This window comes from Columba livia, chromosome 1, assembly GCF_036013475.1.
Source record: "Columba livia isolate bColLiv1 breed racing homer chromosome 1, bColLiv1.pat.W.v2, whole genome shotgun sequence".
NCBI lineage: Eukaryota > Metazoa > Chordata > Aves > Columbiformes > Columbidae > Columba > Columba livia.
The window spans coordinates 47,075,163-47,219,341 of record NC_088602.1 but is presented as its reverse complement, the minus strand read 5'-3'; the positions used below and the strand labels follow the sequence as shown (position 1 = coordinate 47,219,341).

The 144,179-nt window shown below is 39.9% G+C and overlaps 1 protein-coding gene across 2 annotated transcripts; it reads right to left on the bottom strand.

Annotated features, from left to right (window-relative positions):
• Positions 1–86,324: 86,324 nt before the first annotated feature.
• On the bottom strand, positions 86,325–132,921 carry NDFIP2 (Nedd4 family interacting protein 2). 2 transcript variants are annotated; one of them, XM_065056570.1, is made up of 9 exons: positions 132,744–132,921; positions 114,335–114,491; positions 112,692–112,819; positions 108,854–108,913; positions 105,854–105,941; positions 96,866–96,990; positions 93,694–93,760; positions 89,961–90,066; positions 86,325–88,145 (listed from the first exon to the last, which is right to left on the bottom strand). In XM_065056570.1, the coding sequence occupies exons 1-8, from the start codon at positions 132,777–132,779 to the stop codon at positions 89,963–89,965; spliced, it is 765 nt and encodes a 254-aa protein (XP_064912642.1). In that variant the 5' UTR covers positions 132,780–132,921; the 3' UTR covers positions 86,325–88,145; positions 89,961–89,962. The 2 variants fall into 2 exon arrangements, with proteins under 2 accessions (XP_064912642.1, XP_064912647.1); XM_065056575.1 differs by lacking the exon at positions 108,854–108,913.
• Between the last annotated feature and the right edge of the window lie 11,258 nt (positions 132,922–144,179).

Below are 144,179 nucleotides of genomic sequence, written 5' to 3'. Positions count from 1 at the left end.
GGCAGGTTGCAGCCACCCCAGACCAGAAATGACTCAAGGAGCCCAACTCTCAGACGGGCCCCAGGCCTGGCTTTTGTGAACTCATGAGACAGACAGGCTTTTATTTGCATGAAAATAGACTTTAGGAAGCCATTAAAATGTAACAAAAAAGTATTTAATGCCCTAGAGTGTACCAAGCTTATATCAACCTCCTTATTAGACCTTCCTTTTCTCTTCTTTTCCTTCTCCTCCCCTCCCTTGGCATGGCACTGCTGCACAAACAGCCCATATGGAAAACAGCGCGGGCTGGAAACACCTAGCTCTCGCCGTCCTCTTTTGCTTTTGGCTTTTGCAGCTGCTGTTTTCTCAGTGTTGTCTTGGGGCAGTTTCCTGTTGCCATAGCTGATAGCCTGCCAGCGCCTGCCTGGGCCTTTCAAGTGTCAACACGGCGAAGTTTGCTGCGATGGCCAAACGCTTGTTAATGAGATATAGCAGCTGGGTAGGGGTGAACCACTGAGATGGATAAAGGCACGCCGCTGGTGCAGGAAGCGATGCCTTTTGAATCTTTTCAGCGCTCTGAAAGCATTCAAATCAAAGAGGGTATGTTGTATTCATTAATAAGCCCAAGTTCCCATGCAACTGTGTTAAAGCCAGTAGTTTAACTTTGCAATGGACAGGTGAATTTTTCAACAGTGTTTTACACCGGAAGACAAAGGGCAAGAAAACAAGAGTTTATGTACTGCCAAAAGCATTACTTCCCTATCTAGCAGCCAGACAGAATTGTTAAACTGAGCTAGGTATTTGCCATTTCCTGACAATAAAACTTCTTTTTTTCCTTTATTTTTTATGCTTCAAAGCTCACAGCAGCCTGCTTGATCTCTGTCTCTCACACTTCTTTTAGACTCATTTCTTATTTTTTTGTAAACCATGACTAAAAGCTAGAATTTTAAACAATATATATATATATAAATAAATAAAAGAAATATTGTTAAAAAAGGAAAAAGGCAAAGTACCTACAGACAGGATTAATGACCAAAGCTGCTTTCATTCAACTGGAGCAGTCCATGTGATCTGTATTCTGCATCTGTTTTGCTATAACAGGACATCGCAGTGCCCAACAGCTGGGCAAAACAGGCAGAAGGCAAAAACAAAAGAAAATAGCACACAGTGCAAAGTTTTAAAGGCAACATGAGCCAAAGAGCATCTTAAAGTGTTTTCCAGCATTTAATTGGGTTGGAACATTTTCTTTTCTTCTCTCTTTTTTCTTTCTTTTTTTTTTTTTTTTTAGGAGAGGGGCAGCTGGGGAAAAGATTGAATGCTAGGAAAACATGCTTAAAACTGAAACAACCACAGTAATAATAGTAACAAAATTGCTTTGGAAAAGTTAAACAAAAGAAGTGTTAGAAACAGGAAAGGGCCATATGGCTCAACACGCCTGCCATTTTCTGGTTTATCTTAATTGTTTCCCTCACTTCTCCGCAAATGAATACAAGTGTCTCAGACTCATTTATATGCTTTCATTTCCCTTTCACAGTAACTTGTTCCAAGGTAATTTAAGCCAAGCCACTTAAGTGATATTCAGCTATTTGACTGTTTAGAGAACAGCAGTTTAGCTATATTCATCAGCCCACTGCAGCTACTGTACTTGTTTTCAGAATTTAGTTACACCAATAAACTATCTCCTAAATGGCTCTCTTTGGGGTAAACTAAGTCACACGGGCCCTGATCCTGAAGCCACTAAGGTCAAGAGCAGTCATGCCATCCACTTTAACAGATTTTGGTTCAGACATATTCTTCCACTCTAAAATTTAATTTCAGTGAAATATAAAAGGTTTGGGCTGGTTTTTGTTTGTTTGTTTTTAATTCACAGAAACGTAGACCTTTAATTTATATTTTCTGTAAAATGCTTCGTTTTAAGATAGTCATATATCACATTAGTGTAATTGAAATGACAGATGAAACCTGAATTCTCTGTAATACTTCCCCAAAACATTTTCCACCAGACTTTGTCTGGGGGTGGTGGGGGGAGGAGGGAGGAGGGTGGAGAGAGAGGGATCTGAGGGTTAAAGGATATTTTTATATGTGAAAATTTCTTCCAAATAGAAGATTTCAAATCAGGCCAGCCCTACACTGAGCCAGGCTATGATCATTTTGGCCTTGATTTTAGATATTGTGGTCCCTGTGCTGCCTATGTGGTCACGCAGAAGTGGCTGCAGAACATGTGGAAGGAGCCTGAAGGAAAGTGTATTTAGATGTCTGAGGATGGCCACATTGCAAAAAGGACCCTAAGTCAGGGAGGAAAGAGAGTCAAAACAAAACACTTCCTATTAACAATAATATCAAATGAAACCATGGCAAGCTGTTAAGCCTTTAAATAAACACACTATGACAAGCTGAAGCATAAGCTTCAACCAGCTTGTTAGAACACAGTCCTCTACCATGACAGAAGTTGAGACGTTCTGCATGCACGATGCCCGTGCCAAAACACAAGCTGCATCTTGGCTACTCTGGCCACTCAGAGGAAGCAGCAGATGATGTGGGAAGCACTGTTAATGGAGGAAGACAGCACTTTTCTCATCTTCAGGCCCTTTTCAGCCTCAGAAAATGCTGACTTGTAGAATCCTCTCAGAAAACTCTTGTTCAGACACAAGCCAGTAAATTCGTTCATTCTTACAAAAGATAATGAATGATTAATAAATGAGTCAATTCAGTGAATGTCTGGCCTGTGCTCCTCCCCATATGTCTTCAAGAAGATAATTGCAGCAGTGGGGACACAGAAAGGAGGGACAGACATCTGTTGAGTGAGAGCAGAGATAATTTTTTTGAACAGTTTCTGGAGGTTTACTCATTTGATGGAGAAAAAGGGGGGGTAGGGGGGGTTTTCATATCAATTACTTTACCGAGTGTTTAAAACAAGGCGGGATTATAACTATATGTTTCCTTCTTCCACTATAGTAACACCACAGACTGGGGAGCAGTGGGCTTTCTAGGGTGCCCAGACCAGAACTCCTGCCTTCAGTGGGAGATTTGAGTGAAAAGAAGTCAAAGTAGAAAACAAACAGACCTGTTTGGTTTTCTCTTGCTTTTCTAGTAGTCTTTCAGAATACTATCAAACCTGTAAGTCATCGTATTCCTGAAAGGAAAAGATTAATAGAGATAATGGCTGATATTGTCACAGACAATTAGTTTGTCTATTGCAAAGGTAAAAAAAGTGTAAAATCCTCTCACAGATGATCTCATTAAAAAGGAAAAAACTTTTTTAAGGTCCTCCAAAAAAAAAATCTTGAAAGATGGCTAATGTCCTTTGGAATCACTTGCATTTGCTACACAATTTAATTGAATATATACATACAGAAAACACCATGGTGAGGGGCAGGGTGTGAGAACAAGCAGCTTTTCTAGATCCCAAAACCACCGTCTAATTTTACCATAGCACACCACTGTGCTTTCTGATTGAGCTTATGACATGGCTGTTCCTAAACCTAGGCTTAATTCTTAAGCTCAGTTTTCTCATCTCCAAATCATGTTTTTTTCCATACTAAATGCTATCTGCATGTGCACTTCTGAGTTTATACAGTTTATATTATTTTATCAGCATGTGGTTTATACCCCAAATACCTTGTCCTTTACTTTGGATGTGTTAGGTTTTCTAAATTGCAGACAGGCAGACTGTGACTGGTTCCTTCCTTCCTTATGTTATGCCTGACGCTTTTCTCATCTTAACCTTTCTAAACTTAACTTCACAGATTGTTCCTGGTGTCTCATCCTCAGCTCTTGGGTTTATTGGAGATTTCCTCTGACTTTGGATACACAACAAGACCACTGCTAAATGCCAGCTCCTGAGCAGAAGGAAGCACATCTCTTCCCCAGGTTTGTCCTTGGCACCTTAATGAAAAAAACACACATCCACGGTCTTTCTCCTTTTATTTCCAGAACAGTAGTTGTATGTGCATGTTTGTATGTCCCTTTTTCAGAGAAAGACAGACCGAGCCCATAAGGATCTCAGACTCTCCCGTCTACCTGAAAGTGACGCTTGTGTAACCCTGCAGTTTCCTTCATCTTGCTTTCCTGAAAGCCTACAGACCTCATCTTCCCTCAAGGAATTATAGACTCTTCATGCTTATTCCTGAAACAGGCGTTAGGGGCATTTCCTCAGGGGAACAGTGCAACTTGTTTGACACCCCCTTCTCAGAGAGAGCCTGCAATAAACTGTGTGGATTACAAAGAGGGATGCTGGGGGGGATTCCAACACTATATTAGGTCTGCCAACCTGACAGGTTCAGCAGAAACCTCTGAAGTTTCCTATCCCCATGCAGTGACCCGTAGCTAATCTGCATGACAATGTTCTGTGTAATTGCAGGAAGCCACTGCAATATCGTTCAGGAACAGGAAGCCTGGGAACTGTTTACAGCCACCGCTATGGTGACAAAACTTGTCATTGCCTTGTGCACTGTTTCTTCTGAAACATGGATGCAATTGCAAAGTCTTATCACTCAGCTTTATAGGGGAGATATGCTGAAGTAATAGAATAACATGGGAAGAACAAAAAAAGAGACTGGGTTTGGTTGATTGCTGTCATGATTACATTACATGGGTTGAAAGACAGTTTCGGCAATTGCTTATTGTGCATGAGAAGACAGAATTGTTTGCCATCAGTTAGGCTTCAGTTAAGTTTACTGTTCCTTATCTCTTGTTTAAGGTAGTACTTCAAAGGAGTACTTGCTTCTTGTCCTTTGACTCAAGTGGGCACAGCAACAGGATGCCATGTGGGAGATGCAGATTTGAGAGCATTCATGTGCTCCCAACTCTCAGGCTAACAAGAGGTGGGCAATTCTGCCAATTATTTCCCCTGCTAATTTAGATTAGCTCATTTATTCAGGCACAGAACTCTCAAAAAATAATAAGTATTGCTGTAACTGTTTGAGTCACAAATTTTTTGGTTCACTAACCAGCTCTTCCCTATCACCCCAAGCCCTCTGGAAATAGATTTGACAAATTTGATAGGAATTCACAAAGTGCTTCATTAGCTCAAATAGGTGGAGAGGTATAAGTTTAAATTTTTACGAATCTGTATTGCTCTTCTGAGGTTGGGGTTTGAATTCATTGTACTTTAAGCCACAGAGAGCTAGCATGTTTTTATTTGATGTAGTGTTGAAATTAATGTTATTTGTATTACGGTAGCATCCTAATACCCAGGTTGTGGAGCATTGTGTCTTCTTGTGGTCTACAGAGCCAGTCAGTAAAAGACAGTTTTTGCGTCAGTGAAGAATTCATAACCTAAACATTTAGAGTAGAATATAGGAAACAAACAGTCTGACCAACAGTTAATCAGAAACAGGTACCAACACTGTAGCTGGGATTCATTTGTCCAAATTTCAAAAGCTACAAAGTGCATGCTTATGTTTGATGGACTTTTTCTAGACTCATTTTTTAATCAATAGAGAGAATCAGACCCTTCCAGGGTAGAACTTATTTCATCTAAAATGACCTCATAGGATAGATCAGGTAAGCTACAAGCATCTGTTTTTCTCTTCTTGTTAGAAAGGCAATACAAATCTGCAGATCAGCCATGATGTCAGTACTGCTGAAGCCCACAGCTAGGTGTGATGAACCCCATGCTGTGGGCCAGGGAGCTGTGAGAACAGGCTGCACTGAGCGGGGAAGCAGCCTGGGAGCCACAGGTCACAGCAATGCAGGCAAGACAACAGCCTGCCTGACAAGAGACCCAGCCCCACAGCACCTGTGCAGGGCAGGGCAGGTCTGGAGATGGTGATCACCATCAACCAAGAGCTCGTTAATCACTCTGCAAATCCACCGTGGTGAACCAGGTGTAAGGCCAAGTAAAAATGTCAAGTCAGTGGGTCAGGGTCAAGGTTCAAATTAGGGAGATAGGAGACCAGGAGCAGGCACACCTCTGGTATAACTCAGGCAGAGACCAAGAGTGAGAGCCAGAGTTTACAAACAGCTCCCAAGTAAAGGAGACATAGCCCCACTGAGGAGTGCCATGGCTGGACATCTAAATCATCTCTATGGTGGCCCTGAGTCCAGGCAATCAAACCCCTCAGAGCATGGATTCCCCTTGGATACTGTCAGCCTGTTGCTGAAAGCTTGCTCTTTTTGTATCAGACCACAGAATCACTGCAAATCTGGAGATGCAAAACTGTCATTTTATTGATAACTAAGCAAAAGTAATGCTTTGGGATCCTGTGACCTTCACTCACAAGGTGTTTGGTGCAAGTTGCCTCAGGTGTAGCTAAGTCACACTGAGGCCAGCCCACACTGCAATTCTAGTTTGATGTTTGCATGGGGAAAATAGGTGTACGTGTCTAAACCATAGTAAAGCTTGGACAAATTTTCCTGCTTCTGGCATGTATGACAGTGAGCTCCCTTCGGTACAAAGTACCACTCTGGCCTACAGGCTTCTATTGTATGTAGTTTGATTATCCACACCTGTGGTCAGGGTCTTAGGAAAGCCTGGTCAGCTCATGCTGTGGTCTTTCTATTGCAGTGACACTGCTTTTGGTGTCCAAACTACCTTTCATAATTGTACACTTGCAATACATAATGCAAACACCGTGTTTATGTGACCTTATAGCAGGCATGAGTTTTAGTGGCCAAAATACTGCTATTTTGAAGGAACACTGTACGCTGCCTTTAGTACTCTTGCAATCTTAAGGACTCTTGTGGAGGAGGGTACTACTTATTCTAAGAAAAGGTATCTGATGTGGCCCTAAATGGGTAACTGTTCAAAAATCAAGAGAGCTCTTCTATTTAATCAAACACTTTTTTAGAGAAGAGGAACTGAAGGAGGAGAAGAGAAGAAGGGGAGTGAGAATATGCCTAAGAACATGTTCTAGTGGTTTCAGTCCTTGGTTTAAGTCAATGTCTCTCATGTCCTTGAAAATACCATTGGCATCCAGTCATCCATTTGAAGTACACATCTCTGATCTGCCTATGCAATTCACTTACCTTTTTTTCCATGTTACAAAAGGGATAAAGAAAGAGAAGGAGATAGAAACTATATTTCAAAAGACTAGCTACATGTTTTAATCACTTGCACTTTCCATTGTTTAAGATTACACTTTTATTAAATGAGTGTTTCACTTTCAAGTAGATGAGAGTATTTGAAATATTTCAAGAGTACTTCTTTTAGCTTCTAACAAGTAGGCGTTGCTGCCACCACTGGACTATTATTTAGGAGTATGAACCAAAGATATTCTGGCCTCAGAAGTCATGTTGCTTCACTGACAGGCATGTAGTCAGGGGTATCTTAAGTAACGGAATGCTTATTTTTCATTATTACTATAATCAGTTGAGGAAATTCATTATGGAAAACTTGAGAAACATTAGACCAAATTTTCCAGTCCTTCTCTTAGCCAAAGTAAAGCCAATAGAAGTACATGAGGCTTAAGACATTGAGAAATATTTATTTTTTCTTTTTTTGAGATTACTATTCTTAAAGGAATGTCATAATCTTTAACTTCTTGCTTGTAAACAAAGTAGAAGACAAATTTATTAACCCACACATTCTGTCATTTAAGAAGACATTAAAAATAAGTTAGCCACAGTGTGTGATGATGCACAGATTTGCTTAAACCAAAGCAGACAAGATCACATTTTGTTTCTAAATGAGACTCAACGCACTTATGAACTGCTGCTCAGGTGAATTTGTGAGTGATCAGGTACCAAAACGCCCTGCTACCTCAAACGTCACAGCTCCGATATACCACAGGAAAATGGCACATTTTGAAAGACGGTATAGCGCAGCAGGTCATCACTGTTTACCAAAAGTATTTCTAAATATTTTCTTACATATTTCATATAGAAATGTCCTATCTTTTTAATTACTATTACAACTACTAAAAAAAATGTTTCGCCCCCCCCCGCCCCTCCAAAAAAAAAAGGCTACCTCACTTCTAAGTCAAGTAATTCAAATCAAATCTGTGGCCAGGCTTTCATTTTGGGGTCAAATTCTGTTTGCAGGTGGTTCTCATTGAGTTCAATATGATCCCAAAGAATGCAGCAAAGGGTTGAATTTGGCCTCTACCAGCTAGCCTAAATATATGATGCGGTTCTGACTTTACACTGTATTGGAAAGAGATACTGTACCTCTTTAGTTTATGAGTCTGCTTATTATCAGTCTTTGGGAAAGAAAAGATGGTTAAATTTAGATTTCCACAGAATGTTTTGATTTAAGTAAAAGAATTCAGTGACCACCAGTTTGGAACATCCTTCTAGTGTCATAAGTAAGCAGCAGGAAGATTCAAAAAAGCTGTGCACGTACACTTAATTGATTGAAGCAGAGAACAAAGAAAATGTCAGCCTTCCAGGTTTAGATGAGGATCAGGTGGTTTCAAGCTGAAAAGAAACAGGAGCTCTTGTTTTGTTTTGTTTTAAGCAAAATTCTGAGAACCTCCACAGTTCCGGACGTTCTGCACTGCTCTCGAATGCAGGCGGAAAAAACCTCTACAAAGACACTTGTTTCACCATTTTTCTCATTCATTCTGTTGGTATGTGAAATTTCCCACATTTTCCATCTTTGAACAAATTCCCTCAAAAACAATGCTGTTATTTAGCACTAGGTAAGTGTCAACTATAGCAATGCAGTAACATCCACCCATGGCACTTGCACAGGGCTTGACATTGCGATGCTTCAACAGGAAATCTATAGCCTCAAAAGTAATTTCTAATTATTTAAATCCTACAGGAAATAAATAAACACCGAAATAAGTAAATAAATTAATTAATGCGTATGGGGAAGCAGTGCACTAAAAATGTAAGAATGATTGGCAGGACCATCAGTGAACTGTAGCTCGGTAAGGATTAGCACTGGTGATGTGAGATTCCTCTCTTATTCCTGTCCGAACACTTGGCAGTTTCTGCTGCTGCCTGGCGAACCTCCCCTTTCACACTTCTGCCCTGTAGGGTTAGAAATTCCAGCCTGCTCACACCTCTCACTTCAGGAGCTTATGCGGATGGAAAATTAATATTCTACTGTGTTGGGTCCTCTGATCACACTCTTTGGCTAATATGGAATTAATCTGCCAAGCCTGCTTCAGAAAATGCACTGAACAAGAAGCCCAGGCACTTAGGAGAAGCTGTTGCTGTCATATAACATAGCCAGGAATGCTGTATTATAGGGTGGCCAAGTGAATTATTTTCAATAATTAATTTATTTTCTGGGAAAAAAAGCAATTTCAACTGGAAGGGTTTCTTCAGTATGAATCGAATTTGGCAAATTTGGGTTGGCACAAAAAATGAGGAAAACAATCAAAAATCACATGTTGGCTTATCTAAATCTTTTCAAAAAGCAACCAAAAAAACTGATAAAGAGAGGGGCTACATTTATGAAGGAGGTTTGGAACAATTCACAAATCAGAGGAGGCATATATCTTCCTGGTTAGGATAATATCCAACATAGGAAGCCAAAGTTCAAATCTTCCCTTTGCCTCATTCAGGAGATTAAAATGTGTCCTTCGATGTTCCAAAGCATGTAACCAGCCTAGCAAACACATGGGCTTTTCCATGGAAAGGTGTTCTGCTTTGCACAGCAAATGGGAGCCACCGGGACTGGCATCAAAGGACGACCTTTCTCTCCCAACTTTCTGCACTATACACCTCTAATCTTTTTCTTCACCCAAGCCACATTTATTTGAAGTGCACCATTTTCAGTAGGACAGAAAAATAAAGCCTCTCTCAAGAATTCTGTTACTTAGTCACAGAATCACAGAATCACAGAATCAATGTTAGGGATTGGAAGGGACCTCGAAAGATCATCTAGTTCCCTACTGGAAAGTCCTAACCCAGATCCCGGATCTGATGAGCTAGGTGCAAAGCAATTTGAAAGCATGTGTCCTACTTCACCACCAGCCAATACATTTATCACTAGAATTTGGATCTAAAGGGAAATAAACTATTCTCCCTCTGATTTGTGGGATTTTTTTCCAAATCGACAGTAGTTGTAGCCCAGCTTCCACAAAAGCAATGGAGATGTCCTTCATTCAGACATTGTTCATGCAACTGCACTGAGTTCTAGGTTGTTGCACAGAAGGTTGTTGCGCCTCCACAGTCTGTGTTTCTGAATGGAAAGAGATGCAGCTGCTCTGCACTGTGCCTCTCTCAAAAGCAAAACATTGTAGACCAGCTCCCAAAAAGGTTCTCCAACTGCTTTGCTATTTTTTTCTTTCTTCTTTTCCTTTAATGAATGGAATCAAAATAGTTGTCTTGCTACCCTACCAAGCTAGAAACTGAGAATAGTGAAATGCATCCTAGTGAAAGTGATCAGCTTTGAAAGCTGCTTTTGGCTTTGAGCTACACTATTATACCTCATAAGGAGCTAAATAATTTAATCTCTGAAGAATAAAGTTTATAATAAAGCAGGCTATATATAGCGGAGTTCTATATTTGAATGAGAAACACTGTCTCTGTTCTGTGACAGAGATGATCTTTGGCTGATACTATCTGTTTTGTGTAAAAGAAGAGATCACAATGTACATATTTTAGGCTATCAAATTCCCTCTTTTGTTAGTATTAATGTCTTTATCAGGTTCTTCATGCATTTAACATAGGTGCATTTAAAAAAAAAAAAAGTTGCATTTAAGTGTTCCTGTGTGTGGAAAAAGTAGAGAAAGAATTATTTCTTCCTCTCATATATTTATTGTATCACGATTCCTCTTTCTGTCTTCTGTCTGCTTTAACTGCCAAACTGTCTGATATTTCATGAATTTTCCATTCTTCACTTTACAAAAAAAAAAAAAAAATCTCAGCTATTCAAACTTACGTTGTCCACTCTTTAGTCTTGATTGAATTAGCTGAAATGCTACATAGAAAAATTTTAGATCATGGTCAATTCAGCAGTTCCAGTTTTTGAGATGTTTCTATAAACGTAGTCTCTCTAAATCTACATTTGTTTACTGAGAGCAGTATTTTACATAGGCAAACCAAAACATTTAGGAATTTTGTTATATTCCACTCAATATTTGCATGAAATCAGGTATAAAATCTGGAAATGTAACCCTTTGCAAAAGAGTTTTCCTGATCTGAGATTGAAGCATGCAGGCAGAAAATGCAGGCTGTAATGCGCATTGGGAGCACCCGTTCCCTACAGCTAAGGGAGCTCCATTGTGATAGCACCTGAGCTCCCACAACACGGCAGAACTCTAAGACACTTCTTTACACAGGGAAAAATGAGGCACAGACTCTTATAAGTACAGAGTGTTTGATACCTGAATAGCTTTGAGCTTTTTAAGCAAAGAGAAGATTCAGGTAATGGTTCTGTGGAGATTTTAGAAACAGCTTCATAAGCAGCTCCCACCAAAATCAAAAGAATCTGAAGGCACAAAATCAGCTCTACTCCTCAGTATCCCCAGACCTAATCCTTCACCAAATATACTCTCTCCTCCTTCATGGTAAGTCACTGGTAAGATGGGGACCCATCTTACTGTCACCGTGGGTGGGATGTATCCAGCTCAGGGATGTATCTGGAGCTGCCCAGGGAAGTGTTGTGTCTCATGAGACTCCTGGGGCTGGTTGCAGCAGCTCTGGGACTGTGCAGAGCCACAGAGCTGCCAGTGGTACAGACATGGCTGCTGAAGAGCCCTTCTTCGACACAGAATGGGTGACTTAACCCATCAAAATGTTTCACTGCATTTTGCAGGTGCCTCACTTTCTTCAAAGGATATATAGAGAGCCTATAGGGAAATTATGTTCCCAGTCTAAGCCTTCTTCTCATTGTTGTCCCCACCACCTAGATATCTATCTTCTCATTGTTGTCCCCACCACCTATCTCTATCTATCTCTGTCTCTATCTCATCTCTATCTCTATCTCTATCTCTATCTATCTCTATCTCTATCTCTATCTCTATCTCTATCTCTATCTCTATCTCTATCTCTATCTCTATCTCTATCTCTATCTCTATCTATCTCTATCTCTATCTCTATCTCTATCTCTATCTCTATCTCTATCTCTATCTCTATCTCTATCTCTATCTCTACCTCTACCTCTACCTCTACCTCTACCTCTATCTCTATCTAATCTATAGATAGATAGAGATATTTAAAGCAAGATACTTGCAAGGATTTGGGTTGGAACACAGATAAATGAATGTTCAAACAAGAGCAGAGGACATGGTAATGTCCGGTAGAGTTGACACGGAAAAACTGGGCCTGTGCTAACCACCTAGCACATGTAAGCTGCTGAAATCTTTTAATCTGATTTTAGTCTGATTTTCAATGACAATGTTACGGAGCACTATAAATATCTATAGATGGAGAGAAAGGCCATGCACACTGCCATCAGGTGCTCAAAATTAGTCCACACCTTAGTTCACAAGGATTTTTTTCAGTCCGTGATTGCATGTCAGGAGGGAAAATACAGAAGAAAAAAATGAGGAGATTAATTTCCACTTATTACTAGGGATAATCAGTATTCTTACAAACCTTATACTAAAATTCAATGCACTAAGTATGGTTTTGGCAGTCTTCCAGTGAGTCTTTCTTGAATGGAAATAAAATTTCAACAAGAAATCAAAACTGTTAGTAAAAGGGCTAAAAATACACTACATGTGCTCTAGGCTACAGCATAACCTGATGTACTTTTTTAGTATTTTAATATCAGGGATTCTAAAATTTTGTTTGTAAAAGGCAATCCTTGTGCTTCTATTTTAAGTGGAAAAGTGATAAATATTTATGTATTATCAGCCGTTTCTGCTTATAGGTTGAAGAGGAACTTTATAGTGTATTTGATGGTCTTTCTCAGAGTAAACGTGCTGACAGAATCTCATCTCCATATCTGCACCAGAAAAAAAAAAACAACTGATCTATCTATTACAATGAAGACTTGGAGTCTAGTCTGGGAAGTCTAGTAAATTAACAAAACATTTAAGCCCCAGAAATAACTAGCTTATGATCTGAATTTTCTCTTTTCCCTTTTTCTCCTTCTTTGGTTAAATACAGGCTAAGAAAACCCCAATATCCTTAGTTGGCTGTTGCCAGCTTGATACCAGGAGAGATTGGCTCTCACTGCCCCCAGTAATACATATAAGTCCTATCCAGACTTTTAATCATGCTATATACTTACAGATATACAGATAAATTGTTCAGTGAGCAGTGGGATGGACTGGTTTTGTTTCCCCGTGCATTCCCACTCCACGTGTCCCTCCACAGTCCCCTGGGATGCCTCCCACGTTCCCTGGCTCTTTGGTTGGGAAAGCAGCCGTGTGTGCAAACTGGTCACCTGCAATCCCTTCAGACACTACAGAGCTAAATTATAATGGCTTTTCCTTCAGTAGCAGCCCTTATTTGGGTCTCTCTTGCCTCTGCAGCCATCAGTTTCCACAAAATCTGTAGGAAGTCCTGCTTGTTAGTTTTGGTTGTCACATAGCCACTGGTTCAAAAGTTATTATGGAGGAGGAATGAGCAAAACATATGAACATACTACTCTTCACCATGTGATGGCCTAAGCCTCATTCCTCTCAGAAACCAAGCTAAAATCATGCACATATGTGTATAAGTCAGGGAAATTACTAAGAGAGTTATCTCAATTTAAATATATAGATTATAAAAACTGCTGAAGAGCAGTTCAAACTGAAAAGCAGGTGATTTTATGTGACAGATTTTTAGCCATCTCACACTTTAAACAAAACAGTCACGTCATTTCTCATTTCAGTTACATCAAAATGTAGCACATGCAAAGCATTGATTTTGGCAATTCAAGATCCTAATTTAAGCTAACAGTAGCCTTATGCAGGGAAGCTATTGTTTCCCCCTAGTGCATACTTTCCAGTTTTACTGTCTGTTTTTAAAGAGTGGCTACACCAGACACAAAACAATCCATGAAGTCTGAAGTATGTTTTGGAACACTATACAGTGATATGAAATAATAAACCCATGAAACCAGTAATGTCATTTTGAAAAATCACTTTCATGAACCTTGTCATCTAAGGAGTTAAAGGTAGTAAAGAGCCCCAAGAAGGGTTTTGCATTTTGACAATGCTGGAAAAATAAACTTAGGTTTTTATAGAAACTATAAAACAGAGTGATTAACTTTTTTTTTTTTTTTTAATTTTGATGTTCTTGGACCAACTCTTGCATTGCTAATACAAAAAATCATTTAAAAGCAAACGGAAGTGTTTGTATTTGTACAGCAGAAAAGCTTCGGTCCATGTCCTTTCTTTCAGGGGAAGGCTGGTGCACTAGTAATAACTTCGTTCACAAATATGGTTGAACAGTATTTAGATTTCCATAAAACATACTCTAAAGTGTGGAAGAAAGCCCCGAAGCTGCAGAATACCTGCTAGTCAGCAAGCCTTGGTTCCCGTCTCTCCGGCTCAAGTGTCTCAGTGTTATGTAACAGGAGAAGGGAATGTTCCTCTTTTTTGGCAAAGGACACAGAACCCGGCAATTTGTCTTGATGGGACTGAGCAGAGCGCATGAAACCAAGTGAGTTATTACAGCCTGCGGTTTCAGGAACTGGTTTAAAGATAGCCTCCAAATTATCAAAATTTACATAAAGAAAGACATCTGACTATGGCCATGAAATACTTCTACCAAGTTTGGAAAGCAAAACTCAAGCAATGAATGGTCTATGTCATAAATCAATTTTTTGGCTGCATGAACAGGCCAGCGAAGAAAGAACATTGAATAAGCAAAGGTTTTAATATTCTGACAATTATAAACAGTCCTTTGTTTTTCTTTTTTTCTTACATGCACATGGGTGTGGGCTGGGGAAGCCATATATTCATAAAACATCTGGTGTTCAGCTTGTTGTTATAATCAGTCAGTCTTTTTATTTTATTTTTCCAACACTGTGGAAAAAAAAAGGACTCGGACCGCTTAATTAAAGAACTAAAGCCTCCTCCTTCTGGGTACAAAGGCAGCGGGATCTGGCTCACAATCTATTATTTGTGAGATTTGCCTTAAGGGAGAGAGGTCCTCACAGTTGGAAAGAGCAGTCTCTTGTTTTCTAATATCTTATGGTAAAAGTTGTTGAACTGAGGGTAGATAGTCTCCAGAGCATTCTCACAGGACAGAGAATGGCATTGCTGACTCACTCTTTTTACTCATTTACAGTCATTATTCCTGGTTTAGAGAGACAATACATAGCAGGAAATCTATACTTTAGATTTTAATCCCTACACTTATAAACGTAGTAATAACACAAGTAATATAAACATAAACATACATAGTAGCCTATTAAGCATAAATAACTATAACATTTCCACAGAGCTGCAATGCTTTCTAGCTCCCATCATCCACAATAAGGCATCACAGCTTCCCCAGATGATTTATAACCTGCCAGAAGTAAGTTTGAAACCTCATTCAGGAGCTAAAGTCACCCCAATTGCTAGGCCGGGATCTTTTTGTACTTCTGATTAAGAAGGGCCACATTTGCAACATCACTTTTCAGCCTACCAGCCCTGCAGAGGACAATGAAGTTGTTTGCCACAGGATCTTTGAAAATCCGTCTCCATTTCTGAAAATGTAGTTAGTGACACTGATTTTTACCTGCACTCTTACCTGTAGTTCTATCACCATTCATGCCAAGAGGGGACACACAACTGCTCAGCACCTACATCCTGGCTGTTCCTTCATCTTCAGGTCTTTGGAGTCTTAGAAATAAATAAATATTAGGAATAAAATTAGCTATCAGCCACAGCTCCTTCAATACAGTAGGTGTTTCATGTCTATATGTGTGTTTATGCTTCCACATTAATCTAACTACATGCTAACCATTAATATGTTCTCTCAATTGGTCTACTTGAGACACTGTTATTAAAGCCATAGTTTCTGTCTTCCCAGAGCTACATGCAACCGTTATGCAGTTGGTGGTGGGAAAGACAGCAAAGCCAGGGATCTGACCTCTGAAAAATCATTGAACAGCAGCACTGAGATATAATACAGAGAAGAGTACACAATAGCAGCAGCAAAGATCACATATGACGTGCTCACTGCAGCGCACAGATGCAAAACAATGGGGCTAGGATGCAGCTCCGGGTTCAAACATCATGCGGTTCTGCTTCGAGCATCTGATATCCTGATCACCCACATGGGACTGACTGATAGACAGGCAACAGGACCCATCTGCAGGTGACATGAACCTCTTCTCTGAGGCACCATAAGGAACCTGGTGGGAGACGTGGGCATCTGACATGACGCCAGATACGCAAATTTAGGTGATTGCATCCTGCTCTAGATCTCCACTGATGTTTGTTTGTTTGTTTGTTTATGTGTACATACTTTTATTTAGATATCCAAAATCGGGTGTCTGAATCTGAGGGTGAACCCCAGTTAGCCAGCGTGACTTCAGTGCTCTCTGGATTTCACTGTCCAATTTTAGTGACTTGGAGCTTGTGTCTGTCAGTGACTAAGTGAACTGCACAGCAGAGTTAGTCAGGATACAAATTATAGATGCACAAGGTGATTTACAAACATTTTTGCATTTGTGAAAATAAGATGTAGCCCACATTTTCACATGTTAAATAAAACTTTAAAATGCCAGAATGTCTCTGAGTTCTTTCATTTCTCTCTGAAAGTTTGCTTTTCCCCCACAAGGTTTGTCTCTCATAAACATATTAAAACACCACAAGCAAAGGAATAAGATAACCCACTGATGAAACGACTAGCCACAGAAGTGTCCTCACTCTGCAGGAAACCTCGTCATGACTTTGCCTTGCCTACACATTAATGAAAAAATCTTGTGTTTTGTAAATAAGCTCTGCAAAGTCTGGTGGAAAAGTGCTTTCTTCCTTGTTTCATCAATAAAGTTACTATGTGACTTTTAAAAAATTCCACTGCACTAGGAAAACTTCTGTTTCCTTTTATGTCCAGATTTAGCAAGTTTTTCAAAGCCCTTCTTATTAGGAAAAGTTGTGGCTGGAAACATGGATAAGTAGCTACAACGATTCCAGAAGCTATAAATATTCAGGTTATGATATTCAAGAAATTATCCTCTCTGAGGTGGGCTTTATTGTCTCCTAGGGCCCACCTGCAGCTAGGTAAGGGCCTCCCAAAGTGAAGTGGATGGCCCTAAATGATCATAGGTGGTTTTTTAAAAATAAACACAAAATTAGTTTCACACCTACTTAGACAGTTTAGAATTTTAATGTGCAAAGTCTGCCAGGGCTTTGCAGTGAAATAAGGCCATGCATTCAAGCTCCCTAAAGCCAATCAGAACTCAGCCACGCTGAGTACTACCCATTTCGCAATTAGGAATCACTGTTCAGTTCTAGAGCACGTTATTAATGAACAAAGTGTCACTTTGATCATGTTTTAACATTTATAAGCTCACAAAAACTAACAGTGTTTTAAAAGGAACTGTTCTAGCCTCAAAAACACGGAGAGGAGTTCAGATCTGTGTCATGTCACTGTCTGCAGGCACTCTAGCACGCAGCAGGCTTTTCCGAATTTTTCTGAACATGTCCCCCTCCCTTTCTACTGTGAGGCTCCCTCTAGGTGTATTTTGATGCATTTATAGGGTTTTTTTTTGTGATTTCTGGGTGTCTGGTAGCCTTGGCACAGGTCAAAGCTTTATATCTGGGGTCACCATCCATACAACAGCTGGGTCCCATCTCCTCCAAGGTGCCCTGTCTGGCCACCCACCTTCACCTGACACCTCCCGAGAGCAGCAGCAGGCAGGCAGCCCCAGCACTGCCCCTTGTGTTGCACGTGCAGCCCATTCAGCATGTCCTGCATTCGTCTTGGATTTATTCCACATCTGCCAGACAGCTGTTATGCACTTTACCACTTTAGAAAAAGCTCTAGGTATGACTGAGCTTTACTCAAACCACTCACTGGCTTCAGAGGAGGGATGGATGGAGGTATGTTTCACTGTTTTATATCAGCATTTTGGTATGTCGTTCAACACTGGGCAGTGCTTGTTCTTACTGGAGCTCCGGTATTCCAAGGGATTTAACTCTGCTGCTTCTGTTCCACCTTCTAAGGAGTGTGAAGGGGGCAGCCTCAGACTGCCTATACTGCCTGTGGATCCTAAATGGGGATCAGCCTCCACTGTGCCTAGCACTGCTTGGATTTGTATGAAAGAACATTTTTTCATCCTGAAAAAATCTTTCCAACTAACACTGTATTGTTTCAGTTTGTTTTTTCCTGTTGCTTACAGTGACTCATTAAGTCCCAAGATATATGAGTTTATGATAGCAGGATAATTCTGTCACTTTTTTTTTATGAGTGTATTTTGGATTAACAGGTTCTAGTACCACCAAGTTCCTGCCCAGCACCACATACAAACAATACCACATTATGAATGTTCTCATAATCAGATTCATTAAAGGACTATGGTGCCCGAAGTGCACCTACAGTCAAACCCAGACCCTCTTTTAGGTTTAACATAGTTAGTCAGTGTAGGACAGGTGTCTCAGGAGGACTCCACCACAGCCAGCACATTATTCATACAGGGAAATAATAATTTAGAAAATAGTAGTTATTTTTACACTGTCAAATACCTTGGCATCCCCCCCCATACTTTCCCCATTAGGTAATGTCCCTAATCTAATTCTAATTTTTTTTGAAATGAAGCAACGGATTCTCTGTGACACCAGACTTGTGAGTTGTCCCAGACAGATACAACTCGGGAATGGGTCCCACCATGGGCTGCTGCCCCAGCACCACCGCGTTTTGTTGAGTAGACACAGTCACCGAGGACAAGGGTGTCCCTGAAATGTTTCCTCTGTTTGTCCTTTATCTGATCTTCCTTTGCTATTATAAGTTGATGATGATGATGACAATAGCACCACTTTTATGGAACAGCTGATATCTGGGTCTTGGCTAGCTAGTTTAAGGACCTGGCTCTAGGGCATGTGTGACTATACTTGGCATGTATCACTGTAAGTGAGCAGTACAATCCTGAAAAATGATGCAAGATGTTTCCCTTTACTCTCAGTGAAGAGGCATGTGTGCCTATGAAGAGCTCCAGAAGAAAAACCAAACACCCTAAGCCTATATTTCTCTATACAGACTGAAAAAAAGAGCCAATGTAAATGCTGTGTCACTCTATCACAGATGAAACCCAGGTCACCTCACCTTCTTCTGAGAAGACGACCCACATTCAGACAGGTGGGTATTTTTGCACAGCAATGTAATTGTTAAAACGTGCAACATCGGCTCTACTCAAGACGTTTGTGAAACCATCACCTATTTCATCATAATGACCTGCCTACAAAGAGCAGGTTTAAACAGCACAGACTAAAGTGTTAGCTGTCCTTTTTAGCTTGCTTACACCAGCAATCACACCATTATAATTTCTGTAGGGGTTAAACAACATTAGTACTGGAAAGGAAATGTAAAATTACTTCAGAAGCTATGATTTTAATTACAGTCAGTGCAATGGGAAAGAGGACAGAATAGGAAATATAAATACAAAGGGAATATAAATAGCATTCCCTCTTAGGACAGTACTATTTGTCTTACTCTGGCCATAAAGTTGCTTTATTTTCTTAACTTCCTGCTTTGGAAAGCAGCCACTGAATTAAAAGAAAATGTGGTTTTGTAATGCAAGGATGATTTTTTTTTAATTTAGAAAACTGAAGAATCCAAAGCAATGAATAAGTTAAAAAGCAGATTGTAGAAAGGTTTATCTGAGGCTGAATTCTTAAAAAAAAAAATGAAATTTACAAATGAAAGGATTTCAAGTTGATGGGGAGTATAACAGGGAGTACTAGGAACAGTTCCCCTTTCTCATACATTCATCTTTGGCCTGGTTTTGTCATTCTCACATTCATCAGCAGAGTTGTTACTGAGGTAAATAGTACTGAAACTAACATCTACTGATAATGCAAAGTGCTATTCATTTTCAGTAAGGGTATCACAATTCCCTAAAATGCTTTACAGAAAAAGAAGAAAAGACAAAACGGATTTTGAAATAAATCCCTGAAACAAAATGTGTAAACCTGTGATTAATTAATGGTACGGCTGCCTAAACATACAGGGCTGTTGTGCGTGTCGGCACTGCAGGGAAGCCCAGTGGGTCCCTGGCTCCCATGCCAGATGCAAATCCCCTATAGACTCTGTCCTGTGTTTCCCAGCACAGACTGGACACATTTGGTACCTTAGGGCATCTCAAACGGCTCCAAATGCCTTTGTTTGTGAAACTGGACCTCTCCCATAGAGTCATCATTCCACATCCTTATTTTTAAAAACACTTCCTGACTTCCTCCTTGGAACCCAGCACTTTATTTGTACCTCGGGTCCCTTCAACACACAGTAATCTAATGTTGCACTGGCAATAACTGTGTCTCTGCTGCTAAATCAAAAATTATTTCCTATCGATTGACTTGGGCCCTCCTGAGAAGATTTGTCTAGGAGACAGCTGGTTGGAGTGGTCCAAAACAGAGCCAAAGAGCTATTTGTTGACCAGGGTAGATGGTCACAAGTCTGGCACCCAAGCACATGCCTTAACCTCTTCCCTTTAGTAAAGTATGTACACACACACATACACCCTTGTGCGTGCATGCACACACACACATTCACATAACCAAGACCCAAAGACTCCAAAACTACCATGAAACTTTATGAAGTCCTGCTGTGGTACTGGGCTGTGATATCTCCATAATGAGATGCTGGACTGCCATGGTAGTGAAATTCTCAATGCTGTTTGACCCACAGAGCACTAAAATCAGATGGCTGTGTAGGAAAGGTTGTTTCTTCTTTAAAAGTCAGAGAAACATGTTGGTTTGGAGTAGAGACCAGACAACCTCCAGGAAAGAGAAAGAAAGGAATAATATCTTGTCTCCTCTACCTCTGTAGCCAGTGGAGAGGGATAAGCCTGCCGAAGGGATATCTAGCCCAGCCATCCATTGCTAGTTTAGGACTGAATGAACACGCAGCTGAAGGTGCCTGTTGCTCTCCGTTGACCACAGAGAGATCTTGATCCATAACTGTAGACTAGAGACCTGACTTTGGATTAGTTAAATAGTCAGACAGTTCCCACACGTGACTGTAAATTTGCATATTGACAAAATTGCCAGCAGTGGGGGCTGCAGGGGACTCTGTGAGGAGAGGCCGGGGCTGCCCCATGCTGGACACAGATGGCTCCAGCTGGCTCAAACCCACCCACTGCAGGGCACAGCTGGGCCCCTCAGCCAAGGTGGTGGTGACTTGGGGAAAATGTGTTTAAGAAAGGGCAAAAAACCCACAGGACAGAGTGGAAAAGTGAACAGAGTGAGGAACAACAGAGGGAACACCAGGGTCAGAAGGGAGGAGGTGGTCCAGATGCCAGAGCAGAGATTCCCTTGCAACCAGCCCCTGGAAGAGACCATGGTGGAGCAGGTATCTCCCTGCACCACACCACAGGAAGGTCCTTGCAGGACCTGCAGCCCAGGGGAAAGACCCATGACGGAAGAAAAGTGTGAGGAGGAAGGGATGGCAGAGAGAAGCTGTTATGGACTGACACCAACCTCCATTCCTCATCCCCCTGCACCATTCCTGAAGGAGGAGATCGATGACTTGGGAATGAAGGAGTGAAGTTGAGCATGGGAAGAAGGGGAGGAGAGGGAAGATGTATTAGTTGTAGTCTTTGTTTATCACCATCCTACTCTATTTTAACTGGCAATAAATTAAATTAATTTTCACTGTGAACAGTCTGTTTTACCCGTAACAGTAACTGGTGAGTGATCTCTCTGTCCTTATCTCAGCCCAGGAGCTTTTCCATCCTAATTTTTCTTTCTTGTCCTGTTGAGGATGGGGAATGAGAGAGTGGCTGGGTGGGTCTCTGGCAGCCAGCCAAAGTCAGCCCATCACAGGAGATAAAGATGTTCGTTCCTGTCATAAAACATAACTAATTCAAAGTCCTTCACATTCCCACTGATCCATCTAGCAGCAGAAAACAAAGGTGAAAGCCAATGCAAGAATATAAACGGAATCAGCATGCACTGCACTGTTTATAAAGTGATGGGATGCAGTGCCAGGAGGTGGAGCAATAAAGGGTTGCACCAGTCTGGGCCAAAACACTGACCCAAATCATTAAGTACTTCTTGTTTAACACTGAAAATTTTATGTAGTTTTAGGAAGAGAACATCATAACCTACTTTCCTCAATATGCTGGAGCTCATCCTCATTTTCATTAGGCCCATTCATGGTTGCAAGTTAAATACAAGTGCCATAAATAGATCTGTATTGGCATAAACATAATTTCTGTACTTGGCACTTGATTTAGGTAAACAATCATGCACTTCCAGCAAGCCTTAAGTTTGGAGCCTCATCATTTCACACTGTTAATGCAGTCTTCTACATTTAGGCAATTTAAATCTGAGGTAGGCTGAACTGACCTTTGGGGTTGTCTGCTTTCCTCCATTGATTACAGAAAGAGCTTCGTACAGCACCGCTCCTCACTAGTGCATCCCTGGCACTCAAGGTGGGGAGACGAGTCAGGATTTTGGCTTCACTGTGCCTTTGCGGATGTACAGGCTTGGGATCTCACAGGCCAGGCCACAGCCAAGCCCCCAGCCCACAACTGCCCTGCCCTGCAGCAGAGCAGGCTGGCTCTCAAGTTGTTGATGAGCACAGTGGTGACCCATAACACACCAACTGACAGCAGAATTTCATCTCCTGGAGAGGCAGGGGCTCCCGCCCACTTTTCCTGGCTCCCACTAAATCCCTGGGCAGCAGGAGCCAAGGCTTGTGTCTTGCACAGAACTAGGAGAGCAATTGCAAGGCAGCAGTTCCTCAGTGCCAGGAAAAGAAGGAAACAGAAGTAATCTTCACAGCTTGTCAGTAGCCATGGCATTGAGTTCTCCAGGGTTTCAGGCTTGTTGTCTCAGTAGTGTTAGTTTGAAGCCGCAGATGTTAACACAGAAGTCATTTACAAGACAGTACCTCCAAAGTCGGCTTTCAAACATTACAGATTGCCGAAATTACAGAACGCACAAAGATTAACAAATGTAACCCCCCACAACCTTCTCATAGAGAAAGAAAACTACAAGCAGCCTTTAAAGAATAATGAAGATGTAATACAGCGTCTAAGAGTTTGGTTGTTTGCCGTAACTGGAACTCCTGTGCCTTGGCTAAGGATATGCTTGGGACTGCCATTAAATTCAGTGTGTGTGGGGGGAGCCTGTTGAAGGTACAAGGTTGTCCTGTCTGTACACAATCAGCTGCAGGACTGGAGACATGGACAATACCTGACATTTATTTGCAAAGGAAATAACTTTCTTGCCCTCAAAAATGCACACCCAAAGTTAAAAGCAGTGCATTTGTGATTTTTACGTTGTGTTACACCAATTTGTGAGTTAACCTCTTCCGCGGAGTTTGCAGACTCCTTCAACAGCAGCGCTGTTCCCAGTGAAGCATGCAGCGAGTAGTTAATCATTAATTCTTCATGGTTCATACTTGCTGTCTGCTTTACTGCATATAGTTTGATATAGTTCCTTCCAGTAGACTTAATGCTGTCATTAGGAGTCACATGCTGGATCTTTATCTGAACTATTATCACAGTCCAGACATACCATTACAGCCTTCTTTGTAAGCTAAAGTTATGGAGTTCAGAAAGGCTTAAAACTGAATAAATACTATGGTTTTTATGGTAATGGAACAGCTGCAGTGGTAGACTGACACATACACACACCCGGACTGAGCCTGTCTAGTTGCTGTAAACAGGTGCACCTAGAGGCTAAAGCTCTATTTTTTTTATCCACAACACTAATTTCATTGTCAAAGTCTAGCTTGACAATTGTGTGTGTGTGTTAGGATAATGTAAAGGAATCCAGACACATGTGGCAAACAAAATTCCTTGTTCTTGCAAATGGGGTGAATTTTTAAATCAAAAGTGCAGTTATCATAAAACAGCAGTCCACTTGCAAAAAAAAAAATCTTTTGTTATTACTGGGAATCATAAACTGTATGATATAGGGAGTCTGCCCTTAGAATAATAAAAATCACCACAAAATGGTGTGAATTATGGTACATAGTGTTCATTCTAGGTACATTCTACGAAGATATAAACCTTTATTTTAAAATCCCAGACATTGTCTGGGATCAGATTCATATGTGCTTTGGAAGAACTCGTTTCTCACTGTGTTAAAGTGCACAAGTGGGAAGGCAGAGGCATTTGAAAACTTCAGCTCAAGTGCTTCAGATCAGATCAGTAGGCCTGTGGCTAACCTGTTCAACCACACTAAAAACACTTTCCTCCTCCTCGCTGTGCATTAGTCTGCTTATTTCTTGGAAGATAATCTTGAAGATCAGGATCAACAGTAAATAATTGCATTCAGCGTTACCATTTGCTGACACCTTCCATAGGGGATGCAGTGAATTTAAATTAACGTTGGATGAGTCATCTCTCACGCAAATGTTTTCTTCCTTCCAGCCACTTTTGGAGGGTCTGCTTAACAAGATGTGATGCCCCAAAAAGGCCAAGTGAAATCTGAATAGGTTACTGTGGAACCACCAAAAAGCTCTTTGTGTCAGTACAACACCTTCTATAGTCTAATAAACCCAGATGAGAAGCAAACGATACGAGCCCAGGTAGAGTTCTGTGTTAATGGAGCTGTAATGCTTTCCATAACCCAGCAAGATTATCCAGGGCAGCTTCTAGTATCTCTGCATGACACTGAACTGTGCCATACCAGCACACTCTTACCTATTGGCTTTTAAATAGGCAGGTTTCCCTTGCTTCAGGTAATGAAGGGCTTTTCCTCACCCATGTGGAAAATTCTATGGACTAGAATAGAGATTAAGCCAATAAAGATGTATAGAAATATTCTGTAGAAATTAATTTAGAATTAGATCCTTTCTGAAAGTATACTAGCCATCCAATAAAATTGAACAGTATTATGTCTCCACTTTGCAAATTGATTAGTTGATTGAAAGGTGAGTATTGTCTTTAAATTCCATAAGGTTTTCCTCTGATGACTTAAAACAGTGCAGAAATAGTCATGTTTTTTTAGGTTTCATATTCTCCCAGTCAAACACTGAACCCAGAGTTTCCAGAGATAGTTTTTGTCACCCCTCTTTTATAGAGTATTTCTTGGCTTTAAAATTGACAGCTGTGATCTGAGCATTTATGGAGATGTCACAATCAGGCTTCCTCTGCTTGATATCTGGAAAAGTCATCTTTACTTGCCTTCAAGAAATTAAACTTTCCAGACAATTTCCACATAGCAGGACAAGTTATGGACTTGTAATGTCTCAAAATTGATTTAGAGATATCTCTAAGAGAATGCTCTTAATAAACTTCAACCAGAGGAGTTTTGCATAAAGTCTACTGGAGGGTGGCCAGCTGGGTTTGAACTTCCTTGTGTTTAAGCCTAAAAAGTTCCACACATTTTTCAGACACTAGTCTATCAAACAGTGGTCTGCTGTCAGATTTGATAAAAGTTAGTTACCACATGTGCTCAGTATATGATCCAAAACAGGAAGCATAGCATCCGATGAAGTAGATGACAAAATGCCAGCAATGGATATCTGGAATACGCATTCCTCAAAAATAAAAGATATTTTGCCATTGGGCAACAGTTCACAGAAATCAGCTGCAATTGTCTCCTTTCACTCAGTGCTCTGCAATTCAGATATTTGAATTGTTCTGAGAGCCTTCTCCACAACCCGTGAAATTACTGAAGAAAATGATAGTGATTAATCTCTTCTTCTGCCAGTTTGCCAATGAATGAAGAACATAATTTCCCTTTAACACTTCTTTAGTGTGCACTGCAGATTCACGAATTCAGTACAGACTGTAATTTGGGTTTATTTCAGACAAATTTTTAAAACGTATACGCTTATTTATCAGTCTTTAAATGTTTTAGCTTTCCCCATAGCTCCCATCTCACAAGCCAAGAATACAGTTTTTGTGGTTTCTTCTGAGATTGACAAGGCCCAGCAGTTTTCAATGTTTTTCTGATGTCTTAAGTGGATGGCTCAATCCCTTGCTCTCTCCCTTTTAGGAGCTAACATTCTGATTAATATCATACAAGTGTCCTCTGGAAACACTTGGCCCTCCTGTGACTTTATTTCATCAGTGTTGTAAAAGATTCATCTGGTACTTTCCATTCCTGGTCCTGACAACATGATCTACATTAATACATTGATGTGTATACATTATATGCAATTTTTGTTTATACATAGTTACTGCCTAGATGTAACAGGAACAAAGTCCCAGACTTTCAAGTGACAAGGAAAGTGAGGGGCTCAACTGTGGTTTTTGGAGATGCCAAGAGCCAGCTTGGGCTGTTTGCAAAGAGCAGGGTCCACACCAATCTGGAGTGCCTAAATGCATCTAATTTTAGTGCTTATTGTTCTCTGGTTGGTTGGGGTTTTTTTTGTTTTGTTGTTGTTGTTGGGGGTTTTTTGATTTTTTGTGGAGTTTCAGGGGCATTTTTTGGTGGGGTTTTGAGGGAGGGGTTTGTTTGTTTTTTAATACAGAGGAATGAGACCATGTTCAATTCCTTCTTCTATTTTACCAGAATTTTTCCCTTCAGTATTCTCTTGTCTCAATATTGCATTTTGGTAAGTATCAGTTGTTAGTTTTCTGTTATTTCTGGCACTTCACTTATTTTAATCCACTTTTCCCTACTTCTTTGACAACCCTTCTCCAGATCTTTTGTGTCCAAGCCTGTTAAGTGCACAGACAACTATGATAATATACCAATGGGAAAAGCAAGTTCAGTATAGGACGATGCACATGCCCCAGTTCCTTTAGAGATGAAGATGTGACTCACAGATTCTGGAGTCACCAAACTGGCAGCAACATAAGCCTGGTCAAGGGAAAAGCAAACTCCTCACCAAAGGAGAGACTACATCGTACATTAAGATTCAGTTTTGAAGCAGGCTTTTTCAAATTGTTTTATTATTTTTCCTCCATTCTCTCACTGCAAGACAAAGAAAATAATAAGAAAATTTAAAATAATTAAGCAGAACTACCAGAAGAGTTCCTGCCAATCTCCAGACTCTGGGTTTTCATCCCTATTTAAGAAGTCAAGCAGGCTCTGCTCAGAGGTTCAGCTACCAGCTTTAAATGATTACCCCAGAAACAGGGAACATTTGAAATAAATGGAACAGCTGTCTGTATCGCCTCAGCTATAAAAGAGACTGTATTTCAATAAAGAAACACAAATAATGAAGTATTTTCTCCAGCTCTGGTAGGAGGCCTTTGGGAGTTTTTCCCTTTCAGCCTGCTGGTTCCCCCTGGAGCTTAGAGAGCACCTGTTCCGAGGAGCTTCTGGGGCTAAATGGCTGGAAGGTGGATTTCCTTCTGAAACTGAACCAAAAGGCAGAGAGGATGCCAGTAAGGGAAGGCTCACTATTGTTGTTGTTTCAATTGTTTGAGGGTTTTTTTGCTTCGAATAGAAGGGTGATTTCAGACAAATATTATGCGCTTGCTTAAGACTTCTGATTTTTCTTTTATTTAATTGATTTGTCATCATGCTTGTATTTTTTATATCTGTTTTTAAAAAGGACAGTGGAATAGTTTTTCTTCTATCAGACAGGGAGTAAGGAACAAATCTGAAGAGGGTTTTTTCCCCTGACCTTCATTTACACTGAGTTGTTTTGTATCATCTGACTTGTGATAATGCCTAGACCAATGCAAACACCTGTTTTCTGGGGAGCTAAATATTACCATATAGCAGTTAGCTTTGCAGCCTGACACAGAGATGCATTTTGTCATTATTTTAAATTAAGTTAAGCCTTTGCATTTGTAAGAAGAAATGTTTGGGTTATTTCTAGGCTGGGAGGAAGGATTAGAGAAAAAAACCTTTCTATCCCCTTTTTTTGGTTTCAGCTTTCTGCTTACTGCTGAGACAGAGACAGCACGATACACCATAGCCTCTGCTGTAAATATAACAAGTGACAAACTGGGACATCCTCTGCTTCCATCCTCACTGAGTAAGGTGCAACCCAGGGTACAACTGACATCAGAGATGCACCTCTGACAGACAGAGTGACTCCAAGGAGGTTTGTGACTATGGAGTTTATGCAGTTCATTATGAATTTCCAAGATTGATTCCAAGATCGTTACGAAATTCCAGATCCTGGATGAGGAAGAAGATATGGCTATACTGTTTTAACAAAAATAACTTCTGGGTTTCCATTAAAAAAAAAAAAAAAAAACAAACTCTTTCAAAATTGTTTCATTAAAAAATAAAACTCATTTTTAAAACATATTAAAAGCGTTAACACAGTGCCTGCTGCCAGAAGAGCCCCACTGCAGTGCTGTTGAAGGAAGGAGGACAGCATCGTTATTTATGAGCGTCTGCACTCTCTCAGCCTTTCATGAAACCCTAATTTTATCTGGCAGCTCTTAAGAATCTCTGAGAAACTGGGTCCTTTGTTACCAATGCACCCATCTAACTTCTGCACCTAAAGAGACATGGACACTTTTTTCATAAATAAAGAAGTCCAAACTTTCTGACAGTAATATCACACTATTGTTTTAGACCCTAAACCTTCAAGTTTCTCTCTCTGGGCAAGCACCAACAAGTGCCCCTTTTTGCTCAACTTCCAACTGTAGCTTCTACAATAATGTTACTGAGAAAAGGATAAGGCCTCAGTCGTCTATTTTCACTGGAGGAAAAACAAGACAAAACAAAACAAACAAAACCCCTTTATTACTCTTTGACAGGAGTAGAGTTAAGCCTGAGGGGGTTATTTTTCTCCCATTAACTTTTTCTAACCTCATCCCTCCCTTGTTGTCTTTCTCTGATTTACTCCCAAACACTTCATGCATACATGTGTATGTGCCTGTGTGTCTGTGTGTGTAAGTGTACATGCACACTTACCCCTTGTATGGAAAATAATCTATCTGTTCAGATAATTTGCTGTTGTTTGCAACATGATACAGCTAGTCCTTTTGACTTCAGCGTGAATAAACAGCCTTACCCCATAAAATAGGCCTTTTTCTCTCCCGAGAGCTTGTTCCAAGATTGCGGAATCCAGGCTAGCAAAGAACATCTGCAACAGTTAGTGGAAACCCTAAGAATTCTTGTGAATAAATAGATTGGAAACTAAGTTGGAAATTTCTCAGTGAGATATAAATTTTAAAAAATGAAATGCAGTTCAAGTACCCAGTTTCCCTGGGAGAATACAAGTCTAGCCAACCCAAGTCTAAATACATGTGGTAGTGATCAATGTATGCTGTTTCCAGTTTATCATCAAAAACAATCATAGCAAAATTATTGCCATTCAAATTTAGCTTCTAATAAAGAAAAGTTACACTTTTTATCGTAAGTTTGATGGCAAACCTCCTTTATAATAAAGACATTAGAAAAAGATGGAACAATGCATTTTTTAAAACTTCCTCTGTATTTTTTTCCCTACTGCCGGATATAACCAGAATCCTAGATGAACACTAAATATATCAGTAAAAGCCACCAATTATGAGCAATAGAGATCAGGTAGATTTAAGGGCTGTAATTCAAGGTTTACATTAGCCTGCTTTTCAGAATATTCATGGTGGTAACTCTCTCCAGATCAGAATCAGTGAAAAACCTCTTTTCAAAGGCTGAGATCTCTTAACAATTAAGGCTTTCACTTTTATACTCCCTTTTTTCTTAGACGTGCCTTCTTCATTTCAGTTGCATGCTCACTCTCCCAGTTATTAACTTAACTCAGTCCCCTAGAGACCATCTTCCATTTTTTTTGATGCTTACCACTGGCAGAGCATTATAAAGCAAAACATTTGGGTTATATAGATTATAAACTAATAGACAGAAGTTACCGGCTTCGTGGGAAATACTTCACTCTTATTAAAAAAAAAAAAAAAAGAGGCAATATTTTTTGGCTTGATTTAGTATAGCTTTGGTACGTAGAATAAATTGTTTGCAGCTGGCTTAGCCATGCACATGCTCTGGGGGTGAGGAACACATGCGTGTTATCAATCCGTTATTTGTGCTGCAGTTCGTTACCACTTATGTGCTGGACAGCGACATCACTGTCTACCCAACATCTGATGGTATGACATTAATGGCAAGAGATATCAAGCTGTTGGGAAGAAAGCAAAAGCTAGACTGTGGTCGGATTAACATTTGATTGCCTAAACAGTACAGCTTTGAAAGCATGGGAAAATCTGCCTAGTGAGCAAGCTGGATTTTTTTAAAAAACGTAAAGCCTGCCAAGCTCCCAAACCTAAGGGGGGAAAAAAAAGGCTTGTGGAGAACTTTAATTAAAGTAAATGAAGAAATCTCCCCTCCTTCTCCTGAAAAGAACTTAAATATGTATTTTAACTTTATGCTCGTGCTGGCTCTTTTTCTCTACTCAAAAGAAAAGGTTAAGCAAGAACTTTTCACAAAAGTTTTCAAGTCCCTATTTCCCCTTTTCTTGCTTATTATGGTGAGGAGAAAACCTGTTTGAGTGAATACTGGCCCAAATTGTTCCCCAAGACCTAGTGTTTCTCATAAACATGCACATGTACCAAGTTCAATCTACTTTGGAGGCAATATGAAGTTTTCTCCCACTCGTTGCTGTATGGCTACAGACTACTGAAGTGACTGTACTAAGGATGCCCTCTACTGAGTAAAAAAGGATAGAAGTCTAAATACAAGAGCTACAGAGGATCTTCACTAGCTAGTACAAGTAGTAGAAGTCTGATTGTTTAGAGACATACAGAACACTGAGCTTTATTTCATTTTTCAGTTTGAGAACAGTTCTGATGAGACTGTACACAGACTTGACCAGAGAATTATAGGTTATAGCTATACCAGTAAATTAAACTGGACAGGGGAATGTTACCGAACAATTCGTCTTGATCATCTGCACTGTTCAAATGCTAGAACGGTCTCCACACTACTTTGCCCAACACCAGTTGGCAGCTCCCTAAACAATTTCTGAGCATGATTTGGCAGCTGGCACAAGCCAGTGTCTGCCCTGAGTAGAATGGAGTTGGCCACCTTGTTTTTGGTGGCCAAGGCAGTTTAATACTATGGAAACACTTTGCTCTGTTCTAGCTGGCATCTTGTCATCTATTAGTATAGGTGTAGCCTTATAAAACAGGGATACAGGGAGACTGATAAGATCATGTGCCTCTTGCAGTGGGGTAGATCACGCATGATAAATGCTTATTGCTCCTGATGAATGTTTGTCCATCCAGTTCTCAAAAACCTCCAGAGATAGATCCCATAATATCCGTTGGCTGCTCATTTAATTGATATTCACATTTGTTTTTCTTCAAATCTAACCTAAATATACTCTACAGCAATATTAGGCAGCTATAATTTTCCTAATACAGTGGATTAATGAAATAATATCTTTCCTTTCTCTTTTCAACTACCATTTGATTATTTTGGGGTGACAATAAATGGTTTCTATCTTTTCTTCTTAAGATTAAAAAATACTCAATTATTTGAATGTGTCTTGTGGGTCTTGGTTTGCAGATCATATATATATATATATATATATATATATATATAAAAGAGATGTTTAAGTCAACACATTGACAAGTATGAGAAAATTCAGTCAGTAAACTGACTCCCGCCTCTGTTGTCAATGTAAAGATATACACAGCTCCCAAGGTTGAGTCATCTGATCCAAAACCAGCTAACAGAGGTATGATGAGTATGTTCTGAAGATACCTGTTTCCTTCCACTGACAACAGAATTAGTCAACGTTTACCAACTCCTACTGAAATGTCTTACAGAGAAGTGCTAAAACAAGAGCTGGGGAAGGAAGAGTGATCTATCATGGTTGTTTGTGAACATTTGCCAAGAGGTCTGTCAGCAAATCCTGAATGCTTGAAAACTGCAGCACCTGCGACATGTTCCTTTAATAGCTACCACAGGCCCAAACAGAACCGAATGGCTTCCTGACAATATGAATAATTTTGTTCTTGCTCATTTGCTTTCATGATCAATAGTTGTAGTGCAGTCAGCTAGCACATGGGCTGCAGACATTTATGGGAAAGCAGTAAATGCTCTGCATGCTGGGCAAGTGGATCTGATGACCACAGTATTTGTGTTCAGAGGAGTTTCCTGAGGGTAAAACAAACATTCTGTCTGAATGTGGTCTATATGATCTTACTACTATGCACAGGACGACATATATAGTGTATGGCACTACCAACCATTTATGAATGAACCCTTAGAAGTGACAGGCTTCATTGAGCCCGTTCTTAGAGGAGTATCCAAAATACATCCTCTGACATTTAATCATCCTCTTAGCTATGAATAAGAGACAGATATAACTAGTTTTGGCCATTGTAAGAGATCTCTTCCTGGACCCTGAATATCTTCTACAGTAGTAACGAAAATATTTGTAATGGAAAGCAAAGCATTTGGTTTTTTTGCCAGAAGGAATGCAATATTGGGAAAATTATTTTTCAAATTATGTTACACATATGCATTATTTACCATGTTTTCTCCACCCTATCAAAAGGAAGGCCTGTTTTATTGCCAGTTTCTGTGTCAAAAGAAGTGGCCTACTCCCTCCTTTAATGTGGGAGGAGGGAGCCCACCAGCGTTCTTTCACTCACACAATCTGGGCACTCTTCTGAATCCCCTCCCTTTTCAAGGGTCTTTGAGGTTTTCCCATGTCTTTTGATCCCAGAAGAGATGGAGCCAGACAGGCAAATGCTTCCCATCACTTGATGGCCTAGCCATTGTTATCTGAAATTCTTTGAAGCCCCGAACCTGAAGCTCTTATCTCTGCCATTGTCTCACCTTTCCTGTTAAGTTCTGCAGCCTTTCCTTTTACAGTTTCCTTTGACTTCACTGAGCATTCAGAGAGGCACCAGTAGAAGAGAAAACAGAATCACACAGAGCCCCTGAAATATTGCACAGACAGTTTTCTAGCATTGCCACAGAGGCAATTTCAGGACATGGAGAAGCAGTGAGGTTTTTTTTACATGCTTCAAGGGAGTCTGCCCACAACATCAGGAGAAAGTGATTTCTTGGTGACTATGACAAATGATTCAGGGTGCATTCTGGATGGCACTCCCTCATTTCATCCTCTTTTGAATGGAATGTACATCTGGTAGCTGCAACACAGTGGTGTGAGACTGCAGGTCCCCAGAGTCTGAGGCCTCCTCCCAGTACTGTCTCTGGTGACAAGGAGCCCTTAGATAAAGTTCAATCATTTGGAATTTTTTCTATGGAAAAACATTCTGCAATCTAAAAGCTGTATGTATAAAAACTGAAATCAAATCAATGTTGTGTTCTGACTTTGACTGTGTGGATTTTCCTATATTGACATTCTGACCACGTGACATAGAAATCTTTAGAGTTGCTTGAATAAAGTTAGTTACCTGGTGAGACAGCAAGGAAGCATCAAGATTTCAGTAGACTTCTTGCACAGATTAGTCTCAAACTATTTTAAGTGGTGAGACCAGTGTCTCTTGCACTCTCCTAGAATTAATAGAGAAAGAGGCTCTTCAAAAACAGTCTAGAAAACTTCTCTCTCTAACGTAACATTTTGCTGTAATGATAATAAAGTAAATACAGGTAGGACAATATTTGCAGGCAGAGGTAGTATCTATTATTTATCAAATGATGGCTGGAAGAATTAAATGAGTCATTAGGAATAGAAACCTTTCTTCAGTTCAGAAAGAGAAGCAACAAAATCTTTGACATGTGGAATTGGAATTGAATAGTATATCCTTTGTTAAAAAATTTCCAAGGTCTATTAATACAAGTTTTTGGTATGCAAAGGAGGGAGTTATCAAAATGAATTTTAATGAAAGGGAAGGCATCCTTAAGAAAAAAAATCTAGTATCAGAAAAGAGATAAAGAGGTGGTCATAATTGCTGATTTTTTTTTATTTTGTCTCAATAACTTTCAATTGTTTCTCAACACCTTGACATAATAATTTAAAAAAAGAATGGGCTTCTTACTACTCTTTTGTTGTACCAGCATTTTCCTTGTGAAAGCTGCAATCTCAGCTTTTTCTGGTTAGGACTGGAACATACACAGAGAAATAACAGTCATCTCAGAAAATAACTGAATGAATATTCATATTTTTGTTCAGTAGAATAACAAAAAAGACCAGAGAATAGGAAAGTGAGAATAGTTCCAAAAGAACAAAATAATCAAACTAAGATGTTTTTGCAAAATAGCCAAGCAAGCTTTTTTTGAAAGAAGATTTTTGGATCAATATAAAATAATTCAATTCCCAATGAAAGGTATTTATTATCTTCCCATCTGCTTTTTAACTTTTTTGTTTTTTTCTTGTTGTTTTGGGTTTTGGGGTTTTTTTTGTTGTTTGTTTTGTTTTGTTTTGTTTTTTAATTTAGGTCACCATTCTAAATGAAAATATCACTTCAAAATAAAAAGACAAAAAGTTTAATTCTAAATATGTTAAAAAATCCCTTGGCTGTTCCCTGGTAGACTGATAGACTCATACCACAGTTCAACATGATGATATAGTCTGATTGTTTATCTTCTTTACATTTTATCTGTTTTAATCTCATATCAATGTCTTTTGCCATCTCTGTGAGATATAAATGAGCTTTTATCCTCTGTTTCTGGAAAACTTTGCCTTAAAAAAATCATGGTTTATGTGTAGATCTCTTTGAAATTATAGCCATGCATATAACTTGTTAGAAGTCTTTCAAGTGAACTCTTTTTGGATGAAGACAGGTGATTAATCAAAAATGAAACATTTATCAGAAATGGGATGAGGCTGACAACATTGTGAAGAAGCACAGGTGGGTTTCAGAATCTGCTGATTCTGAAAGTTTCCGCCCAAAAAATTGAGTTTGTTCCTGTCATTTTGTTTGTCTTCCTGATAGGCTACCAGGTGGACTGCTGGAGAGCTGAGCCTAAAGGCTACTGGCTATTCATCAGCTCATATGGTAGGCAAATAAATGACATTGTTAAATAAATTATTCCCACAGAGTGATACCTATGACTACCACCACATGGTACAAATAGTCTTCTGGAAAAGACCATGTCTACTTGTCTTATGTCCCTAAGTTACTTCTAAGCCCCTTGAGTCTGCCTATGTCCCTAAAACACATCATGCTAAACACATGCTGACCAATAAGCCAGGACAATTTCTGGCATTTAAGAGAAAATCTAGGATTACAATGCAGTGCATTATTTTGCGAAACTGACCAAATGCCAGTAGAATATTCAATGCTTAGACAAGGAAGAGGGCAACAGAAGCATTACCTTAAATGACCTTTCTTAGCGGGAGTATTTGTTTATGTCACAGCAAAACATGAGTAGATCATGAAAGCAAGTGGAATATCATTAATTTTAAGCTGGACAAGTGCATAGGCTAATACAAAGGGACAACAACACATGCATTGTAAGAAAAGTCAAAGATGAAGAAATAAAACAGATAAAACTCACACATTTTTCAAAGCTGGGTTTATATCCATAAGGGGAATATATATAGTATATGTGAATACTACATTTGGAAAGCAACACCATTCATTATGCTAAGAGAGGAAGCTCCCACCTGTTCAATGTTAAAAATAAAGGCAAACAGCATATGATCAAACCTGAGTTTGATCCTGAGTCCTGAGTTTCTAGACTAGCCACTGTGAAGTTCCCTTTGTGCAAAATCAGAAGATTAATTTCTCTACAAATCAGACAGTGAGTAAAGGAGACAAAAAAAAATCACTTTAGAGAGAAAAGAGAGAGAGATAGATGATAGATAGATAGATAGATAGATAGATAGATAGATAGATAGATAGACAGATAGATTCACTTATATAGACACAGAATTATCAATAGATGTAGAAAAAGAGAATATGGTCTCTGCAAAGTAATTTTTTTGAGAGATATCTTTGACATCAAATATTTTTCTACCCTTGGAGACATAACAGCATGTTTGCCTATTTTAAACGTAATCTTTTGGGAAAAGCCACCATCTGGCTGGTATTTGGTTACAAGTTTTGGAAGGAGACAGAGGTATTCTTTTAAATAAAATTAACATTTTGTAATTAACAAAATAGTCCATCAAATAAGAATAGCATTGGGGAAAGAAAATGGACTACGGTAAGATCAGGACCATCACGGCCTACTTGACTGATCGGAGAATGAATAGATACAAGAGTGTGGCCATTACAATGCAAAGTTGAGAATGAGACACTACAAAAAGATTACTGAAAAGGAACAAAATTTAGTGCAGGAATCTCAATCCTTACTTGTCCACAGGTGCCTCCGCAGGGTGTGATTAGTGCAGTTCCCAGTCAGTAGGACAGACAAAAGTGCAAGTCAGTAGTTTGTGCTTGTTGTACTAAATACTAAGCACTCAAACAGACAAATAGTTTTGTTTATGGTCTTATGTTATAAAAATGTATGTGACTTTACCTGATAAGGCCACAGGTAGCTGAAACTGCCATGGAAGTTAAAAGGGACACATAAAAATCCCCAAAATAAAGACAGCAATATAGTTTTTCAGTCATACATATGTGATATAGAATTTAGTACCTTGAAAACGTTAATGGCACAATAGACGTCACTGAACAAAACTGCACTAGACCAGATTTTGCAGTCAGAGCATGCACCTATCAATCAGACAATGATAAAAACAGAAGGAAGAAAATATTTTCTTAACCTCAAATAAAAACTGTTGGAGGCAGCCCTGCTGAAAGTAATTGGCTCTGCCTCTACCACTAGACAAAAAAAGCACAGGAATCGATCTCTGATTTTTAAGCCACATGTCAAGCACTTGTATCCATGACGCTCATCTTGTGTCTTGTCAAATGGCATGGCCATCATGTAGCTGCTGGCCTTGATCTTCTCTTCCCACTGTGTTACTCCTTTAGCCCTGAGTCATGATGACTATTCTGAGTGCTTATTGTAGATCGAAGTGTCTAACTGCTGAGGGCATTCTCACAATCACCAAAGTGGGGTGTTCACAGGATGAATTCAAGGGCATGTGGTGCATGTCCTGGGATGTGGTAGGAGGACACAGGAATGTTTCTTTGTGTACAAAACCAGGTGGAATACTATGGCACATCTGTGGAGAGTAGAGGGTGCCAGACATTGTACAGCCTTATCGGTAACATCTTTAGAACACCCTCTGGAGACAGCTATCACCCAAAACATGTAGGAGAATTGACTGGTAAAAAGAGCAGTTTACCTCAACTTCAGTAAGGCTTTTATACTGTCTCTCTGAACATTCACATGCTTGACCAGTTGTCAATACTGGGGCAAACACTGCTCAATCTCTTCATTAATGACCTCATACTGGGACAGAGTGCATCCTCAAATTGTTTACAGCCTACAAAAAAGAAAAGATGGTGTGAAAGACACACACCAGATGGGTATGCTGCCATTCAGAGGGACTTTGACAGGCTGAAGAACTGCTCAGAAAATAATCTTTGGAAGTTCAATAAAGGGAAATGGCCATGCCGCTTGACAAGACACAAGGTGAGCACCATGGATGCAAGCAAGTCATACATTGGGAGAGGATTAATCCCAGGCAACAATACACATTGAAAATCAACTGTCTGGAAAGAAGCTTTATTGATTACTTCAGGGTCTTCATGGAGATCAAATTGACCATAATTCAGCAACATGCTCTTGCACCAAAGGAGACAGAGTTTCCTGGGCTGCATCAGAAAGCATTGCCAGGTGGAGTGAGCTGATCCTTCCTCCCTTCTCAGCATTGGTAAGGTTGCATCTGCAGTACTGTGTCCAGTTCTGGGCTCACCAGTACAAGAAAGGTATGGACATGCTTGAGCTAGTCCAGCAAAGAGCCATGAAGAAGGTTAAGGATAGAACCCTCTTTCATGTGAATACTGTCTGAGAGAGCTGGGATTGTTCAGCCTGGAGAAGAGAAACCTTGGAGCTGAGGGGGGACTATCTTATCAATGTGTATAAAAATATACATTGATATACTGATAAAGAAGAGGCAGACAGAGTCTTGTCAATTGTGCCCAGTTATAGCACAAGTGGCAATGGGTACAGCTTAAAACACTTGACATTCCATCTGAAAGAAAAACAAAACAAAACAGAACAAAACTTTTTACTGTGAAGCTGGTCAAACACTGGAGCAGGTGGTCCAGAGAGGTTGTGGAGTTTCCTTGGAGGTATTCAGAACCTGACTGGACATGGTCCTGGACAACTTGCTCTAGGAAACCTACTTGAGCAGGGGGGGATGTTGTCTAGATGATCTCAAGAGCTCCCTTCCAACCTAAACCACTCCATGATTCTGTGACACTTTGAAATAGCCCAAAACCAGACAGAGTGAGCTAGCAGGTAAGCTGTGTGGACAATCAGGGGTTCAACAGAGGGTTCAGTGCTGCTGCTTCTTAGCAACATAGGTGAACTGATTTTACAAATAACCTTTCTCCTTACTGAAGAAAGGAGGGACATAATTGTCAGTGAGCTAATTGCTCAGCAAGGCACCTAAAGAAAGCAGCTCCAACAAGTTCAGACAACTGTTCCCTCAGACATGACATAACTTGAACTAACTCAATTACAACTGCATAGGAAAGATTAAGACTGATGGGAAAACCATGCTACAGCACACAGCACATCAAGCCACATCTAAATGGCAGATGGATGTTTGCTCTAATGTTTCTTGGTCCTGCTATGGGACCTGCTGGACCTCACAATAACTTTGCCACTGTTTGGGTAGGTTTCTCTTGCAATATCTGTCTGTGGGAGATGTAACCTACTTTGTGACTGTCACTGGCACTTTCCTTTCTAAGAGGGTAATGGGAGGATAAAGCCATGCTAGGCAATGAGACCTGTGCTGCAGAAATGTCTGCTAAACCTTCCACATTCAGAAATCAAGAGTCCACGAGCAAACTGATCTATAAGTCCTCTCTTTCACTCCATTTATCCACTCATCTTCCATCTGCACTTCCCAATAAAGGATAATGAAGGTCCTCTGTTAACCTGGCTATTTGGTTTTTGCTTCCCATCCAGCCAGCAAATGTGTGCAAAGTCAAAAATCAGACACCCCAGAGGTAGCCTTTTGTCCCAGAAGGGATCCAGAAAGGAAACCCAGGTTGTATATAAGTTCATTGAACTCTCGGTGACAATTTCTATTTCTGTGTTTCACTAGGTATAGCAACTGTGAGGGAATAGGCATTTATAACACAGTAGGTTCATCATTTCCACTGCTGGTGGAACAGCTTGCAAACTGTTTTCATTCAGGTGTGACCAATTCACTTTCAAAGAGCTTAAATGGTTCATTACTCTCCAGCTAGTGACTCTGAATTTTATTGATATGGCTGAACACTGTACTATTTAAACATGGACTGTCTCCGACTAAATATGCATTTAAAGCTTTCACACTGACTGAATATTTTTAATGGGAACTAAATTGGAAGTTCCCAGGTTTCTTCCTATGACCCAAGATTCTTTTTTTTCTGTTTTTTTCCAGATCACAAAGTTTCCAGTGGTCTTAGAAGAAAAATAGAAATATCTTAATGAAAATACTAGGTAATACCTGTTATTTTGCCAATTAAGGACTCACACTGTAGAGTTATTACACTGAGCAAGTTGGAAATGCGTTTGAGAAGTAATCTCTAATTATATTTGCCCATGCTGCTTGTAAGCAGACAATTAGTCTGATATTTCAAAGAGGTTAGAGAAATTTTAAAAAAAAAGGATCAAGGTAAACTTTCACACCTATTTTTGTTTGATTTTTCTTTTAAAAATGAAATAATGGAAATTACAGCTCTTATAATTCTGGAGGAAGTTTTCTGGAAATAGGCATGCAATTAGGTTGGATGAAATAGACCTTAGTTGCAAAGAAGAAAATTGATTTAAGCCTCTAAAATATAGAGAAGGATATTCATGAAGAGTTCACTGAATTCCGTGGTCTTAGCCCATCAGCATCAGAGTTAATCAGTGTTACTACTATTTATTTTTTCAGTTATCATAGCATAGGACAGCAAATGCTCTATATATCTTAGAGAGCAAGCACAACTAGCTAGTTATTAACCAGTGTTATTGTGTCTAAATCTGAGCCAAAGATAAACAAATGTGTTAGAAAATTCCATGTTGGAGCTGCTAGCATGTAGACTTTAGTATCAAGTGTAATAACCAATCTGTAACAGGAGAAACCATGAGTATGTATATTTTTAGAGCTATAGGAATGTTTTGAGTTCAGCCTGACTGGGCTATATGAAAAATACTCTCAGAAAGGATGTTATTCAAGTTATTTATGAACTCATGGTGTTAATGATTTATTTTAGTCAGGCAGGTGAGATGCTATATTTCAGGGCATAACAAATGAAATATTTGTTTATGACACATTTTGTTCTATTTCCAGCAAAGTTGTCTGGCTCTGAGAAATACTAAATTCTGCTTTTGAGAATTACATTTGTGAGTCTAATTTTTTTTTGGAAGGGAAAGAAAGAAAATGAAAGAAAATGAAAAAGGAAAGTTAGGTAAAAATCCTCATGAGCATCTCTATTTTGTTTTTAATGTAAAAATTTTATTCCTCACACCTCTGATTAGGAATATATGTTTTGCACCCTACTAACCAAAGTGAAAAAAAAAGGGAAAGGGAACAGTTGGAAATTACATTTCTTGGTATGAATAATAAAATCAGAATACAGTCTTGTGTGAACAGTAAATATGTTGAACAGGGAATTTTGGAGGCTCAGTTCTGTTTTTTTGTATTAAACAATAAAAACATATGAAATGTGGGTTTGTCGTTCTCAAAAACCTGATACAGTGCAAGAATACCTGGTGGACGCAGTAATCACAGTCAGCCTTTTCTCACTGAGTTTTAAAGAATTTTGCAAACTAAATGCACCTCCCAGGTAGCATTTTCTGTTTCTCTGCTCACGCTTGAGAGATGTGAGTCAAAGCACTTAGAGTTGGGGTAGGGATTCAAAGTACTGATTTAGTAAGCTAGAAAGCACTTTTTCAGTTTTTCCTGACATGTATTAAATAAGAAAAGCAGCCATACAGTATAGAAGGAATGAAAAGCATTATGATAAAGAACAGTGAAGTGTATGGCATGCCCTGTACTTTAACATTGTTGTTGACACAGGACAATATAGGGGCTTGCAAAACCATTGATGAGAATTAATGCTAAAATTAATGCATATAATGTAAACCATCCTTAGTACAGGCTCAGAAACCACCTTCAGCAGCAGCTCTCTTTCTTGTATAACAGGAGTACGAGGGAAGCAGCCACTTTGTACTTGGGTCGTAGCTGCAAATTCATGAACAGGTCAAACAAAATATAAAATCTATCTATAGGGAGTTATGGAACTTGACCAAGAACATTACAATTTAGTCCTATTTGTTTTAGAAGAGGAGGGCTATTTCCTGATTCAAGAAAGATGGAAGTTGAAGAGAACATGATCCAATTTTCTTCCCAGCATGTGGTCACTCAACATTCTCTGAGAAGTCTTTGTCAAGAAAATCTTGATACCTCTCCAAGAAATCCATTTACTACACATTTAACTTCTGAACAAGATGATGGGTGATGGTAACTGGAGGAGTGGATGGGCCACCATCTGTGTCTGCTTAAGTGACAGGGGCACGGCCACTCTCACTGTATCAGATGACAAGGTTAGCCCCGAAATCATTTTGTGACCTGCTGGTAAAATCAGTGGCAGGCAGTTAATCTATGCCACAGTGTTTCCTGGGAAAAGAGGGAAGCTGTAGGGTCACAAAGCCAGCAAGAACTGGATGACATGTGGCAGGGGGTGGCAGAGGAGATAATGGAGTCCTGAAGGACCTTCATCTTCCACATCCTCACCCCAGATACAGCAGCATCAGAAACAGTGGCTATTAATTTACGAGAGAGAGACCAATGGAGCAAATATTTCATATATTCATGGGAAAGAGAAAACTGGGAAAAGACCTTTGGTACCTTGCAATGCAGGTTTGTTTTGTTTTGTTTTGTTTTTTAATGTTCTGTTCTTTACTGGTATTTTCCCTTGGATGTTATTTCCATTTTGGGGTATTCACCCCTCTGTGTACCCCTCTTCTCTGCCCCAAACATTACATCAAGGTCCCTAATAGATGCAAAAGACAGATTCAGAGGTACCAAGGGATATGTTAAATAAGTGTAGCCAAACTGCCCTATGAGCCTTTGTAATTATGTGTTATATAATTGTTAGTTATACCCTCTTTGATACAAGGATTTGTAGCTCTTAATTAACATAGTATTTTAATTTTGTGTCCTATAATCTTAGATGCAGGACAAGAACTACAAAGACTATAGATTTTAAAAATATGTAATTGTTGATGTCTAAAGTCTTCAGTGAATGCATTATTTCCTTATCACATAAAGTCATTGCCAAGGAATATTGTGATCGAATTTGGCAGACCTGAAGCCTGCATTCATCTGTGACTATTTCCCTTTCATCCTCTCTCCCTGCTACCGAATTAGTGGTTTGGGTCAGTTCAGAAGGTGTCACTTATCATTTTGAGTATCTTTGTGGGATTCAGCCCTGCATGATGAGTGGCCCAGCCTATTCTCTCATTTGCTTTATGTGTTCATCCACTAACATCAAAGAAGCCTCAGTCACATTCACATCCCAGTGTTCATACAACACTCAGATATTTGGGTTTAGGCCTCAATGCTGTATTGTGACAGACATATGGTGTTTGATGTAGATTTCCGCCGTTTACCTTGGGAAATAAAAATGAAATGCACAATTTTCTAAGTTTTTGGTTTGTTTGTTTTGTTTTGTTTTGTTTTTTTCTCATAAGGAGATAAAATGCATTAATCCAGTTGTGTGGTGCAAATGGAAAGACCAATTCCTACAGTTCCTTCATCATTACTGAACTTTTGCAAATCTGTTGTCATTTAAGAGGTTTATTCTTTTAACACACAGGCAAATACATCACACATTTATTAATGATTTGTCTGTTTTATGATAAGAACACAGGCACAATTATTATCTTACTGTTGGTATCAGTTACAGTAAATTCAATGGAGTTGTGTTGCAGTTTAAGAGTATTTAAACTTTGAATGTTATTTGTCGCTTTTTAAAAATGTATTTATTCATCTTTCTTGTGAATGAACCCTAGAATAACAGGATTTTTTTCAAAATTTATATTGATGTTCTTTATATCTTGCAAATAAAGGCAAACATTTCTGTTCCATCAGGTAAGTCATAGACAGTAGGAAATCCTGTAACTGTTCTTCCTGTGGTGTTTTCTCTACTCAAGCACCTACTGTTATAAAACTTCAGGAAAACAGAAATTTTCCATAAAAATTCAACGAAATTGTGGAACAAAGCTGTGCTAGATCATACAAGAATTTCAGTGCAAGAATTCCAGTTTTCTCTGTCCTATTGAAAATAGATATAAAGCACATTTCCACTGAGTTTTTAAAAGGCAAATATGATTTGTTCTGTCATGCTCTATTTGTAGTCGAACATTGCTAACAAAGCTGCTGGACACTGCTGACAAGTCGGCATGAAAGGTGTTTGCACACATTTTACCCAGTTGTTTTGAAAAGCTTTCCCTTTCAGAATATGATTTAGAAAAGATTTTTAACACGTATAATTGAATAATAATTAGAAATTGATTGCTCCACAGAAGTATTTCTGTCAGTTGTCAAATTAATCACAAATAACTTTCCATATTGTTCTGCCACATTTCAGTAACTAAGTGGTTCGGAGCCGGAAAGTCATTCCAAAATATTTTTCTTTTTGTCTTTGTGCAAGGAACTGAATAAGGAATGGATTTCCATGGCCAGAGCAGATGCAACCCTGAGCTGATCTCCTTCATTCTGGGGCTTATCCTTGCAAAGGCAAGTTGTGCACATGCAGCCATGGAGTGTAAGAGAAGGGAAGGGAACAGCCTGCCACCCTCCTTTTCCTTCTTCCAAACGCAGTGCCACACTATTTATATGCATACCAAAACACAGCTAGACAGAGGAGTCTAGCATACGTGGACTAAGGCTTCTGCAGATCAGTGTATTAGTTATTTAAACTCAGTCTTTTGTAAAGAAAAGAGTGATGTTCTCCATCTTGCACCTAGTACAGATCTGACATGATAGATCAATGATGAAAAGAGTGAAGGGAAAAATAGGATGGGGGTGTTCGCTACAGTTGTTGCCATCTAGTGACACCTCACTGAAGGCACGAGGTAAGAAATAAGAGAGATTATTGTGAACTTTCTTTATCCCGTAGTGTTGGGAGGATGTTTACTTCCACTTACCTGGTGGCTACAGATCAGAAACGTCTCATAATATGCCTTGAAGCAAACACACCTTTTTATGATGTTTTTGTCACCTCACCGTGGATTTATGTGCAGTCTCCATGGAGCCTGAGAAGCAAACGGATGTGAACAGTCTTGACCAGCAGGTGAGCTAAACAAAGAAGATGCCAAAGCAGGAAGACAGCATTCCTCCCTATACAAATATACACACGCCGAGGAGCAGAGGAGAGTGTGGGGGCTGTGAAAGTCGTGATGGAGAGTAGCAACTGGTTGAAGTTAAAACAGAATAAACAAAGGGAATGAGCAAGACTGCAAATGAGAAAAAGGGAAAGAGGGAAGAGAAGGGAAGGAAAAAGGGTAACATTTCTGTTTTGGGAACTTTCTTCAGTACGTTTTCTGTGTAGCTTGATAAAAAGTTGCAAAATTGGAGGGGAAAGGATTGACACCTACTACTCTGACCCCTGCTCCAAAAGCAGTTTTTCTTGTTTATCAGCTGATAATCTAATGCAGAGGGGGTGCACACTGCAGTTAGCTGTGTCCAGGTAGGCTCCATTAAGAGCTCTAAGAGCTCCACACACTCTTTGGATGAAAGAAAGATGCTAAATGGCATTTCTGTTCTGTTGTCAGTTTTCTGTCAGTGTGCTAACCACCCAGCATCTCCCTTCTTCTGTCAACGTGCTAGACACTCAGCTAATCAGCAACACATGGGCAGTGTCATTATGTCAAATGAAAGTAATCATTGGTTTGATGAAATCACATTTTTCTATTCTTCTCTTTTTTTCCCAAGGGTCTTGGGCAGTATTTGAGTGTCTGTCCTCCTCAGATTGAATCCCAAACTGCTTCAGATGACAGACAGACACCCATTTCCTAGCAACAGCAATCTGAGCATTTGCAGGTGAATAAAACCAGGAACCAAAGGAGCTTTCAACTAGGTAGTGAAGCTTAGTGGTTTAGTGAATTTAGATTCCTACAGGATTAACCAAAACTGGAAATTGAGTAGCTTTTAGGAACCTAAATCCCAGCATAAGCAGAATTTTACAGACTGGATCTCTCTCAATATATTTATCATTTGATATTTTAAACGAAATGATTCGACCACCTACAGCAGCAGCCTGATTTTACTGTTCTTCCATCTTCTGTATCTCCTCAACAGTCTTCACCAGCTTTTGAGCTTAGAAACACCAATGAAAATGCCTAAATAAATATTCTACAGCTGCATATAGACACCAAAGTTAGAGAGTTTGGGCCTACAACACCCCGTTAAAATGTAGCAAGTAAAATTATATTTCTTTCCCCATAATCGTGAACCAGTGAGTATTCAAAGTCACATTTTGAATAGAGTTACTATGAAACATTACTTCAGAACTAGACAACAACATTCACCTTATTTGACACATTTTAGTGCTGTTGCAATAGCTGATAACAGGCAAGAGAGGGAGGGAGGGGACGAGGGGGAGAAAGACATGCCAGGGAATGAGCAGCAAGTGCTTGCACAAACCTTTCTTTCAGTTCAAGTATGTAAAGTGAGATAAATGGTCAAACTGCAGACATACTGTACACAGCAGGAGCCAAAAGCTGCTCCCCGGATTGGCAGTTTCAGAAGCCATCAGCACCGGATCCTCTCAGCAATTACCAGCTCGGAAATGTCCTTCCATTGATTGTGATGGACGTAAACCAGCTGCGTCTCAATAGCCAGAGAACAGAGGGAGGAAGAGCCAGAATGCAGGACACAAACAGCACCGAACAGTGGGACCAGCTGCAGCCTGTGGGTCACACTTCCATGTCAACAAAAAAATGTTATTTAATATTTGCCAAACACTGAAGTAATTCATCACAAGGTATAAGTGGATCTATAACGTCTGAGATAGCCCGTTGAAGATTTAACTGGGCATATCACATTTCCAGTGCAGCAAGTGAAATGGGAAACAAAATAGCCTGAACCTCATATGTAAGGAGCTTATTCATTCTCTGCAGTAGCAGGGTTCCCATGCTGGTCAGCCTCAGCCGTGTAGGTCAGGAAACCCTCATGACAGAGTATTTGTATGCATAAAGGACAGTGCTAAAACAGGACAGTGACAACCTGTCAGAATTCAGCTGACGTGAGAGCCTGATGAAATGCATGCAGATGCCTTCATCTAATCTAGAGCCTGTATACGACAAAATTACTGTGAATCACCAACTGAGAGAGGAAGAGCTTGATTATCATTTAAACACAGAGATAAACTGGCAACCAACATTTTGCTGCTGGAGGGTGCCTCTAAAAATATCTGCTTTCCCCTGCAGATGTTCTTCAAATGGACACCAGGCTTCTTGCCTGTACGAGGGGCAGAGTCAGAGCAAGTTGCCTACAATCACCTGCTCTACCTGCTTCACGTCACATCAAGTTTCTACAGTAGAACAAAGAAAGACTTTTAAAATATATAATTTAGAGGGAAGTCCCATGAGAACTTTATAGAAAGAAGAAATTACGCCACATATCCCAAAGCAGAGATAGAAACAAAAAAGCCTGGAAATTGTTCTAATTTTTGCTTTATTGCATTTTAGCACATCTAACTCAATCTGCAGCTGTTTCAGTTGTATCTAAAAAGCTACTAAATATAAATTCAATTCAAAGAGTCAATCACCAGTGGTTACAACTGACATTGCTGCTCCCTGACCTCTGCCTGCATCCCAGTTGGACTCCAGTACTGCTTGACATTGCCTCAGGTCGAGGGCAATGCTCAGGTAGTGACTGTGAACCAAGACAGTTCTGACAGGGACAGCACTACTGTCCCTTGTATTGTCCCTTTGGAAATGCCATTTCCTGCCACAGGCATGAAGAGGCAGTAAGCTAGAAAGTTATGTACGTTCCCATAGTTATTATGCTATAACTAACCCATAGAGATCTCCTACAATATAGTGTTTCACAGGATTTCCTCATTAATTGCTTTAGGACCTATCCAGGACTGTTATGCAAAAGCAGTAAGTATGCCTCTAAAGAACTGAGTAATTGTAAGAGGTTTTAAATGACACAATTAAGTGTTTAAAATAATAAAACATCGTAATGACACTGAGTGATGAGAAAGTTCAACAAGCAGTGTTCTCCTTCGTGCCACAACACTTTTCCTGGGACACCACAGCAGTTATTATATGAGCTTTCTGGAGAAGCTTTCATAAAGCACAGCATTCAATTCCTGTTTTTCTTATTTTTGGTGGGTACATTTGAAACACACATTTTCTGCTGCAGCAAACACAAGGCTCAGGCTTGTGCACAACCTCCTTCACTCACTGAGGGTGCAGGGTATTTCTGCAGACCCAGCTCTCATTCAAGTCTGTGCTCCAATTAGTTTTTTTTACCCAGCTACCTGCCTTCTAATTCCTCCCATTCCACTTCTCTGTGCCATCTTCCACTCCTACAATCTTTCTGCAAAATTTCCTTTCCACCTACCAACCCTCATCTTTTCTACCTCAGCTTACTAGTTCCCCATTCTGTTTACCATCACTGAAGCATAACATCCCTTTCTTTAATATTTTTTTTTCCCCTAAAAGTTAATTTTTCACTTGAACAGCCATGATGTAAATGAGACTTTAAAAGATTTTGAGATTCTCCAAGACACTGGAACTTTGACCTTGACAATTTTTTCAGATGTATACTTCACAAGGTAGTGAATTCCACAGGTCATCATTCAAAAGTCTTTAATTAACATGCAAAATTAACAAACAATATTATTTCACACAGTCAGTGTGGACTCTAAGGCTCCACTTTATACTCTCATTCCCCTCCCATCATTCCCCCATGCCAAAGTCAACAGTATTTTTGCTTGAAGCACTAAAGATGCATGACCCCACATTTCTCCGTGGCAACACTGATTAAATGCAGCACTTACATACCACAGCACCGGATATTCTGTCAGGCTGCAGGGTGGGGTTCGTGTGCCCTGTTACAGGTGTGTAAAACCTAAATGGACAAGTCTGAATTCAGTAGACAGGATGAGGCATAACAAAAGTCATCATATAAACAAAACCTTTCATCTGACTCCAAAATACATATATATATATTTTTTTTCCACAAAGCTCCTTCAATAAATTTTAAAATTATCCATTTCTACTGAGATTACAGTTCACTGTTGACAGTTTGAAAATCTGGTACAGCTTTTCCTCTGTACAGATCCAGTCAGCACTGCTGGAAAAGCATTGACAGAACCATTTGCTTAGAATGAAGATGGAGAAGGATGTGCCTGTTCTGAGTTTCTTTTTCATTCTTTTTTATTTTTAAGAGCTCTCTCGTTTTTCCAAGAGAAGTACCAAGGCTTATCAATACACATCCACCTGAAACTGAAACCCAAACACGCAAGAACCAATGGACACACAACCAGCAACATTTCAAGTTCCCTTCTGATAAAATTCCATATTTCAACAGATTTTTTTAACAGTTAATTTTGCACTGGAGTAAAGGAGAAGTGATGAGGAACATTCCCTGCTGTATTGTCAAACAAAAAAAAAACCTTAACTAGCAGTATAGCTAATTTTAATTCAATTTCACTTTTTTTTTTCACTTCTTAGAAACAGTGAGCCTTGTCCTGCACCTCTGTACTACCCGTTATACTCAGCAACACCCTCTCGGGGTAATGTAGCTGTCTAGCTGTATTCAAAAGAAGCAGAGAAAAATAGTGCCCCAGAAGTGAGATATATGAGTTAATAAGCAAAGGGATGAAGGAAAAAGCCTGACAAGAAACTTCCAAGTGATGTCAGTACAAAGACTCGTCTCAGCATGATCCCAGAAAGAGAAACCACTGGGAAGAGAGAAAACTCCCCATGTAATACGCAAGGTTTTGCTATAGCCAAAGTCTTCAGTGTGACAGACAGGAGCAGAGCAGGACTTTGCCCTGCCTGGAGGAGATGTGAACTTCTGATCATTGGAAAAAGACGATGACTGACAGCTGATGAAATAAATTTCCTTTATCACAGCTGGTGGTCTCACAATTAGCAAAACTTAGGGCAATTACAGGACTTAAATCTCTTCCTTTCTAGATTTTGTGGGTTTGTTTACATATTACTTTATATTAGTATATTACTCCAGCACTTTTCTGGCTGAAATGACTTTTCAGACTGTATGGTGAGGTCTCTGTCCTGCAAGGCAATCTGTGCAGTCAAACCAGAGAAGCTTGTGCACAGGTGAAGGGCTGTGCTGAGGATGGGGCTTCCCAGGATGAGGGTGTTTTCAGGCTGCTGTGGTCACAGGGGAAGGTGGAAGAAGCCAGCTGCTGCCCAGGAAAGTGCCAGCTGAAAGAAGGAATTAACCTCTGAATTCACAAAGGTGAGAGGAGATTTTTTTAATCAACAAGCAGAATGGAGAAGGGATTGATTTTTACACCCCTGACTTCTGAGAGTGCAGCACAGCACCGCACAAAATCAGCAGCAGCTCCAAAAGAGGTAAGAAAGTCTGTTCTGGGAAAGTCAGTCCCAAGATTCAGGAATGTCATCAGTATTCAAGGTTCCCTATGCAAAAAAAAAAATCTCTAAGCTGATTTTGATTTGTCTTTTTTTAGAAAGACGAAAGGATAAACAGTGATGTGTCATCCTGAGTAATGCACATATTTCAACACTTTGAAATAATATGTAATATTATTTGTACTGCTTGCATTGATGATGTGTACTTACGGCACCCAAATCACCTCAGAGGCATACTGTGCTGCGCACACATGCCATAGAAGCCAGTGCTCCTCCACTCCATCAACCCCTGAAGGAGTTCCTAGTCAAAATAAACATGATAGACAAAAGGTGTGAAGAGAAACCACAAATACAGAGTTGAAATGTCCTTGTTTCAGGCAAAAGCTCAGCAGCAAGGGACGTGCTGATGCAAACTCAACCCAGACATACCCTGGCGCAGCTCCATCAGGAGTTTTTCCCAGGTCTCAACCCACTACCAAAGCTGGGAAGCCAGGTCTTTTCTTCAAAACTGAGCAACCCTCTTTCTTTCCTTTGAAAGATGGACTGGAAGGACTGTCCACTTCTATCCAATAACACAGTATTTAAGGCTCAGTTCTGGTTTTTGGGAAGTGGAGGAGAGCAGGAGGAAAGGGAAAGCAACCCTTGCCTTGCCTTCAACATGTTCATTTCGTGGCACTGTCAAAAATCTGCACAACTGGAGACACAGGTGACCCTAACTCACTAGGCACGTAGTTTGGATGTGCTCATTATTAGGAGATGCAGTGTACAAACACCTGCGCTTTCTCATGAATTCACAGCACAGCCTGTCTGGTTTCTTGTCCCCACAAGAAAAAAAGGGGAATAAGAGACTTCCTTGTTCCACAGGGTGTTGTGAATACAAATCCATGAAAGAAAAAGAGTGCTTGCATCCTGTATTTAGAGAATCGTCCTTCTGTCCCACAAGCATTATTCTAACGAAAGCGCCTGACTGTTACTAGATTGAAGATGGGCTTTTTTTAAAGTGCCAAAATGTGTGTGCAAATACATTTTAGTAGAAAACTCAGCACACACTGCCCTTTAAAACGGACAGACCCTTCTCTGCCTTGAGTTTTTAAAACTTCCTCAAAAAAACAATAACCTGCCCTTCATCACCGCCGCCCCCGGACTCCTACCCAGAGCCTCCGCTGTGTGCCTAACTAATCAAAGTGTTGTGTTATGATTACCATAGCGACTGCAATCCAACAGCTGCCTTGACATTTCATCTTCTGCTGCTTTTAAAATGCTTTGTTTTTGCCAAAGAAAACTTTTCTCAATTATTTAATTTTTTTTACTACACACTGTTCACTCCACTTACAAAATAAACATTTAGAAAAAAAATATCAGCGGAAACTGCCTTCGTTCTAACCACATATTTTGCTAATTGCTTTTATTCTCCTCTCAAGTAATTTTAAAAGGTTGCTGAGACTGTAGACTAAAAAGCTTGTGCTTTTTTCTGCAGATAAACTGATGATTGGGCACTACTGTGTGGGGCCACCACAGGTGGCCAGGAGCCATCTCCAGTCCCCAGGTGCAAAGGCAGCTGCCCAGCCACCTTATGGGGAGACACCAACTGCATCCTCACCCTCCTTGCCACCCAAATCCTGCTTTATCATTTTGCTGCTCACTCTCCCACCGATGCTCTCAGCTCTCAATCAGTCACACGCACTTCCCATGGAGCTCCAAGACTGTCACCACTTCTTCCGGCTTTTGAGGAGGTGAGGAGATAAGACAGTAAAGAATATGACTAAATGTGCTTTTTTGCTCCTGCCTTTAAAGAGGGAAGGTTGTGTTTGGTGAAGTACCCAGCTGGTGTGGAAGCCCCCAGGCAGGGTGTTGTGGTGTCAAGGAAGATGCAGCAGTGGAGAGCCATGGTCCCTGCCTGGTGACACAGCCATAGGGCCTAGCACCTGAAGTTGCTACGTTTTACGTACAGAAAGCACCATACAGACTTTAGGTAGGTACAGATGAGCTCTGCTAACTCATAATTAATTTAGCTGGCACTCATTTAACAAACAGCAAGGAGTTTTTAATTAGTTAAGCTGGTCACCCCCTTTATTTTCCAACAGAAGGGAAGGGCACAGCTTTCCTTTGAGCAGCCTGAGAGGTGTGAGAAAGCACCTTCTCTGCAACCTTTCAAAGTGCTTGCCCCTGAGATGCTTTCCCATCCTGCCTGCACTCAAGCATGTCTCAGGGAGTCTGGTGCCAGGAAGCTGTGGGCTGGAGACATGCTGGGGCACAGAGATGTGTACATGACATATTGAAAAAAGATCGATTGAAAATCCCAGTAATGTGTGTGTGTGCATGTTGAAGAGATTTTAACAATGGTAAGAACAAGGTTAAAACCCAAAGACATTCAGGCTGAGAAGGATTAGGGTTTAAAATGAAAGCATCGAACTACTTTTTAACAATTTTTCTTTAATTATCAGATATGACGACAAATTAAAATTAACAACCCTTATCTGAAAAGTACATATATTTAACATGAGAAAGAAGGAAAACACCAGAAGCAGTCAGCTTCCTGTCTTATGCTTTTAAAATGTAGCTGATGGCTCACAGAACAGATCTCAAATATGTATATATATAATCCCCACAGCTAAAAGTCGTCTATTTTAAAAGACAAGTGTTTGCTCACATGAAGAACATTGTACTCAAGTGTTCAGTCTTTGTGATGCATATGGATTTCATCAACTTGTTTGCCAGGAATTTAGGAAAAACAAACTTTATTCGTGTTCCTTAGAGAAATGAATTTAGCTCATGGTCTGTGCAAAAAGTACAGCTTGGGAACAAAAATGCCCAGGGCGTTCTGGAACTGAGAGGTCAGAGAGCCAAAATAATTGATCCACTTAATAGGTGAAATGAGTGACTTGCAATGGCATCTTCATCAGCACTAGAAGTACATGTTTTCAGCTTAAGAAGCGATTTCACGTCACATCCCATAAAGGGCCCCCAAACATGAAGTGCTTTCACAAGCTCCCCTGGAATCAGGCACTCCCACTGCATTTGGAGCACTAACTCCAAATCCTGGGTTCCCTTTTCTGCTCTTCCTTTGACCTGATTATCACTGAAATCTTCTTTTCTGGATGGTCCCTCAGTGTGACAGAGGTTGGATTGCATGTCCTTACTACGCTGGGTGGGGGATGGAAAAGAGAAACCACTTTCCAAACATAGGCCCAAACCCCCATCTTCTAAACCCCCTGCTCGGTCTCCTGATCTACTGCACAAGAACCGTATCCCTTCTCTCCTGATCTCCCCCAGGTCCCAGGACTCCTGTTGTTATCATGTAGACATTGACAAGCTTCCAGAGAAGACTTGAGGGTCTCCCACCTCCCCAGCCTTGCTCTGGAGCATGGCATGAGAACATTTTCTGAAGTCATGGTAGAAATCACTGAGTTTCCTTGGCCACCTGGGTTTTCTGCTTCACAGGCTGGAATTATCTGGGGAAGGTTGCCCACCTTGTACACTTGACTAAACATAAAACCTAAGAGCTTACCACTGTAATGATATAAGAAGAGGAAGGCTAACAAACATTAGAAGAAAGAGTCCCTGAAAGAGCTGTAGGGAGCTGCCCAGATCAAGTGATGCATGAGTTCACTTCCTGTCTGTCCATCATTTTGTGACATAGATCTTCAGGAGGTGCAAATGACTTGCTCTTCCAAACATGGACACCTACTTCTACCTAAAAAGTACTTGAGATGCCCAATGTGCTTTTATGAAACTGTTCTTCTGTGTCTTTGAGGAGTTTATTCCCAGTAATGTTTTGGGTTGTTTTTTTTTTTTTTCGAGCTCATTAACTTTTCTGTTTCTCGCAATATTTTTAGGGAGAAAAAAATGAAGATCTGTCTCATTTGGTGTTATATGTTTAGATGGAGAGAAAAAACTTCAGATGAGAACCTTTTCAACTCCAACGTAAAGATGGGGTGTACAATCCACCAGAAGCACATATGCATGGAGGCCCATGTTTTGGGAGCTAAAGTCAGATGAAATGAGATCTATCCCAAATCAACTCATACCATGCCTTGGTGCATCAGTTTGTGTATATAGAATCTAGTTTTATAACCCTAGGTTTAGTTTTCAAGGATGATAAAAACCTATGGACCTCTACAAAATTTATCAGTGGTTTTTTTTTTCCTGTATCAGAAAGAACAGGAAGTTTCTGGAAGATGTGTTAACATACGTTGCTACTGCAAACAGAAGCATTTATCTCCAATTACACTTACTTTTAAAGTATAGATAAATGCAGGAAATACATACTCCGATTCATTCTTAAAGCAAATAATTATGCAGATTAATCTCTATACTGCCCAAATTTAAATAGCCAGCCTAAAACTAATACATTGCAAATCTTTATGGTTGTGGAAATATAATGTGGTGTCTCATCAACTTTTAAAGGAAGCCGTATTACTCCTCTGCAAGAAGTTTGTTACATTGAATTAACATTACATTAGAATCCTTCCAGTAAGTCAAATGGCATTACTCACTCATATAGCATTCTTGGCAAGACTCAGAAAACATCTGTAATACCTAGGAACTACGCGACCACCTTATTTCCAAATTGCAGTAGAGAAAGAGAAAGAGAAAAAAAAAAAAAAAAAAGGGAAAACAATGTCATTAGTGCTTAAGCCTGAAGGCACCTACTTTTGGTAGATATTTCTACATACCCCTGAATCCTGACCAGAGTACAGTAATTCAGCCTTTTCTTCCCTTATTACTGTGAGAAATAACTTGTGAAACCACAATTATTCTTCAAATGATGCTGAGAAAAACGTTTGTAGCCGATCTGTTCTTAGAAAATGGACCTGACATATTTTAATTGTGCGTGTGGGACCTGCACAGCCTGGTGCTGGCAAGAAGGGAGGGACTGTCCCCTTCTGTCCTACGCTGGAAAGGCCCCAGCAGTGTTTCATCCGCCCCTTTCTCTGTCTGAGCAGCGCAAAGGAACCGAATCACATGAGCAAATCCATGGTTACCCCTGTTCAGCATTCAGATGATGACACTTGGCTTGCCTTTCTCATGGCAACAACCACCCTTCAAACGCATTCAGCTCCTCGGCTGTCCATCTCTTGACGAGTCTTCAGGTGGCTCTTGGATACGTGCTAAGAAAGTGAAAAATACTGTGCGTCATGGGTTAATTTTTATGCTGATGATGGCTGTAGCTGTTTACTTTTTAAACAAATGCCTGATATGCACTGCAACTGGCTGACTGCACAGCCAAACACAGACCACAGGAAATCTCTTTGACAGCCAGGAAGGCAGAATTGTTAACATGGATCTGCATTACAGTAAAAAAAAAAAAAAATAAAAAAAACAACTGTGAGATCTTGGGGAGAAAAGTTGATGCTACAAAAAAACCCACAAATGGCTGGCTTCTAAGAAGAGACATCTATTAATAGCACAGGCATAAATAACTCTTTCCATTTTAACGGAAGGATTATTGTGGCTTTTCACCCTTGTTTTTTTCAACAGAAGTAAAGAAGACTCTAACACCAAGCAAACAAAACAGTCTAATATAAAATTCTCGCTGGAGATAAGAAAGCATACCAGGTTATTTGTTGCTATATTTGTATATGTTGTTTCAGTTCTCCTTTGATCTGTGTTAACACAGGCACTAAATCAACAGCTTAGGGTCACAATACGTACTATGATATTGAAAGCCAGTCATGTATAAGGGAGTATCAAACTGTTCATTTAGAGTGAGTAAGAAGTTTCAATTAATGCAGTTCTCTGGGCTCTAGATCCAGCCGTACAGATAGAATGTTTACTGGCTTTTTCAAAAACAATTAGATAGAGAAGCTGTGCGCACTCCTGTTTTTCAAGGTATAAACATCTGCGGCAGACACCGGGGTTGATTCTCCTTCCAGTTACAGTGGTGTAACAAGAGTTGCTTCACAGACGGCAGAGGAATTTCAGCAATAAATGAAAAAAGAATAAGGCTCATTGTGCTTTTAATTTTGTTTCATGTAGGCAAGAGGGGAGAAAATTGATTTTAGTCCCAGCCTTTTTTTTCTCATACATGTCACTGATGCATTTTCAACCCTTGGAGAATTGGTGAATGTGGGAATACAGGCTCTAATACAAAACACTTGGCCTGTTTTCAGTTCCTAACACATACTCCAGAGTTCATGTTATGGTTATCAGAAAGAATCTATGAAAAATGAAGCTGCACACAACTGCAGACCATCAGTGTGGCTTAACCCCGTCAGGCGGGGATGAAGCAGGAAGTGCTTTGTGACACTGACTGGCAGAAACACAAACTGATGAAGAAAACACGCGGCAGGAAAGAGGGTCTTAGACGGTGAGTTAGAACTGAAGACATTAACTACAACTATACTCTGCCAGGGCCAAGATCAGAGGAGCCCTGACATACTTGTTAAAGGTTTCATCAAAAGGATTAGTTCCAGCAGCTTTTTTTAACCTTTCCTACAACACAATTTACCCAAAGGTGGCCGAGGGCAACAGGGGCTGCCTTGTGAGATAACATTTTTAATTGTACAAATGCCATTCCTGATGTCATAATCCTGAGGTTAATGCAGTTGCAGGTCCTGAACAGATGTGCTGAAGGCTGCCCATTGCACAGAGAGGTGGCCATGCAGATAAAATAGCCACAGTTCAGCCACAGATTAAGCAACAGCCTGGGTGTTTTTCTACATTTCACCCACATACTTTTTCATTCTATTCAACATTCCTAGCCCCTACATAAAGCAAACAACAACAAAAATTATTCATACAATGTATTATCAAGGATCAACAGCCAAGTATAGTCCCTGTCTAATGGGACAGCTCAGGGACAGGACACGGTGATCTGTGAATGAACAAAAGGAAAAGCAAAAGAGGAAGAAAGAACCCAGAAAACATTTGATACCATTATGCTGTATCTTACACCTCATTGTACTTTGGCAGTACTGATTAATAAGGAAAAAGAGAACCTTGACATCTGTTATATTCAAATAGACCTGCTAGATTTTAGCAGAGATCATATTTTCCACATGCGGAGAATTTGTCTATGGGTTTGCAGATGACGTACTCTCTTCTTCCTTAAGAAAAAACATTTCTTAGAAGACATGTTCACACCACACAGTTCAAAGAGTAAAGATTTCTTCACTTTTAAAGAGAGCAAATGTTTTGCTCGATGTGCTGTCACCCATACCACCAGTTCCCAGGTGGGGAAGCATTCCTCATTGATGTGACTCAAGCATATGAGGGTTGCAGCTCTGTTAAGCAAATGAACTGAATCTAGACAAGTTTTACATGGAGACCAAAATGTGCAGTGTGGGACAGAGTAGTCCAGAGTCATTCACATGGGGGTGGGAATGAGTGGAAAGCCAAAGGCAGGACACTGGAAAGGGGAAGAGCAGTTTTAAGAAAAGGCGATTCCATTTGGGGGGTTACAATTTGGGTTGAGTGCCACTAGGAGGTGCACAAAGTTGGGTCACGCTCATATAGGTTTCAGAAACACTGAGGAAAGTAAAAAACTGGTCATTTTCCTGTTTTGTATGTCATCTGTGTTGCCTACAAAAGAGGTGCTGCTCCTCTCAGGTGCAGCAATTGTGATCCAGCATTTTCTGCTCTCAGGCCTTGGTTATCAAGGGTAACCCCATGCATCACAAGTCTGGAGGGCATCTCACCATGGATCCACTTTGCTCTTTTAACGGCCACAGTCTTGTATCACACATCTAGGGGAGGAGTTAAGAGATCAGGGGAGCGAATCTTTGATTGTCAAGGACATGGTTTGAATTTTGGACTTCTGTGTTATTAAGTCCTCTCTTGTACTATTTCAGTTCTACATACCAGTTGGACCTCACAATCTTAGGTCATGCCCAAACTTCAATAGTGTGGTACTATTGCAGTTTATCCCACACTAAGTACATTGTACAGAACACATCTCTTTATACAAGTATGAATACACAGTCATTAGGGCTGAAATTGCCACACAAATCCTATCCTGAGCTGCTCTTCATTGCTACACCTTGAAGCGGCTGGTATTTGCAGAAGATATATAAGACTGGTTACTCTTCCTAAATATTGGATAAGATGGGAATAAGGAGGGGAAGGATCATATATGAAAAGGAGTATTTAGCATGGTGGAGCCAAGTTATTCAACAAGAAAACTGCTGGAACTGAGAGGGGAAGGGGTTATTTAAAATAGGAATTGGGGAAAAGCTAACAGGTGCTGGGGAGCACTCAGGTCAGATAAAGACATCTGCTAGAGATGTCAAGAGCACAAAGGTAACTCTGTGTCTGGGAGCAGAGGGTAGGATAAAAATGACAACTGAACAGGAAATGGGAAAGACTGGGACTGAAGAGGTACATCTCAGCAAAGAAACAGGGTGTCAGATGGCGGAGTAAAATACAGACAGACACACAAAAACTGTGAATACACACACTTGTGAGAAGCCTAAGGAAAAAAAAAAAAAGGCAAAAAAGAAAAAAAGAAACAGGTGCACTAGAGTGGCTGGCACAGGGGGAGGATGACATAAAAGCATTTCTGAAACGCGATGAACTGGTAAATATTAAGGCAGAAATATCCTACCACTGGGCTTTATAAGTGAATGAGAAGCTTTTGAGAGACTCTCTAGCTCCTATAGACACTATAGGCTTGACTCAAAATTGTTAGTTGACCTACAGACCGCATTACATAGGAGATCTAACAGAATGTTCATAATCATCCTCTGACTAAAATATCAAAATGAACCAGTACAAAATACAACAGATGGACAGATCAGCTTGCACAGATGAAGCAATTTGTATCAGCAATTCTGTGAGATTTTAGATCACTGAAAGCTGATCTTTTTCCTTTAACAAATGTGTGACTACATTTAGTCAGATTATGGTGAAGCATATTGCAACATATGCATTCATTCAAAGAAGTGAGTGAAAAAAGAGTTAAACTGCCAGACCCTTTATGCAATATAATTTAATTTAATACAAAAAACACAGAACCCTTTCAGTTAATTATGTGTTTGATCATCAATATCCTGTCTTTTGCAAGTAAATACTCCCACACAAGAAATTCAAATAAGGTAATTCTGAGTATAGAAGCTTTCAACTACTTTCAGTTTATTTATCTAGGTTATTCCACATGTCAGTGTTCATCTTTCTCATAACAGGACTTAAAAACAATCTGCTTGATGAGCTTTAATAAAAGGCAATAAACAGAGCTAACAATGTAAATTGAAAGTAAACACATAGGACCAGTAGCAACGTTATAACATGGCATGATTTATGAAACAACTCTCAGCAAAACCACTTCATTAGACTTTTATTCCAAAAACATTTTTACCTAGGACATGTGTGAATTCAGACTCTGTCTCTAAACTAATAGTTTTTAAGAAAGGTGAGCACTGCTGCATTCTCTGCAAAGAAATGTTTGTAAGATAAGAGTGATTCATTTCCACCAAGTCTGTGGCAAAAGTCCTGTTTATTGTAGTGGCACAGGACAAGGTTTCCACACCAAGCACTACTGAGGAGTCCCAGACATCTCAACCCAAAGGCAGGAGTTCCTCCTTTGTACAGGTGATTCCCCTTCTTTTCATTGCCTACATGGGCAAACCAACTATGCTCTTAAACTTAGATACTTCTGGTGATTTCAGGTCCATATAGGCTCCAGGTTTTGAATCTCTCAGGTTTTGAGTTTTGGGGACTAAACAAAAGGTCTAGAAAAACTATGGGGTCAATCCCCTCTATGGTTAGAACTGGCGCTACAAGATATGTAGAAATGTTCATAACTGAAGTAGCAAAACATAATTGAGTCACTTGCCTAAGGCTGGCATAGGCCTACCTGGTGGGACATGTTCATAGAATCACAGAATCATAGAATAGTTCGGGTTGGAAGGGACCTTCAAAGGTTATCTAGTCCAACCCCTCTGCAATGAGCAGGGACATCTTCAACTAGATGAGGTTGTGTTATTTGCGAACTGGAAGACACCTAGCCCCCACAGCTCTGAGTTCACAGCAGGCAGCACAAGTGAACTCTGGTAAGGACTCAAAAGGTGACCCTGGGCTAAGTTCCATCTGGCCTTACAGAGCAGCTACCAGGACATGCCCCTTGCAGAATTGCCTCACCGCTGTTCTATGTCTCTAAAGTCAAATTTGGATTTTCAAATTCTCTGTTTAGGTGCCATGTCACCTTGGAGGTATGCAGCTCATGGTTTCTATAGTAAACTTTCTTTGATACCTAAACATATTTCTCCTCAGCACACCCACAACAACCTAAGTTTTGATGGTGTCAAGTGAGTTGGTACGTAATTCGCTTCTAAAGACAAACAATCCACAGATTACATACTCCTCTGCCTCCAAAGGCCAGTCTAGGAGCTGGTTTTGTGCTGTTGTGTTTTTCCACAACTCTACAAACAAAGTAGTCAGAGAAGTCTGAACAACAAGGACCTGCATCACTCTGTGGGGGACTCATGGCCAAGAACCCTCTCTTGGATGTCAGCTCTTAAACCAGCCATTTCCCACAAGTGGCAGCCAAAAGAAGAAAGAAAAGCCTCATATTTCTGACATTGTCAGGCAATACTTGAACCCTGGCTCACATCTTCTGCTGGCCTTTATGAGAACAGATGCACTGAGGTAACCAGCTCCAGGAGTTGTTTCGTAGCTGTGACCCCAATTAGCAGTAGGTGTTTCTTTGCAACCTCAAAGTAGGTGTCTCACTCTCAAAAGTAGTGCCTGACCCACACTATCTTCTTGTAAGTATTTCCTAATAGGCAGCTAAGTTTTTCCACTCTGTACCAACTCCTGTGGATCTGCTTTCTGGCTCCTTCTCTCCTCATGGTTTGATTTCACTAGTGACTAAGGCACAGATTCCTCTAATGTAATGTCTGCAGTTTGAAAGATGAATGTGTGATCTAAGCTAGCCCTCTGGGCTTCCTCTGCAATAAGTGGAGAGAAACTGGTGTTTACAGATAGTGCCATATCACTTACCACAACAGACCCATCTAAAATACCAGGTCGAATCCACTTTTTAAACAAACTTCTAAAAGAAACATGGAAAAATGAAATTGTGAAATACGGTATCAGTTAGAAAAGTTTCCCAGTTTCTATTCCACAACACTGGGAGGTTTTTGAAGGCTTTACCTAAATCCTCAACACCGAGAGGTTATAAATCAGTCAGTCAGTTCCTGTGACTGCAGAAGCTGAATATAGGATTATCTTCCAACTCAAGGCTATATAAGGCTTTCCAGTCCCAAACAATGAATATCAGAAATGGCAAGAGCCTGTGCAACTCAGAGCCAAGCACTGACAATGTTTGAAGTCAAGCTAAAAATACAGCCCCTGTCCAGTTCCCAAACAAGGCAGGCAGAGACTGCAGATGGTTATCAGGATACAGTGGCAGGGATGCACAAACACGTGCACAGTGAGACACTACATTGTGCTAGCACTGCTTTCTCACGCTGCCTGCTACCTCCATTCAGTGTGTTTCCTGGAATTTCTTACAAATATTTGGTTATTTTACATTCATTCTGAAAGATATTTTACCAAGTTGCTAAGTCCACGTCAGGCAGGGCTAGGATGCCTGGTTTCCAAGTTTGTGTCATGTAACTCATTAATGCAAATGGCTTTTCAGAAGCCCTTGTTGAATAAGGTACTGTCCGCTCAGACTTCTGTTATTATCCTTGTATTCACACATTCTTAGCATGATGCAAAATTTTCCTCCAAATCCAGAGTCATCAGTTCAGCCATTCTCCGACACCATGCAAGACAACCTCCTGCTTTCAACAACTGCTTGCCACAGGAACAGTGGGAAGGAGACTTCAGTGCCCAGAGGTCAGTGTTCAGAAGCCCATTCTGCAACTTTGGTACATGTCCATCTTTCTTCTACTGATACTTTTTCTTTATACAAACTAAACCAAAGTTTGTTTAACCTCTGATTGCCAGACCTCTAGTGGTAGATTTCCATGGCCTCCTAGTCTAGCTTATTATTTAGTCACCCTTTATGTCAGAAAGACTTTTTACCAAAATCTCACTCCATTTTTATGAAACTATTTGTTGTCCTTATGGACCTGAAAAGCAGATGATTCACCTCTTTACGGAGGTTAAATTTAAAAGCTATCATCACCCTTCCCTCTTCCACTGCATCTTCTTATGTTATGCTGGGAATCAGCAAACAGCTCTGGTAATTACAAACTGTCACATGTGTTAGAGGCAGAAGCACCATGCAGCTTTTAAAGAAGTCCCATGTGTGGCTTCATGTTGTGGGATGTTTGGAGGAACCTTTGCAAGCCTCTCTGTATTAACCTGATCATTCTCTGGGTACCTGGACTTCCAGCTGGGAACTACTTTTTTTTGTTCATGGTGGGATTCACCTTGTATAAAAGTGTTGAACATGTAGTCAGCTAGTGTAGGGACATCACTCAGGTTACTCCTGAACGACAGGAGAGAAGAATCCCTGGAGACTGATTCACTCCACCTATTTCAGACCTTTCCTCTTGAGTGGGATGACTCCACCTGTGACCATAGAGGAACCTTACAGGATGGGTTTAACCTTGACTCTAGCAACCAGCTCTGAGATCACAAACTGCATATTTATGTGTCTGATTCACCAAGAAAAATTGTGATTTCCAAGTACAGACTTTTCAGGAGACAGGATAAAAAGGGTTTTTATCACTTTTCAATCAATGTCCTGTGTGGTGTTCTAGGATAGAAGCAATACAGTCTGATCCTATCCAAAGTGTGTTGGGACCCCATCCTGTTAAGGAATGTTTTTGCACAGCTTTGCAAACAGTACCTGAATACTGAGTACTGTAGCACTGGTGGAAATTCATGTGACCTGCATCGAAACAAAGAATTTGTCACGTGGAGTTACATTAAAAACTTAGATAAAAAATAGGGCTTGAAAAGCCATAAGACAAACCTATTAATTGGGTGTGGCCTGTTGGAGGCCATAAGGTTAGAAAATGTTTGGCCATACTGGTGTATGGCTTGCTTTCCATAATTTAAAAAAAAGACCAACCAACCAAAAAGCAGCAGAGCTCCCTCAAAGTCCAGAAAGGTGGTCATAGGTAGGATATTTTCCCTGCTGATGTTCAGATACACTTCCTGGTACTCCACCCTCCAATTTAATTTACTGTGAAACTGTGCCTTAAATTGTCAGTATATCCCTGAATAAAGATTAGAGGATATGGTTTTGTAGAAGCACCAAGAGCTTCTTTCTTTCTTTTTTTTTTTTCTTTCTTTTTTCATCTTAGTATTGAATGCAGAGAGGAAAAGGCAGGCAGATGCATGTCATAAATAAACCCAAAGTGAACAAAGAACAGATCTCCCAAGGAACTTGCTGTCTCAGTACTTGGAGCACAAAGAAATGAAGTAAGCATGGCCCTTCATAGAGGAAGTCCTTCACTTCCTCAAGATGTTCGAACATGCCAAGAAAGCAAAACAATTTCACAAGGCCAAAGTATATGGGTTTCTAATCCCATGAAAGTAGTATATGCTCTATTGCAAATCCAGAGTAAACAGAGCTTTCCATTAATGCAGGCACAGCACAGTTAAACCATGGGTCTAATACCAATAAGGTTGTTATCACTTAGGAATTATTTTAGAAAGTGTCAGTTTTTCCTTTGTGGGATTAAAGCAGAGATTAGAAAAATATATCTCAGTCTCTCCTTTCTCCTCCCTTAGCTAATTCAATGGATTATAACACAGAGGGACATTAATGTGCTTCAGACCTGGGGGGCAGCAACAGCACAAGCACAAGGAAAACTCGTAAGCATTTTAAAGCACTGTCTCCTTTAAAAGCTCTCACCCGTAGCGATTCATGTACTGTAAAAAAGCCCGGAAAACAGCAGGAAAAAATATGCAGAATGCACCATACATTGCAATGAAAGGTTGGTAGGCTCTGCTCTATTTCCCCTGCATTAAGCACAATTGTTTTACTTCCTTTTCAGCAAATCCCCTACAAAGAGAGCTGCAGGTGGGTGCAGCGTTAGGGACATGGAGCAGAGCCAGACGTCCCCCTTGTCCCTGGGCTGCTGTCGCTTGGCACCAGGGCTGCACACCTACAGTGAGGGAATGACAGCTGGGGCAGGAGGGGGTTGGAGGGAGGAACCGCTCAGCTCTAGCCACAAATATTTACTGACAAGCACTGCCGGAGCATTGATGTCTGGGGACATAGGCAAGGAAGATTCTTGGAAGGAAACATCTTATTAGTTCTAACCAATATCACTAGGGGAAAAAAAAGAAGTCAAGATTTCATGACCTAAAGATGAGCCGCTGTATCTGGAAGTTGTCTATTTTTTCAGCAGTATCAGTGCATCTAACAAAAGACATTGACTCTCCCCACAGCTCTTGGTCCATATTGTCCTGGTTTTGTTAAAAGCAAGACCAGTTCTCTTTTAGTGAATTTTCCTTTCAGCTAAGTTATTCTAAGTGCCTCCTAAGTAACTACACTTCTCTGAATTTTTGCCTGCATGTTTTTCAGACACTGCACTCCAGACTGATAAAAGTGGCCAATGGAATGCTGAAGAAGCTCATGTTTAGATTTATTGCTATAACAACCAAGAATTCTGATCAAATTCCACATGTTCCATTGCAAGAGGGATGTATTGAAAAGGAGGGGCGAGCAGGACAGGTGGTTAAAATTGACCAACTGAGCATTCCATCACATCCGTGTCATACACCCTATAAAAGCGGGAGATCACGAGTCTCACTCTCTTCGACCATGGCCAGCATCCGAAAAGGACCCTGCCTGTCTGCCTGCCAACGCAGGCCTACTTCCAGGCCCTGCATCCCTGAATCCAATTCCGGTTTGCTGAGAAGTCCCACCCAGGACGTCTGGGTGCCTGCCCTGTAGCTGCTGGAGTGATGCCAACTCCAAGTGGGGGAAAGCTGCTCTACCCCAGGAAATTCAAGATTGGGTTTGTATATTTTGTATTATTTTCTCTATTTATTAGTAGCATTAGTAAAGCCTTTTAAAACTGTTCCAACTTGCAAAGTCTCTCTTCCTTCTTCCTTATCTTTCCTATGCAGGGAGGGTAAGGGGTTAACAGAGAGCATCTGCCATGGTTTATTGTCACCTTACAGTTAAACCTTGATACATATATTTTCCCAGATCAGCATTTTCAGCCATTACATTTCTAATCCAGTCTTTCTGAAAGCTCATGGGAAATTAAAAATTAAGAAGCCACTGATCACAAGCCACAGGGAGAAGTAACTGAATAAATAAACAGGAAAACCATTACAACCCTAAGAATGGTCCTTGCCAGTTGCAATTTTTGGACATAGGCACATACCTGTTTTGACAGCTCTTGGTATTGGCATGTGCTGAGGAAAAGGGAGGGAGGTCGTAGCTGGAGTTCCTGGCTTACTCGGTGTCACAGCAATTGCAACAGACTGGAATGCAGACAGAGCTGAATTCCACTTCCAGCTATGGTGGAAGATGGCCAGAAAGGAGACTAAGGATGTAGGATGGCTGGTCCACAGCAAAGCCATGACTCCTCGAAGTGTAAGGTTGGCCCCAGAACTGCAGACAGCGTCTGCCCTTGCTTATTTTCACTAGACTCACGCTCAGGCTTGTCACCACCTACCACTTTTGGTATTTTCCCTCTCTCATCTTCCCTCTGCACTCATTTCTGTGCTCCTCTGCACTTTTCTGCCTCACTGCAACACCAGCAATCCCTGCCCAGCTCTGTCTCCTCCTGGGCATGTTAGCTCCTGCTCCACACAGCTGAGACAAGCTGGGTCCATCCAGCACTCCTTCCCCACCAGCATGGCAGCAAACTGTACCCAAGGCACCACTGTTGTCACCAGGGGCCAGGAAAGGATGGCTTCTCATCTGCAGGGGATGGTTCCTTCCAGCCCCTGCCCCAGCTCCTGCTCTCCCCTTGACCTCCTTGTGCATCACCAGCAGCGGGAGGCTGCAACCAGCAAAAGCAGACCTGTTGGCTGAAAACAGGTTAGACCACAGACACCTGCTTCCAACAGCAAGCTTTTCCCTACCCAATCTGAATTTTCTCAAAGACAAAGGGTCTCTCACATCACAGGGAATGGGGAGCAGCTGCAGCGGGGAGCAGGAGAAGCGGGGGACTGCAGAAAGCAATTCATCCTTCTGAGCACAGGAGCAAAACAAGAGGCAGGAACATGCCCTGGTTATGTAATATGCCCAGGGAGAAACTCAGGAACCGTAGCTTTCTGAAAAATCACATCTCTAACTATAAATGTTACCCCTATTTTCTCTTATTTGAACTCCTGTATCATCTTTTTCCCCATACATGCACACATCACCTTATATATTGTCCCAGCTGAAATGACAGTATTTGCCCTACAATTGCCAAAGAGAAAAGCTACGAATACTGTTTTTTCTTAGAGCATGTTTTTATTTCTTCCAGTAGAATTTAAATGCTTTTTCTGCAATTAGCTTCCAAAGGGTTAATTTAAGATGCTTTAAAAAAAATAATAAAAGCTCACAGCTCCTGAGATAGTATCAGCCCATTAAAGATAGGTAAGAATATGAGAGGGAAAGAGAAGGGAACAGATATTATATATGTAAGGAAAATTAAAACTCAGGATGTTGGGCGTGGGGGGAATGTGCTTTGAAGTACAAAAGATCCATTGTTAATGTGGGACAAAACCTCCCCAGTATGGGACAGAGATAAAAAGGAGGGAGTTTCTTACAGATCAAGGTCAACCAAGATATATGAATAACATAAATGCTATTAATCTCGTACAGCATGAATCAGAGAATTGCAGCAGGGTATAGCTGTGTGGCGGAGTTCATGGCATGAGTGTTTTATGCACTTTGTATTAGATAATGAGTGTATTCATCACAGACTCCTACACATCATCCAAACTGGCAGAGAACGAGCTTTAAGGAGCTTGAGAGAACAAATCAAAGAGCTGGATCTAAAGCTCAGAAAGGTAATAGGGATGTTCAAATACTGCCCCAAGTTTAGATGTTTGCAGGCATCCATACAATCTGACTCTGCAGGAAATAGCGTGAGAAAGAAGCTCTTAGTTGGACAGCTTGCTGCTTATTATTTATGATGCTGCCTCTGTCATAACAGCCAATTTTACCAATTAAAAAAGCTGTGGAGCAATACAGGAAAAGACTACACCAGAAAAAATGTCTCTCTTTCTTGCCTTTTTTTTTTTTCTGATCGTTATGTCTGCAAATTCAAAGACACAAAGAGAATCAATTTTCGTCTTGGAGGGCTTAATCTAAACATTGTTGAAGCAATAGGCTGAGCCATACTGGAGTCAAAAAGTACATAACCAGATGTAATTCTGATTTCACATGTTGCATTTCCACACATTATAGTCTCCTGAAATTCCAGAGACACATGTGTTCCACAGGAGAAGCTTAAGGGATAATTTATCTTGTGGAGGAAGGAAATGAAAATGTATACATATGTGTATATAATTTTGACAATAATCTGCAACCAGATTGCTTGCAGTGGTATGCACTTCCATTTATTTATTCCAAACAAGCATTTTAACTCAATGACATGGATCTATGTAGCATGGTTTTCCTGATTGTTATGCTTTTCAGATTTTTGAAAGAAAATTGAAATACAATTGGGACCAAGTTAAAACTCCAAAACCAACTAATTCCTTCTCCCTGAGGTTAGCAGGGTTTTCTCAGCATGAACCTAGACTTGCATTCAATTCTACACTTTGGTGCCATGTAATCAGTGGAAAAGAGCAAGCCCCATAATGAGGCCAGCTCTCCACAAGGAGCACATCTGAACTTAAAAAAAAAGAGATTTTTGAAAGAAGGGTTGTAACACAGAAGCATCTAGAGCCTACACTGCATTTGAAGCTATTCTGCACCTACTGTATTTTGCATATATATATATATATATATATAAATACATACTCTGTGTGAGTACATATGCACTACATATGCATGTGTATGTGCATTGTACATATACACACATACATAAATTACACATACTATAAATTGCTTCTCTACCTGATCTTTAGGAAATATATTATTTGAGCTCAGTGAAGGGAAGATGTAACAGGGAAGTGGGGAATAAAAAGAGAAGGAAGGGCTGGAATGCTTCAAGGTAAAGAGCCCCTCAGCAAACATCTGAGGAGTGTTCAAAGGCAATGCCAGTACTATGAACATGAAAAATACCATCACTCCTCCAGCTGAATTACAAAATGAGCTTGAGAAGGACAGGAAGAGCCATGGGAGATCAAAAGAAAAGCAGCAGATTTGTTTAAAAACTATCAGCACTATCATCAATTTGAGTAGAGAAAATCAGGCAAAAGCACAGAGCAAGATTCAGATGACCAAATTCTCCTTGTGGTTACCTATGTCCAAGTAGTTAAAGATCCCAAAATCGTATACTGTTCAGCAGCACCGAAGCCTGAGGCTCCTACAGTCTCTCAGTGCCTCCCTGGAGAGCCTGAGAGATTCCAGAGCCCCTTGTATTGGGCACAGTTCTCTCCAGGAAGAGACACCCATCTTCCACATGGACTCTGCAAGCTCTCGTTTCATGTCCTGCAGACCTTACCCGCACTACTGAATACAACAGGCGTGGGATGTCTAAATGCTCTTCCTCTTAACATAGGTGCTTGCTGCATCAAGGATCCCTTCTGGGAACTGCTCCGGTGCCCTACATGGATGATGTCACTGGAGAAGGCGTTTCAGGCTCATCTCGCCCACAAGTCTACCTAGAAAGCCCACGTGGTTCAGAGAATCATTTCGCCACTGGACTGCCCTGCTGTCAGCGCCTGCTGATGGGGACAGGCCATCAAGAGCAGGAGTCAGAGGAGAACCAGGAGCTAGAGGCAGAGGGAGCCCAACCCTATGGGCTCATCACCAGGTCATTAAGCTGAGTGGGGGAAACAAAAAATACCAGACCCAGCTTCCACAACTTTCTATCCAATGCTTGTCTACGGTAAGACCCATTCGCAGTCTTGTCCTGCTCCATGAAAATTTCTGGCTACACCAAACAGGTACCCTCAAGCAGCCATTGCTCATACATGGCTATGCTGCCCTAGTGAGGGGAAACTGAGGCAGCCTATATTTCTGTAGAAGTGGAGGAACCATCGTGAGACAGGCACAAGAAATGGCACATTCCCGTGAAAAACTTAAGTGGGTCAGAGTATCTCTTCCCAGAAATGAAATACAATAGCATAGCATAGCATAGCACTATTTCCATTGGAAAGGACCTGCAAAGATCATCTAATTCAACTGCCTGACCACTTCAGGGCTGAATAAAAGTTTAAACATGTTGTTAAGGGCATTGTCCAAATGCCTCTTAAATACTGACAGGCTCAGGGAATCGGCCACCTCTCCAGGAAGCTTGTTCCAGTGTTTGACCACCCTCTTGACAAAGAAATGCTTCCCAATGTCCAGTCCGAACCACCCCTGATGCAGAGAATTAAAACAGAGGATTAAAATATGCACTCTTTACTTGGGACAGCAGCCATATGAAGCTGAGAAGGCAGCAGGAGATGCTTCAACTTTCACCAAACAGACACTCAGCCAGGGCATAAGAATGACCAAAACCATGGTAATATTCATAGGCACATAGTTATGGAGTTCTGAACATAAAATTTCATGTTTTTTCAATGTAATTGCTATATACAGTTTATTCAGATGTGTGAGAGAAAAAGCACCTCTCTCAGAGCCTTTTACCTCATAGTTAAATATAGTGGTGAAGTAGTTAACATAGTTATGTATCACTGTGTTGGCATGGGGTTTTTATCTTTTATTGGCACCGTTTTACCCCCGGAGACAATAGGAGATTGTTCTCACTGTGTGTAAAAGATCTTGTTCTGGCAAGTAGGGTTTTCCCAGTCAACAAGTTTAAAATCCACGGTAAGGGGGATGTGCACTGTCTTGGGACCGGCCTGCTGAGCATCTCCTTGCAGCAGCAATTGCTTCACCATTAACCACTCTTGGAGCTGCTGCAGCACCAAGCCTCTCCTGCTGTCAAATGAGGTGGAGGGGAGAGAGACAAACCTCCAACCCCCTACTACACTTTTGCTACAAAGAGAGGGTAAAAACCTGATTGATCTTCTCTAGACATAACCTATATGAAGAAGAGACTGGACAATGCCCTCAGACACATGGTGTGAACTGTGAGGCTGTCATATGCAGGGACGGGAGCTGGACTCCATGGTCCTTGTGGGTCCCTTCCAATTCAGGACATTCTATGATTCTATGACTCTATGATTCTCTACCATAACAATCAGAAACTACTCAGTAAGAGAAAAATACATGTGCTTAGGAGTCAATTTGTTTGCTAAAAAACATATAATCCATATGAAAACAAATGATCTGATTCCTTGCTTTGGGTGTTTTGTGTGCACTAATATAAAAGATGTACAGGATTTCCTTCTTAATTCATATTTTCCTGGTTGTATAAATAGTGCAGTACATGATTACAGCAGTCAGAGGCTTTAGGGATAAGAAGATGTTTACATCAAGGATGTACATACAAGATTATGTGTGCATGGCAAATTTTTATCTCTATCTTTAAATAAATATTATGCTTCATCCACACCCAAAGTCTTGAAAGAAAGCTGTTTTAGTGTAAACAACGAACTTCCTGGCCAATCGCTGAATTATTTGATGACTTGCTGCTGAGAAATTCAGATTCTGTACTGTTGAATACACCTTGCACATTTTGATTAGACAGATAATGCACCCTAGATTCATGCAGATATTGTAGTTTATTTGTAGTTGTACCACGGTGTTTGGCTGGCCTAGTGTTTCAGTTGTTCTCATTTGCAGAGGCTATAAAGTTATTTGGTTGCTAACAGACTTCTCAGCAATTAAAAATACAGGCAAGAACGATGGCAGACTCTGCAGTGTATTTCATGAGCGCCCACAGTTCAGCTCTTCTGCAAAACATGCTCTGGATCTCAGATTATACTGGAAAATAAAGTCTCTAGCAGTTGGAGCTGCAGTCACATTTCAGTATGTGTACTGAGCCTAAGGAGGTGCAGCAACAGTTACAAACCCAACCAAAGCCCCAGGCTCCCCGGCAACACAAACGGCCCAGAAGGTCATAGCTGAGCTGCGATCCTATAGCCATGACTGTTTTCCAGATGCAATGAAATTCATCATCTTGTGGCAGACAGAAAATGAAAAGCTATCTCCTTGCCCTGCAGGGATCAACCTGCAGCTGCATTTCCCTCACTGCCTTTTCTCCGTAAGGCCCAGCTTGCTATAGATGTGTCAATAAATTCTTTGGGTTTTTTTTTTCATTTTACTTAAACCTTGGAAGTAAACCACTGAAAAAAATAAAAAGCATTTTTTTCCAAAGTAAAATGGGACTTGAAGAGAGGTGTCCCCATTGACATTAAACCAAACCAATATTTTCCAGGTCAAACAAAATGTTTCCTTCCTAATTGTTGAAATGGCTGTGCTTAGGCATCATTTGCAAAACAAAGGCAGTAGCACTTTTATTCATAGAATCAAAGAATCATAGAATAGTCTGGGTTGGAAAGGACCTTCAAAGGGCATTTCGTCCAATGCCCCTGCAATGAGCAGGAACACCTTCAACTAGATCAGGTTGCTCAGAGTCCCGTCCAGCCTGGCCTGGAATGTCTCCAGCCCGTATGCAGGATTTTGGAGAAATGAGTTCAACCTCTGTTTTTCCCTACTAGGATGTGAAATCCTCAGCAGTCATTTCTTGGGAGAAGATCCTGCCCATCTTGACAAAGCAGCCCTACTCTGCCAAGCTCTCCTCCTGGAGCTGTTCCACCCCTTTGTATAAAGTAATTACTTAAATATACATTGAACAAAGAGAGAAGGAAATTACTTTAAGGTCTATCAGTTAGGGCACTTTACTGGGAGGTAAAGCAAACCAGTGAATAATGAATTAATTATGTTATTATTTCAGCGACCCAATACATTTTTATTGAGGGAAAAAAAGTCACCATCAGAAATTTGCAAAAAACAGCCTGCAGACTTGGGGGCACCGTTTTGGGAGGTCATGGTTCAAATCCCCTCTAGGTGAAATGAGAACTAAAGCCTCCCCAAGCAAAATTTGGGGGAAGTGAAGTTTGTTTGGGGTTTTTTTTTGTTTTGTTTTTGGTTTTTTTTCCAGAAGTTTAAAAAGGCTCACATCTCACAATAACTGCAACTAAAGCTACTTGAGCCAGCCCACATCTTTAATAAATTAATTAAACATAGGGCTGAACTGCAGAGTTCCTGAGCTAATTGTTTTAAAAGCATCCTCCTTGCTTCATTTGGAGGCTCTGGATGTTGGTGGCAGGATACCTCCGGGTCCTGCCAATGTCTAGTACAGCTCCTTCACTTGCTGGTGCCACAGCCCAGGAAGAGCCGGAGGTGCCGGCTGGGCAGACAGACTGCCTGAGAGCAACTTAGATACCACAAAAGTCAATAATAAACTCCCACATTTCCTGATATACACGAAAGGAAGAAGAACGAGATGCCTAACGGTACCACATTACAGGCCCTAAGTGTTGCCAAAGAAGGACAACTGGAAAATGCAGCTTATTGAGCCAAGTGTCATCAGGAGTAATGGCCATGTGTGTCAAGGCACTTTATACCCATGATATTTTCACCTTCCTGCAATAGTTAAGCAAAGGGAAGGTGGCTGGCTGCAAAAGCTGAGTTATTGTGACAAAATGCATGTTATTGAAGGATTTAGACATTCCTGCTGCAGAAAGAGGTGACACAGTGCACTGAGGAGAGCTCCTTGTCCCACCTCCTCCTGGCCATGGAGAAGTTTCTCTCTGCCTTCCAGAGCCTGAAAACTTTGCCATCTGTTCTCACTTGAGGAAAATTCGCATTTTATCTTTTCCATTTGTTTTAAGCTGTTTTTAAACAGGAGAGGCTCAAAATACAGGCTGTGCAATAGCATATGATACAGTTAATTTCTCTCGCCATCTAATGTTAACAACATATGGAGACTGGCCTGAGCTGCCAAGGACATAAATCTATCCCTGCCTCCTGGTTTGTTCACTGAATCTCCATTTTTTATTACTGAACATTCCTCGACAGGGCTTCACCAAAACACCTGGTGGGGACCTTCCAGAGGAATGAATCTCACTGTGCAGGAGAGACTCCTCTTCCCCCCACCTCAGGAAACAAAAAAAATCTCTCATCAGTCTCCTTTCCACTAAAGCCAGACTCCCATTTCCATGGATAAAGCACTTCCCATTAATAAAATTGATTCATGTTTGCAGTGCTGTACAAACACCTACAATGCACCGGGTGTTTCTTTAACGTTGTTTGACTTGTGGGTGACTTCAGAGCTCCAGACAGCAAGGGACATGAGCACCAGCTGGAGCCAAACCCACAGCGGGCAGGTATTGTGCAAGCTTCCTCGCCATGTCGCCAGCTGACCTCACTCCTGACCTGCCAGTTTGCTGCTATTCCCTTCCCCTGCCAAACTATGCAGCGGTTTGGAGATGCACACAAACTATGGGGCTCTTTCCAACACGCTGAATTAACCAATGTTTGAACCCAGGTTTCAGGATGAAGATGTTTACACAATCCTTGAACTGCATTGCAACAAAAGTTTGGCGTTTTAAGGCCACTTCTTCAAATGGATATCACTCTTGTACCTTTTATTAGTTACTGTGGAGAAATAGTGGGTGTAAAATTGGGAAGCAAACTGTAATGACAGTTTTTACAGAGTTGCAAATGGGCCTACACTGGAAAACGAGTGGAACAGCGAACGATGCTGCAGACTGGAAATGGGCATTTTTCTTTCACTTTTTGAGTACAACTACAAGACAAATGTGGATGTTTTCATCCTTCTCCCTGCATACAGCACTAAACTATGCATTTTTAGGTACTGTAGACATGAAAGATGTGCTCTGCTTGCACTCAAAATGTGCCTCTGGTGTCTCACAAAGCCTGTGTATGAATGCTAAAATGGAACAAAGTCAACAATGTGAAACCCACATCTGTCTCAGGTGGAACCAGATGCTAACTGATCTTTGTTTATCCTCCTCTCTACGTATCCTATCTCTTTATAGCATATATATTATACACATTTCATCTTCAGTGTAGCAGTACTAATACCTTCCCAGTTTGTCAGAGATGGAGGACTTCACTGTCATTGGTACAGCCTATGAACTCCTTTCTGTTAAAGTAAAAATCAAGTAACTAAAGTTTACTGGTGACATTTTCTTTAAAAAGTCTTAGCTAACTGTCCGTGAGACAAATTCTGACTGGAGCTGTTCACAGAAGTGAGCTTGTGAATCTTTTCATAAAAAACATCTGGCTGCATAACCTCGAGCAAGAATTCTGTTTTTCAGTATTTACTGGAATATCATATGATGAACTGGATTATTCATTAAAAACTTATTTTGCCATATTGTCTTGCATAGAATCAAGTCATCTGGGTTTCAAAGAACACGTAATGTTACATCTTAACAAAAGTGACTGAAAAAGGTAAAATTAATTATTTTGGATTGGGTTTGGGGCTTTCTCCCCCAGTTCTTATTTCCCTTTTCAGGAACACGTTAAACCTAAAGAATATCAACATGCAACAAATATTATTTCAAGAAGGTGTCTTTGCATGGAGAAATTAATCCAAAGTTTCCTAAGCTTGGAGAAAAAGCGCCAGCCCTTGGAGCGGCAGGTGGAGGAGAAGGAAGCAGCAGTGAGCACTGCTGTGCTGCATCCAGACAGACCCTGGGATGTCTCCTTGCAAAGCATGACATGCCAGGCCCAAACCCATCGCTTTTTTGGTGCTCAGGAGCGCTACACCTTTCAAAAGCAGTGAAAGAAAGGACGCTGTAAGCTGCAAATGCTATTTTATCACTATGTCAACAACCGTGCAGGCCCCAGCCATTTAGCAAGAGCTGTTTACTTTAGGTGTGAGAGGTCTCTCACCGGCTGGGGCAGACGGTGTGCGCCACCAGTTTCACCTTTTTTTGTGTGTGTTGATAGAGGAAGGCGCAAAAACGCGTATTCAGCTGCTGTATTTCACATCTGGAAAACTCAGGTCAGGCTCTCGCTGCCTTGTTTGGGTCCCATGCAGAAGACATGAGGAAGAGATGGTGGCCCTGGTGTGGTGAGCACCGGGAGCCCCTTCCCCGTTCATGGTATTTGCCAATGTGGAAAGGAGTCTCGCAAATAGTTCACTCATTAAAAGTTTATATGGCTGAATTCAGGAAGCCTCCACTCAGTAGAAAAATGGTAAAGACAAAAAAAAAAAAGAGAGAAAAGGTTTTTATTGAACATTCTGGGAGGGCACAACCATTGAGCCTGAACACAAAGCCCAGGTGAAGCATTACCTTCCAGATACACATCCAGCCTCTCAGAGAGAGACCAGTTATCATTTGCCCTTGTGTCAATAGCTCTACAGTCCTTTCTGTACCTCTTTGGAGAAAGCCCAAAGGAGGTAAAGTTAGCTACAATATTAAACGAGTCACATCTGCTGTACCTTCTTTTTAACCAAAAACACTAATGGAGATTTAAAAAAAATCAGACTAAACCCCAGTTCTACAGAAGGGGCCTCTCTTCCTCTTAACTCCTCCTCTCATCGAAAGCAAGGGGACCACTTACGAACGCAAAGCAAAGATTATGTGCTAACATTGGCAGGATTCGAGGCCTTAAAAGCTTGTGAAACTATCCAAAACGTGGTCTCTCTGGCTGGGCAGGGTGAGTGTATTCGGTAACACACCTTCCTTTCATAATTGTTCAGATCCAGGGATATTTTCAGAGCTCACTGCAACTCCCTTCCTTTGTACGGAAACCAGCCCGCCAGAAGATGGGCCGCGGAGCAGAGTCGGGAGTGGGGAGGCACTCCTGCGTCGCGCAGGATGGAAATTTAATATTAACATGCACCTTCTGTTACCTGCCTGGAAGTCACACAGTCACAGCATTTTAACTTGTACAGCAGTGGCGAGAGCAGATTTGAGCTCTCAGGTGGTGGTAGATCCTCCCGTTCCCCAGCAGCTGCAATTAAATGCTCCTCAAATCCTTCAGTTTATTGCACTATGTTTTGGATCACTTCTTATTTCATACAACAGACTGAAACATTCAGACTTAACCTTCAAGCTCAAGAGAAAATCCTGCTCAGTTTGGAGCAACTAAATCGGTTTCCCAGAGCTGAGAGGGAATATATGCAACTTCTTAACCAGTTTAGAGGCTTCTTCTGGTCGAGCTTGCAGGTAAGTAAATTTGCAGCATAATGAAAATAGGTTTTAAGGTTATGCTCACGTTGCTCAATGAAGGGGTCAGGAACTGAATGCAAGCACCAGAGCCCCGATCTTCTGCACTGCTAAGCTGTCATTCACTGGCACTGTTTTGGAGTGCTTCAGTGAAGCTCTCTCACCATGACTGAACTTGGATGCAGTTCTGGCAAGAAGTTATTCCAGAGGAGGCTTCCAACAGGCAGCATGGCCAAGACTGCGCCAGGTTTGACTGTCCTCTGCTACTGTTTCAGTCCTTCGAACACTAACTCAGCAGCCTCGAAACCCTTGAGAACTCCAAGATATCACAGGCCATCTGCTTCACGCTAGAAAAGTGCCAGTCTGAAAAGCTGCAACACAGGTCACGTTTCAGGTGCTTTGAACTAAAACATAAATACAAAATGATGCATCTGTCTTAGGATCCAGCAACAGCCAAGGCCACACGGTGTGGACACATGCGGTGTGGATTCAGCCAGCCTGCTGTAGGTGTGCTAGGTCATGGTAACATAGATGTAAGACAGTCTCCATCATTGGTCTGGAGGCCAAGGATCCCCTTCTGCAGCTGACACATTTAATGGTATCCTAAATGTCCCAGGTTCTGTCTGAAAATTGATTGAATCACGACAGTGGCAAGTCCCAAAACCCTGTCTAGAAAGTGTTGTCTAGCCAGCGAGCAACACTCCTGCAGCAAGGGTTGTTCTTCTTCATGTCAAGCCTTTAGGACCCAGAACTGGTAGAGCTCTAGCTTTTGTGGTGGGAGGATTCCAGAATCAAACAGGGCTGTAGGTGCCAGAGCACTTGGGTAGCCTTTCGAAATCTCAAAATTACTAAGAATTAATTAAAATCCCAAAATGACAGCTGCAAATGCTGTTCACAGACCAGGTAAATGAGCTGGGAACATGACAAATTTTGACTAGCAGCTCACTGCACAGCAGTCGACACACCTTGCCAGCTCTATCATGAAAACAGTCTCCACAAGCCATGACAAAACAATGTCTGGACATGGAAATTCATTTCTCTGGTCTTTGCGAAGAACTTAGCTGCTCTAATTACAGCAATATACCAAAGTACTGGGGAAAGGAGTCCCACAGCTCAATGGCGTGTTTTGTGAAAAAAATGTGACATCTGCATACTTGCTTCATTATGTCCCCTCAATTCTTGGATGAGAACGGAGCGAACAGCTGATCCTTATTTGCTTGTGAAAGAAAGTCTGTAAGAAAACAGGATTTCACAAAGCCCAAACCATTCCATTCAAAACACCACAGACTGAAGTCTATTGCCAAATACGAGGCAGGATCCTGGAGGGACCCAGGGGACCGGCAACTCTGGAAGTTGTGGTATCCTCTGCCACAGGACAGATGTGCCCAAAGGGCAGGAACACTGGAAGCTGGAGCACATTGCTCAACTGAATTTCAAAGAAAGAAAAGCAATTTTGCTATAAATGAGAAACTTTTCAGCAAGCTCCAGTGTGACCAAAAGCTATTGTTTTCTTAGGAACCTGCAGGGCACATTTTTTGAAAGGTACTGAAAGGTCCATTTTGCAGTCCAAATACTTTTCAATGCTGATTCAGTTGGCTCTATTTCAAACATACAGCTTTGTGTGGAAAAAAGCATAATTTGCTGATACATCTCTTGATCTGGCTGCAGAGTAATCCATGGTCACTAGCTTACATTCGGTGACTAATCTTGCAGGCAAATGAAGTCAGATTACATGAGCCCTGTTGCAAGTGATCCAGGTACTTAAATCTACATTTAGCCTGAAAGAGGAATCACAGGAGAACACCCAGGTGCCATGTATAGAGAGGAAGAGACCTCACAGAAATGGCAATTTTAGGAACGATTAAGAGAATTGACAGCATCCAGTGCTCTGAGCGCTAAGATAAACAAGCTGGCATGAAGTAGGGGAAGATCCAGCACCCCTTTTCAGTGTTGGAAATGTGGACAATTCATTAGATACTGGACACTCTTTCCAAATCCTTTCTCCCCTTCATCACCTGGCAGCTGAGCAGTTTTCAGGGCTTCTCAGTAACCCTGAGACCCAGGTTATATCCCTCCTCGTGCCAGAACATGCCTGCCAGGAGGGAGCTTGGAGCTCCAGGGTGCTATGGAAGGAGCCAGTGAGCACATCGCTCATCAAAACTCAGTGGTGGTGGTGAATGAGGATCATGAAGCACCGAGACAAGTTGGCCAGGGAATCGCTGAGCTCTGGGGTTTTCAAGACCCAGCTGACAAAGTCTTAAGCAATGTGGTCTGAATTCAGCACTTGCCAAGCTTTGAACAGAAGTTTGCACCTGATTACCTCCTGTGGTCCCTTCTAACCCAAATAACTGATTCTGCAGTGAGTGTGGAAACTACTGGTCCAAAGGAAAGCAAGTAAGAGGCTACCCAACCCTTTAACGCAGATACAACACTCAGATAGGAGCTGGGATACTTGAAGAAGGAGATTTTCCTTTATGCTAAACATAGAAATAATCCTGACAGCATGAACTCAGCTTCAACTTGTATACCCAAGCAATACACCTAAAACTAGGTTCATAAATGAACTTAAATGTTATATACGCATCAGCCTGATACTCATTTCTCACTACGATGAAAAAAGATCTATTTAATATGGATACTCAAGATGTGCTGAAGAACATGATGCTGATGCTCAGACTTGCTCAAAAGGCATAAGCTTGAGCCTGACCAAATTTGTTCTGAGTGGCAACCAGCCATGTCAGACCCAAGCTGACTCCACATTGAAATTTCTGCATGATATTTCCCAGCAGTCCCACATGCTAGAGACAAAGCCTAGGAAACCAAAGACAGCTCTGTATGCAGTGAGCTCAGCTGCAGAGGACTTGCTAGCTCAGGATCTTCTTGGAAGATCCTTCTTCATGGAACAGGCTGCCCCGGGAGGTGTTTAAAAGACATGTAGATGTGGTGCTTAGGGACAAGGTTTAAAGGTGGACTTGGCAGTGTTAGGTTAATGGTTGGACTCGATGATCTCAAAGGTCTCTTCCAACCAAAATGATTCTATGATTCTATGATACAGGACACAGGGTGGCCATGATAACCTCTCCAAACTCAAACCTAAATCATGGCTCATAGCAGTACAGATGAGCACAGATGAGCACAGAGCTGGCAGCCAAACACAACCAGCGCAGGTGTCAGCCCGTGGTGTCCACTGATTCACCAGGCAGAGGAGCTGCCTCTGGATTGCTGTGAGTTAACTGTATAGGGTAGTTCTCAATCGGAGGGCAAAACAATTTGGTACTAATTAGGAGCACAAATACTACTGGATTGCATTTTATGCATTTCACAACCCCCAAATCTGGGTTAAATCACACACGCTAGCTGTTTAATCGCTTTTGTAACACAGATGCTGTATAACTAGAAGCTCTAAAAGACGAGGAGCAGAACTGGTCTAAACGCTGCACAAGTGTTAACACAGGCCTCGAAAACACAGAACAGAAAAAACCTGAGGAAATAAAGATGCAAAATTCACCATTATCCCTGCAATTTAGAGTTTAAGGCTGAGACGCAAAAGCAATCAATAGTCTGGTGAAACTTCCAAAGCAAACTGAAAACAAACCTCACTAAGTTAAAAAGAAAAAAAAAAAACAACACAAAAAACCCAAAAAACCCACACACTGTCTTTTCCCTTGATATGATAACAGAAACATATACTGTACGCATATACAATACAGTATATCACTTTATAGGTATGGACCACAGAGATAAAATTATATATCTAGTACTTATATAGGCCAATTATCATGGTGGGAAAGACTACAGAAGCTGCGTGGAAATAACAACAAACAAGCAAAAAAAGGCTTTGTGATAACATTTACTGACAGCAAACTTAGGAATTACTTCTAAGTTATTTGATTTTGAAAGCAAAAGCAAATGAAGAAAAATATATCTTCCCATATTCTAAAATTATTCATTTTTATACTACACAGTCAACAAAGCTGAAGGACCCTCTCAGATTATGTGTCTTCAAGAAACCTGCGGAAGGCAAGGATTATGTATCTTGCATTGCACACACTTGTCAGAGTTATCATATATGCCCAGTTTTAAGACCTGTACTCACTTCACAACATCCTGTTGAACAGTCTGATGCAAGGAGGTGAAAAGAAAACCTCAACACTCTACCATTTTTCTGAAAATGGCAAGTGCACAAACTTTTAAGTTAGTAGTTATCCCAGGACAGATACCTTCCTTGACTTACAAAATAATGAATTTCCTTTGTAGGGAATTTTTAGGTAATGAATTGTATGTATGTTAAGTGTGGGAAGACTCCAAATACAAGTTTAACTGTAAGAGCATAATTAGAAGGACATGTTCTTCTGCTGAGTTTTGATTAATGCTGATGATTTGCAAGGCAAGACCTTGCAGAACTGCAATTAGTTTTGCACGACCGGCCATGATGAAAGTCAAAAAGCTGAAAGACTGATTTTTTTAAATTATTATTTTTTAGCTTTTGCTTTGTTTTGTTTTATTTCTTGGCTATGCCTTCTTGATCAATTTGATTTTTGATTCCTGATAATTCATTGCTCTTGAAAACTTCCTAAGTAATTTTCACACTCAGAGTTCAAAGAAGCATGATCCCCTAAGAACAACCAAACTGAGTGAACCACCCTTTGAGAAGTGCAATATTCATCATTTAGCTGTATACACCTGCCAGAGGAAAAAAGACTTAATACACATTAAAAATAAAAATCAAACAAAATTAGAAGCAAGTTTAAAAAAAACCCTCAACACTCCAACATGAAAAACTTAACACTTGAAATTTTTCATTCCCTGAAATAATGTATTACATTATACACTATGAGAAAGAACTGTTAGTGTTCTGGGCTATGTTCCTCCAACAGCTGTTGCTGTAACTGGATAAATAACATTTCTAGGAAGCAGCAGTTTCTCTGAAGAAAATGGAGATTTTGTGAGTAAAATGGTAATTCCAGTCACAGCGTTCAGCGCCCCCTTCATACCGGGTAGTTACAGAGAGGTCCACCCAAGCTCTGGAGCAAGTGTCATTGAATGTATCACACACAAGAGACTTCAAAAAACACACTGGGAGGGAACATACCTTTTTCCACCCTAAACTGAACCTCGTGGAGCTACCATAGGAAGTGAAACAGTACAAAAGCTGCCCAGTGCAACAAGTTTTGTGACAAAATACAAATCTGACAACACTGATTTCTTTGTTGATGTAAACCTCAGTGTCAAAGGAGCTGACGAGGCCGTGTATGCCATGCAGACCATATAACCACGGCCAGGGAAGGAGCCAGAGGCATCTCCCATGGGGTTGGCTGTGCTAACAACTGCTGGCCAAGCACCTTCACAGCCAGCTGGGACCTCCTTGTCCCTGTCCAGCTGGTGGAAACTTCGCTATTCCAGTTGTCTCCAGGAAGAAAACCCAAGGGCCATTTTCACAGGTGATGTACACGCGCAAAGCGGCTGGTCAACGAGGGAGGAAGGGGGTAAGGACTGCAGCCACATGTGGTCCCATTGTTTTGCCAGAAATACCAGCTGCTGCAAACCCAAGTTAAAGATTCAATCACGCCTCCTCCCCTCGTTTCTCTCCTTTCACAGTCAATCTTTGCTTAATACGCACCAACCTCAGCCTGAAGCTGTGACATACCCAGCGCAGGCTGCACAGCAGCACTCGCCATCCTCACAAGGGAGGATTTGGGTAGAGACCCAAGCCAAGCCATATGTAGCCTGCTGAGTCCAGCAATTCACGCCAGCTTTCAGTCAGCATTCGGAAATATTTAAGTCTCCTGAATGTGTACACTTGAAGTTTTTTAACCACGGGATTATGCTGTGAGTGTTTCTTGTGTTTAACATATGCCCATGTTATGATGAACAGCAGCAGAACTGGAGTAAGTGTTGCAATCCTATGGAAAACAAAACAAACAACAACCAAACAAACAAAACCAACAAATCACCAAAAAAAAAACCAAAGCAAACGAAACCAACAATAACAAAAACACCCTAAACTCCTCAGGGAAAAAAATAGCAGCACCTGAGAATCCAAAAAAGACTAACACTACAACTGGCTGCTGATAATTATTTACAATAGAAATTCCTGGTTTTGCTTAATTGTAGTGTCAGACTATCCTCAAAGCAGCAGCTTTTAAGTGCAATCTGATTCACATTTCAGGCAGAAATAATAGTATTTGTGTTACTAATTTAAACTGAAGAAATTATTTCTATTGTTCTGTGTATACGAAGAAGTGAACTAATAGGGCTTGTCTTCAGAAGTTCCTTCTTCTAAAAGGTACAGACGTAAATTTGATCCATCATAAACAACTCATCATCCTTTAAGATGAAAACCCATTGTAAAGACTTCTTATAAAAGGGGAGAGAGACATGGTCAAATAAATCACTAATTAGAAGTCAGAGACTCAAAGAAGCGCAGACCAGCTAAGCAATGGTCCCACAGGTGCTCATGCTACCAATTACATGATAATTAGCACTGGCTTTATTCCAATAACACTTCCACCAGAAAAACCTGCAGATGACTGATGAAAAAAATACACCTGAGACTTCAGACTCCAGGAGCAAGCTCTTGTCAGCTACAGCCAGCAGCAGCAGAAGTTGACTGACCAGCAATGCTGCTGCAATTATGTTAAACTACAAGCCTCAATTAATGAACACATGCAAGTGAAGTTTGCTTTGTAGTTATTTTACTAGGAAACAATTTACAGCAGCAGCAGTCTGTACATGCAGACTGAGGGATGAGATGCTGCAGAGCAGCTCTGCAGAGAGGGATCTGTGGGTTCTGGTCAACAGCAAGTTGAGCATGAGCCAACAGTGTGCCCTGGCAGCCAAGAGGGCCAGCTGCGTCCTGGGTGCATCCAGCACAGCGTTGCCAGCCGGGCGAGGGAGGTGATTGTCCTGCTCTGCTCTGCACTGGTGTGGCCTTACCTGGAGCACTGTGTGCAGCTCTGGGTGCCACAGGATAAAAAGGATATAAAGCTACTGGAGAGTGTCACTTGGTTTGTTCAGCCTGGAGAAGAGGAGACTAAGAGGAGACCACATGGTGGCTACATCTTCCTCACAAGGGGAGGAGGAGGGGCAGGTGCCAACCTCTTCTCTTTAGTGACCAATGACAGAACCCAAGGGAATGGCAGGAAGATGTGCCAGGTGAAGTTTAGGCTGGACATTAGGAAAAGGTTCTTCACCCAGAGGGTGGTGGAGCACTGGAACAGGCTCCCCAGGGAGGTGTCACACCCCAAGCCTGACAGTGTTCAAGAAGAGACTGGACAGACACCTCGGACATGGTGTGAACTGTGGGGTTGTCACATGTTGGGACAGGAGTTGGACTCGATGATCCTTGTGGGTCCCTTCCAACTCAGGACATTCTATTATTGTATGCGAAAGTCACAGGACTACACCAGCCTAGGAAATGAAGGTCAGGCATCTGTGCAGTCACATATAATGCAAAATCAATGAACAACTTCTCATATTACACCAAGGACACTCCCACAAACACAGTGTTTTTTTTTACCCCAAGAAAAATTAAGAGTGAAGACTGTGAAAAGAGATGGAAAAACGTGAGGATAACTGTAACTATTCCTCAGTATGAAAGAATCAAAACGTTTAAAATGTTTTTTGTTTGGTTGGTTTTTAATATACACTCAATATATATATACTTAACATACACTCAAAAAAAAGAACAATTGTTGCAGAGCTGACGTGGTTTGCAACACTTTTGAGCCTCGCTGCTTGCAAGTTTCCTCACTTAGAAAATATACCACGGGAAAGATGACTTTTCTTTCATTTGGGAAGCATGGGGGGGGGTTGGAGAGAGAAAGTAATTACACATTCAAAAAATGTTTAGAGTTGATCATGCAGACACTTCAGGAGATAAAGGAAAATACATCTAAACCAAATTCTGCTGCTGTTTTAGCTCCACTTGCGCAGGCAATGCTTGAAACAGGTGGATGGTCACATATTTTAAGCATTTTCAGTTGTCTGTCTGAAAGTCATTGATTTTAAAAAGCTGGCTTACCTGTAAAAAAAGAATAGGTGAAAATAGAAACCATCACTGCAGGGAAGAAAAAAAAAAACCAAAACACACCAACAAAACATCACCTTAAAACTTGGTAGGTGATTTATTCATTAACCACAGCAAACATGCAGTAGAGCAGCCTTCTGCCTGTCTTTACTGGGTTTGTAACAGGTGCATAGAGAATGAAAGAGGGACATGGAAGTGGAAAGGATATGCCAAGCAGAGAAGATACAGATGGCAAGAATATCCTCAGAATTATAAAAAAAAAACAAATACACAAGGATCTTGGATGGTGGAAAAGAACAACATAGGACAAACAGTACACTGGACTCCACTGTTTATGGGTAGCTGTGCACATATGCTGATCATGTTTTAGCATGATTAGAATTTTTTTGTTTTCCTTTCCAGAGTCACAGAATGTCAGGGATATGAACGGACCTCAAAAGATCATCTAGTCCAATCCCCCTGCTGGAGCAGGAACACCTAGATGAGGCTACACAGGAATGTGTCCAGGCAGGTTTTGAATGTCTACAGAGAAGGAGACTCCACAACCCCCCTGGGCAGCCTGTTCCTGCACTCTGTCACCCTCACTGAGAAGAAGTTTCTTCTCATATTTAAGTGGAACCTCCTGTGTTCCAGTTTGTACCCATTGCCCCTTCTCTTATCATCACTTGTCACCGAGAAGAGCCTGGCTCCATCCTCATGACACCCTTTACATATTTATAAACATTAATGAGGTCACCCCTCAGTCTCCTCCAAGCTAAAGAGACCCAGCTCCCTCAGCCTTTCCTCATAAGGGAGATGCTCCACTCCCTTAATCATCTTCGTGGCTCTGTGCTGGACTCTCTCCAGCAGTTCCCTGTCCTTCTGGAACTGAGGGGCCCAGAACTGAACACAATATTCCAGGTGCAGTCTCACCAGGGCAAAGTAGAGGGGAAGGAGAACCTCTCTTGACCTACTAACCACCCCCCTTCTAATACACCTCAGGATGCCACTGGCCTTCTTGGCCACAAGGACACAGTGCTGGCTCATGGTCATCCTGCTGTCCAACCAGGACTCCCAGGTCCCTTTCCCCTACACTGCTCTCTAATAGGTCATTCCTCAACTTATACTGGAACCTGGGGTTGTTCCTACCCAGATGCAAGACTCTACACTTTCCCTTGTTATATTTCATTAACTTTTTCCCCGCCCAACTCTCCAGCCTGTCCAGGTCTTGCTGGATGGTAGCACAGCCTTCTGGCGTGTCAGCCACTCCTCCCAGCTTCGTGTCATCAGCAAACTTGCTGACAGTGCACTCTATCTCCTCATCCAAATAACTGATTAATATATTGAATAATATTGGCCCCAGTTCTGACCCTTGAGGCACTCCACTAGATACAGGCCTCCAACTGGACTCTGCTCCATTGACCACAACTCTCTGGCTTCTTCCCTTCAGCCAGTTCACAGTCCATCTCACTACCCGATGATCCAGTCCATACTTACTGAGTTTAGCAGCGAGGATGCAGTGGGAGATGGTGTCAAATGCTTTGTTTCTCCTGAGAAATACCTATTTCCATACCAGAGGTTATTCACCTTCTCTTCAGAAGTCCAAGAAGCAACAGTAGTTTGATGAGATGAACTTTTTGTTCAAGAATGCAAGCAACCACATGGGAGGGACTAATGTGGAGTACTGTGGGAAAACACTCAAAAACGGAAGAGCTTAAAAGCTTTCTGATGATTTGATACTTGTGATTGCACGTTAATAAAAGCACTTTTCCTCAACTGTTGTCATCATTCAAGGGAAGGGAAGTAGACCCAGAAAGAGCAGGGTGTTGAAACCAGGTGAAAAGGTGTTGCAGGATGAGGACCATGTCCACACTCTTGGTGAAACAGCAAAGTGAAAGCTTGGAGACAACCTCCTCTAACAAGGAAGTCCAATTCCATCAGTCATCTGCACTCAAAGTGTGACTGATGGATCATTTCTGAAATGCACTAGTAGTCATAGGATCCTTGAGCCATATTCAAGATGTCCATCTCCCCACGGTGTCCACATCAATAAAGGTAGATGACAAAACTAAAGAAATCACATTCATGCCAGCTGCTTGAATAAAATGGAATTTTCTCTCCCCACCTCGCCTCTCCCAGCTGTTTCTGCCCCAAACTTCAAAGCCTTATTTGCATTTATACAAAATCTGTTTACAGTCAACTTCATTGCGATACTGGAGCTTCCCCCCTTCTCCCCCTGGACTAAGACACAAAGCGAAGCTGGCCAGGTGTCTCCAAACCACAGAGCCAGCTGCTCCTAACCGAGCTCACAGGAAATAGCAAGGAAAATATGCAGCATTTGACACATCTGGAATAGATTGCAGAGTCTTTGAAAACAGTGTCCCAATTCCCTTCCTCCTGCTGATGAGATTTCAGGCTACCAAAATGCTGCATCAACTATAGAGGATTAGATAACATGTGTATGTTTTTAACCCTACATATTCTTTCTGTCCAAATGAGAACTTTTCAAAGCTAGTCCAGGGAAAAAAAAGTATCCGTATGAAGATTTCTATAACATTGGAGCAAACAGAAATAAATCCATCGGAAGACCACTACTTAATTTGGGAAAACTGATGTAGTTGGCAAATAGTACTAGTTGACATTGGTAAACATGGAAAATGAATCAATACTGCATTGTTTGTACAGTTGTATTAACTCCTTAAAAGAAATACAGTTTGTCGTCATAAAACATGATGAAAAAGAGAAGAGTAGAAAGGATTGGTTAGTAATCATTTTGCAAAGTAATTTGTCTATAATTCCATGCTGACACAAATATTGCAGTGTGCATTTTTCAATGTGAACTACAAAAAATGAAAAAGTCTTAATTAGCAAAACAAAGCAATGTTTTATTATCCGCTTTTTTTCTTGTTTGCACAATGAATGCAAAAGAACACAGAAAGAAACAGATAAGTTAGAAGGAAATCCCAATCAGATATTGAATATAATACTTAATTTTATTCTTTCCATAAAAAGCTGGGAAGTGGAGGTGCCCCTAAAGTTTTAGTCACTTTCACTGTCTCTGAAAGATTAAGAAAATGAATAACATAACCAGCTTACATATGTATATTTTAAACATTCATTATAGATACAAAACGGAATACAACACTAGCTTAAAACAACATAAACCTCACTGGTTTTAATGTTAGTAATAAAAAGGCAGAATTCTAATATAAAAAGTAAAACTGGAGGAAAGTATTTGTTTTGTTTTGTTTTGTTTTCCCCTCAAAGGTGCAACCAACAACCAACGTATTTTTGCAACTGAGATTCCAGTTGTACAAAGGACTGAGAGATGTATTCTCCTACTTGAGGAGCAGCATAACTTTCAAAAACTTAAAAGGAAACCACACATGCATAAACAGTAGACAGTACCCCTTAAAGAGATGATATTTATAAGAAAGTAATAGTATACCTTAAATGAACACTAGGAGAGGTGCAACACACATTTTCTACTTTCAGAGCTTTAAAAGTAAGGTGGTTTGATTTCTTTTTTTCCTTCACAGATTATTTCCAAAATTACCTTACATTTAAATTAGTTTATTCTTAGGAAATGGCAAAGTATGTATTCTAAACAAGCATTGCAAGATAGCTATATGAATTTTTTTGAGAAACCCTCATTGTGGATGTTATATTTATACAGAACTCAAGACTTCTTAACCAGAGCCAATGTTATAACCCAGGGAATACACTTGCAATACTCTGTTTCAGGAACAGAGACGCACCTCCAAGGATCCAACCGCATAACCAAGGACTAACGATGTCAGGCTGTCCATCCCTGTGAATGTGAACAAACTTCATCTTTTAATGGGATCATGCTTATGAATAAAGGACTTTCAGTCTCAAGCCCAAACCTGTTGATAATAACGTGAGGAAAGTTAGGATGAATGCCTTTACCTCCAAAATTACATCTAATAGTAACTATACCCTTAATGGCCAATTAACAAAAAATACGTACGTAGCTCTAAGATTAAACAAAATTTAGAGAATATGCTGTTACAAAATATATTCTGGCATATTTCCTAAGAAGCAATTCGAACAGTCACTTATGCAGAGTTATTTACAGGGGACTCAGAGTATCAGTTTTAAGTAAACCATTATATTGGTTTGAATTTGATAAAATATTGGCGAATACAAGTTTGTGACAACAAGGAACTTTGGGTTTTAGTAAACTTAATGTTCTACACAATCATTAAATGAATCTAAATTATATAAAAAAACCAAACCTGTCTGAACTGGATAATCTGAATCTTTTAATGCATTCCATTGTATTCGAAGTTCAGATCAACAACTCAGTGGTACATACACGCTGTGAAACAAGTTACCACTTAAATCTTTCAGATACAACAAGCACAGATTAACTGAGTCTGACTGTACCTAATCTATACTAACAGATGGTTTGTTCTTACTTCAATACTATCTTTTTCATAAGCACATATACAAATGTGCTAAAACAAAAGGCAGCAATTATAAATATTTACTAGAATGACCAGAACTGGCATTTGAGCATAAGCCATCCTGTCATTTGTTTTTGAAGCCGTATCTTCACTAATTCATCTTCTGGTTTTAGTAGTCTTCTATTAACTCGGAGTGTTACAGATCATCTGGAAGCTTCACACTGGGATGGGAAAGGAATGTCTGTTCAATGCAGTCTGGAGACAGAGAGAGAGTTGCACTTCAGTTCATTGCAGTGATTCACCAGCAGCAGCGTTGCTGACCGACATTAAACTGAGAAGCAACAACGCAGCAGCCCTTTGCCCCCCATGTCAAGACAGCACAAAAATGAAAAAGAAAGCTTACTATTATTTTGTTATGATTTCAAAGAACACCTGAGAGTATTTTCTAACTGTACAGGCAACATTTGTTGTTTATTAAAACTAATACCCACTGAGGAGGAAATTACCTGTCTATGCAAGAACAAGGACATTCAAGTGTGACAGCAATTAATCCGAACTTCTTGTTTCAATACTTAAGATACTTCAAAAAACATATTTATGTGTCCAGCTCTCTAATGGACCTTATCAGCCCCTACAACTCAGTGATGAAAGGAAAAATTCAAAACCACTGAACCCAGATAGGAAAACTCATTAACTCCCGTTAAGGCTGAATTAAATACCGTTTTGTCCCAAAGCAGAATTTTAGTTTAATCAAAACAAAGATTCCCAGACCACATTATCATACACTCTCAGTATTCCCTTCAAGCTACAGTTTTCAAATACTAATTAATCTTTAAAATTATTTTTTAAATATTGTTTTTACACTTTACTGTACTGACAGCTAACAGGTATTTTCAGTCTCAACTCTACAAATTTCAGTATTTCTGAAGAGGTTTCCATATTACTAAGAAAAAGAGAGATATGTAATTACTGTAAAAAGGAAATGCTGCCAAATAGATGCCAATGTGGGTTGGTTACTAGAAGGCAACATAGGCATTAGTTATTTCACTTGTAGCATAATTTTGACAAAAAAATAGCACATTACAAAGAAATATTATGTTACTGTTCTATTAACAGATTTCTTCCATGATCAAGAACTATGTAGTATAGCACCAATATTTATTAGCCCATTTTAAATGAATATCACTGTCTTATATAATAGGAACCATTTTTTTGTAGGCAAATACTGTCTCGTTTTTTTTCAGGCTTCAATAATGCGTTGTTGGTTCCTTCATACTGGTCCTATGACTAACCTTTATTATAGCAAACATAGCTTCTCAGTTAAGCCAAAATACAGTATTTATGCTTTTTAAGTAAGCTGCAGAGTAATGAAAGTGCCACAGTATTTATTTCTAGGCTTAGATTTATCTCATCATGCAGTTTAAGTAAAAAAAAGTTAATTGCAAACAGGGACCCCTGATTTAAGTTACACAGTGAAGTCTAATAGATCCATCTAATGGATAAAAAGTATATTAAAAGAGAGTGGATATGTGCCAGACTGATTAGTCAGCTACCTGAAGGATATACACAGCACATTGTTGCATACAGAATAATTATACTCTTACATGACTGACTTAATCCAGTCATGTAAAGAGAGACAATATTCCTCTATTGTTCGCATGTTCAGACCCACGTCAATCGGGTTTAATATGTGGGCAGCTTAGTGCTTCCTAACATGCTCCCAACAGGTTGACTGCTAAAGCCAGGTTTCTAATACAAAGTACAGTATCCTGACAGGGAGTAGGTATTGCTTCTTGCTTAGGAAAGACAACAGGTTCCTCTTCATTTTTTTTCACTAACACTACTTCCAGGGAGGACTGGAGGCAATAAGGATGCACTATTTACCTTCAATTTCATGACTTCAAGAGACTTCAGATATAAGTCCACGTAGAAGATGTACAAAATTCATGACAGATGTTTAAAAATCACGTGACTTCTGTTTTGTGACAGAAGTTTGATTATTTATCTCTAAGTATTTAATTCTTCTCAGTTTTCCTGGGAGAGAAAACCTTATCACTAAAAATGGCTTACCTTCAGTACAAGAAAAAAAATCTTGTTCTGTGAGCAGCTGCCATGCTTTCAGACATATTTCTGACTTTAAGATAATTAACAAAGCCCCGAAAGAACAGGAGGAGTCCTGAAAGTGTAGAAAACACACAAAATGAACTATATCAACCCAAGCAGACACTATCCCACATTATTTTTATTATTTTTTAGAAATCTAGATTGTATTAAAGATATCAATGACTTTATGCATCATTCACGAATTCAAACTGAAGGTCTACTGCTTCTGTCTTGTGACATTAGGATGCAGCCTCACGGACGGCTTTTTAGAAACGTTACGTTCATTCTGCGTTCAAGAATCAGTCGCTAAAGACTGCGCGAAACAACTTAAAAAGAAAAACATAAAAAAAGAATACATGCTCCACATTCTTTTCAAGTAGAATTCTTAAAATTAGTTATCAGTGTGTTAAAAGACTATTCAGAGCACAAAACATACCTTTATAAATGTATAAGAGAAACATATTTCAAGTCAAAAGAGGAAAAAAGGCACAGACCGATCTAGCAACATGACTATAATAAAATGTAACAGATTATGGCTTGAGATTTAACCATCCAGGAAAATGAACCAGTTGAAGAGCAGGAAGGAAACAGATTCAAAGAAAACTACTCAACATGTGTTATGATTACTTTTTTTTTTGGTCAACTCCACATTTCAAATTATTTTAAGTATTTAAATTTAACTCAACTTGAAAGAATATTTTATCTCTTTTAAGAGGAACAAGAGATACAGAACAGTCACACAGAAGCTACAATTGCAACAGTAGAAATCACGATCATGTTACCAATTCACTGGGCATCTGACCAAACAAACACAGAAAAAGATATTATTGCATAGTGGACACAGCTCTTTGGTTCATTTTCCTCTGCTAAGTAAACTTCAACAGATTAATCCACTTATCGGTCAGATCAGGGAGAACACAAGAGAGAAGAAACAATCCGCCCAAAGAGTTGGGGGGTTGAAATCCAAATTCCACATCCAGTGGAGAGAAACACAAGACTAGAGAGCAACTATCCTGATTTAATGAATACATAGGTACCTTGAAGATATATGCTTATGTGTATACACACATACACATATGTATTAAGATTCCAAAGGTTCAAACGAAAATCTAAACTGAAGTGTAAACAGTTTAGCAAAAGATTTCATCATTTTCATCATCTTACATCCTAATAAACAATCTCCATGGTTACATTGATATTTTGCTATGTGACGCAGTTTCGCCACCTGCTCTCCACGTTGAGACTACTTATGTTTTATCCTACGCTCGTTTCTTCTCTAAGTGCTTTTTACAAGTAAAATTTTCAATTTATTTACTTTCTTTCTGCCTTTTTTTAAAAAACAAAAACGAAAACCTCCTTAGGACACACACACACTGAAACCAAACAGAGAATGCTCTGCTAACCACTGGAACTTTGACCCAAGCCAGACACGTTTCTGTGATTAAGGTGAATTCTGCAAGGAGATGAAAGCACTAAGGTCTGGATCAAAAGCCTACTACAAAAGCTGCTACCCAGACGTTCCCAGAGATGATGGTCCCATGTTCAACTGAAAAGCAGCTGAAACAGCAAAAGGTGGGCAGGCAGCTCTCAAGGTGCCTTTCTGAAAGCATACTTTCTGCACTACACATGTTGGAAAACCAGTCCAAGTTCAACCCATATTTTATATTTCTCTGTTTAGGGAAGGAAAGAAAAATAAAATAAAACAAAACCAAAACACTTTCCATTGTGTTCCTCAAAAAGAAATACTGGCTAACATTTAAATTTAAAAATTTGAATTGTCTTTCTCCAATTTATTCACTGTACGTGACAGCTCCTTGGAAGTAGACTTCACTTTTCCGTGAAGCATGAGCAGATTTTTCCAGATGTTGAAAGAAGGGAGCAGAAGCAGCTGGGTGAGCACCAGAAGAGAGAAGATGGCAAAAGGTGTGCTCAGGTATGTTCAAAGGATTATGCAAATGGAAGAATCCAACTTGGTTCTTTCACTTCTGAAGAGATGCAGGACATGCTCTCTCACATGCTCTAATGAGAGAGTTATCCAAAACAATGAAATACAGATCTGCTTGGCATCACTCCCAAGACTCGATAATGCTCCTCCACATCCTGCTCAGTAGCCCTGTTGGGTTAAATCCTTCTATGGTGTTCTAGCAATCTCAGTATATCCACGTTATCAGTTGGTGTATTTCATGCAAAAAGTTCATAAGACAAGGGAGCGTTGATGGCTGGATGCATACTACCTGCCTCACAGTGCCTTTTATAGTATGTCTTGGAATGAATAAACTTTGTGTGTTAAAGTAAAACAAATCAAAAATCTTCAAACAGTTAAGGCTGAAAATAAGGCTTTCTTAAATCTAAGTGACCAAACTTCCGAACAAGCACTGCAGAAGACTAGTAAGAAAAGAACTACAAGTGCACAGCTTTTTCCATAGACATGGTGGGGGAAAATGTTAGAGGAAGAACACGCTATTTTCATCCAAGAGAAAAAAGGTGTCAAACCTCAACCTCAGGCACCACAAGGGTTTCTTTTTAATAAAGATTTATCTGGAGATGTTTGTGCCTGTAAAGTCATTTTACTTCCTACTTAAAAACAATCACCTCCAACAGAATATGAAAGCATTCAAGGGGCTGGTGCTGTGATGTGCTCTGTAGTTTCCATGTATCTCAAGTATACAACAGTAAAACAAGTCGAGTATTAACAAGTCTGATGAATGTCCTCAAACCGTACTAAAAGGCAGATACGAGAAAATTTTAGGTAACATTTATTTCTTGCGAGATGAACAGCAACTCACAAACAGGATCTCAGTGGTGTTTTTATCTTTTTTAAATGTACTCAACATTTCATTCTCACATTTGCTGTTTAGCCATTTGAGTCAATTGACTCAAAGGGAAGAGTGCCACCTACTGAACCAGCAATAGTTTACTACAGTTCCAGAGAGAGAAAATGGATAGTAGCATTCATTTCTGTAAAATAAAATAATTCCAGATTCCATATTCAAATTACAGAATCCACAGTAGGAAAAAAAGGTAGAGTGGCTGGGGTTTGGTATGTCCTAACTAAAAACAGGCAGAGGAGCAGAATTTGATGTGCATAAGATTTTGAACATGGGCAGAACAATCTCTCAAGAGAAAGCTGAGATCATGGGAGCACTGTGATCAGAAAGCATGAAGCTGTTCTCTTGTCTGACTGAGAAGCTACTGATGCAGTGTGCATTTCAAAGGACTAGAAAAAGGGCATTTTATGAACTTATGCACAAGACAGGAGGCTCCACCTTCCCAGGATCAGTCACATTTCTTAAAATCTAATGCTTGACGTACATGTTTATACAGGTAAGTAAGTACTAGATATCACTCACTTTTCAATAAGTTCTCTACATAAAGCTGTGGAGTTTCATTACACAGTTCTGCACCCCTAGATAAGTAGAAGCAGCTTAAAAAGCAGAAACTAAAAGACTCAAGTATGCATATAATTATATATGTAGAGCAAAGCTTTTTGAGCTGAAGGGTATTCGAATAGTCTGCAGTTCACACAATAACACCACTATGGTAACCAATAACCTCGCGAATACTACGGAAATAAAAACAACACAAAATATCAGCAGCTAAAGAAAAGCACATAGCTAAACATGTTACAGAACTCTTATTTATGTGATTCATGTTTAAGTACTTCCACATCAAAACAGAAACGTTTTCAATTGTCACTTACCAAGTACAAGAAATATCCACCAAAGCCAGTACTGTCCATTGAAATATCCAGTAAAATAATCTGAAAACTGAAATTCATACAAGAGACTTAGCTACAGTAAGAGAGATGACTAAAACACATTCAATATACTATGTGAATACAGAAAGCATAGAGGAAAAGGTAAATTTAAATAAAAGTACTACTTTCAACTAAAATGCAAACCTGGTATTTGTGCAGCAGTTTAATATACAAATAACACTTCCAGCATCAGTCTGTGGCATAGTTATTTTAAAACCTCTAAAAAAAATAAAAGTGTGTGTGTGCATATATATAAAATCATACATATTAAAAAAACCCTTGTACCACTTGCCAGAATCCTCTGACATCTTCCGTTATAATGAGTCCCCACTTGCCGATTTTCCTTTTTTCCCCCCCAATGCCTGCCATCCCAAACACATTACAGCAGCCTGCTGCTTTAGATATTAACACCAAAAGCCACATTAGTTTAATCTTATCAGACAGGGATGTTCTGCTGACCCCTCAAAAGAAGAGCTTTTGACCTTCTGTATACCCCCTACTGTTAATCGCTGCCAAGAATACCAGCCCCATAAAGACCCCCAACTCATTAAAGTCTTTTCATTTTCAAACCAGCATTCAGTTCCCAGCAGTGAGCTGAACGCAACTAAATGAACCTTGAAGTGGTATTTCAACTGTTCCTGTTAGTGACCATGGTAGACTGTTTTGTCCTCCCTGTGATGTGGGAGGCAGCTGGAGGGCAGCGTGCGATGGTGTTGGAGACAGGTATCTGTGCCTTTACCAGACTCCAGACTGCATGCTTCACTGATAAAAAGGCTAATCAAATGTCTCCAAAACGCGCACCACAAGTAGGAACGGGGAGATGGGTGAAAAGTTGCCAGAAAGAATAAAATAACCTGCTCGCTGGCTCTGCACACTTCTCACACACTTCCCGTCCTACTGAGAGGCAGCTTGTTTACTGCATCCTGCCACTTATCATTCGCCATTTCAGTAGTAGCAACCAAGAAATCACCTAATTCAGGCACATAATCCAGTTTATTCTTAAAAAAAAGAAGAAGAGAGGATACTGTGCCACATATGCAATCAGATAAAAATCCAAAACATTTAAAGAACTGTAGATATAATAGCTGTTTTTTTTCTTCGAGGAACTGTGCACTGAAATCCACATGTTTTCTCCAGAATAAAGCCAGACCACATGAATTCTTTAAAGGTTTAATCCTGTACTGTATTCATTTTTATGGGAAATCCAAGAAAAAAAAAAATAAAAAAAAAAAAAAATCAAGAATTGCAAAGTTGAACTGAAAAATTGGTTCTTACATTATTCCTATATAAATACCAGCTTTTCTATGATTCAGTGGGGTAAGCATTTCATATTTTGACATGTCATTAAAATATCAAATGAATACTCAAGTTCCCAGGAAATTCACAACATTACTAATCCCAGCTCTCTTGAGAGTCAGCATTTTCAATTCTCTAAACACATATACCAATCCACCTTTTAAAAAGTTACAGTTGCATTTAACTGGGAAGATTTACTAAAACCAGCAATCAAATACTGGCCTATGCGCACTACTCTCACACTTTCTTTAGGCAGAAGAATTCATAGCTGCAGAATTTCCCCCACAGCAAAATCATGCTTTTGTTCTTTTATTTTTCTTTTTCCTCGCAGTAAAAACTGTTATAGAGAGAGCATATGGGAACTAGGATTGTTTAGACACTATAAAAGTTTTGTAACTACTGACCCTGAGTGAGAAAGGGCAGCACAAGCCTTCTGAAGAGCTTGAAACAAAGGGACAGAACAATTCCACACACACAGGCGTACTTGCGTGTCACCATGAAAACAAAACTGGCGACACAACACCTTACGAGCTTTCGGTTGTTGTCTCTATAAAAGGAGACAACACAAGATGACAATCTTCACTACGAAGCAAAAAGAGCCCTGAGGTCTTGGAATTGGTCAGCTCCAATATTTTAAAGTTAGTAAAAGATTACATACAGAAATTTAAATATAGCCTAGAACACAGTAATTCTTCACTGAAATTTAGCATATATTAATTTTGGTATTCATTATGAGCACATTTTCAAGCAGAGAGGAATAATAACACTGACACAATGAGCAATTCTACCCTCTATTCAGTACGGCTCAAGGGAAGCTGAAGGTATCCCTAATGCACGCACAGTTGAAAAAATCATGTCTTCTCCCTCCCTTGAGACAAATTTCATCCCAGATCCTGAATTCCAACTAAGAATCACATCTAGTCCAGTAGAATTCCCCTGCCCTGGCAAAGCAAAGAAAAACCCACCCTCAGCTGTAAGAAGAATGAAGGGCATGTCCAGGAAGGACCATGCAATCTCTCCTCTCTACGATCCCTGTATTATTGTGCCAAGACCAAATCAAGTTAAAGTTACTAGCACACACACATAACAAATTCAGAGCTGACAGGGCATAAAAGTTAACTAAGTTACCCAAGATCTCTCTTGTCGTTAGATAGAGTGAAATTTTAAATGTTGTGTCTCACAGTCGTGCAGAATTCAGAAAGGATCATCACATTTCATCCAGTATCCACTTAGCTAAGTAACTTTCCCTTGGCTAACATACCTTTCTGAACAGCACCTAGTCTTGCAGTTAAAACATCAAGAAATTCAGCATCTGAGATGATAAAAATGTAACTAATTTCATATTCAATTTTGACTTGATTCAGTACATATCTTACAGAGAATAAAAGAATCAAACACAAGGGAAAAAGGTTTTCTAATTATTATTTTTTTCCCCCGGCCAACAGACTGAGCTATTTATAAACCTTTCATATAGGACACTATAATACCAGTGACATTTTAGGTACCAGCTCCATTTCTTCTTTATGTTTTAAAATATTTGTGCAAAAAATGAGTCATCTGCATTTATTCAGTGGAAAGACTAACATAAAATGCTATGTCAGATAAAAATAGATTAAGCTTCATCCTTAGTAAGCATATATATAGCAAGTAAATTCTCAACTAAAGTAGAAGTTAGAGAAAATTCTAGGCACTTTGTTAAATACTGGAATTTACTATACTAATTTTTAATTCCATTATTATATATCCTTGAATGAAATGTTATGGTTTGGTTCTACAAATAGTGTCTGTACAGTGTGAATCAAAAAAAACCCAAACATACCCGTACAATAAGAATCCATTTGATCAGGGAGAGACCAAATCCACAGATTGCACCATACCTCCCAGCTATGGTATTTGTTATACAGAAGGATAAACAAAATCCAATCCAGTTGAAAATAAATGCCACTATAAAATAAAAGAAACAGTAGCTTCTGTTAATCTGTATAGCTAAGCAAACAGACTTAACATTAATTTCACTTTTAAAGTAATAAGGCCATGCTTACACAGTCAGTAATTCCCTTCCGGTAATTCAGGCTTTCAGAGATCGACTTTGAACCCAGACATTCCCCCTGGTACAGTTACTTAATAACAAAGCAAATGGTAAACTGGTTGGAACCTACTACTTTAAACAAGAGAAAATTCCAACATAAAGGAAAGCATTACGTTGCTACAGAAATCTAACCAGAGGACACTAGACATGAAGGGTAAATGTAAACAAAGGACTATAACGTACAAGATGTGGATTAAAACAAAGAAAAGACCTTGCTAAACTTCAATAACCAAAATATAGTTATATGCACACATACGTGCATGTATCAAGGCTGCATATTCAGCTTTATCCGTTTTGGATCAAACACAATGAAAGTATCTGCTCTTGCTCTGTAAACATAGTATAGAAATGAAGATAAGTTGAGAAGCTGATGTTTCATTGGTTACTGTTTTCAGGCATAAGAAGCCTTGGAAGCTTTACATAGAGGCTTAAGAAATGGAGAAACAAAAAGGACATTGAGCTTAACTACCACTGTAACTTCAGTTAGCACTTCTACAGAACTCCCAGTGGTTTTACAGTTGTAAGTTTCATATATATGTATGTACTAGGCAATCAACGGCATCAGCTGTACTGACTCCAGTTTGGGTGCATTAGGTCAACGTGAGGGAATCCCCAAGTCGGTGATGTTTCAGCTATGGGAGTGAGGACAACTAAAAAGAAAACCACCAAAGAGAAGAGCTGGGGCAGCTGATGGAAGACAATGATATGGGAGTTCTGGAGAGGACAAGACAGTGAAAAATTGAAAACATGAGTGAAGCCCACAATAAACACATAAATCACTGAAGAGGCAAGCAGGAATGGAAGGGGGGTGCAGAGGGGAATAAAATCCCTGCACGCAAATCCTTAATGTATTAAATCCCCAAACTTATGGAAAAAACAAACAAACAAAACCCTACATCAAATTCAGACAATAAATCACCACAGAAAAAAAAGTCTGTCTTTTCGGTAAATATTTGAACACTTTAGAGCAAAACATTAGGAAAAGAAAATTGGTCAATAGTCTTCTTAAACAGAAGTCAATTTGGGAGGATTATCTATAAATAATCACTTTTTTTTTGTAATTTAAAACCTTGTTACAACTCCTCCAACAATCCACATGAAGACATGACTCGCCCACAAAAGCAAAATTAAAGTCATCAGTCAAACTGCAGTGGGACTCCATGAACTGTAAAGAAACTGAAGTTTCGAGAGAAGTTTTGGAAGACTTTCCATCAACACAGTCATTTTGCACAAGTGAGAAAACATCTTGCTTGAGACAGAGCCAGAGGTAACACACAGCATACAACCCACAGGAGAATAAATGCTGACCCAATTCGGTATATGCAGAGAAGAATGAAAAAAGAGCATTTCTATTACACAAGAACTACAGAACAACATTGTGACCCTAATGTTTACCTATCTTCCCAAAACACGGGAAAAGCATTTATATTAGCAAGCTTGGATATGTTGTTTTGAAAACAGGATTTCTCTTATTTTAAGCAAACTCTTCCAATTTCCCCAAACTTTTCTGAGTAACAGATTTCAGAAGGTAGTTCTTCAATGCATCCCTGCTCCTGTGTCAGCATAACAGCTTATTGCTCTCTCCATTTCTCCCCACTACTGAAGCTACAAAGGGTGATTGCGGCTCCCAAGATAGGCACGCTAAAGAGGACTGAAGATAGACATGTTTCTAATAGATTATGTGGACTAGAAGAATTCTCAGAATGCTTATAATTTTTAAATATATATAAATAAGGATCTCTATAACGTGAATTAATTTGTATATGCATTATAAAAACTAAATTTCCCAATCGTAAATACAAGGGGAGGGAAAAATTAGTTCTTATCAAAATTGAACACAGTAACAATTTTACCCTCCTTTCAATTTGACCTACAGGAACATTAAAAATAGGCTCTACAGTCACTGGATGAGTATTGGGTGGATATTTAACACCAGGTTGTTTGCTCAGCTCCTGAAAGCACAGGCATCATCAGCATGTTCCAGTGTTGTGCACAACAGCTTTTTCGCTTTAACCGGTGTGCTGCTCCATCAGGTTACTTAAGCAGACAATACAAGGGGGAAAGAAAAGGCATAAACCACATCAAAGCTATAAACTACGCAAGTTCACACATCCAAATAAAAGTGAACTATATACCTCACTATTTAAGTTTCTTCAGCATAACGAGGAATGTACTACCTCCATCTCTGTAAAACCTGGGCAACATGTTAGAGAGATCCTCCTAACACTGCCTTGGTGTTGCATCATTTTTAAAACGTTAAGATGGGTAACAACAATGTCTAAGTGTTTTCAATATTTCCCATTGCTTCTCTCTGACCTCCTCAGTGTCCTGGGGGTACTTCTAGACCCCTATTCATTGTCTCATCCTGGTTACAAAACACACTATTTCCTTTCAGAAACACATCTCCAGCTTCTGAGTTGACTGTAACAAATGAGGTTTTTATCTACATTCTGATTGTTCTTCTCTACATCAAGATTAGCCTCATCTGCCTTTCTGTACCTTTTTCCACTAGGATTTCCACATATATCCTCTGCCAGTCATGCAAGTTGTCTGAGCTTTGCAGCCTACACTGCATGTGGTTAGAGTTACTAATGTTATTTTCTGTATAATTCCTAATTATTGCAACACAAGTTGTCCATAATTTTCATCCCTATATTGCCACAGCACAAGTTTTTCCACTAAGCTGAGAGAGAAAATAAACTTATGAGGGGAGATACTAGTAAAAGGAAGCATCTCCTATTTTCTCTAGATGTATTTACTTCCTTCTGTTTCTACTAGAGACAACTAAGTCATTGTGTGAGCTTCTGGCTTCAACAAACGCAATCCTCCACTTCTTGTCAGCATCCATCCACTCACTTCGTGAAATGTAAATGACATTTCTCAGCAATTAAGGAGATGACCTCGTCCTTCATACTGCTTCAGCTTCCCATGACATTCTCATACAACGTTCCTGATCTGGCACTCATACATACTATCAGAAAGAAGAAAGCCATTCCTAAACATGAGACCAAGTCTAACAAGCTGCTACAACTATATAATGAACTTAATTTTTAAAAAAGGCATTAATTTATGTTTGCCCATCCTCTTCACGCAGACAGGTTCTGTGTTCATCTTCTCCCACTGCACAACTCATCACCCTGCAGCAAGAATTGTTCCCTGTGCCAGAGATTGCCAGCTTCTGGATTCATACTTGAACCCAACTTTCAGTTATTGTCCTCTTTCCTTTAAAAAAATGCCAGACATTCACATGAATGTGACACTGACTGCACCAGCATCATGATTTCAGTCTCTTTCTTCGCTACTTTAACAGCATACAGACAAGTGGGACTGACAAATCTAAGATTTTGGGGTTTTATACATTCCTGAAGTGACAAGAGAAGAAAGGAAGTCTATATTAATGTAATTCACATAAGAAGCATATAATAATTAAAAGTTTTTTCCTCATGACAACAAAACTCTTAAGGAAAAACAGATAAGTTGCTTTTTGGGAGGAGAAGGATTGGACTAAAGGTCTTTTTTAATAAAAAGTCTTCTTGATATCCAATATAATGCTAACAACAACTATGTTTTACTTTTATTTCTCTTTACGGTTTGCAATGAGGTAACCCTAGCTGAAATGGAAAGCACAGGATGTTCTACATGTTGTAAAAGTCTTAGAATCTGACATAGAAAATAAGGCTATCCATCAGCCACTTCTAGACCCAAAGCTCTCTTCTGAGGGGCAGTGGTCAGCATAGGATCTTTCATATCAAAACCGAACTTTGAAATCAAAAGTCTTTTGTCTATCAGCAATTCTGAAGAAGCTGTAGTAAAATGAGTTGGCTTGGTTTTGACAGACCAGCTTGTATCCATCGCCATTCTTCATTTTCCAGTAACTGTAGCAGCAAGGAAAAGATGATGTATGAAGCTGCACTTGGGCATCAACAATTTATTAATCCATGCTTGCCTTTTGTTAGTGTTCATTAAGCTGCAAAGCAATGACACCTTTCATTCTAGTCCCACAATTTACAGTAAACAAAGGAAACTTAATTTTTCAAGTTATTAAGCAATCTTGTGCAATGATTTTTTTCATACATATTGCAATACATCAGAAGATGCAACAATAATGATAAGCACACTAGAATTAATCTGCTTTTTCCTCAATTGTTATTGCACTTCACTTGCTGATCTATTTTACTTAGCTTCCCAAAGCTACACATTCATCACTTGTCTTAAGTTTATATTCAGTATTATGGAAAAGAAGCCAGGAAAACTGGTGTGAAGACCTATGTTGGTTTCAAATTTTAACCATGGCTCAAGCCTGTGGTAAGATTATAATGACAACTATACACACAAAAAGCAACCATGCTCAGTTACATCCTTTATTCTTCAATGTGTTTGTCCAATGACTTATTACTTTAATATACAGTAAACACCAAAGAGCTTAATGTTTCATGCCTGGCCTAGGCTTACTAAGCATACTGTAATAAATAATACTATCCAGATTTTCATGCACGACTAGAATTATTCTTCCCATTTCCGCATAGAATTTATACCACCTGTAAACTAGGACACATTTTTGCTCCTTCCTGAAGGGCTCACCTCAAGCCTGACGATGATCACTAGAAGCACTTGCTATCAACTTCAATAGACAATTTTACTTTTTTTTCTACTCAGTGATGAATGCTCAAAACCTTCCCTAGGCAATTTATTTCTACTGCTTCATTGCCCTTGTTGGCAAATTTTTCTTAATGCCCATCTGGAAGCTTCCTCATTCCAATTATTCAGTATTACATCCAACATGTATGGAGAAACCATGTAAATCAAATTCTTTCTGCATACAGAAAGAAGTCAGGTGATGGTGTATGAAGGTTGGCCAGGCTTCTCTGATAATCAGAGGAAAACAAGCGCTCCCAAAATAGTTCCTTTATTTCCCTCCAACATTAACAATTTCAGTCAGATGACTCCCCCTCAGTTTCTCTTGCATGCCAAAGAGAAACCTGTCTAAGATTCGTGATCTGGACGTACATGAGTCAGGTTTCTTGACTTCACGCAGAGGAATCCTCCCAGCAGAAAATTCAGACTGTGCTCACCCCTCCTCGGGAAGCGCACAAGCAAGGGCTGTGCTGCGACTCCACCTTCCAACTTCTGCCCGCGTGAAACCCCTAAATATATTACCTACCTTGAATGCAGTTTATCAACTGTTTGAAGCATCTCGTAGCTCTGGTAATTGTATGAATGTTAATATACAAAATTTTGGTATGGCTATTATCTGTTACATAAAACATCTGGGACAATATATGCATTTACATTTTTCTACATTATGAGATTTTATTGGTGTGAGTTGTACACAGTGTTCATATTGCCCAGGTGTTGTTCAAAATTAACAAATCAGAACTTTATACAAGAACTTTCAGTTTGGCTGTACAATTGAACACTTTTCTCCATTTCTTCCTCCTTATTTACTCATATGTGAGGTTCAAATTAATATTCATTTCTCCTTGGTTGTAGGGACAACCCAAAACTCCCTTCCATGGTTTCAAAGAATCCAGACGAATTCTGCAATTCTTTCTGGGGCTGCTTGATATTTCTAAGGTACTCCATAAATATAAGAGGTAACCATACAACCCTCTTATTAATGCCCAGATGGCTGAGCCAATCAGACATGACTCAAAAGACTTCATTAGGCATGAAAACCAAGTCTTTCGGTTTATGACAGTTACTTGCTCTATCACCATTACAGCTGTGTTCAAAATGGAAAGAAACAGCTCAGAAATTCCTCCTTTTTGCTATGCATTTAAAAAAAAAACAGCAAAAAACAAACAAAAAAACCCTCTGAGAAACTCACCTATTAACAACCTCTTCTGGCATTCTAAGAATTTTATGCTATGTATACTATGTATACTATGATGTATAAGGCACAGCTAACTTAAAAATACATAACAGAAAAAATATATTAAGTGGTCTGGTAGCAAAATTTGTTGCATTTCACATTCATAGCAAAATGAATATATTCACTAATACATTCATTTACCTCAAACTCAGAAAGAGACAAACGCCATCTCTGACCTTTAGAGAGCAGGTTCTTGGCTCATCAGCATAGTCACACATTTCAAGAGCAACAAAAATTTTTAAAACATATGATTTTGCCACCTATTAGAAATAAAATATATAGTTCCCTACATTTTTTCCACTAACTTTCTGAATCAAACGCTAAAGCAAAAAACCCAGCTGTTCACGCAAAGGATTTTTACCCTGTTGACCATGTTGTCTCATTCTATTTAGTTATGCTACACAGAACAGGACTTTACAACTTAGACGGGAAACAGGTTTGTAACTTGCATGCACCAAGCTCTTAAAGCTAACAAGAAATCCAAACAGATCTGGCCACCAGATGGCCTCAAGACAGCAATTTCATGCAACCTGAGCAGCTACCACTAGATGGTATTACAGCTACGTATCACTAGTTGATACGCAGGTAAGCTCAGTAGAAAGTTTGCTTTATTATACTTCGGTTGAATAAGATGAAATATAAAAAGCTAAGTTCACTGTTTTTGATTAAGAGAAAAGTCTTCCTACCAAGGCTGTGCATACTGGGAGGAGGTGGGAGAGCACACCTGGAACAAGCCACCCTTTCCATGCTCCTCTCATTAGAACACAATTCCTGACACTGTTCTGCATTTTAACTAAGTGAGGGAACTTATTCAAGGCTCTCTGTGATCTGCGTTTAAACATATCCCACCTTGAAAACAAAACCCAAAAGACAGCCATACTGTAAATTTCATTTTAATCCCTGCTCTCTTAAATCTACATACATCATTTTTATGGAGACTTTTATCTACTCATTAGAGTGACAAGGAATCTACAACCCACTATTTACAATCTACCATTATTAAGCTCATTTTTCATTTAGCTCTCCAATTTCCTTAAGAAAAACTACTAAAAAATAATATTACAGATCTATAAATGCTATGAGCTTTTGTGAGCTACTCATCCTATGAACAGAAGCAACACACAAACCTCATCGATTTCCATATGTCACCATTATCTGTAACAGCCAACACAGAGCCCGATTAAGCACACATCTGCACAAATATCTTGCAATGTGCAAGCACTCATTTTATGCATTTCATTTATAGGCGAGCAAAGTTGGCAGTAACAGTCTCAGAACAATCAAGAAAAATTATAATCTGCAGAGTATTTTTGTCAAATGTGTAAAAATAGTGCTCTGTGTAGTCAGCCCCAGGAAAACACCTATTTGAAGAGAAAGTTGACAGTTTATCCAAGAAAATATCTTCATTCTTGAAGATGCATACAAGGTTCTGGGCATTCAGTTTTGGTAAACTGCATTTGAGTGTCCTCGAAGCCTTTCTGGAGCCTTTGATTCCAGTTCAGCTTCTGCACAGCAGGGTTTTTACTACTACTGTGCTCCTACCTGCAAGCTAACAAGTCTGTTTTCAGCTGTGATTTTAAGGACTTGAAACATATTAGAGCCAACAACCCACTTGACCTTCAAGTACAGTGCTAATGAAGGCCCAAACCAGCATTTAAAAGCGAGAACAAGTTCACACAATAAAGAACCTAAACAGGTTAAATACAAAAATTGTAGCACATAGTGAAGGGAAAAAAAGGGAAAAAGAACAATGAAGCCATAGGCCCATTTCCACCCCCGAGGATACATACCCTGCCTACGGACCAGCCACAGAAAGAGGTCAGAATACAAAACTCACTTTGTTATCCTATTTATGTATTTATATATTTGCTATGTAAGTTAGACACATAATTTTTCATCCTAAGATGCAAACACGACATTGTCCTAGTGCATTGTACACCAACATGAAAAAAACTTCCATGACAGTTCTGTTACCTGCACCTGTAACAGTTAAATAAAGAGATTGTGAAAGACATGAAAGAGAACAGAACTAAGAAGAGATCTAGGTTGAAAGACATGAAGGAGGTTTCAGTAGATAAATCGATCAGCTTTCATCCTGATGAATGCTAAAAAGAACAGCTACATTCCCAACATCAACCTTCCATCCACAAGGGAAAACACCCTCAGAAATTAGAAAGAAATACACAATTGGGAAAACATAAGTAGTTTCTTTCTATATATAACTTACAGTGGCTAAATCTACCTTTACTTAATGCAGTATGAACATTACGAGATAAGACATATACAGCGCACACACATAGTACTTGAACAAGCGCATAACAGTGCTGGTTGCAATCAGATGTTACCTGAAGACAGTATATTTTTATATGCTAGTGACCAGTTCAACCTGAATATAAGCATTGCTGGATCTGTTCCAAAACTCCACCCACAGCTATTTAATTCACTATGCTAACACCAGCAACTATTATACGGCACTATTTTTTTCTACTTAAGCATCGACTGCCATATTTCTGTGATCCAGCCTTTAATTCAAGTTGGTAGTCCAACTAGAAGATGACAGAATTTCCTAATTCGTAGTCCACAGTGCAGACTTGTTATGCCTCAAAACATTTACTGTGATTTTGTTTTGTTCCCTTATCTGTGACAAATGCCACAGAAAAAAAGTGCAATGTATTTGCTACATCTGGAACAGGAATTGTTTATATCTGTGTACAGGTAAAAAAAAAAATAAAGATCGATTCATTACAGTACATTAAGGCAGTTTATCATAGCTATCTTTTATATTCCATAGAAAAAAGGTACAATTAAGATATACCTCAGTAGGTCTGGGGTACAAGATAACTTACTGAAAAATGCCAACATGAAGATGCCATCATTGCCCACTCTAAGCTGATCTGCATCACTGAAATCATCCCGTGGTGGATACTCTTCTTCCTGGATTTACAGGTTAGTGATAATTTAGTGAGAAGTTTATTTTAGAATAACTATCTGTAGGATTAAAGTATTGATTATGTTTCTAAAGCTAGAAGAAAATTGACATTTCTGTAACACGTCCACATCAAGGAAGCTTAAAAGAAAAATAATTCATATCTATAAAACAAGTATTATTTGTTGCTTATATTGACAGAGCCCAAAATTAACTGAAAAGTTTCTGTAGAAGACAAGTATGCATTGCCTATTCATTTAAAAGAAGCCAGAAGTTATTTCAGATGAGTACTTCGACAATCAAAACCAACAGGAATCTCTTTTCTTCCTGTAGCTATCTTGATAAACAGCCAAGCTATTAAATATTTTTTTTAAATCATTATATAGTATGTTCTATTTTCTTCCTGACAGAAAAGTCTTCTAATGTTTCCCAAAATACAGAATAAAGTTTTAGAACAAGGTTAGCACCTTAAAATAAATCGCTGATGCAACAGCACTGCACTAACCAATTTGTCCGCCCTATAACCCACTGCAAAACAAATGCAAAGCAAAGAAAACCTCTGGGGACACCAGAGGGCGCGAGCACATTAAAAGTGTTTAAAAGTCTTGTAAACTCAAGAAGCACAGGTCTTCAAGTCAAACAAAAGTAAACATTGATGTCAGTAAAAACAACCTGAAAATTTCTCCCATCGTGTCAAAATACTAGATCTTAAGATACTGAAGTATGAGTTTCTTTTGTTTCTCAGTACTTGATTTTCAACAAAACTTGGCAGATCTTACAGCTGCAGTTCTGTGCACAAGTAAAACATCACTGCAACTGTGGACTGGGAAATGAAAAGATTTCACGATGACTGCACTTACTAATGAGAGCCTGATGAAAACTGCAAAGCCGGTTAAACACACCATTTTTATACTTAAAGGAATAACATCACAAGAATGCAGGATGATGCAAGTTAAATAATGCTGCACCAAATGCTATTTTGTCTATTAAGTTCATAACTAGAAGGGCATTAAAAACAGTCACAGTGATCTAAAGCTCTGTCATGTGATTGACATGTTCACCTTTGTCAACATGGCAAAATATTTACCAGGGCACAGAGATCAGGGTTACAAATGTGGTAGATTGAACTGTACCAACTCAACGCAGCCAGCTTAACCCTTTATAACCTGGCCATGTATTTCCAGCTGTGCTCTTTATTTCAGATTAATTAACCAAGTCCCTGCGACAGTTAATTTTTAAAAACACTTTTATTCACATAGACAATTCAAAGAAAGCACAAAAAGCTACTTGAACAACAATATTAAGGGGCTATCATTCAACTCCACACAATTTGGGATGTTCCTAAATGGTCATCTTAAGTGGCTATGAAAGCATTAGTTTATTTAGGTCAACTTTGCTGCAGCTACAAGACCGGTGGGGGGCTGGCAAGGAAGGGCAGAAAACGCATTAAATGAAGAGCTACATTTCAGCGTGCTTATCTCTGAGAAGCAGGCCACAAAACTTCCCTTTTCAAGTCAGGGCAAGAAAAAATATTCTGAATTTTGATTTCAGAAGCTCTGTAAAACCCTACATAAAATAATTTTTGGGCTTCTTTTAAACTGTCTGCTAACTACTATACTTCATACTGTCATTTCCAAACCAATTAGTGAATTATGCTCTGTGTAAAATGTTGCTCCAGAAAAAGAAAATTTTGCTCAGCTATAACAGCAAGTTGAGCAGCTTACTCTACAGGCACAAGCTTCTCTAAAGCTTACATATGTGAGGTCAATATTTGCAAGTAGGCACTGACGTGCAAACGAGTTCTAATCTATCACATTTAATGTAAAAAGGGAATTATATTAAACCAAGTTCTATTTGCTGTCTCAAAAAACTGGCATATGAAAATTTTCAGAATGTTTAAGAAATGAAATAGTTTCCCGAGGTTAAATCATGTTCAGCCTAGATCCACATCATTTAGTATTATGTGTTTTATGATCAGTCCTGCAGACAGAAGACACAAACTGGCCACAGCTCAAGCCCCACTAATATTTGCTCTTCCACAGCGCTCTCACTTGATCTAGTTGGTGCCAACAGCCCCAGTCCTTCCTCAAAATATAATTGTTTGCCACCATTCATTGAGGAAATGAAAAGGGACAACGTGGAATTATTGTTGTCTCTGCTGAAGCTTAGAAATAAATGTGATTTCATAGTAATACTTCTATTAGATAGTGACACCTTTATCAATTATAATTATTTTTTTAGTTATTTTTAATGATAAGAACAACATTTAATAACACACACAAATCCACGAAATATATAATACTGTTTCAGTTTTTCATATTGATTTTAGACAAAGTAGCCATGTTAAGGGTCACGGACAATACTTCTTGTTTACTAAATATGCTGAGATCTGCATAAGCAGAAAGTTTACTGATTCTATGACCAGAGAAACAACTGAACAGGAAAACATGCTACCAACATAAATGGCATGTCACACTGAGCAATTTCTCTAAGCTAAAGAACTTCACAGCATCTACTGAAGTTGAACCGATTAACTCCTCCGAAACTACAGTACTTGCTGTAGTAGTCTGAAAAAAGCAGACTGGTTTTCCCCCCTGGTGCCTTTTACCTTCCTGCAAATTGAAACCTAGCGTACAGTGACACAACCGCCTTTAATATCAAGTAAATACCCAGAGTTTTCAGGAACCCTTTGGATATCTAAACTGATGTAACTCTTCTCAATGCAGTGGATTTAGACAGAAAACCTTCTGAGGAAAGGGTCAAATTACTTATTAAACCCCATAAATTATACCTTCAGCATACAAAACAATATGGAGAGGTCAATGGCGGGGGGGGAAAGGCACACTGAACCCCAGAAGCATTTGTTTGCCATCAGGAAAATTCATAGTTAAAGTCTAAACTAGAGAGAACTATACCATACCTCTGGACGACTGAGGAATATTTCATCAAACAGACTCCTAGACTCCCTAAACTGGGCGTGCTAAGCATGTAAAAACAGAAAAACATAAGACAAATGCAACTGAAAAGCGTTAAGTAAAAGCCATTCATTGCAACATACAAACAAGTCATTTAACTGTTAGCAATATTTTGTCCATTTAAATTCACCTTTCAAAACTGACCTTGAGCATTTGAAAAGGAAAACATCAAAACCCAGGGTAACTAATGCTATCGCTACTGCTGACATCGGGCTGATATAATTTTGTTTGATACATTGAGCTATCTGGTAGCATTTGAAAGAAATAAATGTTTATACCTAATCTATTTTTGTAAGACAAGCTAAACAAAGAACTACAAAAACAAGTACTGAAATTTGCAGTAAATGTTAAGTTTAGATGTATAATCTGTGTATGCAGGGCCTATGACGAGTCTTTAATATGATCACACTAATGCTTTTTGTAAGATCCCTAGGTGATTCAGGGGGGAAAAAAGTGAAAGCTGTTCATTAAATGTGCTGCCTTTTTATACCAATTTCATCTCTTTTGCTCAATGTGTGAGTCTGTAGCCGTCTTCACTGCGTGCTTTGGGCTATACAATGAAAACAATTATCAGCTTCATTTTCCAACTTTTCACATTATTGTAGTGAAGGGGCAATACATCCTCATTTTAAAAGGAAGAAACTAGAGGCACAGATCATAGAAAAGTTCACATTCATACAAGTACTAATTTCATAAGGCTGAAAATAACAACTGGAAAAACTACATTATACTGTTTGTGTGTGTTTTGTAAAGTGTGTCATACTCAAGCCAGACACTGTCCACAGCTGCCACTGCCTCTGACCTCCAAGACAGTGAAAGTTAGAAAACAATTAACTACATAACAATAGTGCGAAGCTGAAGTCACTTATCTGTTCCTCTACCAGCATTCAGAGCTAAGGATCAAAATCCTTCCCCTCAAGATGAAAAACCATCACTCTAACCACAACATGACCTTTTTTACTTAGTCCAGTCATCTGTCAGATTAAGACAGTTTTAGTTGACCCCGGTCTAAGTCCATCAGAGGTATTAAGTACGGCAGGGATATTGTGGCAGTATCACATAGTAAGGTAATTTAAATGGCTTTAATTAAAAAAGCACTGGCACATAATTTTAGTATTATCTACAAAACTGGAACTCAGCTTCAGCATTTCCTACTTTTTCTCCAAGTCTCAACTTTGGAACCTTACTGTTTCTTTAATATAACTTGTGTGTGTGTGTGTGTGCATGTGCCTCAAAAAAGAAAGAATAAGTAACCAAAAAACACAGAAGCAAACTGAGCAGAAATTCTATGGAAATTTGAGATCTGTAGCAAAAAGCAAGACTATGGCTTTTAGGCACACTGTGGAGAGTTATGTTAGTAACTTAGTACTGCTGCACGTCTACAATTTTTTAGCCAGTCTCTGCTTTGAGGGAATGATGATGTGTTCCTACTGATTTTCATAAGTGGAATTCTTGTGGTGTCGGCACCTAGTTCTTGAATGTCAAGTTCTACTGTGCATTTTGGAAAAGCAGACTTTGTAAAGGTTTATTTCTTACTTTGTCACCATTATCCTATTCTCCTACGTCTTAACTCCAGATTCCTTCTCCCTCCTCTTTTCTCACACACCAGCTTCTTTCCCAGTACCCCATTCTGCCCGCACTTGGGTTCCTTTCTCCATGAATCCCAGTTTAACCGTCTCCTCCTGTTTCTCACTTAAATATCTCTGTATTCCCTCCATACTACTGCTCTCCATTCACCCTTGCCTCTTCTCATTTCGACTTAGACCCATCCTCTCTGATCCCTCCCTGCCTGTGTTCATTTCCAGGCAGCTACCTCCTTGTCCAACCAAAACCAGACTTCTCTTCCCACAACGCGTAAGCTTCAGAGGCTCAGAGTCGTCGTCCTTCTTCCCTCCACCTCTGACCTGATGCCCTTGCAGTTGAATCAAATGTCTTTCCCCTTCCTTTCTAACCAAAGGCCAAGAAGAGCAAAGCTACATCAGAGCACATCAGAAATTCCTACTTCTCAGTTCCAGTGTTTTCACCAAAAGTAGTCAAGAGCAGCCATAAGGTGTATCTGCTTTTAGTCCTGTAACCCTGCTCTGATACACAACATTTGAAAATGTTCTGTGGCAATGGCAAACCTGCAGTCTCATCCTCAGAGTTGTGAGCAGTCTAAACTTGTTCGTGCAAAAAGCACTCCACGCATTTACTAAATTAAACCTGTATGTACTAACTGTGGAAACTCATTTTTCAAAGGTTGTAATTCGGCCAAAACTAGGTAGCATTTCTGTGGAATGGTAAAAAATGTTTCTGACACAGTGACCTGACCATGTGAGAAGAATTCTCCAAAGCTAAAAGAGCTTAAAATGTCAAGACAAAAAAACACTACTCTTTTTTGCTTAGCTTTATTCTTGACATTGTCTGAACCCTAGCCTGAAGTTTTCCCTGTGAAATTCACATCAAGGAAGATTGCTTGTATGTCTGAAACTTTCACATCATAGGGTTCTAGACATACATAGTTAAAAGCAACAATAATCTTGCAAGGGAGTTGCACATGTCCTGTCTGAAATGTCACAGGACTAGTAATGGTAACCTGGAAGTTAAGGTTCAGGTTCCATGTAAATTTAAAGGTTTATAATTTCAGATTGAGGATTTCATTCAGACCAATATTTCAGCAAAGATTTTACTTATATGACAAGCAGTCAGGACAGACTACACAGAATCCACGCTCCTGTTAAAGCAGTTAAAAGGCTACGAGTGGAGATCGGCACCTCATAACAGAAACTTGGCAAGTTCCCCTGCAAATGTCCCCAGTACCCTACTGCATTTAGTCCAACAGATTTGTGCGACACCTTCACTGGCGATGTTACACAAACCCACTTGAACCTTAAAACAAGTGGTGTGCACTGTGATTGCTGCACTAGCAGCCACCCACTGGGTGAGCAGAAGTTGTTGGGGTTTTTTCCCAGTCACAACCACACTGCAGCCAAATGCAACCACATTTGATCACAAGGTGGAGATTTTTAGTGAAAGCACTGGAAGACTAATTTGGGTATAGTATATTATGGCGAATACTACCCAATGGCAGTATGTGCACAGTCCAAAACTTGAAAGAAAAAATAAGGAAGAACTTTGCTTATAAAACTAACATTTAACGCTAATTGCAGATATCAGTTTTCTGTTTCGAAGACAGTATTGTTTATGATGTTAATTCTAACAAAACTGAACTTACTGAACATACTACCTACTACTTAATTTACTGTTTACCATAACTCTTGGTGTGTTTGGTTTTTTTCTTGTTTTAAGTACTATTATTAACATGAAGAAAACGAACAGGGACCTTTCCTTAAAAAAAAAAGAATTCTACATTATTTGGGGGTTTGCCCCTTCCAGACTGTTTGAATTCTCCTTCCTCTTTAAAGGTCTACTTTATTATTTATTTATTTTTTTACCATCTGAAATACTAAATATCAGCAGTAACTCTACAAAGTAACTTTAGTAGTGGATACCTAATTAAGAGATGACAAAATACTGGATAAACTATTAGCAGGACAAAATTTGGCTTTTATAGTTCTTTAGACAGCAGCTATATCTCAGAAAAGACTGAACATGCTATATTTTCCGTAATAGTTTACATCTAATTTAAACTATCTAGAAAAACCTAAGCATGCAAAATATCTAAATCACCAGCCCACCATTGTTTTAACAAATAGACCATAATATGGGCCCAATTGTTCTAAATAATTAGATGAGCCTAACATGTTTCACTAAATGGAAATAAAGCAGAACTATATCACTTACTCGTTGGGCAACTTCTGCTGCAGCAGCTGCCATTGCTGCAGCTTTGGCCTTCTCTGCTTCATCGTAAGTAGGAAGAGAGGTAGCTACACTGTATGGAGGTGGTACAGGATAAAATTCATTGTGTGTTTCTGTTCAAAATAAAGAGGTTATGCATTTTTAAGCCAGAAAGATGTCCAGAATAATAAATTTTACATGTACATAACCATTGAGCTATAAAGTATTTTTTTTCAACATAAGCTGAAATTGGTATTTGTATTTCAAGCTCTTGTAACTTTTAAAAAAACCCTTTCCTTTTATAACATAAAACAGTGAACAGCTTGATGGTGCTTTTAGTTGCTACTTGAGGCAGAAAACTTAACCAAGATGTTGCAGGCACCCAAAAAACTTATGAACAAACAAACTGCATTTGCTGAGTTACATCCCTAGGTATTCCATCCAAAGGCTTTTCATCAAAGACATGCACAGAAACATCTTAATTGATATTGATAAATAAAAGCTTTTTTTAAGTCCAGTAATCATCATGCTTTATTTTTAATAGCATGGCCTTGTTGCTAACTCTAGTTGTTCTGCTAAAACCAGTTTTTCCAAGATTTCAGTTTCACCACATTCTTTTAAAAATGTCCCTTCTGTCAAAATGGACCACAGACTTCATTCTCATACGCTGAAATAATAAAATACCATCACACAGAATTATTAACAAAATTAGTAAAAACTATTTAAAATACACCTTGAATTTCCTCCTACAGCCAGCAGCAGTTTGTAACGAGATTGCTTACGTGGTAAAAGATCTGTCAGCACAGGTCACATGGTAAAAAGATTTGTCATCACACAGATACAAAGATGTTATATATAGGGATAATCCTGCATAGCTATGTATTATACTTGCAAACACTGTCTCAAGGAACAGGGACAGGAAATTTTCTTAATGTTGATTAAAGGAGCAAACGGGTTGGAGGTTACTTCTAAAATATTTATTTGGCATATGTGAGACACAAATCCAAGCAGCTTTACTTAAACAGGGACTTTGATGTTGCTTGTTGTTAAGTCTCTGATATCCCAAAGAAAAATCACAACCTCATGAGAAAGGGAGCAGTGAATAAATGGAGGAAAAGACCCCTGTAATTCATCTTCTACAAGAAGTTTTATCAAGAGTCTTTAAAGCAAAATTAATCTTTTCATGGTAATATTTTAACCAAACAATGGAACACACGCAGGAAGTTTGAGTTTTGACAAATCAGAGTTTTGTGACTGGTGGGTGGTTGGGCTGTCGTTTTGTTTTGTTTTTCCCAAAGAGGCAGTGAAAATTGCTAATGAGGTGTAATAATGGAGCACTGCTCATAGATGCAGATTAAATGCTGAATGGAGCTACATGCAGACCTAAATAAAACCTATTACACTAATTAATGAATATCCATTTAGTCTAGTAATTTGGAACAATCAGCACAATTTAGAAGTGTGCTTCTTTTGAACAAATCAGACAATGGGCTATGCATAAAAGCATAGCTTTTTACTGCAATTGAGTGCATAGGGAAAAGAAAAAAAACCACACGAAACAACACAACACAGCAGCATCGTTCCGCTTCGAACCAAGTGCTGATTCATACACACGCCTCCCTGACAAGCTGCTGTGCAAGAATAAATACCTGAGGGTGCGGCTGCTTCTACAGCTATGCTACAGTACGGTGGAGGGGACACGTCTGCTTCAGATGAGGCTGCGGGCTGGGGAGGCTGCGGGGTCTCTGGAGGTGCAGAGGGCTGCTCAGCTGCTGAAGGTTCCGGAGGGTCGTCCTCATTGTGAAGCTTAGAAGAAAAACACACACATTTCAGATGCGCTCAAGGAATACTTTCCATGGCAACCTAGTCCTGCCAGATCTACCTTCAAAAAGAGAGATTACTTTTTAACAAAACAAAAAATTATTTACAAAAGAACATGTGATACTTCAAATAGTCCAGTTAAATCCTTTTAAGCAAACAGTTAACTGGGTTTTGTTTTGTTTTCCCGCCTGAAATGGATTCCTTCTCATCAGTGATGTTTACAGAGTCTTAAAAGTCTGGCTTTTTAAATGTTTACTACATGGGAAAATGCTAACTATAAAATACTTCCTACTACTATATTTTAACAGTATCACACTTTTTTTCCTTAAATACATTCACAAAATGTATTAACACATTTTCAAATACAACAGGTAAGCAACACTACCTCTTACTTTATTCATCTAAAATAAAGAACAATACACATTTCTGTTTCTATAACTGAGATTTTTATACTCTTGCATCTTGTCAGAGAGCTTCTTCACTCAAAGTCTGAGACTTTTCAAACCTTTCTGCTTTTCTTTACAACCTGGAAAGAATCCTTTCCCTACAAGACTAAGTTGGTGGTTTGTTTGGTTGTTTAAAATACAGTTTTAAAAGGACACATCCAGCTAAGCATATACAGAAGTAAGAATCTGGATAAGCGAGAATGTGCTGTCAATATCCTGAAGACACACAGAGATCCACAGCAGCTCATTGGTCGAAGAGCACATTACTGCTCAAAACCCGCTTTGTCATTACCAAGGAAATTAATTTTGTGTTTTACATAATACATGCTCTCTTGAAAGTTACCTTTCTCTAAATTATCTGTAATTTAATAACAGCTATAAACAATAGAGGTAATGTGAAGATCGGAAAAGAACACGCACATGAGACTTCCCGCCTTCAAAGTCTGAGTGAGGAAGTTACAGAATCATTTCAGCTGGAAGAGACACTCAGGATCATTGAGTCCAACCATAACCTAACCTATCTCTAGCACTAAACCATGTCCCTAAGAATCTCATCTAAACACCCTTTAAACACCCCCAGGCATGGTGACTCCATCACTTCCCTGGGCAGCCTGTTCAATGCCTGACAACCCTTTCCGTGAAGAAATTTTTTCCTAATATCTCATCTCAACATCCACTGGCACAACTTGAGGCCGTTTCTTCTTGTCCTATCACTTGCTACTTGGGAGAAAAGACCAACACCCTCCATGTTACGACCTCCTTTCAGGTAGTTATAGACCAAGTCTACGATTCAACTGTAGTCGTTCATTTGTTATAGCATTCAACTGAAGTTATTCAATTGTTATAGCAACTGCAATGAGAAAACACAAAAATCCATCCTAAGAGTTCCATACAAAAGCATCCCGTTATGTTTTTCAGTGCATTCAAAAGGTCTTTATTTTGTAGGACTCATACTCAGGGACAAGGATTTCTATTTATCCTATTTTCTACTACATAGACCTTTCAGAAATTCTGAAAGCCATCAAGGTCATCTTAATGCTGCAACTTAAAGAAAAATCATAAGAATCCTTTAGAGAATACCCCCTCATAAAAAACACCAGAAGTGGATTAAGCAGCTTGAGTAGCTACAGCTATAAGAAGAAATACAAGTTGTTCCATGAACAGAAACCAGCTTTTGTTAGTTAATGTTCTTCAAGTGTCCTGTCTCCTACTCTCACTTTAAGGCAGTAACTTCAGCTCCTCTCAGGGGACTCCACTGGGGTAAAAACCAAACCAAACCAATAAAACCCACAACTGCAGCAGAACTTGCTCCAGCAAGCTGGAAATTTTGCCAATGCCAGCAGGGCAGACAGAGGTGGTTATATCGTTTTGTCTTGTAGTGACTCTACCTTGTCTTCACCAGGCGCTGGTTCTCCTCTGTGGAGCCAACCGTTTGCTTGAAACCAGTAGGAATCCAACTACCTTCAAGCCTCCCCCTTCCGGTTTAATTTTGGATTATACTTGCTGGTAAATTTAGAAGTTATTTTTGGAGACAGGGGAAGAAGAGGCCTGACACTCTGCATAGGTTTCATTGCCATAGAAACCAAGCTAAAACCACTCAGAAGCGAACAGAAAACGTCTGTTTCAAGGCATTACTTACATGATGTACGTACATGTTACCTGAAACAGCATTTAACATTAAAAGGATAAAAATCATATCTAAATTTGTTGTTTTTTTTTTTTTTCCCCCAATAGCAAGATTATCTTGCCCACTTTTTTTGACTTTAAGGACTAAAGAGAACTCACAGTTTATCACCCCAGCCCCCTCCCAAGCCCCCAATGAACCACTACATAGCACTAAGCAGTACAGCTGCTTTTGCCAAGATTATGGTCAAAACAATTTCCAGGACCTATAAAGCTACAGACAACCTTTCCTGCTCCCTACCCCAACATTTTAAAAGCAGGACACAAAGACTTTATTTTCTGTTCACACCTTAGTCTGTATGCAGGGGATCTGTTTGGCTATATAGAACTTTACAATTGAAAAAAAGAAAATAGTTCTTTACTAGACATATTATTCTTAAACTTCTTACACAAGTATTTCAATTCCTTCTTTTATAGCCTTCAAACTACAGTACATTACAGGCTCAGGAGTCATAATGCTTATTGTTCAAAGAAATAAGCCATGTCAGGACACTTAACATTCAAAGTTCAATCAAGGACCAATGGCTCTTCTGACACCAATGACTCAAAATCTCATGGTGACTAATAGCACGCAGTACAGGAAAAAATGTGAGTTTCTTTCGTATGAATTTTACCCTACACTATCTTCAGTGTATTTCCCAGAAGAGCTCTATAAAACAATTAATTCACTATTTCATTTCTGAAGAGGCTAAAAATCAATGTCAGACCTGTCAGCATCAAAACATTGCGGCAAACACAGCTACTTTTATTTTATAATTTCTTTTTTTAATTATGAATTATTTCTTTATAGAAGTACTGCATCTCCTCCTGTAATTTATTTCCTTAAATTTGCTATTTCGTTTGTGTAGTTATTTCCAAAGTAATCAGATGTAACGTCTGAAATCAGCTGACACCCTACAAAGACGATGAACCACAAGAAAGTGCTTAGTACAGAAGCCTCTACTGAGCAGACTGATGTGGGTGCTTTTACCCTTCAAGCTTTTAAAAATAAAAACTTAAAAGTGGGAGAAAGATCTCATTCTTTACTTACACTTTGCATTTACCTGCTGATAGCAATTTTGTCTGACCTAGAAAAGTTTGCTTTCTTGGAAGAGTAGAGTTTGCTTCGTTTGTGATGAACTGGCTTATTGTACAAGAGTGGCAATATAGGCAAGTTATTAAAATGTGCCATTAAAAAAAAAAAATCAGGGAAAAAGGATATAATAAGATGTCTTCTGTCACCTGCACCATACATTCACAAGATTAAAATGATGTTTTCTGATAAACAACATTAAAGTAGCACATGCAGCTCTGGTCATATTCATAGAGTAACATGCAAACAGCGCTATTTCTGTTACCTGATTTTATGAACATTTCAAAAGCTGCTGTTAGCCCATTTCATAAAACATGATTTACAGAACTCAGTACATTATAAAATTATTGCAACATAATTAACTTCAACAGCACATTGCAAACATTTTAAAATAAGACCTTCTTTATAAAAATACATGCTATTTATATTTTTTTTTAATGTAGCATAAAATTATGCAGAAGATACTCCCATACAGGGGAAAACAAACAAACAAAAACCCCAGTCAGCTTTCTTTTCCTCTTTCCTTTTATACCTTTGTCACCATCTCATCTTAACAAAGCCTGACTTTTCGATCAGCTTTTGCATAAGTTTTAGTAGTGATGGTTCCGCCTGGGGCACCACCGAGCTGCACTGCATTCTCACTAATACTGTAATTTACGAGCACTTTTAATGTATCTTCCTTTCTAGCCTTTCAAATGATATTAAGTTTTTGAAGAAGCGGGCTCCTCCGGTTCTGACCTGACCCCAACCAGTTCATGGGCTCTTTCAAATGTCATTAAAAGGAACACAATGCTTAGAAACTTTCTAATGTTGGACCTAATATTATGCTTTAAGTTACAGTGTCGAGACAGCTAAGTAGACCATGCGAGTTCAACCTCTGTATGCTAAAGCAGTCAGTTGTGTGCTTCCTCGACAAAAAACACTCTTAGCAGCAGAGCTTCATCATCTTCACTTTGCGTAAGTTAACACTTGGTCTTCTAGAGTCAGTTTTTCACACTATGCCAAAAAGTAAACCACAAATATCCACTTACTGCAGTTTCTAGTGTTGTAGGAAAGGGCAGGAAAGACTTAAGACTGCCTGTGCGGTGCACCAAAAAGTATTCCAGCATTTCTGCACTAGATTCATGACATCTTCCATACTGGTACACAAGTATTTATTCCACTGAAATTCTACCACAGTAAATATTAGAGGTGTAACCAACGGCAGGTTAAAAAGAAAACTGCTGTCATCCCTTATCTATCTTACACCTGGTATTTTATTTTGCTGAGAAATTCAAAGGTCTTTTATACCTGCCTACTGCTAGTGATTTGTAAATTTGTACTAAACTGCTCCCTACAAATGAGGTGCTACTAATAGACTCGTGCTTAAAAGCAGAATTCTCTACATAAAAATCAATCTAATTTGAATGCATTACTATTAAATGTTTGGTTTGTAACCACATTTTGCATTGTTTTTTTCAGCTTTAGTAGTCTAAAAAGTTTACTCATCTGTAAACAGCTAAGCATTAAACTTGGGATTTTCAAGGAAAAAAAAAAAAAGCAAAGGAAATCTTGAAATAAAATATAATTCTGAACCTGTTGTAAAAATACTTCATGCTGGAGACAGCTTTGACCTCTGTTTCCCCATCTCTATTGTTCCTGAATGACACATAACAGTCTCAGCAGCTCATGCTATCGACTATTACATTTTTATTTTTAGAAAAACCCATAAAACCTATTCCATTAACCCATAAATGCCATTCAAGTACTAAAATCAATCAGCCTTAATTTACGTCACTAGAAGCCACTGACCAATCACAACAAAAACCAATAACCTGTAATTACACTTAGATAAGAATTATAAGAGTGGACAAGCAACATAAATCCTTCTGCAAAATAAATATTTTAATTTTCTTGTTTATTGGGGAAAAAAAACCCACACACATATCCACAATGGCCTCTGAAAGAAATATGTCACAATTTTCTGAAATACATTATTGAGAAAAAACAAAAAACAACACTTGTTTTAACTTACTACCTTTCTCCTCAGTATCAGTTTTTATAAACTAACAATAGGGTAGTTCACAACATCGTGCCTTTTTCTTCTAATTCCTGTTGTAACACCAACCTACCAGAAACCCACACAGATCAGATGATTAACTTCCCAGCAAGCAGCTATTTGCAGTTCCACACCAAACACACTCTCCTGAAAGACACAGTCCTGAGCACAGCCAAAACACTCCAGAGAAACACCATCTTCTAGAGGCTGGGGAGCCATCAGATTATTAAATACTCTACTAAAGTACTAAGCGATTAAGCTTATAAAGCACATCAGTACATTCCAGTAAAACACAAAAGATATGGCAACTTTCAGCTACTTCTTACTTTTATGTATTTACAGAGTGATGAAATTTGATTAGAATTCCTGACTGCGCAGACAGATCCACATCACTTTATTTTCCTACCATCCCACCACTTGCCAAGCATCGACCATCACATATGCAGATCTAGCAAGAGCCTTTCATGACAGCGGAGAAGGTTTGGAAATATTTTTTATTGATGTATCTCTGCAGAAAGTTTTCAACAGCAGTCAAGATGTTAGAAGGTCAAAGGTGCCAAATCTGCTCCAGAAGCAGGAAAGCAGAACTCAAGTCCATTGCTGCCATTCCACAGCTGTGCAGAAATACCAAGTGTGTCTGCTAAATAAGGCTTAGGTACCATGGAAACCCACAGCCTCTGGAGGCAAAGTTCTACCAAAAAGAATCCAAAGAGATATATACTGAACGCTGTTGAGAAATGTGTTGCAACAGAGTGGCTTTTCTGCTGAAGTAAGATTCCTCATGTGAAAATAAGGTGACCCTTAGCAGTTGGAAAGTGGTTTACATGCCCTTCACTTAAGTGACAGTTAAATCATGTTAAGTCAGTTCTTTTAAACTAGGGATTGTGTTAACCTATTGGATTTTTCAAGTCTGTTTTGTGGGGTATTTTTAAATTTTAAATTTAAATTTTAAATTTAAATTTTCTTTTTGGGGAAAAGAAAAAAAAAAATCACCATGATGGTGATTAGGACATTGTGAAGGAAAAAAAATAATATATATATATATACAAAACGTGTGTGTAGATAGAGATAAATCTCTCCATCCCAATGGCTACTTTACATATAACATTCTACTTGCTCTTTCAGTTTTCACAGATTATAATCCAGATTTAACAACTAATTACACATTTAACAGTGTAACATACACATTTGCATTCATTCCTTATGGATTCTAAGAGCTATTAGTAAAGGACAGTAACATATTATGTGCCAATTTGAGAACTCTTTTAGGAAAGTAAATATTCTGAGACTAATACTACTAGAAGTGTAGCATTATCCTATAAATACATTAATTTATCTTCACTTGTTTTTTTAGGTTTCTGCTACGCTGAAGAGTTATTCAAAAATAACTCTGAATACTGCAATTTTGGTATGATCCAAACAGATATACGCCTCATATTCATTGTAAAATTATAAATTGGGCATAATTTCCAGGACCCTTTTCCTACGGTTATAGGAATTAATTGTGAAGTTGTCAACAGAAACCTGATGTGTCTGATACTAATAAAGATTATGGGTGGGACCAGCATTTTTCAAATCTTCAAGCATGAGTTTAAAAATATTTCTAGATAAAGAAGTTGGTAAAAGCTTACTCGAAAGCTTACACACAATGAAGTGTTGTAACTTTGAGTTACTCTAGCACGTAGAAGTTAATAAAAAGATTATCATGTAGCTTTCTGTTTGTCAAATTACAACTCAAGAACAGCTTGAAAAACTGGTTTAAATTCCATAAACAAAGTACAAAATGAGGCTCTTCTCCTTGAAGACTCTCTAGTTAGAAGTAGGAGTGTATAAAACAGATCCACTAATAACTCAAAAGTATGTTACAGAGACCAGCACTCAGTCTGAGAAGTATTCAGTCTCCAACACAGTCATCAGGAGATACATGGAAATCACACAAGCCTTAGTCACTTATTTGCCATCCTTTTTCCTCTGACTCCACCAACATTCACAGCTCCTATATTATGCCTGGTGAAGTGCACATCTCTGTCTATTTCACCTGCGTCTGTTACAGATTTGATGTGCATGAATTTGTGCTCCTGAATCCACTACTACTATCTGCCTCCATGATCCTGTGTATTAACAAACTGCGTATGTTCGTTTGTCCCTGTGTTGTTTCTTTTCCAATATTTAAACAAAACTTCAATGAGTGCTCTCTGGTTTTAATATTGCACAATTTGCTGACTAGTAGCTCTGCAACTGCTTTTTCCACTGCCTTGGTTCATCACTCCCAACTGCCACCACCCATCTGAGAGGTCACTTTAAAGCAGCCTGCTTCCCTATACCTTCTGTAGCTCCTCTATGGTCCTCTTGTGAGAGATCAGAACTGCAAACAGTACCCAACAGCCCAGAAGGTCCCAGGTTTCATACAATGATGCTTCCCATTCATACTCACTATTTTCCCTGATGATGGACAATGTTTCATCAGGATTTGTTGGCAGCTGCCATTAAGCAACAGGTTCAGCGAACCATTAGTGACAGCTCCAACTGCAAGTCGAAAGGTCATGTCTTTACTTAAGAGCAGCTTTATAGATTCAGTACAGAAAGTAGATCCTCGTCACTCTAAAGTAAAGTCACATTACAAAACATGTAAACTGTAGATGTAGAGAGAATAGGAAAGTCTGTAAAATTCGGAAATGGACAGGGCTGTCACCAAGAGCAAACTCAGTGTTCAACAGTTAGTTCCAGTTTCCATTTTAGCCTACATTCATCTGGGCTGAAAAATTCAATGTTGTTTGAAAAAGCTGAATATTTCTCCAAATACATTACGCATGTTTCACTCAAAGGCCCAAGTACAGTAGGAAGGTTCATGCACAAAGCTTCCTAATGAAGACAATCAGGAAGATGCTAAAAATGGCAAATTCATTTTACAAGGGGAAGGATAAAGAAAAAGAGAAGTATCTTCCTGGAGAAGTATTACGGTAACTGAGCTGCGGAAGGAGCATACAGTTTCACCCTGAGTCCCTCATTTGAGAGGAGCAGGAGAAAAAGGACTTGAGTTTATGTCTCCTATATCACATGTAAGCAAGTGTCCTTGAAAATTCTGCAGAACTCTAAGAAAAACTTCAAATGTGTCAACTCTATTCCAAACACAGAGGTTTTATCGCTTACATATTTCAATAAAGCTAGCCATGCAGAACAGTTTCCTGTTCATCAATACAGATAAGCTCAAAATGAAGTCATTAGTTAAATGAAATATAAATCAGAGGATATTATTATTCAATGAAAACAAATTCATCAGCGGGTCAATCGTGCCCAGCTTCTACATCATAACTCATTTTCTTAGTACCTGGAAATGCAGTACTCGAGATCCTCAATTTAGAGAGGACGTTTTAGAGAGGCAGACGTTTCAACAGCTTATAAAACCCACACACGTACACAACACCAGCTGAACACATTTTTTGTACACTGCACACAGAAGAACAGGCTCTACAGAAAAGATTCTCATTTTGATTTGTGGTCTTCTTCCTCTTTCATCCACTACAGGACGCACAGCTTTGTGTGTAGTTTGTGTTTAGTAGCAAGCACAAACACAACTCACACAACAGCAACAAACATTAAAGGCCCTGGCTTTAAAGAATGCATGTTTATGTCTCAACAGATAGTACTGAGTTTTTTCAACCCTACTGTTAGAGCTAGAGAGTGCTAACTAAGCATTTTAAACCAAATCTATGAAATAAGTGGTCAAAAGGAAATTCTCTGGACCTCTCAGTTGCTAGAGGGGTGATGCACACATCTGCAAGCAAGCACTTTCCAGGAGGTTGCTTGATTACAAGGCAGCTAAACAAAAACAGAAGTACAAAAAAGGCAGCAGGCCAGGAAGCTCATCTCTTCGGAGGAGAGCAGATGATGACCAAACTAGTGCTACCTCTAAACCATAGGGAGTATTTAAGAAAGAAAAAAAAGTAGCAGACATTGAGGTACATGAGAAGGGAACATGGACCGCACTGCTCATCATCAGCACTGCAGGGCTCTAGCGGCCTGCTTGTTTGTTTGAAGTACACACTCTCATTCCAGACGTTGAAACAGGTTTTTAAGAGTGAACGGCTTGTGTACGTCTGTTTCCTAATCATTTATGAATCTAATGAGAGTCAATTTGGTGACCATGACTCTGGAGTTTCAATTAAGAGCCTTAATGCTTCAGAACATTCCTTAAAAATACTTTAAGCAGCATTTCCTTTATATTCTGAAATATGACAATTGAGACAAAGTACCATGATCAAAATGACACCGCCCTCAGCGCCACCCATGACTCTTATACCAATTGTCTCATGCTTTATCAAAGTCATCACTCAGAGGTGACAAATGTTAACTACACCAAGCATTACCAAGTAATGCTTAAACTTGAGCTTGTGCTACTTTACAAACAAACAAAAAAAAAAGAAACCAAGTGAAACAAAAAACCTCTTTATTTTCTGTAATAAGGAGATAATTGATACTGTAAGCATTCTCTTGTCAATAACTTTTCCTCAAGGCAGCTCTACATAACATTTTCAGATTAATCAGGGAAAAGCAAAAACATGTTCAATGATTCAAACAATAGATACAGCTTTACCAAGGACATGATTCTGACCTCTCTTTCAGCAATAATCAGTAAGCATTAATAGGATTACTGTGAAAAGGTAAAATATTGTTCAAAGCTAAAATGAACAAACTATGTTTGTGAATCTGTTAAGTCACCATACAACAGTTAAGAGATCAAGATTCTTCTTCTATTTTTTTACTGGAAAACCATGTTTTACAAGAAGGAAGATGACAAATTTCTGCCAAGCACCTTGAACAGTAACTCAAGAGAAAGAAAAATGGGATTATAATCAGAAATAAAGTAACATAGAGGCTATTGACCAGATTTTGTTGTGTCTATACCGAAGTTTGAAGGCCTGTTTTCTAAATTGTTTTTTCCATTCCAAACACAGTTGGAGGACACACAGCCAGGGATGGGGCTGGGGGATGACTTAATATCTAATGTGTTGGCTATAGAGTGACAAGAAGTAAGTTAAACTATAGCACTTTTAGGCTAATCTTAGCCTAGGATAATGGAAAAGATGCTTAAGTGGAACAGCTAAATGTTAAAATGGAAACATATCTTCCACTTTCACTGTCAATCTCAAAGCTGTAAGGCACCCACATCCTGACATGTGCTGTGAGCCTCGCCTGTGCAAGTCTGAAATGACTTCAGCACAAAACAGAAGTCGGTCATTTTCAATAAAAACACAGCTGGTGAAGGGGGTGCCCATGTTACTAAAAGCAGCCGGCTGTGACAGTGCTTGTCCAGGAAGCAGGAGAGCTAAGCCTGAGGCAGCTTAAACCCACAGTCTTGGCTGCGCAACAGATCTGTTTCAGTAGGAAAGAGTTGGCAGTGTCTCTCCAACCTAACAAGTTGCCAATTTTTTCTTTTTTTTTTTTTTTTTTTTTTTGTACTCATGATCTTTAGCGATTACTTTTCTTCTCCATTTGAAAATGGTTTACAAGTAATGTGGGTGTACTGGTATCCTCCCGTTTGTTCATTCTTCTTTCGAAAACACCTGAAGTCTAGAACAAAGTTTGAGGCTATGAAACTCAGCTCAACATTCAAATCTACGACTGCAAACTGAGCACCGATGCCTCACAACGTTAGGTGTGATGACATGACCAGTTCCCATATCTTCCCTTTTTGTCAACTCTGTCACTAGGAAGAAAGTTTCAAAATAAGCTTACAATTAGCCATTTGTCAGAAGTTTCTCATCTTCTTTTCCTCATCTAGATGACTGCTACTGAAATTTTGTATTAATGTAGCGTTTGAATTCTTAAATTAATGTGATGTGGTTCCTACCACATTTTTCAGATACAAACAAGCTGAGAGTGCTTAGAGTTTCTCTTTTTTGAAGTAGCATGAAAAGAACATCTAGCTTGGCCACATCACAGCTGACTTCAACTAACCCTGTTATTTGAAAGCATTTTATTCCTGGTACTGAACTTTTGCCTTTTTTAATAGGATTACAAGACTTACTAGATGTGGCATGAATGCATGACACAGCCTGAAGCTGTCCTTTTACATTACATGACTTAGTGTCACTGTACAGATCAGGTACACAATTCTTTTGGCTTTGTAAGTCTTTCAAGAACCCAAAAATCCCCAAATCTCACAAGATAGGCTCAGACACACCAACAGCTTGCTGCCACCAGAAAGGACAGTCCTGTTCCTCCCTTCTCCTCCTTCACTACACTCCTGCAGCCTCAACCAAGACCTTTGGAGAAAAACCCAAGCGGAAGAACCCAGGTAAGCCTTGCTGCTTTTTACTGCTCATTTTGTTTTGTTCAGTACGGCAAAACTGGTGCCCTATATAACTAAACCAATTTGTGTGCAGAGCTGATAAAAAACACCTTATGTCCCTCTGTACCCACGTCAAAAAGAAAGGAAACTGCCCACATGCCACAACCTGTGCCCACATAAAGAATCAGAACTGTAACCACAGTTATTCCTCTTGCACTAGTGACCCGGCATTTCTTCCTGAGAAACCGATGCAGAGCTGGGTGTTATACCTGTGACCCTCCAAAAAAAGTGATCAAAAAAACAAACACTGATGGCAACACACAAAGTTACACCACCCTGCTTCGTATTTACAATGGGGAATAGACAGAAAGGGTTGTACCTGTCTAGTACCTCATCACCTTCATTTGGGAGGAACACACAAAGAGTTATGAGGTTTATCTCCTTGTTCATATGAAACACGGAAAGTACTTGAAAACTTAACTAAAAATTGAAAAAAATGTAAAATGTATTACTTTTTAAGCATTAACAGCATCACTAGTGTATCTGCAAACATACCTCATGTATACTATTTCCTCTTTATTTGTGGCAGGATTCTTCATAAAAATAAGGGAAGTTGTTTATAAAAATATTAAACCTACTTTCAAGAAAAAAAACCACTATTCTTAACAGCCAAATTTGTCAAAGGTAAAATGTTACAGAAATAAATTCAGAATGTGAAATGTTTATTGTAAAATTCAAAAAAAAAAAACAATTAAGATGCAAGGACAGCCCATTCTTTGAAGGTGTAATTTACCTCATTTCAGCAGATCCTCATTTGCCCTTCTAAACTATTAAAGGTCTACGCTAGGTATTTAATGTGCAAAAAGCCAGCACACTGAAAAATGTTCTGTTCAATAATTAAGAGGTTCATATCACTAAAATTATCAGTGTAGCTGTCACAGTCAAGCAACAGTAAAGCTTAACACTTTATGCATTTCTACTCAATACTTTTCAATACTATAAACACAGACCCCTAAATGCAGCATTTTATCTTCCAGTTATGACATCACCACCAGATCTGGGGAAAGCAACAGAATTTCCCTAACATAAGCTAGTTCATTCTGTTCAGTAACGTCAATTACATAAGACTTCTCCAAGGAGAATAAATAATATAGCAAATACAGTAGATATATGCTAGGGGTCTTAGATCAAACGTATATAATAAACAACACTCGGGTTTATTTATCTGCTAGTCACTATTAGGCTCAGTCCTGTGGAAAGAAAGGAAGAAGGAAGAGATTTTTCTTTGTGCGTATTTCCTGTGTAGGCTGACTTTCACGTTTTTGAAATCTACAAAGACAGCCTGACTTTGATTACGGCATTTAACTATCTAACATTGTGAGAATAAACAGTCAATGACAATGGAGTTAAGAGATAAAGAAAATTAAGCCTTATCTAATTGTAAAACTATTTATAACACGTATATTCATACAAGATCCACACTTGTTCTAAAAATTTCTTTATTCCTGTATAGTGCTGTACAACAGCAGGCTGCTGTCTCAGAGTCGTGCATCACTTAACGACCCCACCAAACCCGGGTGCTACAGCAGCACAGCAAGTTCAGTGACAGCTAAACTGCTTTTGGCTCAGTCTGTGCCAGCTTGCTACCTCCCCATTTTACCACTCTGACCACCCCATACGTCAAAGACAGATGACTACCTGACCCCAGACTGATAACGCAAAGCTTTAATGAAGAAAGACTAAGGGAAGCGGTGAGATTATTATAATTCTTAAGCAGTTCAGCATTTAAGTCCTGCAGCTTTCAATGGAATTTGTGTGCCTAAAGCACTCTCATGCACATTAAGTCTTTTTGCAGGGGTCATCTTTCTGGATTTCACTAAAGCCTTCAATACAGTCTCTCATGGTATCCTTCTGGACAAGATGTCCAGCATTCACCTAAAAAAACACACAACGCAGTGGGTGAGCAACTGGCTGACAGGTCAGGCCCAAAGGGTTCTAGTAAATGGGGTTATATCAGGCTGTAGACCAGTCCCTAGTAGGCTTCTGCAAGGATCCATCTTCGGGACAGCTCTCTTTAATGTCTTTATAAATAACCTAGAAACAGCACTTGAAGAATACTAAGTAAGTTCACTGATGACACTAAATTGGGAGAAGCTGTTGACACTCTCAAAGGCAGAGAGGCCCTGCAGAGGAATCTAGACAAATTGGAGAACTGGGTAATCACCAATCGCACGAAGTTCAACAAGGGCAAGTGCCTGATTTTGCATCTGGGACACGGCAACCCTGGCTGTACATATAGATCAGGGGATGAGATGCAGGAGAGCAGCTCGGCAGAGAGGGATCTGGGGGTTCTGGTCAACAGCAAGTTGAGCATGAGCCAGCAGTGTGCCCTGGTAGCCAAGAGGGCCACCTGTGTCCTGGGTGCATCCAGCACAGCGTTGCCAGCCGGGAGAGGGAGGTGATTGTCCCGCTCTGCTCTGCACTGGTGCAGCCTCACCTGGAGCACTGTGTGCAGCTCTGGGTGCCACAGTATAAAAAAGATATAAAGCTACTGGAGAGTGTCCAGAAGAGGGCCATGAAGCTGGTGAAGGATTTGAAGAGGAAGCCATATGAGGAGCGGATGAAGTCACTTTGTTCAGCCTGGAAAAGAGGAGACTAAGAGGAGACCACATGGTGGCTACAGCTTCCTCACAAGGGGAGGAGGAGGGGCAAGTGCCAAACTCTTCTCTTTAGTGACCAATGACAGAACCCAAGGGAATGTCAGGAAGATGTGCCAGGGGAGGTTTAGGTTGGACATTAGGAAAAGGTTCTTCCCCCAGAGGGTGGTGGAGCACTGGAACAGGCTCCCCATGGAGGTGTCACACCCCAAGCCTGACAATGTTCAAGAAGAGACTGAACAAGCCTGCAGACACACGGTGTGAACTGTGGGGTTGTCCTGTGCAGGGACAGGAGTTGAACTTGATGATCCTTGTGGGTCCCTTCCATTTAATGTTTCTATGAAGCTTTCCCTCATGACGCAATTATCTGGAAAATTGCATTTCACAGGGAAAAAAAAAAAAAAAAAGGCTATCCCAAGCATTAATACTTAGTTGCTGACTTGCTGACTCAGTTTTATGCCACTGTATTTCTTCTGCTTTGTTTCAGTACGGATCTTCAAATCATCATTCAAATCACTTTTTCTGCAAACAAGCTGAACTAGGAGCAGACATTTCAGACAATACAGTAATGCAAAAATTGAGGTGAGATGACAAAGAACTAGAAGGTTAAAAGAATCCGAAGAATGATCACTAAAGAATTTTTATTATAATTTTCCCAAACCTGACACCGCAGTCCTCTTATCCAACAACAAGCAGAACAGGGGAAGAAAAAGATAAAAATACAACAATAATAGAACAACACAGCTGAACTGACTATACCTGTAATGAATGGGTAATTTAAGACATGTTTACCAAGAGGATTGCAGCACGCAAGTGACTCGGGAAAAAAAAAAAAGGAAGTAAAGCAAGACAACAAGGTTGGCTAATTTACTTCAGATGTCATATTTCTGCAGGGAAGCATGACAGATTCCTATCCATCAATTAGCTGTCTTTTTGCCCTATGAGGACAGGATACAACAGGAGGGGCAGAAAGCAACACAAGCCACGCACGCCCGCGGCAGACAGTTACGTAATGCTGATGCACCGCCCGCTCCTTGCTCACAACACCCACTTTGCTGCATTTCCAAGTACCAGCTTTTTAACAGTTGCCTGGTTTGAACATTTTTAAACTGCTTTTTAAATAGAACGCACAGGCACAAGAGAGAATAAGCTGCGGAATGAAGCTTCAGTGCTATTTCCAACAGAGATTAAAAACAAAAGAAGCTGAGGGCCAGCTTCATCATCAGGCATTTCTGTTTCATAATAAGTCACAAAATTGGCTGCTTGTGCTAAAGCTCAAAACTAAATTGTCTGCCAAGTCTTTTAGTTTAACTTACTTGAAGAAACCACAAATAAAAAGAGGCAGCAGAGACAGCTCCTTCAAATTCACTGAAGTGCTACTGTCACTGCCAGGCACAGATATGCAAGTCAGTAATTCTTTCTGTACATGTGCTTATAATATTTTCTGTTTCAAAGAGAACTTGCCCTGAATAGAGCAAAACAGATCAGTTAGAAGTAAAGGCAGAATCAGTACAACTGGGAAAAAAAAAACAAAAAACTGTTTGCTATTATTTCTGAAAAAAAAAAAAAATACCATAAGCATAACAGAACTGGTCAAATTTCATCAGCTTAGCACTAGGGATTGTGATGTTCACAAAATTAATGCGATATAAACCACTTTAAGTAGTATTTTTCTTCTGTACTTTGTCCTTAAAAATTAGGACACAACCATAAAATCTGCCATAATCTATTGCTTAGTACCTTTCACAGCCATTATGTAAGCAAATACATCATAACACTCAAGATCACATGCCTAAATAATCAGGTGCTAATTAAGTATATCTGCAATTGCCTTGCTACTTCCATTCTCTGACCCAACACAGTAAGTAAATAACATTACAGAAATCTCAATGTCTAGCAGTCTGATATAACATAGAAAAGATAAAACAACACATTCTCTCCTATGGAAAAACAAGCAGTAAGGTCATATTTTAAACTCTGGAACACATCAGCGATTAAGATAGCCCTTTCATTGTGACTTACAACAAATTCAGTGGAACTTAATGTGCTGTAACTGTGATATGTTCAGAGAACACTTCCACAGCAAAATTCAATGACACAAATTGACCACAAAATTTAATATACATGACTAACTGACTAGGCCAAGTACTGCTGTAGGATATTAAGATTAGCCCTTTTGGAAGGCCCCACCAAAGAGCATTTACCAAAAGTTGGGGACCAGCACCATCGTCAAAAGCTCATAAGCAATTGTAACATAAAAACATTACTGAGGCAAATTACTTCTTCATTCCATCTTACCATGTTTTTTCAACTCCTTTGAATAATGGAATTAAAAATTCCCTTTGATTTGTCTGAAGTTTAATAGCAGATACTTTTATGGCCTTTTAAAACATACCCGGGTTACTTCAGGCCTTGCCAGCATTTTAGTTCTCCGTTGCTATGAAGGAAAAGTGACTTCAGGACCCTCTGCTGATTTTAAGTTATGGTGGTGTGGTGCAGGAAGAGAAGTGGGCTATAAAGCCCTGACCCATAACGCACTTGGTGACCCACTAGCATCATAAAGGTATACGTCACTCTTGACAAGTCACAGGGTTCTAGGTGCATGCATCAGCTATATAACAATCCCAGTATATCGTCGCCCAAGAGCACAAAGAAGCTTTGCACACCGTAAAACTATCAAAATAAATATTCCAAACCTATTACAAGGGGTTTGCTTTTACTTTTTTTTAGATCGTAACCTAGGAACAACCTGAATGTAAGTATCAGCATTTAGTTCTACATACGTACAGAAGTAAATATGGTTACTTCTGTGGACTATTTTTTTTCACTGCTCAAGCTGTAAAACATGAACAATAAGATAACTAATTCAGGATTTAACCAAAAGCTTGTAGTAGAAATTTGAATTACAGAGAGTAGCAAAGACTTCAGAATTTTATAGTATAACCTTACATACTCAGCCAAGCCATGAAAAACTACAGAACCAAAGGATGACACTGAAACTTTTTAAGAGGTTGACTGCACCCAAGTCATTTTTGCGACCAATATTTAAAAAAGCTTATATATTTTGAGTATAATCGACGTGAGGCTCATGATTGCAAGATTAATGTAAGTGATGTGAAACTAATGGCTGTGAGAAACAAGAAGTACAATCCATTTGGGCAGGAAGAAAATCTTTGCATCCCGAATAATTATTTCTTGTAATGAAGTTCAGGAAGGAAAGAAGGGACCTTTAAATCGGACTCAATGAACTGCAAAGTGTTGAAGACTGTTTGTTACCAAATGTGCTGGTGCGTGTGTATAAACACACGGAGGCCTTATTGAAGGTCAGTCTTGTGCACTTTACAGTCCCCTGCATCTAATCTTCAGTAAGCCAGCATACACGTGTGCGTGTGTATACACACACCGGCTCAAAGATGACAACACGCACACACTTTACACTTTATTCCTGTGCTAGACAGGTATCGGCCAGTAAAAGTAACACGGTTTTGGAGCAGAAACGCCGCTTCGCTCCCAGGCACGTACTACCCATAGGTAACCAACCCTGCCCCTTCCCCAGCTCTGCGGCGAGGCGGGACTGAACCGCCCTCCCGCTTCGCCTGCGCTCCCGGGAAAGGCCGCCGCCCCCTCACCGCCGGGGGACGCGCTCGGGAAAACCCGCCGGGCGCCACCGCCCCCAGACCGCGACCAAGCGCCGAAAGGGAGCCGGAGGGAGGGGACGGGGGGCGGGCAAAAGCGATTTCCCGTGCAGGCCGGCCAGCCACTCCCTCCAGGGCTACGGGCGGGGTGGGGGGGCAGCTGCTGGCGGGGCCGCTCCGCCCGGCCAAGGCCCGGCTGTCAGAGCTCCGCCGCTGCCGGGCCAGGGGAGGGGACGGGGCCCCGCTGGGTCCCGCACCGACACGGGGGAAACACCAGGGATCCCTGCCAGACCGAGCCAAGACCCGAAGGGTGTGGGGGAAGGACGCCCCGGTCGCCCCCTCCCCCGCCCCATCGCCCCGACCTGAGGTGTGGGGAGGAGGAGAGCGGGGCCTCGCCGGGGACGCTGCACTCACCACTCGGTAGCGGTTGGCGGGCTGGTGGTGATCCATCCTGGCCACCCGCGGACTCGCAGTGCCGCGGCCCGCAACTCCTGTGACCGGCCCCGCGTCGCTCGGCCCTTCCCCCGACCGGAGCCGCCGCCCCGGCCCCGCCGCCGCTGCCACCGCCCCCCGCCCACCGTGGCGGCGGAGCCGGCGCAGGCCCCACCCCCTCCGCGCCCCGCCCCCCGAGGAGGTGGGGCCGGCATGGCCACGCCGCGCGCGCGGCGCCGGTAGGGCGGGTCGTGCGGGAGTCACCGCCCCCTCTCAGTGACGCACCGCCGTGCGCGTGCTGCGCCGCGCGTGCCCCCGCCGCCGCACACCCCGACACGGGCCGGTGCGCATGCGCATGCGCGCAGCTACTGCTGGGCCCGCCGCGGCCGTTGGGAGCGGGTGAGGCGGTGGGCGCCATGTTCGTTCGCAGCCTCTGGGCTTGCGGTGTCGCCGGCTGCAGCTGCCAAGCGCCGTCCTCTGCCGCCTGCATCGCTCCTCTCCCCGTGTTTCCGTCGGGGCTGCTGCACCCATAGTCTACTCGGCAGTGTGCCGCCTGAGGGCGTCGCCAACTCTGCCGCTGCTGGAGGCGCTGCGGGCTGCTGGTTTGTGAGAGCCCACAATGCCGAGGGCTGTTACAGGCCCTGGCCCTGCTGGGGGCCTGTGCGTTGTGCTGCGCTGAGCCAACTGGCCATGCTGGCAGCCGACCTCAGCCACTTCGCGGGGGGTGTACGTGGTACCCAGCTGACAGCAGGGCATCTGCACCTCAGCTATTGCCCTACTCTTTGCAGTTCTATTCTGTGAAGCTGTTAGCTACCAAACCCATCCCTTGCTTAGATACCTATCTCCACAGAGTGAGGAGAAGTAGGATATGGCACAGAAGACATCTTTGGGTCCTGGCGAATGATTTCAAACATGCATCTACCTATAAGTCATGAGACCATTTGCCCTCTGTTCCTTTGAAGGCCAAGTACCTTCCTTTGACAAGAAAACATGAGTTTCCTTTTCCTCCTAAAACAGTGCTTATATTACCTTTCGGGGTAAAAATGTTAAAAAACACCTTCACCCACAGTGGCACATCAGATGAGGATGACTCATTCGCAGGTTCCCAAACTGACAGCGATATAGCTGTGGTATGAAACCATTTCAAAATAGCTGCAGATGCAGCTCCTAACTGCAGTGCAGAGAAGCATTTTTGTTCCAGAGTATAGCTGATCTGCAAGGTAAACGCTCTCACAGAAGCAGTTTGCTATCGCTAATGGCTTGCACGCAGAACTTTATCCTGCAGCCTTTATCCAGACTGTTTGCTGGTACAGAGGCTGACCTGGGCAGCAGGGTCAGTGTTTTCGTGCAGGCAGTCGGTACCGATAAGCCGGGTGGGGACTTGAGAGAGCACAGTTAGGGCCTAGTATGTGTGTGTAGGAGGGCAGAGAAGCAGAGAGTGAGCTTGGGGTTTTGTTTCTAGTTGGGGGTGGAAGTGAAGATATATGGGATTATGAAGAAGGAGGAGGTAGAAGCATGAGGTTTGTTGTTTGTGCCTGGGATTTGCTTGCAGACCGTATCAGCCTAATGCAGTACTTACTAGAACTACCCAAACAAAACAAGTTTGGGCCTACTCTATTGTTTGTTGCCTTTGTTAGGTCCCTCATACAAGAACTCTGTTGCGTATCAGAAGCCCAAGCAGTTAGGAAACAAAGTTGGCAGAGAAATGGATTAATGTTAGTATTTTCTTAACAGGATTTCCTCCTTTTTCCCCTTTGCCTCTATACATAATGAAAGTTTCTATGTTGAATTATGCTGTCTTGAAAGGAACAGTTATTAGTAAAGGTCATATTGAGTTTAAGAATAGTTTGTACAGAGTACTGCACTGTGCTTCAGTTACCAAATAGAAGGAAAATCTATTAATTATATTACCATATTTAAGGGGAAATGGAACTTGGACGATTAATGTAATGCATTTAACTTCTAGTGTCTTCTATATTGTTAGAAACAAGTTCCCCCTAGGTAAAGTGTTTCTGAAGTGTTGCATGTAACATCTCAGCCCAGCAAGAGGTAAAAAAAAGTGTTTTCTGATATTCAGAGGCGACCTCCTATGTGTTTCATTTTGTGCCCATTGCCTCTGGTCTTGTCACTGGGCACCACTGAGAAGAGCCTGGCTCCATCCTCTTTGCACCCTCCCTGCGTATATTTTTATACATTGATGAGATCCCTTCCCAAGCCTTCATTGCTCCACGCTGAACAGTCCCAGGTCTCAGAGACTTTCCTCACATATGCTCCAGTCCCTTCATCATCTTGGTGGCCTGTTGATTCTCTCCAGTATGTCCATGTCTCTCCTGTTCAGAATATATATTGAATGTGAGAAATGTGTATTTCAGAACTGTTAGAACTTTATTACTTAGATGAACGGGTCATGTTGACTAAAACACTTTAATACCAGCTTTAATATTTACCGTTTCAGTTTGACCATCTTAAACCTTAAGGGCCCACAGTGACAGTAATAGCACTGTTTTCTGGATCCTATAGTAAATTGTTGTGAAAGATCTGTATTTAAGGAAACATAAAGAGTGTTTTAAATAGCATGTAAACAAAATAGCGTCAAAATGGCGTTTAAAATAAAGTATTGCTTCAGATTCATTATAGGAAAGAAGAAACTTAATTGCTGTTAGTCAGCAAGTTTACAACAGTTTAAACTTTGCTCCACCATGAAAACAAACCAAGGAAAGAATCTTCTTGGTAGTGAATAGCTGTTGCAAGCTCAGTTCTCAGAAAAGTTGACTTGAAGGATGTGATCTAAATTCAGACAAATCTGAATGTAATCGCACAAAGGCAAGCTGTACAAGTCTGTTAGCAATTTTAAACTTGTTTTTCATTCGTTATTCAATCAATGGCCAGCAAATAAGAAAGCACTATATTTAACTTTACACTTCTTCACCTGTATAAGCCTATTCAAATTTTTAAGGTTTCTGATGGAACTTACGTAATAGGTAGATTTCAGAACTAGATTAATTTTATCTTCATAAATATGCGTAAAACCAATACTGCAGATTTATACTACAATTTCATACTGTTTTAATATGTATTATGCTACTGTCCTATTGTGATTGCTGTACAATATAACAAACTTAGAATAATAACTGTACATTTCTATAAAAAAAATGACGAATGAATGCAAAAGCTGACAGCATTTCTTGCAGGTGACAGAGGAGGTTCTAACAGGGAGTAAGATGGGTCTGCCAAGTCCCACCTCTTAGTAGAGGTGCGTGTACTTTGAGAGAAGTCAGTTGAAGAATCAGAGGAGTAAACACGTGTCAGTTTGAAATTGTTCTCTTTAGAGCTGTTTTCTCTCTTTGAAATATATGAGTTTATCACTACTTTTTGGAAAATGCCTTGGAATAAAATACAGTAATTTAATTATTTGTGTGTAACAAACACCAGTGGTGAACGCTACTGGGAGGTGGGAGGGTGCCTGGAAATACTGGATTAATTACAATTCTTAAAAAATGCATATGGTATAATTTTTCAGTGTTTTTTCAGATCCAGATCTGATGTTAAAAAGCTACTCTGGACAGAACTCATTCTGCTGTTATGGAAATAAACAATGTTTTAAAAAAATCCCCATATGGCTTTGAAGTTTCCATTCGACAAACAGGGTTGTATGGAATGTGCAGAAGTCACGTACAGTCGATAAAACTGATGACAGTGAAGTAGAAATACAGAATAAAAGAATGTAAATTTATGCCAAATTATGAAGGAATATGGGAAATATGTAAGAAAATACCTCTAGTTAGAAAACAAAGAATGAAAAAACCAAACCCAAACCCTTGATATCTGTTGAGAAAAATGGAAGAAATGGAAGAAATGGAAGAAAATACAGATGGCAATATGCTTTGTGCAGTGAAAGTCAATACATACAGATTCTGCAAGAAAAAATCCATTGCTATTAAGTTCTATTTGGACATTTCCACTCTGATCGTGGCAATACTTGTATTTTTTGTATTATCAGTTAAGAGATGATTAAGTAGACAATACTCGAAGTGTGTATTTAGGAAGTAGTTTATTCAAATATTTGTTCAGCCATTACTCTGAAAGCTACTCTTAAAAAAATAGTTCTCAGTCTTCTGTAAATTATGTGAACATTGTATATAATTTAAAACACTTCGGAGTGAAATTATGTGACAATAAGTATGCCAAAAATCTAAACAGTAGAGGCCTGGATGTTATCTGAAAATAATTTTGTTAAAACAGCTAGAAGAGGAAAGGCCAAGTAATAGATACACAAGTAACTCCGTGCTCTTGTAGTGCCAATATTGCTTTGAAATATTAACTGCAATGCATTTCTGTTCTACAGGAACAAAGAGAAGCTGAGTACATATTCATGGTGAGTTACTGCTAGGTCAGTAAATCTAGTGTATTGGCATTTCTCCTAACACTTATAGCACAATACAAAAATCTCTTTGAAAAGCTATAAAGAGAAAATGATCTTTCAGTATCAAGATGATGCTGATCATTCAAATTAGACGTCCTGTGACTCACTCTCCTGCACAGTACCGATAATGGTTTTGTTCTAAATAACTTTCAGTCTGTTCATCATTATGTATGTTTCCCATATATAGCTCTTGAGCAGGCTTTATGCCCAGTTCGATTTTTGTCAGTATAAAATCAAGCTCTGCAGAAATGATAAACTTCTTGGATTAGGAACCACCCTTTTATTCTGTATTTGTAATACAACTGCATTAAAAACCACACAGTGCTGCACTATTACAGCAGCTCCCTGTAATGCTGGCTTAGTCTGCTTTGAACAGAAGTAAGAATATAAACAAAAATGTAACGTTACCATGCCATTAACCACCATATCATCAACCAAACCTAGCCAGCTGCAATGCTAACTCAGCCTTAATTCTTTCTAAGGCTCCGTGCCTCACGTTTCCTGTTGAGTAAGCGTTATGCATCTTGCAAAACCCTTCAAACGACTTTTAGAGGATTTCCGATGTGCCTAGTTTTTCACCTGTTAGCTAGACGCATGAGTTTAGATGGCAGTTAAAACTGTCTGAATGTGACCCCTTACCTCAATAGGTAACTTGTTAAACATGGAGAAAAATGTTATTTTTCACTGGGACTAGTGTGTTAACAGTCAAACGACATGTGTCTGTCAAGATACACTGTAGTCATTTTAGCTAAATAGAAACAGTCACCCAAATTTTATCCAGACACACCTCAGGAACTACACAAACATGTAGTCACAAGTGTAGTTAAAATTGTTCAAGGCTTTTCCATCCTCTTGTTTTCAAAAGCATATAGCTTTCTGGAAAAAAATGCCTAGTTTGCTGAATCTAAGTAGAAGTATACATCAACTTCTGAGCTGACCTAGGACTGCAGTGGCAGAAAGTAAAAATTAATTTTGAGAAATAATCTTCTGTCACAATTTTCACTGAAGGCAGCTTTTGTTCAGTTGTGGTGCATGTTTATAGCTTCAGGCATGATATTTCAGCATTTATTTAATGTTTGAGGCAAAGACAGTGCTGTGCTTGAGTGTCTTAAATGCCACTGGGAATGTACAGAAGTGCTCTAAACTCAGCAGTTCAGTAAGAGTTTAATCATGCACATGGTTATGTCAGTGTAGCTAAACGAAAGGAGGAACGCTTACCTTGAAATATTTGTCAGCTGTGTTGTCCAGACTTATTCCACTACAGAGCAGTTAGCTCACCTAAATGTTGATGTTTCTGTCACAGATGTCTGCATCAGATCTAGATAGCTGGATTTTTTTTTTTTCTTTTTAGTGAGTGAAGAACAGGCATTTTCGTTGCATAGTTCATCTAATTCTAAGATAAATGTCCCTGTGCCTGTCACTGGGCACCACTGAAAAGCATGTGGCAGCCTTTTCTTTATTCTCTCCTTTCAGGTATTTATATACATGGGTGGGAACCCCCTGAGCCTTTTCTTCTCCATGCTGAACAATCCCAGCTCTCTCAGCCTGGTGAAACCACGAAGGAAAGGTGCTCTGCTGGACCTGATACTTAAAAAGCAAGGAAGAACTGGTCAGGGGTATGAAAGCTGGAGGCAGCCTTGGCTGCAGTGACTGTGTGACCGCTGCAGTCACATGGTCCAGTAGGATCCAGGGGATCCCGGAGGAGTATCCCAGGAAGAGGAAGCACAGCAAAAAGCAGGACCACAACCCTGCTTATCAAGAGAGCAGACTTCAACCTCTTTGGAGATCTGCTTGGCAGAATCCCATGGGTTGTTACCTTGGAAAGAAGAGGGGTCCAGGAGAACTGGTTGATATTCTAAGTGCACGTCCTCTAAGCTCAAGAAAGGTCTGTCCTGACAAGTAGGATATCAAAGAAAGTGAGAGGCCTGCATGGCTGAGCAAGGAGCTCCTAAATTAATTGAGACATAAAAGGGAAGTGGACAAGACGTGGAAGCAGGGACAAGTCATCCATGGGGTGCACAGAGTGAATCTTTGATAAAGTTATGTTTTACAGAAAAATAGCAGAAGGTACTTCATCTTAGTGTTGTAGCTCTTTTTTTAACAATAGGATATCTCAGTTGATTAGCCCTTTCTGGCTGGAAAGTTCAGGAAAAGGCCACTTAAGGGCTAACTTAACAAGGGGGATAAGACAAAAGAGGGAAAAGATATTCAATAAGTTAATTTTAGGCATACCAGACTGGTCTCCTGTGCTTCTGAAACAGTGCTCACATACTAGACAGGTGAAAAGCTTGTGGGCATCAACCACTATGCTAGTTCTGCAATGTGGCCATAACAGAAAAAAACAAAACAAAACAACTGAAAGAAGAAAGAAGAATGAGAATCAGGACCACAGCGTGTTCCAGCCATGAGCCTATAACTTTGTAAGTACATTCAATAAGAATTAAGTGAGCTTATTTCCTTGTCATTTGGAATACACTACCGTGACAGCTTCCAGAAGTGCCCAATCACGTGCTGAAAAATGCTGCTATTAAGCTGTTTGCACTTACAATAATAGGCAAGGTAGTGGGATTTGAAAATGGGAGCCTCTGTAAAATCTGCAAGCAATATTAAGTCTCAGAAAGAAGAGAAGGCACAAGACAGGAAGAGGAACAGCTGAAAAATTATTTGCAAGAACCTTCGGAAACTTAGAAACCAACAGGTGTGAGAAACCATATTGCTGGCTAATACTTGGAGAGAATTTGATTGGAACTAAGGAATAGTTCTTTGCTCCCTGTACTTAAGGATCTAAGATTGCTTTCCTAGATCCTGTTGCCATTGACTGTATCCCAGCTCCATCTGAAGGACAGACTCAGGTGTGCATCTTACCAAATTTCCTAGCCTTTCATACATACCATTCCAAGTTTCAACAGAAATGAAGCCCAGAATTGCAAGCTGAATGGGACTCAGAGTATTTTCCGGCATTTTTTTCTGATATTCACAACTGGAGATAAAGATCTGGGTCTTGCGCAGGAATCCCAGCAAAAGTGAATCTACTTGTGGCAGGCATAGTGACAAGTAAGCAAGTACTACAGAAATATGACTGAAACTCAGGTGTCAACAGGCAACACAGAATGTTGCTTAACTCAGCACACAAATGTCTACTTGGAAGGACATGCTGGTCTTGACTATTTTGATTCTGAGGCAAATGTCCCAGTCATGAAGGAAGCATTGTATTTATTGGGCTCCTTCGGACAGCATCAGAGTTATGAGTGGTGATAGAAAAGCTGGTTCCAAATGTGTAATGTACCAGTTGTTCTGATGTATGAGCTCCCACAGAGGTAAAGTATATGTAGATAAGACTGTGGTATTTGCATTTCAAAACAGTCTTACCAAGCATATGCTTTTCAGAATGTCTTTTAGAAACGTTATTTGATCTTAGCATTATCAGAACTAGGTAAAGAAAATGTTAATAATTCACTCTCCTTGAAGATCAAGGAATGCATTGCCAGGATTCAAAACACATTCAGAACATACAGGCAGGACTGGGCTCTTCAGATGGCAATATCTGTTACAGGGTGAGCTGCATGGCTCTCTGGACTCTTCAGCCTTACAGCCCAGCACATACAGTGCTGCCATTACAAGTAGCAGGCTTCAGGCTCTGAGTTAAGCTGACAAAATAGGCCTTAGGACATGTCAGGATTCACCTGGACTTGTCTTGACCTATCTGGAGGTTGAGTTTAGTTTGTTTCGCTGTAACAGCAGTTGTCTGATAACCAGGTGACTGTCACCTGATTTGTTTCAGCCTTTGGTTGGCTTTGTACAGTTGAATGGTGTAAGGCTTATTGTAATATACATTTTTATAGGAAGTACATACAACATGTAATTTTTCTTTCTATAGTGATCTACTTATGATGCTAGAATAAAATGCAGTGTAGAGAAGTAGAGGCATAGGATGATAACTGAAGCCTTGAAAGTGCAGACACAGCATGATAACAGAGGCCCCTGGGTCATAAACAACTCAGCAGTAGTCAGTTACTGGTCGTCGAAAGAATGCAACCTTGGGAACTGGGTAAAACAATTTAGGAGTAACAAAAAGAGCAAAGAACAGGCATCTGATCTATAAAAAACATATCATACATAGTAGATTTGCGTGTAGTATGGAATTGTGAACCAAAGAATAAGGAGCAAGTGGACTGTATTAGCAAGTATGTAATGACACTAAGCGGAGCCAGGAGTAAGGAGTAAGAAACCAGGAACACCAACATTGTATTTCCAGAAAAGAGGAGGAAGAGCCCACCAACATTATACCTCTTCCATGGATGACTCACCATGACACCTTCCTCTCAAGACAAAAGACATCAGTCTTATGATGTGATCTCTTTGTCACCAGAATGACAGTGGGAGGGTGAGCATAATACTAGAGAAAGGGACAATTACTATGAAGTTTAGGTATTTTGGTTTTCACTCTGTCATTATTGGCATGAGCCATAATGTCTGGATAAATTGAACTATAATTTTTAGTATCCTTGTACTCAGATTAATAATAATTCTTTGATTAGACTGTCAAGACTTTAATTAGACTAGCAGTAAATTCCCAGTTTTGCACAAAACGTGTGACCTACATAAACAGCACAAGTTGTAGTGCACCATATTGGCAGGGACAACCTAAGCTGTAATTTAAATGCGGCAAATTAGTAACACATTTGTCGAGAATGTGGGCAGCCTAGACTCATAAAATTTAGTGCAACTATTTACTGTATTAATTTTATTTCCACTAACTGTAATGGGAGCTTGGGCATCTAGCTGTACCCTGCGTGCCTTCCAAAAGCTACAGGGTATGTGTTTTGACATTCTCATCACATAACTGAAAAGATCCCAGATAAGTGCAAGAAGGATTTGTTTTCCTGCTACCAAGGGACTAGCAATGGATGTATGGATGGTGAATAGAAAGGACAGAGTCATAGAACCAGGTAGGTTGGAAAGGAGATGCAAAGGTCAGTTAGTCCAGCTCTCTGCTCAGATCAGGCCCAGATAGATGAAGTTTCTCAGGCCTTGCCCAGTTAAATTTTTAATATCTCCAAGGATGGAGAATCTGTTCCAACTGGAGTCCACATTCATGCCATTTTCTCAGTCGGTTGTGAGAAGGGCTTTTCTGCTAACTTTGGACAAGGCTTAATGAAGTATTGAGGAAATGGATGTATAATCATGCTAGCACAGTCAAAGGTGTCCTGTATTGTTGATTGGTGTCAGGGAGAGGATGCTGCTCTAAATGTGGGTTTTTATTTGTTTGTTTGTCTAACTCAGTATAGCTATACTTCTTTAATACAACCTCAATTTTCTTCCTTCTTCACCAGTTTTTGAAGACACAGTCATAACTCTGAGCAAGCACTCAGAAAGAGGAAAGCTTCCCTCACATAAACCCCTAATGTATTTTTTAGAAAAAGAAGCCAATGGACACAAAAAATTTGGAATCCTACCAAGGCATGAATATTTATAGCACCAGATGTTTGAATGAACTAGAAGAGCCTTAACTCGATCTGAACCAGATGCCAGAGCTAAGAGAGGGAAAAAGACAGCTTTTCAAGCTTTTTTCTGAGTCAGAGAAACAAAAGTACCATTGAAGTAGGAGAGATATATTTTTCTTGTAATGGGAGTCTCGGGATTTGTCATGGAATTAGCCTCTACTAATTCTGAGAATGTTACTTATCACCAGGGTAGAGATAACTGATACAAAGTTCAGATTTAGCAAAGGAAAAAGCAATATGGATCTTTGCTGTAACTTGTTGCTCTGCTGTTTCTAAACATTGTACCTGACATTTATTACTGAAAAATGTAATGATTCATATGTCAAGAGAGTTACAGTGAAATAGTCAGTATTCAGGAAATCAGTGCTGGTATCTTCTTTTAGGATAAAGAGGCTGATACCACACTGTCTTATACAACTTTTGTCCAAATCTAGCTGGCAAATTAATATATCCAATAGATCAAGTTGCTAATTCATTGCACTGTTAGTACTGCTGCCACTGAAGGCGAGTAATTATATTTAGTACCTGTGTTTGTAAAGTCTCTTAAAATCGGTTTCTGTGATCGTCACATCACCATCATGCTATAAAAGCTCTTAAATCTGAAAAACTGAGATTAAATACCTACACCAGAAAAAGAAAATAATGTCTATGCAAAACCAAATGATTATGGCACAAATATAAATGAGTCAGTCTGTTGATGGCTCAAATACTGAGTGACTGTCTGTCTTACTTCTCAACAGCATGAATAGGAAAAGTAAACCCACTAAGTAGTGACTAGGCTTCTTTCATTCCTTGCATTTTCAGTACAGAAGTCTGGCAATATTCAGGACACAAGCACAATCCCTACAGACTTTGCTAACTAGAACATGTCTTAAGTATGTGCACTATGTACACCACAGCTGAAATATTCATAGGCAAGCGCTCAAACTTGGTTCTTCAGAAAAATAAACTACTGTATGTTGACTTTGTATTGAATTTCATGCAGATTTCATTATTCTAAATACCTGCCTCCAAATATGTGATTGATTTCTACCCACAGTAACTAAGAAAAGATGCAGAACCCCAGCTGCTCTCTGGTGTTCTCACAAAATGAAGCAAGCAAAAGTGAGTGTTACAATTGCTTGTGATTGTTGAATAATCCCTCCATGACTCAGTATCTCCTGTAGACTGCAAAATCTTGACATGACTTTCTCTTTTTCCTTCAAAGTGCAAGGTGTAATCTAATTTTCTCACAGAGAGACAGACAGACAGTGATACAGTCCAGTTTCCCTTTGTGACAACAAAACACAAGAGGCATCTGATGTGCAACACCGCAGCACCAGGTATCTCATAAATAGAGTTGGAATGGATGCAAAAGGCATAAATAGAAGGTTTTTGGTGTTTTATGAAAGTGTATAAAGTTAGTTTTCTAAGGCCATAGGAGGATCTTAAATGTCTGTCTTGATTTTAAGACAGCTAAACACACACATAGTCAGCAGCAATGAGAGTTTA

What these genes read in the sequence shown, in the direction of transcription:
- NDFIP2 (XM_065056570.1), bottom strand. Translation starts at nt 132,779, where the DNA reads ATGGATCACCACCAGCCCGCCAACCGCTACCGAGTG. An exon ending in CTTCATGTTGGCATTTTTCA is followed by an intron (nt 96,991 to 105,853) that starts GTAAGTTATCTT and finishes TTTATTTTATAG; the next exon opens with TGGCATTTATTTTCAACTGG. An exon ending in AATGGATTCTTATTGTACGG is followed by an intron (nt 93,761 to 96,865) that starts GTATGTTTGGGT and finishes TATGAATTTCAG; the next exon opens with TTTTCAGATTATTTTACTGG.